The sequence below is a fragment of the Cimex lectularius genome, unplaced genomic scaffold, assembly GCF_000648675.2.
Source record: "Cimex lectularius strain Harlan isolate CLEC.00 unplaced genomic scaffold, Clec_2.1 scaffold16, whole genome shotgun sequence".
NCBI classification, from domain to species: domain Eukaryota; kingdom Metazoa; phylum Arthropoda; class Insecta; order Hemiptera; family Cimicidae; genus Cimex; species Cimex lectularius.
The window spans coordinates 2,898,291-3,015,765 of record NW_019392679.1 but is presented as its reverse complement, the minus strand read 5'-3'; the positions used below and the strand labels follow the sequence as shown (position 1 = coordinate 3,015,765).

Here is a 117,475-nt window from a genome sequence, read left to right as displayed (position 1 = left end):
AAAACTACCCTTGTCTAGGTGCCAGGGCACACAGGGAAGTGGGCAACGAAGAGGCCGATAAATTGGCTGAGGGGAGTTCAATGAGGATACCTATTGGCCCTGACCGTTTGTAGTTTACCAAACTGCCAAAAACGCGGATCTATTACACAATGGATTAATAATCGTCGTCCGCTCAATGGGAATGTAGCCCGGGACAGAGGCATACGAAAAAGCTTATAAACAGTAGAACTACTAGATCTAGGATGTGTTAGGACTAGAATAATAGTTCGACTGCTAACTGGACTCAGCAGACTCCGGAGGCATATATATAGACTTGGAGTGAGAGAAATAAGCTTGTGCAGATATTGCCAAGAAGAACACGTTCTCTATTGGTGCGAAAGCCTAGGTAAGCTGAGATTCCTAATTCTGGGAGAGTAAAAGCCAGGGCCTGAAGGATACACACGGGAGCCCTTGAAAAAGCTTTGGGAGCTCTAGATAAAAAATGGAGATGCACAATAGACCAATATAGGTCGCAGTGCGCAGGTCATAAGGAGGCCGGCTCCTATACAATCTAACTTAATCTAAACTAAATGATATATTTTTAGCCACTGATTGTCCTTGTTGCACTTACAATTTTGATGGCACCGATTTTCGTAAAATCACTAGTATACAGTAAGAAAAATATTGGACCCAATACTCTTCCTTGGGGCACACCCGCATTTATTTTTCAGTTCTGAATATTGTTCATCTTATTTGAATCTAAAATGAGTTGTGAAGGATGTAGTGTTTATTAATGTATTGGTACGTCCTATACTTAATGTTAGAATTCAATATGTAGAAATTAAAGAACAACGTACATATGTATATTATACTTGCTACCTGGATTCTCTTACTGTTGATACTCTCCAAACCGACCTCGACGCTATGGAATCCTATTTTCTCCTCCTCCTCAGTTAACCATATGGTAGATCTCCTCACCGAAAATCTTTTTTCCCTCCTTAACTCTCATGTTCCTCATCGAACCTGTATTTTTCACTGCCCTTCTCCCCCTTGGATGTCTGTTTAGATTCGCGACCTGAGGAGAAGCGGGAATATCTACAATTTTTCATTACAAAACATTTTTTTATTTACCCTTTCATTTTCTTTTTATCCTTCCTTATACCTTTAATAATCACCCTGACAAGAACTTTGGGATTGAACCAGACCTTATCTTAAAAACCCCAAAATATTTATTTCCCAAATCTCGCGCCGCTACTGTTCTACCCTCCATAAGGTCCGTCGTGTTAGTCATCTTTTCCCCATCAGTACCGTAAACTTCTGGTTTCCTCTCTTATTCCACTTAACACTTAAGCGCTTAATGATTTATTTTGTACACTGTGTTTTCGGCTCCACAACGAGGTCCACATAACTGATATCGCAGATCAAGAGTGTTTCCGGGCACTATCTAAGGAGTATGCACAGTTGGCTGATATAACTAAATGTTTTCAGTTATGGCATGCTGTTCAGCAAGATATTGAGACGGCTGAAATAGTGTTGCACTCTGGCTTGAAATGGTTATACCTTTCCTACCGCGCACTAGCCTTAAATTTTAATGTATTTAGGTTTATTCATATCGTGCATACCAAACTTAAAGTTAAACTTAAAACCAACTTAAAAGTTAAAAGTAGGTTTAATTGTAAAAATTAAACATTTAAAAAGAAAATGTTTATTACCTAAAAGTATTATTGAGTAATGAGCATAAAAACAGAACATTCAAAAACAAATAAATATGTTAAAAAAATTGTCCCCTTTAATGAGGTGAACTATCACCTCTCTGTATCTCTTACGTTGATCACCGCATGGCGCACGTGGCATCGATTTTATGAGGTTTTGAATGTAGTGCTATGGAATATTTTCTTACTCTTCCAACAGAACCATTCTTCATTCCTGCAAATTCTATACCATCACTGGTGGGCTTTTTACCCTCCTTGACAACTCGTCCCAAAGGTGTTCGATGGGGTTTAAGTCGGGACTACATGCTGGCCACTCCAAACATTGAATCAAGCCCGTTCCAAGTATTACCAGCGATCCTAGCTGTGTGGAGACTTGCGTTGTCATGCATAAAAATAAAACTGTCGCCAATTAGTGGCATATGAGGAACAACCCCTTCTCACAACATATCTTAGGGAACTCTTGAATGAAGATCAAGTTTGTGCGATCTTCCATAGAAATGCCTGCTCAAACCACCACCTCCGTAGCTTCTCCGGAGTAAAAGGTTGCGGGAAATGAGGATGTATCTCTCTCCTATTCTTCTCCAAATTCTCTCTAAGCAGTCAGAAGACTCCAAACAAAACCTTGACTCATCCGAAAACAAGATTTTAGTCTAATCTTGCTCAGACAAATTTATGTGATTGCTTGCGAACTTCGAGCTGTTCTATAATCTTGCCAGAAGTTCTGGACAGTGGTAGGCCTTCTCGTAATCCAGCTTCCGAAGAACATCTCCTTACAGTACGTAAACTGTCATTAACATTTCTAAATCTGTGTGATCTCAACAGCGGTGGAATGACGATACGGAGTACATACGAAACAATAAAATGTTCATCTCTCTGATAAGTGACACGATGGCGACCTGATCCATGCCTTCTTGAGTAACCTCCAGTATCTTGGAAGCGATGGAAAATTTTTCGGACATTTTTCCGGGGAATATTAAACACCCTGGCAATATACGTTTGACTTCATCTTCCAACAAGGCTATAATTCCAGGCGAATCTGTATCACTTAAAACCATCACTCAATCAAATTTGAAACTTAAAAATGGTACAACTTTAAAAAAAATCAAATCACCGGAACTTTAGAAAGAAGCTGCAGAAGGGGACTTCGGTTGCCGAATGGTCACCGTGATAGACCTCGGCTCTAGATCCCCCCGTCGTGGGTTCGATTCCCACTGTCGCCCTTGGCCGTTTTTTTTACACACCCCCCCCCCAAAAAAAAAACAGAGAGATTTATTATTTCAAAGATTTATTAACAAAATCCAATTGTAAAGACAAGTAAAAATTTTATCTCTGTTTTATTTACCTCTAATCATCTAAACGGAACATGTGGTAAGATAATCAATGGAGGTTTGTCTAAGAGATAATTAAAAATATTAAGGGTAGCCCCTTTTTTTTTTGTTTCTCAGTATATATTGTAACTTTGTAATTGTAATAGCTCTTTTGTATTTGTGTTGAGGATGAGTCTAGAACGGTTGTACTATATAGTTTTGTTACTCAAGGGGGCTTAAGTCCCAAATAAAGTTTATTTTTTCTTTCTTTTACATTCAAGCAATACCGTCTCTAAACACATTATTTTTCATATGTTTATTTACTTGTTCAAATTATATCTCAGTAATCTCTAGGCCCACCCCTACTTTTTATTACCGCTAATAAACGGTTTTTCATTAATAGAACTTCATTTCATGTCAGTTATCAGTAATACCAAATAATTTAGGTTTTTTCACCGAATGAACATCTTTGTTGTTAAGGCATAAGCGCAAACATGTTAAGACCCCGAGCAAAACAATAGTTTCATTGGTACCTCAAGGCAGTTTCTGGCATTCGTTTAACTTACGTGGCAGATGTTTAACATATCCAAATACAACCACGGCGTGGCAGAGTGCTGAGTCATGCTCATGAGTGTACAGTGCATACGTACGTCTCACACTTACTCGAAGCACAAACGAAAGGCAGGCGTCAAATTTCCAAGCAAACTTGGATGTCTCGAGACAACGAGGAGAGGGGCAACAAAAGAGAGTTAATAGAACTCTCAAAATCCATCATTGCCACTTATGTATGCCAATAGAGTAATTATCAGGTTTATTCCATATCTAAAAACAATGAGCTGATTCCGGAAGTTGTTAATTAGCCAGGTAACTAGGAATAATCTATATTGCACGGCGTTCAATGACCACATCAGTTGGCTGGCCAGGAGAATTCGTTAATGCTACATGTACTGAAACCATTTTAGGAAGAGCTTCCCCCCTCGATCCGGGTGCACATCTCTCACATATTTTGGTGATTAGTATGATTCGTCCATTTGCCAATATGGCTGATCACTTTGTGTGATAACTAGAAACACAAATAAACCGAATACGTACTTACTACAGCCTTCTCACATATGCCATGTATGTCAACTCTGCATTTTTTTTTTTTTAATTATTGGACGATAACAACCGAGTAAATATCCATCTAGTTACTTCACTAACCTCCACAGTCCAAGAGAAACAAATCTCACTGCACTTTTCCCATAATGGACACAAGTGATTAAAAAAAAACACTGAACTAGCGGAGCACCGAGTCTAAGGGCTTTGTCCTCTTCAGGCTTCTTACTTCTTCGCTGTTATCCATCAACTCGAGAGCTTGCTCATTTTGATGCTGGTGAAGCCTTTGCTCATGATTCGAAGTAAAGCGTTGAATATCAGCACCAACAGTTTCCACCCGGAGCTCTCGATGTCGATCGTCGTTGCGAATGTACCATCACAATGCTCCGTAACACTTTGTTTTGAAACGTCTGTATCATCTTCACATTAGTTTTCTTGGTACCATAAATCCATACAGGCTTTAAAGCTTGCTGATAAAGAAGCACCTTGCTGTGAGTATCCAATTCTGGACCAAGGCGCCAGTACATTTTCCGAAATTTGATTTTGAGTGTTTGACTTTTTTTTAACATGATCTTTCCACTTGAGTTTGCCATCTAAGGTCATACCCAAGTACTTCGTTGTATTTGCATATGGTACCCTAGTTGCAATCCGTTCTAATGGAATGGTATCAAACTTTCTATTGGTGAAGTTAACACAGATTTTGTCCCGTTTAATTGAATGTGCCTTCTTGCTGTCCACTTAGAGACTCAAAGAGAGCTGTTTGAAGCTTGGTCGTTGCTTCTACAACACTGTCTCCAGTAGCCAAGATGGCGGTATTACAAAACTGTGATTTTCACCTTTAAATTAAAATATGTCCTGTTTATAAGAAAGGTTTTATAAAATCACGGTCATTTACTGTTTAATATATTCAACAATCTAATTCGTCCCCTAATCGAAATTGGATTAAAACGTGACTCAGTCACTATGTCTAAACCGTGTTAGGTGAGGTAGTGGGTGATTCAATGTTGATTTAAAAAATATCGTTTTGTTGACTTTATACTTGACAGGGAAAGTCGTGGGTTCTAGAGAAAAAGGTTTAAGAGTTTCGATAAACAAATTGTCGGCTGTCGAAACAATTTGAGCTATATGAAAAGTGAGTCCCACGTGATTTTTAAAAAGTACACAACTTTACCATCATTCCTGAACGTGGACATGAATAGTGGATACCGAATCAACAGATTTTAATTATAATTAACGGGTTCTTTCAACAATGTTAAACTAATATCTGTCGTATGCAATGACAGTTAATTAATACCTCAAAAGAGTCACAAAATCGTTCAACCAGATATGCCAGTTTTGCAGGAAGCAGCCTTCAAAAATATATTATTTTTTATTTATCATTCATTTCATAGTTATAAAAATGTTTCGTGGCCGATTATTTCAGAAAATCGTTTGTGCGCGTACTTTTTTATGAATAGTGTAAAAATGTACTAATTGTTTTCAACCTACTGACATACTAAAAAACAAAGCATTTTGTTTGTTGTTGTTATTTAAATATTGCTATGACCTAGAACTGTGTTTACATCATGGAACAATTTTTTTTTTAATAATAATAATTCAACAAGGTACAGTATTGAAAAATTGTTATGTGACCTTTCACCAAGGTCTGAACTTCGTTGATGAAGAACAGGAAGAATTTTCCTGATTCAATCCATTTTTAAGAAATTAATATCCTGCCCAGCTCTCATTTTACAGAATCCCATTCAGTTTGATGAAGTAAAGACCACTATAATTCCCAAGCCCTGTGATCCGAACAGCATAATCGACGTAGCAACAATGCTCCAGTTGAATAAGAATTCCATCATGATGAACCAAACGATGTAACCAAAACAGAAAATGAAACTTGTTTTACAAGACTATAGAATTTTAGGACGTCGCCTTCGTAAACCGGAATGTCGGTAACTCAATGTTATATTTTTTTAAATATGTCATAGTCTGGATGCATCGTTCAACCTGTTCTTGTAATTATTCAGAAATCGTGAGATGCGGCCTGGTGTGATGTAGGTTTCAGTAAAACACTTTCTTTATCTTGCCAACGTTTCGATCTTTATCGAGATCATCTTCAGTGCCTGAGATTGACAAACATTGTTTACATTTAACAAATACATTTAGGATGTGGAAAAGGGAATTTATACAATGCAAAATATATTTTTTTATATTCAATCAAAGTATTTCTACTAACTCGAAGTGTTTGTCTTCTGAGTAATTGTGCCATTCTTGCGTGTCGTGTTGAGAGTGCCAGTGAGATATTGCTGTTTTATGTTTATACACGTTGGATTTTGAAGGGGTGGGGAAGGAAGTCGGTATAGAAAAGACATTGTTGTATAAGGCGTCGGCTTCTTTGAAGTGAAAAGAGCCGACGAAAGGAAAAAATGTGTTGGTAATGGTTCGGTCAGATTATTCTTTCGGGATTATATAGAAAGAGATAAATAGGAAAAGGAAAGCTAAATTGTTGGACAATTAGACTATGTGAAAAATATTTGATGTGTGGAATGTAATGTGATGATATATGTATGTTATCTATATTGAATTTGATTAATGATATTGGCGTAGCTGCAACTGTGTTTACATGTATCTGTTCTTTAATTGATGCTGTTTTTATCTCTGTTGATATAAACCATTTCTAAGAAATTTCGTTTATGTTTGTTTTGTTCTGTGTGTAATATTTTTGGATTTTTGAAGTCGAAATTGTGTTGGTGTTCAAAATGGTGGGTAGCGAGTGCTGTAGGATTTTGCTTGGGTTTTTTGCAATCGTAGATATGTTGCTTTACTCTCTTGTCCAGATATTGGGATGTAAGACCGATGTAAGTTGCCGGACAGTTTAAACAGTTGATTTTGTAGATTGCGTCAGATTTATTTGTTATTGGTGTGGGATCTTTAATTTTGGAAAAAAGTTTTTGAATTGTTTTATAATTTTTAGCTTTCAAATAGCGTTCAAAAATTTTTCAAAAATATTACAAACAGAACAAAACAAACATAAACGCAATTTCTTAGAAATGGTTTATATCAACAGAGATAAACACAGCTTCAATTACAGAACAGATACATGTAAACTCAGTCGCAGCTACGCCAATATCATTAATCAAATTCAATACAGATAACATACCTATATCATCACACTCATTCCAGACATCAAATATTTTTCACATAGTCTAATTGTCCAAAAATTTAGCTTTCCTTTTCCTATTTATACCTTTCTATATAATCCTGAAAGGATAATCTGGCCGAACCATTACCAATACATTTTTTCCCTTCGTCGGCTCTTTTCACCTCAAAGAAGCCGACGCCTTATACAAAAATGTCTTTTCTATACCGACATCCTTCCTCACCCCTTCAAAATCCAACATATATAAACATAAAACAGCAATATCTCACTGGCACTCTCAACACGACACGCAAGAATGGCACAATTACACAGAAGACAAACACTTTGAGTGAGTAGAAATACTTTGATTGAATATTTAAAAAAATATATTTTGCATTGTATAAATTCACTTTTCCACATCCTAAATGTATTTGTTAAATGTAAACAATGTTTGTAAATACCGACCCTGAAGATGATCTCAATAAAGATCGAAACGTTGGCACGATAAAGAAAATGTTTTTCTGAAACCTACATCACACCAGACCGCATCTCACGATTTCTGAATAATTATCGATTAACGGTCACTAATCACCACACACTCTTCTGTGTAATTTCTATGGGCTGTATGAACTATGTCCTGTAGAAAAGGATTACCCTAAGAATCTGGAAATGTGTTCGTATCTTGTGAACGTGACCACTAGGTGAAAATATCATAGAACATATGTGGTGTTATTCAGCACCCTTTGAAAATCCCTTAAGATTAATCTTAAATGACTTTATGCTTTAGCAACGAAACCACCAAACCCCGCCAAAACTGAATTATTACGTTTACCTTACTTGCCATATATTAGGGAACTATCAGAAAAAATAGGTAAACATTTTTACTTAAACGAGAAGGTTTTAGAGAAGCTTTTAGAGGTGCGTGTTCACTAGACAAATCCCCTTAAAACCTAAAGACAAGGTTGGCAGCTTGTCAAAAAGCTTGTTTACCAATTTTACTTGTAACGATTGCGATAGTAAATATATAGGACAAAGCTGCCGAGAATTTAAAACGAAAGTTAAAGAAGACTTGCCTAAATCGAACAAAGTTTCTGAATTTAAGGGCCACCTAAATGAAACAAAACACTATTTCAATTCAAAATACAACAGTGTTACTCCAGTTCAACAAAGGGAAGGAACTAGATTAATTGAGAAATTTGAAATTTAAAAAAATGTAAAGAGAAGCATAAATAATTTAATAGAAACTACAAAACACATAAAAAGTGCATAAATCCGGAAGTCGCGAACGCCAGCGAATCTGCGGACAGAGGTCATCCTCAGGCAACTGTTGTATCAGTGAAGCGAGTGACACTACCCAACGTACGAACACGATAAGTGCATACAGTGCACAACTGGACATATGAACGTCATAACGATAAAAAGAGGAATAGTTCAGCAAAATTGAGGGTAAATGAGACAAGCCAGAATGATAATCAGACAGAAAGAGAGAGAAACTTTCCAAAATTATGGATCGTTGAAAAAAAATGGAGATTTTAAGGCTGACTCCCCAATACAGTTATGCAAAATTATTAAAAGACAATTGGCTAGAGTAAAAATTGTGAAAAAGACAGCCGTGGAGGCGTTGTTATTAATAGATGTAGAAGAGAGGCTCCAAGCCACTATGCTAGCACAAACGGTGTGCATAGGCGAGGAGTTTAATGTCAAAATGAACCCATAGAAAACTAAATACTTCCCAAGGCGTGATATCATCTAGAGATCTACGCGTAGCCCTGAGGAGGAATTTAAAGAAGAACTCGGGAACCAACTGGTAGTGGGATATCAAAAGAATAAAAAGAAAAACAGAGCAACATATAATGTACACCAACTCTTTGATATTGACATTTGATACGCCAAAGGAAATAAAGGTGATCTTTCAGCGGTTTCCGGTACGTCCGTATGTCCCGGGAGCAATTCGGTGCTTTAAGTATCTTCGCTTCGGTCATACAGCAATACGGTGAAAATCCGATATGTCGATGTTCACGTGGTCTTCTGTGCATGAAGGGCAGCCGAGCTGAGAAAAGCAAGAATGTGTAAAGGTGATCACCACACGAGATCAAATGCCTGCCCAGTGCTCCAGGAGGAAAGAGAATTACAGAGGATCAAGGTTGAACTAGGCATGACCCTTGTAGAGGAGAAAAGCCTAGTTAAGAGCCCAGCATACGAAAAACAAGTCATAACGTACGCGAAAGCGATGACGAGGGAGACCTCTATTCTAGTACAAGGGTGCTCAAACCACTGCAGGCACCCAGCAGCTGCAAAAAATTTTGCGGGAAGTGACATTATCCCGGCCAAGCCCAAGGAGGCCCAAAACAAATAGGGGCAAGAAAGAGAAGGAAAAATCCGCCTCAAAAGGGGCCGTGGAAGCGCCCCGAATCGAGGGCCTTCACCCTCTTCCATAACATATCGCCCCCCCATACAACATCCAAATAAGTCACCAATCGGAAGGCCTCTGGGGATCAACTGGGAGATGGAAGAGTATAGACCGTCTAGTCCTGAGTCGGATAATTCAAGTCCCGCCGTCATCGGCGTATAAAGAAAGAAAATAAAGAAAGCAAACCAGACTGGCCGAAAAGTAAATTGAGAAAACCACCGATCCAGTAATTAACGAAATAATAACAGGGAGGTCACATAATATCGTATTATGGACGGAACTAATTCAATGGAACTTGATAGGCATAAAGCACCATATAGAAGGAAGAATAATAGTGAATAAAACGCCGATAGCCATCTCCCTTCAAGAAATACATCTTCAACCAGTGAGTCCAGTGCAAAACGTCCAGATCATTTCAACCTGGGGCTACCGCTCCTATACTCGGAGTGCGGAGGAGCTCCTGGGGGACGAGCTCATAGAGGTGTACCCGCTCCTTCCTATCGGTACTTCGATTGATATGAAAAGCACTGGCGGATAAAAGTAATGTTGATAATAGTCCAGTTCCTACTACACCTCATGCTCGCATTAGCCATTTGTATTCTATATAGTAGCAATAAAGGCGATTCGAATATAAGTGTGTTACAGAGGTGATCGTGAGAATCCCCGGACAAATGATAGATACAGCACCGAAAGTGGGAAAAACAGTGAGTACAACTTCATGTAAAGTTTAAAAAGAGCATTCAGGGAGTCTGAGACCAACACAAGTTTCAGAAACACAGAGTCACAACACACTCATACACGCGCAATTTCACATTTGTTCGCAACGGTATGATTTCTCCCTCATTCACCCCTCTTTACCGAGGACCCTTCCGAATATTAGAGAGAAATCGTAAGTTGTATACTCTGCTCATATCGGATCAACGAGAAAACATCTCGATTCAACGTCTTAAGCCAGCATTCATCCTGCAGGGAAACGAAGGTCATACGAACCAGCCCTCACCTGACACGTCGCCAGAAGAAAGGTCCAACCAAATTAAAACCAGAACGAGTTGTCTGAGTAACGTAAGTAATGGTGATAATAGTCTTGTTCCCCGCCTTAACCAATTGTGTTCTATTGTTGCAAATAGCAATAAAGGCGATACGAATATAGTGTGTTACTTATTCCCTAATGGCGGAAGAAATTATAATAAATGGAGATAATGTTCATATTATCGCTTTTAGAATAAAAACACCAAAAGAAATAACATCTTAACGGGCATAAAGGGGTCAGAAAATTGTAAATATATTAACACTTTGCCCCAACCAATCCTTCTGATGGGAGATTTTAACGGCCACCATACATGGTACACAAAACACAGATTCAATAGGATAGAAGAAGTCATTGACGAAATGAATATTATATTATTGAATAATGGATGCTCCATGCATATAAATATTGCCACAAGTAAATATAGTGCAATTGACCTGACATTTACCTCTCCAGTACTGATTTAAGTTATTCAGAAATCGTGAGATGCGGTCTGGTGTGAAAGGTTTCAGAAAAACATTTTCTTTATCGTGCCACGTTTCGATCTTTATTGAGATCATCTTCAGGGCCTGTGATTTATAAACATTGTTTACATTTAACAAATACATTTAGGATGTGGAAAAGTGATTTTAGATTTACAATAGAACACGTTAGGTGATTTCTATTTTAGCAACTGTCTCCCCATTGCAATAAAACCTCGTCTTTGTAGAGAAATATATGGCTTGTAGAAAATATAATGTTAAGAAAGGGCCCGGTTAGCTTTCTTTGCAGGACAAATGGAGGCCGATGTCGAGAATGTAACAGAAGCATTGAGAGCTGTCGCAGCAGAAACGATCCCGGTAACAGGGGCTCGACAAACCAACGTATGCTCCCCTGGTGGAACGGAGAGTGCCAGGTGGCCACCAAAGAAAAAGCGGATCTTTTAAAAAAAAATATTTAATAAGTGTCATACAGATAGTTATTTAGATACAGTTTAAGAAATTATGAACTCTAAAGAAATAAGGGTACTAATAGAGTCCAAAAGGAAATCACTACAAAAATTCATCTCTGATATGGACCACAAAATGATATAAAAAAACGCAAGCCAGTCTTTTCCAATCCTAAAGTTTAATGGTCAAATTATAACAAATCCTAAGGAAGTGGAAATTGTACAGTCCAAGCTGGATTCTGAAGGGCCACTTAGCCGTCAACCAGGGTTTTCGAGAGCCACATCCAGAATGCTTTCTTAAAAATAAAACAATATTTGGCAGTATTTTTCTGTTTTGAGAAGGCTTACGATACGACGTGGAGATATGTCATGAATGAGAGCTAAAGAGTAACCTGCTAAAATTTATTGTTAATTTTTGAAAGAACAAACCATTTAGCGTAAGAATAGGAAATGAACTAACGACAGAATGTGTGCAGGAAAATGGAATCCCCCAGGGATCGGTACTCTCTGTAACGGTGTTTGGGATAGCCATAATAACATTGCGGACAATCTGTAGCACCTATATGCAAATCATTATATGTAGATGATTTATGACAGTATTTATGACACATGAAGATATTGATGAAATAGAAATAAAAATGAAAAATGCAATAAACAAGCTGCCACAAAAACCGAGGAATATGGGTTCACATTTCAGTCCACGGCCAAAACCAAAGCAATACATTTTTACCAACTAAGGAGAGAGCATAACCAACCCCTCTCAAAATGAATGGAATGACCCTCGAGTGGGTGGACTTGCTAAAATACCTTGGCCTTATCTTCGATTCTAAGCTTAGATGGCAATTGCACATTGGCTGGAAGGAAACAAGGGTAATTTTCTTACCCAAACCAGGTAGGGTCTCTTATCAATTACCTAAGTCATACAGACCCATAAGTAAATCTTCTATTTTCATAAAAACTATAGAGAAAATTTTAGATAAGTATATTAGACATGACTGTGGTATCAATACCTTGATACATCCTAATCAGCATGCCTATTTACCAGGAAAATCAATAGAAACTGCATTGCATTCACTTGTAGGAAGGATAGAGAAATCATTATAGAATAATGATTATGCACTAGGATGCTTCTTTGATATCCAAGGAGCGTTTGTTAATGCAGATACCTCATGCATTATAGCAGCACTAAATAAATATAAGTAGACCCACACCTCATAGGATGGGTGAAAACCTCGGGTCGGATGGTAAATAAGTGCTTAGGTAGCAGTACTCTGAGAATCAGGGTCACAGGAGGCTGTCCACAGGGAGGTTGCTTATCCCCTCTACTGTGGTTAATCACTGTAAATGGCTTATTAGAGCTTCTGAATAACTCAGGCTTTTATAGCCAATTATTTTCAGACGATGGTACCATAATGATCACGGGTAAGGACACTCTGACTCTATCACTACTGATGAAGGAGGCGATGGGGTTGCTAACTGGATGGTGTGGTGACAAAGGTCTTTCGATAAATCCTGCAAAACTGGAACTGATAATGTTCAGCAGGAGAAGATCACTAGGCAATTTTAAAAACCCAAAATGCCAGGGTATTGAATTAAAATTAAAGGATTCAATCAAATTCCTTGGGATAACGCTAGATAGGAAACTTGATTGGAAAGGCCACATTAAAAACATACATAGGAAAGGCACTATATCCATGGTGCAGTGTAGGAGAATCGTTGGTAGAACATGGGGTATTAAACCATGGGTGGCCAAATGGATATACACCGCGATTATACTACCAAGATTTCTATTTGCAGCCCTAGTTTGGTGGAAAGGGCTAGAAAACAAAGGGGCTATTAACAAGCTAAGGTCATTCCAAAGACTAGGTTGTATGATGATGACGGGAGCATTTCCCACTACACCAACCCTAGCTTTGGAAGTGATAACTAACACTACACCTCTACACATTGAGGTCAAGGTTAAAGCACTAACCAGCTGCTATAGATTAGTCAGTGAAGGCAGCTGAAACCATAAGGGAAACAATACAGGACACTCGAAAATTCTACATTTATTGAGTAAGGTCAACAACCAACTACTGGGCGTAAGCGATAAAAAGGTGAAAACACCTTTAGGCAAAAAGTACTTTCAGGTAGTTACTCCCTGTGACTATAACTTTGGGTCTGATGATGACCATCGTGGCATAGACTGCTTCACCCATGGCTCACTCATCAAGGAAAAGGGAAGCGGTGCTGGAATACACATACCTAAATTAGGGATGCTGATCTCCTCCCCTCTTGGTAATAATACCTCGGTCTTTCAGGCAGAGGTCTGGGCCATCAATGTTTGCTGCAGAACACTTATGGATAGCAATATTAAGGGAAAAGATATTAAAATTTTTTCCGACAGTCAGGCCAGTCTGAAATCACTACAAAAAGAGTTATCAACATCTAGGCTGGTAGAGGAAACCGTTGAACTCATTAATAGGATTACTACCAGGTATGAGAATAAGGTAACCCTCATATGGATACCTGCTCATAAGGGGCACTATGGCAATGAAGAGGTGGACAGCCTGGCCAAGGAAGGATCAAATACTGAGTTCATCAGGCCACAACCAGTATTGCCCCACTCTTTAAGCACAGCGAAAGAGAGTATAAGTTGCTGGGGTATGAAACAATTCCTTAAAGAATGAAATATGTCCCCCGGATGCAGGCAATCGAAGGAGTTTCTGAAGGAAATCAAACCTAAAGAAACAAAATGGTTGTTCTCTCACTCTAGGAGGGGAATTAGGAGGCTGATAGGTATCCTAACGGGCCATTGCCCCTTGACTAGACATCTCTTTATAATGGGTACTCTACCAGACCTTTTTTGCCGCTTCTGCGAAACAAAGGAAGAAACGGCTCGACACTACCTTGCAGAATGCGATAGGTATGCTAGGGAAAGATTTGATACTTTCGAAGGAGAGGACATAACTAAAACACTCCCCAGGATAAAATGGTCTTGGGGTTTGTAAATAGGTCCAAAAGGTTTATGCAGATCTCGTGATCTTAGGGATGGGGTACGGACGGGCCTACCCAGGCTTTTAACCCCTCGGGTCCTGGTCGCCCGCGTAAATATATATATAATTGCACATTGACAATATGGTATCCCAAACCAAGCAGATACTTAATGAAATGAAGCTCTAAAATAACTTCAAATGATGAGCATCGAGAGAAGCACCATGTCAGGTAATTAAGTCACTGTTGTGCACTAAATTGTACTACAGATGTATAGTATATTCCTCAGCAAGAAAAACCAGACTAAGAAAACTGAATAATGTATATGTCGCAGAAATAAGATTGGCCACAGGAGCCTACCGGACTAGTCCAGTAAGGTAGTATAGGCGCACAAGCCGGGTTACTGTGTGCAGAACCTGGTGAAAAAGGGTACAACTGACATTAAACTACTGTGCTAATATCTAGGCTAGAAAAAAAAGCACTTTCTACATAGTGCTGTATGATCTGGCCTTCAATGAAAATACACCTTTCTAAGAACCTGTATGAGGCCATTAGGTATCAGAATGGATGAGATACTGGCCTCAAGGAGAGTGACAATTCCTAAAGTAAAATAAATTAAGGAATTAAAGAAGGAATCAAGGAACTGTGGATGCTCTCCTTGATCTCCAATGTGTCAATTTGGCAGACTTGAAGAAAGAAGAAACCCCCTCGTATGTATACAAGGCAAAATTCCAGACCCTCAAAGAAGGATACATGAAGAATGTAATATTTATACATTCAGATAGTGTGAGGAGGTCGGAAGCGGGGTTCTTTGGGAGGGTTGCACAATAGAAATTTCACTCCCAAGAGCTGTAATATATTTATGGTTGAGTTGACCACCATATCGTCTACACTGGGTGAGATTGAACAGATTGGGTGTAACCAATATGTGTACCAAACTCAGTGCGGTTTTAGCCATCTGTATTATCTTCCCCATGGATCCAGATCCACTAACCCAGGCAATACAAGACAAAATTAGTGAAATAAAAAAAATAATAAAATAAAACAATAAGTCGTTATTGCCTGGATTCTGAGACATGTAGGTGTATAAAGCAATGAAATGCTGACCGAGCAGCGCAATGCCACATGACCCCAGAGACTTTGTGAGCTCAGTGGACGCTAAAAATTTATGCTGGGAAGATTGGTAGAAATGCTGGGTTTCAATTACTTACAAATTAAAAGAAGTGAAACAGCCAGTCAAACTGTGGGCCAAAGAGAGGATGGATAAAAAACAGAAAATAGTCTTGACTCAACTACGAATAGACCAGACTTGGGCATCTCCTTATAAACAAAAGGCCAGAGATGTTCCCTGTGTGGAGCACAAATAACTATATATTGATATATTGAACATAAATTGATCAATTGCAAACAATTGGCACTGCACAGAACAATATGTGGCCTTTCTTTGAGTCTCTAAGAGGTATTAAAACACAGCAGTGGCAGCAACAAACAGTTATCGAATACCTAAAATGAATAAATCCATATGGCCACATTTGATGCTTTTCCACATGAAGTTCTCCTACCTGAAATGAATTTATTTATTAGCATGAGTGTTGAGTATGGATTTGTGGCAGAATATAGAGTACCCCACAGCCTCACCAAACTAGGTAAGGATTTTTCTGTGAGTTCTGTCTTGGATGAATGTATTTATTAGCGTTGTGTATGGGTGGGTCATGGTGGGATATTGAGTACCCCACAGACTCTAAGCTAGGTTAGCTTTAGGTTAGTGTTTTTAGAGTGAAAAGGGGAAGAATGTTAGTATATTAAAACCCCAGTGGCTCCCCAATTTTTTCCTGTACATATGGTATAAAAGGTTATAATCAGAACGACTGATTTATTAGCATGAATAAAGGGCCTTCAGCAGTCAGCAGAATATCAAGTACCCTGAAATCTGCCAAACTAAGGTTAGGCTAAGTTTGAATGCTTGGGTATGCATCAGATGTAGAAACTTTTCACCACGTCACCAAGTCCCAGAATTCCTTACACAGGAGGTCTCCTTCTGGGGGGGAAAAAGAGAGAGAGAGAGAAAAGTTGTGAAAACCTAACGGAGCTGGCAATAACATCGGTAACTAGCCGGCCGGCTGAGGGGAAATATTAGTTAGTATAATTTTAACATTTAAAAACCCAGAAGCACTCATTTTGCCACACAAGTATCACCAATCGCTATTCGCTTGCTCCCTCACCTAAGTGTGAGGATGGGGGAATCTAGCCAAAATAGAAACCAGAAACCCACCCAATTCACCCCTCAGTCGGGTTACTCGTTGACCAAGTTGGCTGAGCACTGTCTTTTCTGCATCTTGGCCAAGTCCTCATTAGGTGTAATCCGAGCTATAGCTTCGGGGAAGCTAAAAAACTCACCCACCATTGTTTTAACTATAGTCTGTACTTGTTGAGTTCTATTATAGTGTATACATCATATGCATAATTGGGCTACAGATTAATAATGAAAAAGCAAAGAAATAATCTTAATTTAATCATTCCAATATATTTTCATATATTATTTAAAGAATATTTTCATTTTTAATATTAAACTTCCATCTTTTAATGTTTTTTCTGAATTAAAAATACATGATCAATTTTTAAATTATTTACACCTCATGAAAAAATAGTCTTTTATATATTTAAAAAAATAATACATACAACAAATGGATTTATGTACATTTCATTACATACATATTTACAAAGTTCCACACTTATGTCAAGATGGTTGAAATTTTATCATTTCAATTGGTTATACCTCAATTACGATGCTCTACGCTTAATAATTATTTTTCCTCGGACTAGCTGATTCATATATATTTTAACTTTGGAAGAATCAATCGTTTTCTTCACAGATATCTAACAAAAAAAAAGTTATATTAAAATACAATATTTTTCCAGACACAAATACAACGTATAGAATAATGTGTTCATATAAATAGCATTTTTTTTTCTATTAAACGATAAATAAATAAAAATAAAAACTTTTCTTCTGTATAAATTCGCCACAATATATTGGGTTGTCCGGAAAATAATGCAGGATTTTGGTATTAAACAAAAAAAAAGAAACTAGTTACTTTAAAGCAATGTTCTTTAATCAAAATAATTTCCCNTGACATTCATACAAATGAGTAATCCTGTAAACGTAAACAGAATATTTTATATAGATTTTTTTTAATGAAAACTTAAAATCCTGCATTATTTTCCGGACAACCCAATACATTTAACTTCCCAAACAGAAATATTTTATCTTCCCATACATTCCATTTACTTTACTAAGAAAAGCACTTCTAATAATCCAACATTAAAATAAACAAATATAGACATAAACCGTTTCCAGATTTTTCAATGAAAAAAACTCTCATAAAGAGACGACAAAAATAAAACTCAGGATTCCACAATTGATAGATCTCACCCTGCACAACCCTCACGAGCACTTTTCACACTTCCAGCTTGTTAGTTCCGAGATTCCAAGATTTGATTTTAACAAACACATTTGTAGATGAGTGAGAAAAAAATTATTTCCGTAAGAGAAAGAGGGTCGACTTCATACAAGTTCGTGATAAAAGAAATTTATTGTCTGTGCATGGATCCATATGATCATTTACTACGATGGCAACCTCACTGGGTTGTTCTTCAGAAGCATTTAGGTATTTCCTCCTCTTCAGTGTATCTGTCCACATGAGGAAATCTCACGATCTGATTTGCTTACTAAATGTGGACCCTTCAAATAAGCTGACAAAATCCCATTCCCAAATGGTGTCCACTTATGGCAAGTTGACCGAAAACCTAACAGATGTAAATTATTTAGTGATTACGGTTTTGGTTTCACTATGGTTAGAAATCTTCAGAATCATTATTTCATTAATCCTGTTGATTTCTCGTATAAAAATAAATAATCAATATAAAATTGGGTCTTATCTAAAAAAATCCAAGAAACTGAAAATATTTTGATATAAATTCCTTCCTAAAACTTAAGTGGCATTGTTATTTAAACTTTCTTTTTGTACAGTCATTATTTAAATCTTACCGCCTCTGATCCGATGGCAGAAATAATGGCAGGGAATTTGGGCATATCCTTTCCTTCGACAAAAACAGTTTGACCGCGGTGGAACCTTAAACAAAGAAAAATTCTACAATTTTACCTCATTTGGTAAATTTCTAAAAATGTATACTTTATCGTTTGGTGCAGTAGTTTCAGAAATTTGATGCTGAGTGTTGACATTCAAGCCCACATCTTCATGCATTCTCTACAATCTAATGTTCCTACAGCTTTATTCCAATTAACTTCTTAACACTAACCATTTTTTTTCATACAGGAGCTTCCCATCTTCAATTCTTATTTCCGATGTCGGAGGATCTGGGATAATTGGCCCAAGAGCTTGCAAACCATTCGCTATGAACAGAATAAAAATGAATTTGTACATTGTGATTTGCAATGGAGATGGAATGTTCATGTATAAATACCTGGTTTTCTAACAGAAACTCCGCTCTTGATCCCTCTGCTAATTGCTTTCAAATCGCTCTCAATTTCTTTTTCGTCAAGCAAGTAACTGATCTGCGAAGGGAGAGATGTAAGTTTGCCGCGCCTTTTTTCAGGAATGGGAGCCGGGTCGTTCGGCCTCCTTCTCAATTTCCGTGTCATGGCTGGTTTAGCCTCAGTAGAATCGCCTAAAGTGTTAAAATTGTTAAATATAATTACATGAAGCAAAAACAATATTAACAAAATCATCAGTAATTCTTCACCTGATAATTCCATTGAGACCCTTTCCGATTCAACAATTTTCTTTTTTTCATCCATATCCTGAATGAGATTTTCCTTCAGTTCGATACTCCTTTCATCAAACTCTTTGGCCGCTGACCTTTTCTCAGAAATGTAGTCTTTTTCAGTTAGCTCTATCAGATGTTCCCTCCACGATTTGTTCAACTGAATTCTACACACAAAAAATAATAATTTTAAAAATTAATAAAACAAAATAGTTTATTTAACAATATATAAAACAAACCTCTCTTTAAATTGTTGTTCTAATCTTTTCAGCCGTCTCAAATATTCAGGATATGTGCCTTCATGGAGCTGCTGTAGCTGATACCTGAAAAGTCTGTGTTTCTCTTGATATATTCTAGAATATGCAACATTACAAAATGTGATAATCAAATAATTGATTCAGGTCTATAATTACAGTCCTTTCATACTTACTGGTCTTTCACATCAGGGACTTCACGATAAGAATCTGACTTCCTCAGCTCTGTCTCACTCGCTTCTTCAGTATCTAGAAAAATCAATATTAAAATTAATTGCACTGTTATGAATTTTGTTTCATTGTACAAGAGGGCTTTAGAGTAGCAAATGAGATATTCTCTGTTCTAAAAACCAAACATAATTGTTCAGCCATAATTCTAGACATCGAAGAACATTCAATCGAATTCAAGTTAAAAAGATCATCCCCAAATGTACTATCTCGTCCTGCAGTCATTTCTCATGGATCTCTGGTTTAAATTGAGAATAAGCTTTGATTTTTGGGATAACATGCCAATCAATATTGGTTGTTCTCCAAGGAAGTACCATAGGCCCAATACTCTGCACAGTTTACTGAAATATCCACACATCATAAAACCCTAAATCATAAACTACACTTGTCCCATCACAATCTTATCCACACACTCCGAGTATAAACTATCAACAGAAGGTATCCAAGACCTCATACTCACACACTTGATGACTCATCATCATCTTAATCGAGCAAAAGAGCCAATACACTCAGTGCACAGACCTGACCACCAATGCACATAAACAAGTTAGTTGTGGAATTTTTCAGTGGTCTGAGGGAATGAACTGATAATTTAGTTGTTACTGATCATTTTGGGCGGTAAAGGTGGTTGTATGTGCTTCTACTGAATGGCCACCAAGGTCTGCCATATTCAAAATTTATCCTGCGTTTTCATTATGCTAAAATAGATGTGAATCAAATTTGAACCATAGTACAGTAAAAAGCATTAGTTCCATTCAAAATTGAGTCTATTTGCGATTTATGGATACTGGAATTATAATTATGTCAATTTGATAAGCAAGATAAGTAAAATTTGTATGGAACTAATGTTTTTTGTTCCTTCCCCCCCCCCCAAAAGAGCTCCTGCTTAACAGGTTTTGATTTAGATTTCAAAAAACTTTCTGATGATGGAAAATTATAACCTTAATTGTTGTCAGTATGCAATCATTATCTCAAATCAAAGAAATTAAACACAATGTACACAAATGTAAAGGAGGCTCCAGACATGTGGATTGCTGACTGCCATTGAATATTTGTCGTCTTGAGATGCTAGTATTGGCATTTGCCAAATAATATGCCTACGGAGACACACATACGGAGGTTGTACAGCGAATACTTATTTGCTAAGTGCCATGCAAGTCCTCAATTTACTATAAATTGTGATGGATAGCAGGGAAACGGTCATTGTCCAGCTGCGGTTACTGTTTTGTGTAGTGTCTACAAATTCCTAACCGACAAAAACAACGATGTTCTTCCATTAAAGCATTACTAGTTAGGAATCGTTTATTATTGAAAAATAAATAGCAATAAATTTTTGTAATTCACAAGAGAAGCGTTTTCATCTCTTAAGAGTCCAATGTAAAACTGTCGAATATTTGCTATAAGAATTATCTTTTTGATACAGAAAACTCAATCCAATCTAATACTAAAAGGTTTTGGAATTGTGTGAATTCTGTCAACACTTCTAAGGCCATGCCCTCTTTCATGCGTTTAGGAAATGAATCTTCATCTAATGGCCATGACATTGCTAATCTCTTTGCTAAATATTTCTCCTAAGTCTATGACCACAATTCTGATCTTCCCACTTCCCTACCTGAAACAAGTTCTCTCCTTATGCCATCTTCTCACACAATGAAATACTAAATTCTATCTCATTACTCAACGTGAAAAAGTCTTCTGGTTCCAATTGCATACCCCCTATATTAGTTAAAAAGTGTTCTGTGGCTCTTATTGCTCCTTTACACTATATTCCGAACCAGTCGTTAAAAACAGGTATTTTCCCAATGCTTGGAAAAGCACTTTTGCCATTCCTCTATATAAAGCTGGTGATAGATCTAATGTTTTCAATTACAGACCAATATCTATTCAATCCAAGATATTTGATTCTATTATTTGTAATAAACTTAAAAACGACATTAAATCTTTTATTATACCTCAGCAACATGGTTTCTGCTCTAATAGATCAACTGTTACTAACCTGCTCACATTTCAAAATTACATCTTAGATGCAATAAACTCTGGACACCAAGTAGACTCAGTGCATACTGATTTTTCTAAAGCTTTCGATAAAGTAAATCACACAATACTGTTAAGGAAACTAATGGATTATGGTTTCACCGGAACTATTTTGAATTGGTTATCCAGCGCAAGGGTCTCATCTTGGACCAGTTTTGTTTCTCTTATTTATTAATGATATCCATCTTGCTCTTCCTTCTGCTCAATTTTTATTATTTGCTGATGATCTGAAAATCTATTCCATAATCACTTCTCCTTCCGATTGCTTACAATTACAAAATTCTATCAATAATGTGCTAACCTGGTGCTCTAATAACAAACTTGCTTTTAATGTTTCCAAATGCTACACAATTACATTCGCTCATAAGAAACAACCTTTTATTTATCTCTATACTCTCCATGATGCTCTCTTAACGCGAGTTGAGATCGTAAAGGATCTTGGTGTACTTTCTGATCAAAAGCTCAAGTTTAAAGAACATATTTCTTCAATAAAAAATAGATCTATGAAGATGCTAGGTTTCATCATCCGGAACACCTATGAATTTAAAAATCTGTTTTGTCCATCTTTATAAAGCTTTTGTGCAACCCATACTAGAATATGCTACACCTGTTTGGTACCTATTCTATCTAAATTATCAAAAAATTCTTCAATCTGTACAAAACAAATTTTTTTAAAAACTTTCCTACAAACTCAATCTTCCTCCGAATTCTGCCTACCCTGGAATCCGCTCTGAATTTAAACTTTTCAAACTGGCACTAAGAAGGGATTACTTTGATATTGTTTTTGTATTTAAATTATTAAACAATCTCATTGATAGTCCTTCTTTCCTCTCTCAACTACAGCTACATGTCCCTTCGTACTCTCTTAAAACCTATAAATTATTTTATATTGAATTCCAAAGCTCTAACTACATGCTCTCTTCTCTACACAGAATGATGATCAAGAGTAACAACATCTGCAATAGCATTGACTTCTTCAATAGTTCTGTGCAATCTGTGAAAAACCTTATCCTACATCCTTAATTGAATGCTTTTATATTTCATACTGTACAAAATTATTACAATTTATTTCATTTACGGTTCAACTAATTCTCGCACTCTAGTCTTATTATATATTTACAAATAGCATTATTTTCAATAAATATGTACCTAATTATTGTAGTTTCAATTGTCTTTCAGCTTTATTTTGTTTTCTCTGCCTTATTTTTAGTAATTATGTCTTTCATTTTTGTTGTTCAGTTTTTACTCTTTAATTGTATTTTTATAATTATCATTTATATTTACCACTTATATTATTACCATGTATATACGTCCTTATTCTTTTTATATATATTATTTATATTTTTTGTTATTGTAAAATGTCTTTTTTATAGTGGATTTCGATCCGTAAATAAATAAATAAAATAAATTAGTTCCAAATTTTTGGTTCAGATCGAGGAATTCCAAAACCGTTAAGTTGGGTCAAAAGAAATAATACTTTGTTATCCGACACATGGCTATTTTGTTGGTGTTATTGTTTTATTAGTTTTACTTTATATCAACTAGTTAATGGTATAAAAGGATTTTACCTTGTCTTGCATTGACCTGAAATAATATCAGCAAACAATCATTCTCTTAAAATAAGTATTTTTCATAGCTCATTTCAGGTGAAAGTAATAAATTAAAAACAATGTACAAGTTCAGACGAGTTTGATGGATCAAAACTGTCGAGTAAAAAGATTTAGAAACGTCCTCATGGAGGTTTTACCATTCCTGTCCTAGCTGCATTTAATTCAAAATTACTGAAATTTAAACTAAAAACTGGATAAGATGGGATTATAATTGTATTATTGAATTCAAAAAGATTAAAAGAACAGTGGGAAATTATTGTTTTTAGCTTAAATTCACTAGAATCGTTTGATAATTTTGTAAATGGTTATGGTATGAGATGAAATAGTAAAAATTGGGACGGACCTTCGTCGGATTCGTCCTGTTCCGCGTCGCCTTCTTCGTCCAGGTCGTCGTTCTCATCGTAAAACTCGTACTCATCGTTGGTGTGGTTGGAAGAGGCGTAGAAGTTGTTGTATGACATCTTCAATAACATCGGGTAGGCTGTCGGTCGTCGAGTGAGAGACGGAAGGAAAGCCCGTCGGATCCGCAGCAAAGACAGGAGAAAAAGTGACGGGCGATCGCTCGCGACTCGCTGACGGAGGCTGGGGATCGGGAATTCGGGATAAACTATAAACAAACTGCAGAGTGCAGAGCGCAGTCCGCGAAGCGAGCCGTGACGTAATCGATTTCTAAAAACGGAACGGCGACCGCCCCACCGCACACCGACCACCACTCCACAAAATTTCCTATACGCCAGATATTTATTATTGTTCACCTATATTTAATTTTTTTTAATTTAACCAAACACATTAGAACCCATTGTTTAAAAACTAAAAAAAAAAAGTTAGCTTTTTTATCACAATTTCTCAATACAATTATATTATATTATTACCGTGATGAAAGAACCCGTTTAGTCACACAATAATTCTGAGCATAATGAATTTAAAACATGTTTAATATCGCGATGGCTCGGACTATGGCGACATCGATATCATCAATTCAATTTGTAAATTAATTTTCTCTCGATGTGAGTTTATCAGGAGACGAGAGTAGTATAGGAGCTGTTTAATAAAGCTGCTTAAAAATCGTCCATCTGAAAATTTAAATAATTTCTAATTTCGTTGTATCAGGAGATAAGACTGTTATGAAATTTCGTACCTACCGACCCGACAAGAGGACGACCAGGTTGGTGGTTTTTTGACGATTCTACCATCCCTCCAAATTATCGGGTGAAAAAATTTGAAAGTTTAAATTTTTTGTATTTTAATATTTTTATTTCACCTTTCTACTTGCTCAAATTGACTATGTGAATATATCATTTTCCAGCATTTTCTGTCTAGATTGGAATAAAAATATAGCAAAAGCAATCAAAGTTTATCAATAACTAAATCCGTGACCCACCAACCTGGTCGTCCTCTTGGTAGTTTCAAAGGCAAGTTTAAAGGTCTTCCCATAAATTCTCTAGGTACATAATTTAAAAAACTATAAAAAAATTATTAATATTTGTTGTATCAGGAAATGATAACTTGAGAAGTGCTTGTTTTTACTGTTTTTACAAAAATCTGTACATTCCTTGTTGTTTTTTATATCTCGAATCGTGTCCCATTTCTCAAAAATCCTGTCAAAGGTCAGATTTTAAAAGATTAGTTATATAATTCAGTTTATCTTTGAGGCTAATTTCTTTAAATGATGTTTGTATACAACGCGAATTATTTTCAGATCGAATTGTTCGAAAAATGTTTTGATGGCGTTGTTTGTTTTGTTGTTTGTTTTCAAGGGCACAGGATTGATTGTTTATTAAATAATTCTTCGGAAAAGTGATGTTTTTTGTTGTTTTTTTGTGTGCGTGTTTGTTGCTTTAGAGAATAAATTTTACTTGAAAGATTGTAGGAATTTGTCAGTTTTATTTATCTAAATTAAGCCTTAATTAATAAACACAGCCTTGTGTTGTACCGTCCCTCCTAAAATCACTGTCAAGGTGTGAGTTAAAACACTAAAACACGTTTCGGTCTGTGGTCTGTGACTGTTTTTCGATTTATTTTCAATTCTGTATGTTTATGTTTTATAGAAAGTTAGAAACCGTTATCGGTTCGCAGAAATTATAGATATAACTTTTCCCGCGAGGCCGCTTATTGCGCAGCCTCCTTTTCCAAGGCTTTTCGAATTTCGACGGCACGTTCTCAGGACTCAGACGAGCGAGAGTCGAGACTGTCAACAGACGTTGCGAATGCGGTAACGGGTAAAGAACGAAAGTTTTCGTGAGGAGGTGGTGAAGCTGTGGCCTAGTCGCAGCCGCTAAGGATGAGCTCTCCTCAGAAGGTCGGCAGTCCGCACGGCCTTTCGTCCCCGGACGGCTTCCTCCACATCCCAAGCCCGATAATCACCAGGAGGACGAGGACCGATTCAACGTAAGTCTGCCCTATCGCGGCTGGAGTGGTGGCGGTTTCACGAGCTCCCCTTGTTCCAGGTCGTCGAGGGCGTTGCTCAACCCGATCGAGACCGGCGTCGTCAGCTCTTTCAGCAGGTCCAAGGGACACGGCTTCATCGAGAGGGACAGGACAGAAGACACTGAACCGATTTTCGTACACATATCCGAGTGAGTATGCCTGAATCGTGACTTCCACATCCACCATGTGGTCACATAATGTCATTATACAACTAATCCTTTTTAAAAAAAGATGGTTCCTACTCACATTAAGTTGTTTCACCACAATCCGGATTTTGAGCCCTTTAGCTCATCGTCAGGTTGAAGGGTTTCTACAAACACGTCTCTCGACATGAATTGCAGAAGTTTTCAACTTCTTTCATGTCGAGAGACGTGTTCGTAGAAACCCTTCAACCTGACAATGAGCTAAAGGGCTCGAAATCCGGATTGTAGCGAAACACTTAATGTGAATAGGAACCATCTTTTTTTAAAAAGGATTGAACTCCACACTCACCCCATCATTTATAATTTCTATTACACAACTAATCCGATTAAAGTTTCAATTATCTTATGTTGCTCTTGTACTCCAGTAATTAATCCTATTATTATGTCTTATGGACAAGGAAAGTTAGATGTGAACACCTATTGGCCCTGAACCATTTTGTGGCATACCAAACTGCCAAAAATGCAGGTTTATTAGACAATGTATTAAAAATAAGTCCTCCGTTCAATGGGAATGTAGCCCGGGGCAGAGGCATTCTAAAGACTAAAGGACCATCGAAGAAACTAACAACAAAACTAGGATGTCTAGGACTAGAATAATAGTTGGATTACTGACGGGTACTGTAGACCGCAGAGGCATATGTATAGATTCGTCGTGAAGCAAGCCTGTGCAGATATTGCCAAAAAGAAGAAACAGCAGAACATGTCCTGTGTTGGTGCGAACGGCTTTGTAGGCTGAGATTAATAATCCTGGGAGAGGAAAAGCCAGGGCATAAGGATACACACAGGAGCCATTGAAAAAGCTTTGAGGTTTGGTAAAAAGCCTTAAGCTTAACAGTGTATAAGAAAACGGAGATGCACAGTAGACCAATATTGGTCGTAGTACGCAGGTCATATAATGTAAATTAATCTAATGTCTTATGGTAATTGTCCTTTGACAGTTAACCAATTGCCTTCTCAGTGATTTCTTGCTATTGTCAGATTTGTATTCCTACAGGTATTGCTGTTATTGTCCCAGTGGCATTACTTTGCAACAGATTTTTAAAAACAGAACATTCACACATAGTTTATATGTGGGTCCTGATTTAAAAATTTTCCTACCTTTGTCTGCAGCCGTTTACCAAACCAGACATATTATGAATTGACCCTACTTGTATGTCCTTGAAATGTACTCTCATTTAGAAATATGACCTTTTCCTAGATATCCCTGTTACTTCTTTCAGGGCATTTGGGGCATAAGGCAGCAAAAAAGTTGACATGTTGGCCAAAGAGAGAGCTCATAGAAGGCTTGACCATGCTTCTTGGCAGTCAGCAGGTGTCTGTCTCAATATTTTTTGTATCCTACATTTCAGATGTTTTAGATGAAGAAAATTATAACTGAATTGAACCACAACTGATTGTAATTTTATAAGAGGCTGACAATATAATCCACTTGGTCACTGCAATCTTTTAATTATATTGATTTGCATGAAACTAATTTTTTAAATATGCGCAATAAAAATGTTTTTGATAGGTAGGTACAGTCAGAATTACTTCTTACTAAGTACTATTTAAATTAAACCATCCAACTAATGTTATTTTTTCATTTTGTGTACAATAGACTTGCCTATAAATTTGTCGACTCAATAGTCCATATTATCTTCCTGATAGACAACCTACAAACTTGATTATTCTTATTTTTCCATTGAATTGTATTACCTCTTTAGCCCTAACTGTGGGAGATTGTAGAATGAGGTCTTGTCTGAGGCTGAAATGATGGATAATTTGCAACATACTCTTAAGAATATTTTCATTCATTACGTGCATAAAACAGTAAAAGAGGTCAATGTGTTTTCCAGTTAATATCCTTCCTCGATGTTTTATTTTGAAAATATACATTTAAAAAACTTTATTTGTTGTAGTATCGAAGGAGAGTATGTTCCACTGCCTGGCGACCGTGTCAAGTATCGAGTCTGCCCTATACCGCCTAAATTTGAAAAATACCAGGCAGTCCATGTGGAGATTGTAAATTTTACACCAGATGTTCACCTACGGTGGGACAGCCCGATTGAGGAATAACTGTTTTGATCTTCATAAACAGTGGCAATGCTGCATTTATGTACATAAGTAGTCGACGAAAGCGTAGATGATTATCACAAATAATTTTACATAATAACAACAATGAAATATATTTTAAAAGGAGTTATATTTTTCTATATTTCTATTATATTTAATCTGGTATATTTTTAAAATACAACTTGTTTTAGCAGTCTGGCCATAAGTGATACGCTTAAAAACCATGAAAAACATTCCTCTAAGAGTTAGTACTACTTTTCTCACACTGCTATTGCTAGTTCCTCTTAGTCCTTAGTTGATCCATTTATAAAATAAACAAACTACACAAAATTCTCAAATGCTAACTTACGAATTGAGCAAATGTGTAAACTTGTTAAAAAAAAAAAAAAAAAAAATGTTATATTTGCTGTTTGATGAATTTTATTGATTTACATGTCAAATAGACAATTATTGATTGTGTTGACCTGTGTGTATTGTTACATTCCTTTGTATAAATTTGGTTTATATTATTGTAAAATTAAAATGATAATTAAAACTTGATATGGTGCATTATTTATAAATTTAACCAAATTTATCTGAAAAAACCTCGATTTTGAATAATATGAAAAGTAATAAACATATTTACATGCAATTCTGTTTTGAACATCAAGTTTTATACAAACCCATCTATTTTTTAATAACAAAAATATTTTATTAAATTATTGTAGTAATAGCAATTAACTACATGAAACCAAATATTGATATTTCGCCTCAGTTATTTATTTATATTGTATGTTACTAATTGAAACATACTCCATAATCTGTTTTGCTTAAGGGTAAAAAATTCAGTATATTTTCACCACATGTTTTTAATTGTTTAGGATTAAGGATGACAATTTGGGACTGAATTGTTGCCATAGCGTTTTCAAAACGACGAGTGCGGTCTTGTTAATTTTATAATAGCCAGTTGACGTTTTCCCTTTCTCCAGCATTCTTCAGCAGGGCAAGATGATGAACCTGGTGCAAGACGTCAAACCATTCCCAGAAAGATCATTTGTCATAAACCTAATCAAAGCCGCACACCAAGGACAAGGCGAACCGAACTACTTCTTAAAAAAGGAAACTGGGCATTGGAATGTCAAATTTACGACTCCATTTGTAAGACTGTTTATTTATTTTTTTAAAAGAAGAACAATTTGCATTAAGAAGTTAGACAATTGTGATTGTAAAGCAGCTGATAACTTTCCAACTGAGCAGGCATTCAAATTTATTATGCGCTAAATTAAAAATTAGTACCTCCTAATGGTGGTATTAACTTTTGCTAAAAATGGTTAATTATTGACTAATTTATTTTGTATAAGGCTTTTCTCAATAGATCTTAAGATTAAATATTAAAAACAATATAGATCTGAAAGCTCACAATATTTACAACAAAAATATCCGCACTTTCATTTCTATACCTAAGGATCTTATTCAAGATCACAACTGACAGTAACAGTATGCGAATTTTTTATGAACTGAAAATAAACTGTTTGAAATGAAACTAGATTGTTTATGGAAAATCATATTTAACTTTATAATATTACAAACCAGTTATTTCAATGCTTGCAATATTTACAAAATAATAATATCTATAATTTCAAGTTCTCTTCATAAAAAAATATTTCTAGTTGAACATACCGAAAACAAAAAACTATTTTATAAATTATGATTATGATTGAGAATGCTTAAATGATTTGTGCGTCAACATTAATCTTGTAAATGGTTATGAATGTAGACATTGTGGTCCCTCAATTAAACGAAAAAATGAAAGAGAGATATTGGGCCACATGCAGGAAAAAATGGAGATGTTCTAGAATCTTTCTAAGGTCCCAACAAGTTTTAGTCTCAATTGTAAATGATGATTTTATGCACAGATTTGTTGTTTACGATGATCTGGATTTCAAACACTAAACGCTCATCATCAGGTTGAAAACGTTTCAAACACGCCTAGTGAACCATGTGTGAGTGGGTTTACTCTTACTATTCATATCGAGAGACAAGTTTGTAACTTTCAACCTGACAATGAGCATTTAATTATTGAAATCCAGATCATTGTAAAACAACAAATCTATGAGTAGAACATCATTTACAAAAAGTGAATGTACGTACTCACATCCATTCTTCATCATTTCTAACAGTTTTAGTCTCTGTTATGTAAAACTAAGGATTTTTATTTTTTTATTTTTTTTATTAAAATGATACATGACAAAACTAAATAACATATCACAAATGTTGGTAAGCAGTTTTCAGTTTATCAATGAGCCTGAACAACTAATTAAATTTTCCAGTGTCATTATTGGACATTTGGCATGAACAAAAATGCACCTATTCAGAATCTGACAACACCCAACGAGCCATTATTATTATTTGCTTCAGGTCATTTTCCTATATTGTACAACTATGAATATGAAACGATGGTTTCACTTAAAGGCCATGTAAATATAGCAAATTTTATGTATATACTTGATGATATATTTATTAATTATTTTTTAGAGAAATAAAATACGAACGACAGCCTGTGATGGCACTGGCCAGTGGTTAGCAACTGCTGACAACGGGCCTGGAAACACAATCATTGTTTGGAATGTGGAGCAATGGTAAAATGAAAGTGGCTTTCTTGAAGCCTTGCAATAATGCAGATTGAATGTTTTAATAATTTAGCATTCCCGTTTACACTATCTTTGAGTTTGAACACAAAGCAGGTGCAAAAAATGTTTATTTGAGCGAATGTGGAAAATATTTGATTGTACATTTGATCGGGATTAAAAAACAAGAGATCTTATTATATGAATGGGCACTGCCAAATAACACATTAAAGGGTAAACGTTTGGATTTTTTAAATGTAAATTTTGAACTTGAGTTTAAGCTAGAAAATTAACATTCACCATTGTTTCAGCCACTCTAGTATTAGATCCAAACTTTGGGGAAGTTGTGGATGTTGCGTTTTGTAAAGAAGTTAGTGAATACCTTATGGTGACCTCAAAGACAAATGTTATTTTTGTCACCTACATTCCAGTAAATTACCAATTGTAAAGACTTTTAAATGCTGTCAATGAAAAGTAATTTTATGTTATAATAGGGGACAAAAACTCTCACTTACCACAACACAACATTTACAAGAGACGACAAGGTTGGTGGATTCACCTGTTCTACATACCATACGGGATCTCATCTTAGTCTCACAGCTACTGATACAGGTATATCTTTACAGTCCATATTCTGTATATGCGTTATAAAGAACTAATTTCAAACTTTTAAATTTATTTTTAAAGGGAATGTTATTGTATGGAGTGATTTGGATTATTTTGAGGGGTCAGACCCGATCGAAATGACAAATGAAAAAGATGTGATTACCTATGTCAATTTAGTAGATGATCGTATAAATGCCATTAATTCCATTGATGGGTAAGCAGGCTAAATCCTTTGCTATAAGTATGAAAATAAAACATTGATTCATGGCTTCATCTTCACACATTCTGGTGCTGGAATAAGTCTTACTGACAGACAAGAATTCACAGACACACTGGAACAAGGCGAATGATGGTTCAGGATATTTGAAGATGATCAAGTCATGGAAAAATACCACTTTATAGTTTCATTTTTTTTCACAAATCTGTTTTGCCAGTGACATCAATAAGAATTTTCATGTACAGTGCATTACAGTGCATGCAGGGTGTTGCTATTGAAATTTTGAATTTCTCTCATACACAATACATGATAGATATTTGAATATAATGTCCTTCTGATTATCAGATTCATTGGATTTTTCCTCCATCTACAATTCCTCCAAAGTAGACTTCTGGCGTAAATCCCCAAAGCCTACCGATTTCTCCTTCTTAGGTTATTTGCATCTGACTGGTAGAAACCCTCGCACTCCTTTTTCAATAATTAATTCTCATAGAAAATTCCTTAACAATTTCAAACTCAGGACATACAGCGTGCTATATGTACAAGAATCACCTGCCTTAACTGTCACTATGGTTCACCCAATTTATTTGGTTATAATGGTTATAATAATCTACTTATTAAAAGATATTTTGCTAATGATTGAGGTTTTTTTCAAATATATAGGCTTTTGCTTTTTTACGTAGGTATATTGCAGTTGGTACAAATAAAGGCCGGATTCTTTTTTACAACAGTGCTTTAAGGATTGTATACTGGTTCCAGCATAAAGAGCTGGACTCTATTTTGCAGGTATCGTTTCACCGGAGACCGAGGGAAAATAATGATGTTGATCCCGATTACCATAGAAGAATGGTGAACACAATGTTTATAATGGGTAACTTCTTAAAGTTGCTATTAACATTACGTATTTAAATATTAATTAATATTCTCTAGGAAAACTCTGTGTCAAAAAAAGGCGCGATATTTCAGACTGGGCAAAACTTGAAGAAGACTACAACAAAGAAAACAGCAAATTTACTGTCAGAGACTTTATAGTTAGTAAGTAATTAGTATGCTTACTTATCAAAACGTTTATGATATTTAAACATAAGTTTAAACATTAGGCAAATTTCAGTTAATAACTAATGGGTATGGCTTGTTAATATTTTCTTTTTTTGGTGGTGGAACACTCAGAATGAAATAATTTCTCTCCCTGTTCATTACATTTTGTTATTCTCTTACTAAAATTCTCTTACCAAAATTTTTGTAACTTTTGTTGAAGTCGTAAGGAGCAGTAAAGAATGAGGTAGTTTGGAAAAACACCTTTTTCATTTTTTGCTGATGTTTTGACCTTTATTCGAGTCATCTTCAGGGTACAAAGTGTGGAGCTATTCTTGTGATGTCATATTGGTTTTGGGTGAAAGTGTTCTTACAACACTCAATTCAATACTACTAGACAAAAAATATAAATTCTCCCTTGACCACAAATAGTCATACTCAAATCAACACTAAAACCAAAATGGACATACTGCTTAGAACTGTGGGGTTCAACTAAACCTTCCAATCTCCACAGAATTCAGACACTGCAAACATGAATTCTTAGATTCATTGTCAACTCCGATCTATATTTCCAATCGCATCATCCACAGTTACCTAAATGTCCGATACCTTTAAAAAAGTACTGACCACAAAACAATCTGCACCAACCTACAACCCTACTCATTGTCTAAAGAGACAGTAGCCCAGTTCTTAGAGAGTGAGAATGATTATAATTGATTGACTTATGAAAGCTCAATTCTGCACACATACATACATATACACACCTATGCATCAACCTTATGACATTTCACAGGTTCCAAGAACTGTTGGGTTTTGGTAGTAAGAGAGCAGACCTCGGTCTTAAATGCCTGCCACCAAGGCTTGTTCATTTAATTTAATACGTTATATGAATTTATTTTATGTGTTTTAGAGACTACATCGGGTCAAGTGGCATATATCAATTACTCTAAACAAACCATTGAATATTTGCTAGAATACTTTATCCATAACGCAACAGCCATGGATCCACATCCCGCTGGGTAAAACATCAAATTTATTCTAATTTCATTTCTTTCTAATTTTTATGACTACAAAGTAAGAAAATTGTTAGTGTATTTTAAATTTTTAATCCAAAATATTTAAATAATTTTCCAGCACTTACATTTGTATAGGAACGTCTAGTTTGACAGTTTGCCTGATCGATTATATGGAAAATCAAACAATGATTACAAAACAGCCTGTAATCCTGTATGCCAAACTGTCAAAAAAATCAGCCAAAGTGTATGTTTCTTCCCTCAAATACAGTGCAAATGGTAAGCAGTAGCTATGTTAAATTGCTTTATGTTATATTTAGTTTTTATGGACTTAATTAATCAGCCTTCAACATTATAATTTTATATGGCAATATTTTTATTGAAGGTGTTTATTTGGCCTGTGGTTTATCAAATGGCGAACTTCATATTCTCCATCCTTTATTGCTCACTTCGACCATAGGGACATCTTATCACTATGAGAATTTTCCTATTACTATGATTAAATTTTCGTTAGACTCTGTATTCGTCGGATATTGTGTATGCTTGACCTATACAAAACTTAGGAAAAGCAATTTTTTTATATTTTAAACCCTATTTTCAGGATATGAACTGTACTTTCTTCTTGCTCAAATTGGAAGCCAATGCACACCCAGCAATAATAGGAAATATAAAAAGTCATTCAAAGGAAATTACAGAAATCCTTTTTAAAACTACAGATTTTGAAAATATGTGCTATACGATAGCGAAGGATAAATACATAGTTGAATACAATTTGGAGGATTGGCAAGTGTCATCAATCTCTTTTATAAATGAAGACGTATTAAATGAAACTTATTTTGTCTAGTCTTGCAAAACGAAATCTCATCATACAAAGGAGAATTCGTGTAGAGCAAAGATGCCACCCTATGTGCATGGCAGTCAATCCTACAAACTCAAATCTAATTATAATGGGAAACTCCAATGTGCGTTTGTTACCTTATTAATCACTTTGCAAATGTGTTTACAAAACATTTTTTTACTAGTCTAAACTAAGGTTAATTGAAACAACAGAGATGACTTATGTCAGTACGAAACAAGGGCCACTTCTTGACCAACCACTTGATACCATAATGGTAATTCCTTTATATTATCCTTTATCCTATATTGTTATTATTACTATTAACATTGTACTGATTGATGAATTGTAATGATGAAAATTTTCTATTGTTATAACCACAACTGCTATTGGGGTTCTCAAATATTTGAGGACCTTATAAATTGGCTGAATAGGATCAGTAATAGATTAACTTTACTACTCTTTTAGTTGGCTAGAAGTACTAATAAATTATTACATCTATAAGTAATCAATATTTTAGGTCCTGAACAACACTACAGAAAGTGAATATCTTGTATTTTCTGCTGGTAATCAAATGGGTATTATTAAATTCCCATTGGATGGAAATCCTTTTAAATGGATAGCACTTCACATGGGCGAGGGACCGGTTTGTGCTAACCTTGTGTTAAAAATTAAAATAATACTTATCCATCATTACTTTTTCAGAAGATCGATTTTGCCATCGATAAAGATTCAACATTTGTTTTCTCGTTGTCAAGATCAGAAAAAAATGTACAGATGTGGAGAATAATGCCAGGGTATGAATGTAACTGTGTTACAATTGATAAACAAAAGCCAATGCTATATATGCTTTAGCATCTTGGACGTGCTCGAAATGCAGGGAGGTAGCGGAATCTCACCTTATCTAAAGCTCCTTGGGCCGAATCACACTACCATGTTGAATGAGTTGCGAGATTATTTCCATTATGCTCAGCTACTCCATGAAGGCGAGTACAACTTGCAGCCGAGGTCTTCATCCAACACAATCAGCCTCTGTGAAGTCCCTGATGTCTTAAGGGCAGTAGGTTGTTTTCCAACCATATTCGAGGTACATTTTACCTCGATATATATTCTATATAATTTATATTTATTATTTTTTTCCAATATACAATACATTTCTACTTGAAATTTATTATTATTCCTTAGCTTGACATGCTAATGCACGACAGTGAATTCGCCACAGAAATTAAAGATAAGAAGCCAGAATTGAAGGAACTGTCAATTGAAGATTTTATCAAAATATTAATCAATTATAGAGATTCGAGTGATGTTTCTGAAGAGGAATTAAAAGCAGCTTTTCAAACTGCTCTTGAGCTTCAAACAGACAAACATGGAGCAGCATCAGGAAGTCTAACAAGGGAGGATTTCGTCAACATGCTCGTAGAATGGGGTCAGCAAATACATAAAATGACCAAAATAATGCTAAATTAAATTACTCGTACTAATATTAGTATTGCATCACCTTAATAATCATAATTTAAAAAAAAATTTAATTGTTAAATATAGCCTCCAATGATAATGTTATTATAGGAGAACCCTTTACATTCTGTGAGGCTTACAACTACCTCAAAACACTTCTTAAACCTGCGACAATAACCAAAAAAGTATATGAAGAGAAAAAGAAACAAGAGGTACTAGAATGTGATTTCTTGCCAGAGGTGAATATGTGCTAATATAATTCTTTTAGTGATGTTGGTCAGTAAATGGATGAACATATGTTGAACTGATCTAACACTTTAGAGTCCATCCAGCAAGAATGTACACATCCAGTAAAATGATCAGTTCAAGATGTAATTTAATTCATCAATATCATGTTCAATAACTCCTCTCAATTAAACTTTATACATTTAATTTTTAATAATCCCATTTCTTTTTCTTTTTTTCAGTACATAACATATGAATATTTGACCAGGGAGATACTGGGAAGAAAAGACGCTGATGAGATTATGGCAGCGATAGACGAGGAGAACAAATTAGATGAAGAAATTATTAAAATCAAAGAGAAGGAATCTGATAAAGAAATGGAAGAGACCAAGCAGGATTACGACCTGCGCATGTCTATGAAAAAGATTAAGAAAGCTGCTGAAATGAGGAAAAATATGAATAAAAACTAATGAACACTATTCTGAGTCTTTCTTCATTGGTAGGCCAGTAATGCAAACTTTTAATTATTTAAAAAAGTGGTTCAATATTATATTTTTTGAAGAATTTGTCTAACAAAAAAATTTGAGGTTCTTTTAGGTGAATATAAACCAACTAGTACATGATTCAAGTTTTTTTTTTTTTTTTTTCAATAAAATATATTTGAATAAATATAATTTGATTTGTAATTTAAAAAGTATTCTTATTGTTCTAATGAGTTCTACAAATCGAAAGGAATAAAATAAATAAGCCCATATGAAAACTTTACAACTGAAAGAAAAATATAACAGTTAGGTTTATAATGCCATCTATTATTTGAAACAGTTTACATTTTTTTAATTTACTGTTCTGATTTTCTTTTTTTTTATATTAAAACAAACTTATAAAATATAACACGGGAAAGGTGTATTCGTTTCACAAATATTCATTCTCTGTCATCTTTTACCAAATGAATTAAAAATAAAACATTTTTCTTCAATTTCTACTTTCAAGTGATTACAAATCAGAATAACGATAACTAATCTGATTAAAAATCTAACTTAAACTAAAAAGTAAAAATTAAATCATATTTACACTGTAACATTTTATATATTTCAATTAAAACATATGTATGTACATGAATATTTACATATATGCAAATGTACAAAAGGTTTTTTTAAGGACATTAAGGAAGTCCCTTACTCGTTATATGAATTGTATTGTACAAAAAATAAACAGAACACAGTTAAAGTCATTATCTACTTTAACTACAAGCCCCCTTTACCTAAATTCAACACATCAACTTGTATTAAATAGAATAGAAATATGAGATTGCTCTCTATGATAGCATTATTAAAAATACATTCACAGTTTTGATTAGTGTAAATCACACAATTTTCACAGAATAATATTTTACACTTTAAACACTTTTATTTATAAAAACCAGTACTGTAAATTCTATAGCACAAGAAACTAATAAAATTGTATAAGACTAAGCGGGAGGCAGGCCTCGGGCTTTCCGACAGCCTGGACAGAACCACTCGCCTCTGGGGGGCACCATGATCCCAACACACTCAAAATGAAACCACTCGATTGTACAGTTTTCGTCATCACAAGCTATCATCTCAGACACTTCATCATAGGGACATCTGCAGTAGCAGTAGACATCCTTGTCGGGCTTCTGTGAACCATGGGAAGGCTGCGGCGCGGGCATAGGTGGAGGAGGAACCGGTATCGAACGCATGAACTGCGGTCTTTTCACTTCCTCGCTGCCGCTGTCCGACGAATCATTGCTACTTGTTTGTACTTTAATTTTGGCCGCTTTTGGAGTTTTTCTTATGACGTGCTTAGGTACAGTCAACTGTATCCTTGGGGTCGGTGTCGAAGGCTGAGGTGGTGGTGGAGGAGGTAATATGGGTTGGGAAGGAGGAGTCGTTTTGTGATGACTAGGTGTGTCTTGTTTTCTCCATTTGAATGTTGGCTTTTCGTCTTCTTCGCCACTTGAGTATCCATAAAACTTGTTTGGGATCCTCCTTCGTTTTGAAGACCTCGATTTATCATTCTCTGAACCTCCTGGCGTGTTTTCGGATGGCATGAAAGAGGAGATTGGCTTTTGAAGAGGTGTCAATGGTTTTGATTCTGGTAAAGTTACAGGTTGATGATAAGGTGAAAAGGATTTAGGGATGTCCATAAATTGTTGAGGGAATGGACTAGAATTTTGGATTGGCTTTTCTATCGGTACCTTAATTTTTGGCACTGCCTTTCTATTTCTTTTTGGTCGAACTCTTGATTTGGGTGTTAATGAAGTAGGTGTTTGTGTAACTGGAATTTCTGTAGGAGGTGTAAGGGGATAAGGTGTCATGGGCAAGGTTGTGTTAAGAAGAGGTTCAGCCATGTAAGTTGGCGATGAATTACCATTGTTGCTGGGTACACCAGCAGCAGTATTTTGCATGAGTTGATTCCTTTTTTCAGCCATCAACTGGCTGACTCTTCTTTGCGGTTGACTGTCATAAAACTCTTCATCAGACGAAGTCTCGTCAGTCTCCAATTCTGATTCTCTAATTGGTGGATCCTCTGGATCTATAAGGATATTTGGCTCTTCAGTTTCATCATGTTTCATTTTATGTTCAGCTTGAGGTTCTTGTTTTATTTCTTCTGATTTTATAGTTTGTGTCTCCGTAACAGTTTCCGGTTCTGGTGCAGCAGGAAGAATAGTATTTGACAGAGGTTCTTTGTCCCCTTCCGGATCAATTTCTGTCTTGGTTCTACTTCTGCGTTCTTTCCTCTTCTTGGGTCTCGGTTCCTTAGCTTTAGAGCTGTCCTCAGGTCCAGAACTCTCAGAATCACTACTGGATGATGAAGAACCACTTGACGAAGAGCTCGAACAACTGCAATTTGTACCACAACTGCAAGTGCTCGAATCCGTATCACTGCTGTCACTGCTGGAGGAAGAGCTATTGTCACCAGAGGGTTTTGAAATTCTTTTCTTTGGAGATTTTGGTTTCTTTCTTGGAGAATCCGTTAAACTGGGATTTTCGTCTTTGATTTCGTTTGTCTGTTTTGAATCAATGCCAGTAGTTTCTTCCAATTTATCATCACTCAAACCAGGACCTAAATTCGATGGCAATTCTTCTTTGATCAGTGGCTCTGATTTGGTGGATCTTTGGCAGTAATCATGGTCTCCCATAATTATACCATATGCCACTTCTGACTTCATGGCGCATAATGGATAAGGCAGACTCGAATTTTGAGGGTTTGTTTTATAAAAGTTTTCCCAGATTTCATCTGCCTGGCTATCCGGCACTTTTGTACTATCATGGGTGTTTAATAAATGTGAACTGTTATCTACTAGTTGAGCTGGGTCAACTAACAATTGTTCTCCAAAATTGTTTACGAATGGAAGGTTGGCTATATCCAATAATTTTTCATGTTGATCAATCGCATTACTCACTACAGGATCAATCAATCCCTCACTCGTGCTATTCTCTGTAGGCTGGGGAAGGTCTAAAACGCCCTTCAATTCAGGCATTACACTATCAACTTCTGGAAGATTATCTTGTACTTTTATTTCAGACTCTGGATTCGAACTCACTTTAGTATTGTCAAGCAATTCTTCACTTACAGGTGTTTTTTCATTGGACATTACATTGTCTTCTCCCTTGTCTTTTTCATTTTCAGTACTCTGTGGTTTAGGAGAATTGTCATCATCATCATCATCACCATCATCATCAGAGTCACTGTCTGAAGACAAATTTAAAGGAGGAATATCCAGTTCAGAATTGCTTTTCTTTTCTTTCCTTATAGTACCATCTGCTGGTTTGTTTTCTTTGTTTTCATCATCATCAGCACTATTATTTTTATTAATATTCAGAGGTTCTTGGTTTTCATTTGGAAGATCTGTTACATTTATTATTTCCTCTTTGCTGTCTTCTTCATTCATATCCGATTCAATTTTACTATCGATTTTACTGACCGGTTTGTTGTGTCTTTCTTCATGACGCTTTAAAAGTTTTTTCGAGACAAACTTCTTTTCACACTGGGAGCAAGCATAAGGTATATCATTGCCATGGATCCGCTTATGCACTTTCAGAGCAACAGCTTTACTAAAAGAAGTGTTACATTCTTCACAAATAAACGAAGTTGGAGGTATGCAAAAGTGATAAACATGAGGCCATTTCTTTTGAAGACACTTTTTACAAAGCACACTCTCTGTCCCATGCTTCCAAAATAGATGTTTTGTTATGTCTGGTTTGCTGGCATAAGCAATCCCGCATCTGTAGCACAAATGATTCAGTTTATGTTTCCACATGTGAGTTGACAATTTTTGCTGGTCCTGACAAATTTCCAAACAGATATCGCACATGTGATGAGATTTTCGAAGATGGACCATTAAACGGAATCCAGAGGGTATTGTGTCTAGAGGGCACAAACAACATCGGAATTTCATATCAATATTTAAAATCTCTGCACTGTACATGCCTGGACACAAATGGCAAATTAGTTCACTGTAACTGACAAAAGTGGATTTACACATAATGCATAAAAGTAATGATTTAGAATGGTACTTTTTCTTGTGGGCGTAAAGGTCTTTATGCGATGGGGAGTCATGGTTGCATTGAAAACAATTAAATCTCAATTCTTGATCATATGGCACATAGACTGAAGGGTCGGTGCTGTCGTATGTTTCAGAATTGAAAAACATTGTCGACAGTTTATCCAAAGACTGACGCAACTTGTTGATTACGTCTTCGGTCGTCTCATTTTTTGTTGGCATATATCTGTGTTCAGATAGCAAGTGCAAAGCAAGCTGTTTACCATTGACAGCAATTTTAGAAGCATGTCTACAATAATTACAAGTCAAACACGAAGTACGTACACACTCTTTGACTACAGTTTGTATTGAAATGTTATCAATTTTATCATCTAACGCCAATGCCATAACAGCAACCTCCTCACCCGCAAGGGCGATGTCATTTACATTTTCGGTAACGTTTTGACTGACTTTTGCAGGATCATCGTCAAAACTCGTCGATCCTTGAGAAGAGCTGTTTTCATTGATTTTTTCTTTAAACTGGGCAATTCTGTCATCTTTGCTGTTTTCATTGTCACTGTTAGTAGCACTGCTCGCGTGTTCGTCAACCACAAGAGAGAGCTTTTGACTATCATCACTTTCATTATCAGAATCTAAAGTGGATTGTAATTTCAACTTAAACAAGCTTTTAGGGATTGTAAGTTTGTTTGTAAATTCAAATTCTTGGTTAACTTTAGGGCTTTTGGGCGTGTTTTGGGGCTGTGGTTGAGGAACATCGACTTCCATTTTGTTATAATCTTTTTCTCTATCATCTACATCGTCCTTAACTTTTACTTGTTCATTATTATTGATGCACTCTTTCTCTAAAATTTCACCTTGGTCCATTGGTGCCGTCGGATCTGAATCAGTTGTTGAAATTATGGAAGGAAGGAGTGGTGATTCCTCTTGTACAGGAGGTAACACAACTGGTGGAGTGATGGGCAATTTTTTTTTCCTCACGAGTTTCTTGACGACTTTCTTTACCTTCCTCACTTTTTTCAATGACTTTACAGGCACTGAGTGACAGTTTAATGTTTCGCTGACTTCTTGGTTGGTTTGATTGCTGTCAAATTTAGTTTCATTAACATTCTTCATGTCTACATCAGAAACAGCTGATTTTGTATTTGGCTGTTCAGCTGTAGGTGGCATATTTTCTTCATTTTTTTCATTTAACTCATTTTCTGTTTTGGGCTGTGCCTCTGGAGGCATCAGGGAACTAACACTTGACATTTCACACGCTTCAGTGGTCTCAGCTTTGAGTGTATTACTGGCATTTATGTCCTTCTTTGAATGCAATGATTTCTGTTGGCTGAAACTCTTCTTGGCCGATTCCCTTGTCCTTTTCCCACCGGATTTCATCGATGGCTGGTGACTGTCTTGGGACGTTTTGGCCTGATTCTGATTGGCTGAATTTTCTTGTTTGGCAGTTATTGAAGAACCTTCCAATGACTCGATGTTCTTCTTTGGCTCACAGCTGTGATCAGAAAATGTGTCAGTTTCAGAAAATACTTTATCACATACCAAGCAAAGGAGGAAAAACGTTTGGTAGCACTTTGTAAAATCATCGACTGACTGAAAATCTTGCTTCGATACATTGTGTTTTTGTGTTAAATGTTCTGCAAGTTTGTCAGCGACAGAAAACATTCCTAAACAGAATAAACAGATGTATCGCCTGTGCACTTCTCTCATGTGTAAAAAGAGATTCCAATGTTCATAGTAAGTTCCACATGCAGAGCAGAGAAAAACTTTTCTAGTCAATTTGATATTAGCTGATTTTGGTTCGTTGATGGGATTTAGCTGCACAGGCATCTGCGGACCCAGCACTGGCTTATCCTGTTTTTTACAATCGACCTGGTGAGAATTGAGAGCACTCATAGACTGAAATGAAGACATCCCACAATTAGAACATTTGAATTTAAGAATCGGCTGGAGGCCAAGATACTGAGCATATTCTGATTGCAAACTAGACGAATCTATTTCATCACAAATATGTCGGGGTTTGGCAACTTTTGGATCCCTTTTACAAGCAGCTGCTGGATTAAACGGATTCCACTTCAAATTGACTTTTTTCTCTTGTTTATCAGGTAGTTCAGTTACACTTTTCTTTTTGAAACCTTTATATAAAATTGGAAATTTTTCATTAGATTCACTTTTGTCTTCTGTGTCAGCCTTACGCTTTTGACTTTTAGATTTAACCTCCAAATTTTTAACCTTATCCACTGATGTTGTGGAGTCCACAGACTGAGATCTTGTTTTAGGTTTTGAGAGGGTAATTTCAACTTTAGGAACTTTTTCATTGGTATTCATCTCATCAAATTTTACATTTTTTGCATCATTATTCTTATCAGTATCTTTACTTACCAGCTGAATTGTAAGCTCAGAGGATGATGTTAAAGATGCCAACATGGCCAACTTACTCCTTGTAGTCATTGGTTCATACATTGAGTCACCTTCTTTATCTTCATCATCCAAAGCTTTAGATTCCTCTTTTTCTTCACGTTCTTTACTAATTTTAGACTCGTCATATCCTGTAGTGACCAATTTTGGCTCTTGGTCCACATTGGGTAAAGTTTCATTCAAAACAGTAAAATCATTTTTATCAGTGGCTACAATATCTTCACGATCACCATTAAGCTTGGCACTCGAGATATCCAATTTGTTGTTTTCCTGGTTAGGGAGGCTGTCGGAATTGTCAAAGTTACCAGATTTTAGGGGGTTCTTTTCATCTTCCAAGTTCTCCTTTCCTGATCCATTTTCAACATCTCCAGAGAGTTCTACTCCGTCCTCCATGGTTTCTATTTATAAAAAGATGTAGATTAAAAAATCTTTTAAAACAAATCATGTGGCCAGACATTTCTAAAACAACAGGCTTAACAAGGATTGCATGCATGTAAAATTATGTTATTTAAAATATGGAAGGAAGGAGTCTGGTATCTTAAAGGATTTTCCAACAATCACTCTTTGTTTGAGTTTTCATTTATCTTTGTGTTCGGGCATCTTCTCTGTTTTATTTGCATCAAAATAAATTGTTGTAAGACAGTCACTGGAATGTACCTAACAAACGTGTCATGTGAAATAGGTTTGCCTACAATAAAACAGACATATTTATCTCTCCACTTTATAGTCACTTTACATCAAAAATAATGTTTGTCACATAAGAAATATTAAAAAAATAAAAATAAACTAACATTCTTGATTCTCTCAAGAGAATAAGAAATAAAAACAATGCATCTGTTTGTGAAACAGGTTTTCTTTCAGAATTCATAAACTTCTAGATTTGATATTAAAATAATTTATTCTTGATAAATATAACTGAAAATTTAAACATTAAAAATATATGGTTGCACCATTTTATCATGCTTATAATACATGTATTATTTGTTTGAAATAAATACGCATTTCTATACTTGTAATACAATTGGATCAATGGATACAAAGGAGTATAATACGCTAATTAGAATTAAACTTTATATCTAAAATTACATTACTAACTATAAGTAGAAATAAAATTCTTGGATAAAAAAAATATATTTATTTTCTATTACTGTTTCTTCTAGGGTATACAATTGCTGGCCAGTTTCAAATTAATCTAAACAAAGAATTCAAAGAGCAAATGAGTTCAAGTAATTTATTTTTTGATATCATCATCTACATTCATGTATATCTTCTACGGTCAATTAGCCTATAAACAAAGTGAAACATTGATTTTTTCAGCTATCCGACAACATTTAAAGAATTGTGGTTCATTCCAGCAGTAGAGTTCATCTTCCAAAAGTAAAAAATTAACAACGTAAAGAAGAAATGTGTGGTGTTTAGTGAACATTAGTTAATGATTATTTGAAGATCGTGAGATGCGGTCTGACTGCATTTTACCATCTCCAAATAACAGTAAAGAAGAAAAATAAGTATTAAAAAAAAAAAAAAAACTTGGGGAATCTGGCAATTCTAGGCATTTTCCATTACTGAAAAATAATTTTTTGTTATTTCAATTTTTGGTACATAAATATGAATTGAGAGATGTTGAAATCTTGAGAAAAGATGAGGACATTTGCTCATATAAGCTATACATCTAAATCTAAAATTAATGGTAAATATGATAGGGGTCCAGGGATAAAAAATGTCTCATTAATTTGGTCAAAGAATTTTTACAGTTAAAATTGTCAATTTCAAACAAACTTTTACTTAAATTAATAGATTTCAACCAAAATTTATACACTTGTACAAAACACAGTTGTTCTATTTGTATATTTTGGGTCACACTAAATACGGTTGATGCAAAAATAATGTAATCATTTTGTAAGCAAAAATAATTAATAATGCTAAGTGATGCATATCATTTTAAATCTTATTTATCATAGTATCTATCATAGAAATGCAATTAAGTTTTAATTATTCAATAAAGATTTATATTCTGATATCATTATAGCTATCATTTAAAAATTTAAATTGTGAGTTTTATCAGTACATCTGAGGGATGACGAACTTGTAATTTGGTCATTACCGATCATTTTGGTTCATCTATCCTCGAAGAGTTGGTCTCTCAGATGAGTTGTCAACATTTTAGACACAACATTGAAGATGGCGAAATGCCATCTATAAATACGACGGACAGACCAACCCAGGCAGTCTAAAGTATCAGTAATGGCCAAATTGGTAAATTAGTTAAAACTTGGCAATATAACTTCAATTCAACAGAACAAACACTTCAAAGAAATCTTTTATTTATTCCATTTAAATTGTGACATGCTGCACATTGTATCAAAACCTTTATTTTCTTACTATTGTATAAAACTTGTTTCAATGCATGATTTATGTTGTTTTTAACCATTTAAACTCTATAAGAAAATTGTAAAAAATTGATTGCTTGATTACAGAAGATGCATGATTGAAAATTATTTGGGTTTTTTAGGCAAATGAATTTAAAATGTATGAACAGGATTTAAGAGTAACATCAAACACAATTTGAAAATAATGATATACTCTGTTTAGTTTTTACAAATTATTTTTACAATTGCTCAGCGCGGTTATTTATCTGATGTAAAAACCATACCAACATACAAACGGCGTAGAATATGTATCGATACAGCTAGAATTGAGAAAAGTGGCAAACTTTTTCTGTACTGGTCAAAGAGCAATCGTTGGCAAGGTGACCAGAAGTCACCACAAAATCAATGGATTGTTTTGAAAGGGTTAGCGAATAAAGATCATACATGTAAAAATTAAACCAAGATCATCTGTCAGCATAGAAACAATTTCATTTTTTTGTAAATTAATCCATATTTGTTTCATAATCATAATTGACCATATCAATTATTCTTTTTTATCTAAGATTTTTGGTTGTGATGAAAAATTAGTGTCACAATCGGCATGAAAATATGACAAAAAGAGGGAAAATTGTAACGGTTGTAGGTTGAGATAGGGAGTAGGAGCCTGAGGGGATCGAAGTCACGTTAGCTCAAATGGCAGAGGAGTATTGAGCCAAAGGTCGTGGGTTCGAATCCATCTCTTGACACTAATTTTCAACCTAAACCAATAACCTTAGATAAAAAGAATATTTTTTTAAAATGTTTTAATACAACCTTTTGTCACTTATACTGCCTGTCAGACACATTTCACCACTCATACTGTTATCAGTTATTAGTCCATTAATCAGAACTACCACTGAAGGAATGTTGTATAAACACGCTTGACAAAATGAGTGACAATAGTCAGAACAGAATGATCCTGGTTCATCACAGGCTTTACCGATATGATAACAATTTACAATGAATAAACACTACATAGCATTTACATGTCAACACCGAACTTCAGAAACATCAAATTTTCATGTTTGCACAAATTGCATATCATTTCGCTTTACTTTTTAACAGGTTTAAGTTGCGGTTCCACAATTGAACTGTTATCTGCAAGTTATTCACCAAGTAAAAGAGCAAATAACCATCCAAAACTGCCAGAATTCTCAAGTTATTGCTGTTATCTGAATAAATGTTAAAATTGTTGGTGGTGAGGTCAATTTTGTGAGGATTATACGCTGTTTCTACGATTTGACTGATCATTTGGATTTTATCGCTACCAAACGATAAAGATCACAATAAAAAAAATATATATTAAAAAATACACATATATCAAATGTGATGAAGGAAACGCGTTGAAAAGAGTTTTTGATGAAAGAAAACGATAAATTCGTGTGAGATGGTAGAAAAAATCAAAAGTAAAAAATAAAAGTTTCAAGTTGGAAATCTGTTGTGAGCTAGAAGTGATAAAAATGGGGAAAAGGTAAATGGCGCAGCGAGTGCGGGCCGTCCACCTAGGCGAAAACGAAGCCGTTTCCATTGCTGGATGGAAGAAAGACAACTTCGCGGGATGGAGGGTGGTAGAAAAAATGGAAAACTGATACCAAGGAGGGTCTCGGATCTGGGGACAACGGGTTGGCTGGTGGCGGGTGGAGACGCAGGGAGAGAAAACAGTCCCAGGGACGGCTTACCTCAAGCATTTAACTGGGCGGCTTTCCTGGCGATGAATTGCAGACGGAAAAGACGTTTAAGTGAGACGCTTTTCTGGTTTGCGATGCTGGTCCGATGTCGAGGGGCGGCTCACATCCTAGAAACACGGAGAGGCTCGTCCCGGTCCACCGATTCGTTCTACCCTCCGAGTCCCAGCACAAAGGCACCGACTTGTCATCAGACGGCTTCCGACTCGGCTGGGCCAAACTCTTCGATAACTCGTCGTACGCTCGATGTAGGCCCTTTTCCGGGTAGAGACAGCCACGGCTCGTCCAAAATACGTAAATATCCGCTCCCTGAAATTGAGAGGAAAACACTCCGTTGATGAGCTTACGCGCCTTAAATCAGGTTAGTTTCGGGAAAATGGCGGCCCCACTCTCGAGTCTCGGCTCGGTCGGAGTTCGCCTCGGGACCAGAAATTATTTCCAGCCACCCAGGCTTCTCCGCCCGTTTCGATTGTTTTCACCATTTTTACGCCTTTTCTCGCCCCCTTTCTCATCAATTTTTCATTTCGGGCTCACTCTTGCCCGATTTATTAAATATACTCCCTTCCGCCCGATTACTATCTTTAATCTGCCAAATAAATTAACTCTCAATTTTAATAAACAATTTCCATTGATCACCTAAGAAACAGCGGAGAAACTCCGCATTTTCCCCAACTTAAAATCATTTAAAATCTCCTATTTTCCATAACAGACATTTATTTTCAACCAAGAAAAAATTTATTTTTTTAACATTTCCAATTTTTCTAAGATTTTTTTGTCTATTAGGAACAGAGTTTAAACCGGCGATGACACCGCTGCTAGCGATTCCCGCGGAGCTCTCCAGGACTCACCAAAATTGGAAAAATCATTTGTCTATAACTAATTACAATACATAAAATAGAAATAATATTCTGTAAAGAATAACATATACTTTATTGTAAAAAAAAAGTTATAAACATTTTATAACACAAAGTTTCAAGTAAATTTACGGCATAAGAGTCGAGTTACATTTGACTTAAATTTCATGTCGACAGAAAAAAAAAATCAATTAATCTTTAACTAAATGTTTTAATTTTTTATAATCACATTACTTACTAACAAATATTACAAACTATAATTTTTTCTTTGTTTAATTTACAATAAATATAGATTATAAATTATCTAGGCCAGCAATTTATAATATTTTTTTTTTAAATATTTGAAAATTAAATTCTGATATTAACTCTTGGCGATAGTGACGCGTATTGTTAATTAAATGTTTGAAATCATTAAACAAATCAATAATTTGTGTCTTATTTAATTTAACTAAATTTAGATGAAATCCGAATCTCAGATAATATCGTGCATTTTGCAGTAACATGCTATATATCGTCTTTAACTAGGTCATTTATAATGAACAAATTAAATTTTCTCTAGCCCGAAAAGGCGCACCATTGAGATAATTGTTAATATTATTAATTGTTTAATTATTTTCATTTCCTTTTTTTTCTCTATTTTTATTTTATTTCATTAATTTTATTATTTTTTTTATTTTATTTACATTATTTAGATTAGATTTCATTGTAAATTTTAAAATCTTTTAGAAAATAATTTAGTTTTCAGTAGCGTCAGGTATTTATAAATTCACCACGAATAGTCGATTTATGTTGGCACTGCGTCAATAAATTTCTACGGACCGTTTTCTTGTATGTATATATCGACATACATATTTAAAAATAAGTTAAATAAAACTATTTAAAATTATAATAAAACTCTGCGCTATTTATACATGTATTATATACGATTGACCCCAAAATGTATAAAACAAAATAATTCAATCATGGAGGTCGTGAAAGCTTCATTTTAGGAGAGTAGTCCTTACCTTCCGACTGTGGTTTTAGACGTTTCGTGGCCGTTTTGTTACTTTAATTTTACGTAAGTATTATATTGAAAATAGATATTTGATTGTTTATTCATTTTAGGCTGATTACGGTTTCGTATAACTCTTTAAAAAAAACAATTACAAATTTGTTCTGTTTTTTTTTCATCAGATTTCACTTTCCCCACGTGGACCTGTACCACCAAATTTTACCTTTTGGGTAATTTTTTTTCCATTTCTACGCCTTTTCTTGTTTAATTGTCAAGTGCAGTTCGACCGAATTGGGTTTCATTTTATTTTATTTTAATTTTCAAGTATAAGTGATGTGCCGTTAAGCGTGGTCTTATTATGCTTGAACTCCAACCTAAACTGTTAAATCGGTAGCAGATCTCTTAGGTTGTTAAACATTTTGTTTACACTAGTTCCGAAATTGTGTAAAACGGCAATTTCAAAATAATTTCCTTAATTTGTATTATGTGTAGCAAAATGCCCGACTAGTCTTTAATTTATTTCTTTAATGTAAGTTTTTGGTTTAATTGAGTAGAATATTTGTGAAATACGTATGTAAATGTCCACTTGGTTAAAATTAAGAAATCCACTATAGTGGTGCAAGCCACCAATTTCACCAACCTACCAAACTGATGTGAGGTAGTTGAGGTGGTGTTCAGACCTCTGTTGTTGGTAAGATATTCGAAGGATTACGCTGTCAGTGTAAATTTTGGTTATCTGGTGTAAATTGTAAGATTTTTCATGAAAACACTAAATATATGGTGTTTTAGCAGCGAATCCCAAATGAGTTTGGAACTGGATAGTTTTCTTGTCCAGGGTAGTACAGGTTCTGAAAAAGTGCCGCTAGAACGTTTACTTAACTGTGTCATAATTTTATAAATAATTTCTGTTATTTTAGTTTTTAGATTAGTATCTAAAGATATGGACATATTTTCCTGTCCTTTCATTGACCACAGAGCACACCATGAGAAGAAATATCCGCAGAAGGTGACCTGTAAATAAATGATTGAAATAAATAATTCGATTGAAATGTAACGGAATTTGACATGTTTTGAAATTTTTTATTGGCTTGCATTGTTTGTAGTTTTTTTTTTTTGTCATAAAATTTGCTTTTCTTGAGGAATGACCACTATTCTTTTTCCACTTCCACTGGAGATTTTAGTTGCAGTAGTTCATTGTTTGCCAAAGGCTGCATTTCAAATTTAAGTAAATCCAATGAAATTCCCGAATTGAACCCACCAATCTACCAGCTGCTAACCACTCGTCTACCATCCACAACCTGATATTTAAAGTTCTGCTATGAAAAAAAAAAAAAAAAAAAAAAACGGTTTGAAAGTTAGGTTGAAACAATTGAAAGGTAGCTGCTTAGGACTTAGTTGTACCAGGCCACTAGTAGAACTAAATTACCCCATGTATTCTGCAGGGGGTGATGATCTTGTATTTTTTTCTGATTCTTTTGATCTGCTTATTCTCCACAGGGTTGGTCTGTCAGATGTGTTTTGGTATTTCGCCATCTTTAGTGGGCCACATCTGCATAGGAAGGATAGCTAGATTAAAATTATCAGTAATAACTAAATTATGGTAGGACTTGGTCCAAACTTGAAATAGTGCTGCTTGAACACCAAACGGTTCTGGTTCTACAATTCTGGAACGCTGGCTTTATTCTTTGTCATTTACTGCACATATGGGCAATCAGTTCTGAGCAACTGCTGAACCCCACGAAGAAGAAACCTTTCGTCTGTACATTTAATCCAACACCTGTACTCGCTTCAGCTACTAAAATTAATGATAGAGATTAGCATAGTTCCTGCACGAGGATGACACACAAAATCGTGAAGCGTTCCAACATCAAGACTAGAATGCAATTAGCATAAATATAAATAATCCAGTAGCAATATTTAAAATGCGTTCACTGACATTAGAATATCAGTTTAATAAATTGTAAATTAAATGCAAAGTATCTTATTTATGGTTATTTTCAGATAATGGTTGAAACTGCAGCTAAGCCTGCTGCAGCAACCCCTGCTGCAGGTAAACCATCGGATGCAAAGAAAGACAAGAAGAAGAAGGGCCAGAAAAGGAACTACGACCTCGGTTGTGGTGTGTATAGGTTCAGCAGAGCCCGCATGTACCATAAGAAAGCTCTTTACAAGTTCATGGGGAAAACAACACCGAAGAGTGACAAACCGAAGGTGCCAGTCACTGTTCAAAAGGCAATTGGTGGCGAGAAGAATGAAGGCTTCCGTACCGTTTATCTAAAGAAGAGGACAAAGTCCTACCCGACAGCTAATAGGGTGAATCGACACCCTAGCAAAAAATGCTTCGCCCAGCACAAGAGGAAGTTCAGGGCTTCACTGACTCCTGGTGCAGTCGTCATCTTGCTGGCTGGACTCCATAAAGGCAAGAGGGCTGTTCTTTTAAGGAACCTTCCTAGCGGACTCCTCCTTGTTACTGGGCCATTCACCCTTAACGGTGTCCCCCTCAGAAGAATTCACCCAAATTATGTCATCGCAACATCTGCCCGAGTTGACGTCTCTGAGGTCAAACTCCCCAAACATATGAATGACAAATATTTCAAAAGGTTGAAAGCCAAAAGAACAAAGAAGGACGACGGTGAAATATTCGCTCCCAAGAAGGAACCTTACAAGCCAACTGACCAGCGTAAAACTGATCAGAAGGTAGTTGATAAGCAAGTCCTTAAAGCACTACAAAAGGGTAAGGATGTAGGTCTCATGAGACGATATCTCTGCACGATGTTTGGTCTTAAGAGCAGCCAATATCCTCATCGTATGAAGTTTTAGGTTTGTCTATCTTTAAATACCTTTGTAAATTTTTATTTTCCATTACTTTTTAAAAATTGAGGTTTTATAAGGTAATAAACATTGAAACTTCATATGAAAATACTTGTATTTATTTTATTTTAGTACCCAATTCCCTTTGTTCAATACATCAAATGTTAAAAGTAAAGTCTGAAAAAATTCCATACATGGTATTAGTAATAGTAATCCAACAATATTGCAGGATGTTATTAATAATTAATATTTATTCAGAAATCGTGAGATGCGGTCTGGTGTGATGTAGGTTTCAGAAAATTTTCTTTATCGTGCCAACGTTTCGATCTTTATTGAGATCATCTTCAGGGCTCAAAGTGTTTGTCTTCTGTGTAATTGTGCCATTCTTGCGTGTCGTGTTGTGAGTTTCTGAAACCTACATCACACCAGACTGCATCTCACGATTTCTGAATAATTATCAATGTGTGTGGTGGTCACGAATCACCACACAAATAATTAATATGTATTAGTAATTTAATTTTAAATAAAGACGTCTCTAGTGAGTTGACATGCAGTATTTTCCTTCATATAGGTCGATAGTATGCATTGAAAAAAGTTAAATTATAATTAATTGATTGTCTCTTCCACAAAAATAAATTAGACCACCAATTAAGGCAAATGTGACATGTCCGATGTTATTTTAAATTTTCGGGTTTGATGTTAGGATGTTAAAACTGTTCTCCTTCCTATGTACTTGGACATTGCATGACTCCCCAGTCTGATTTCTTTTGCATGCAATCACTCTTACTCCTTTTGAAATTCCATTCAAAATTTTATAGTACATCCTCAGTTACAGTTTTCAATGAAAGTATGTAAATGAACTAAGTTGCATTTAATTTAAAATTTGTTTTCACAAAAGGTATCCATAAACTAGAAAAAACTAAATACTGATATTAAGCTCAACTTTATATGTATGTACTTACAAACAAATAGAAGGTTAAAAAAATAAATAAGGACAACAAAAATAACTGAACGTAAACAAAATGAAACTAAAACTGAGGGCACCTGGCAGGCAATAAGGAAAAATCAGAAAAGACCAATAGGGTTGGGAAGGGCAGGGGCAAGAGGTAGGTAAAATATTGTGGATGAATAGTTTTCCAGAAAAACAATTGTCACAATTTTACAAAATTTGAGAAAAATCAGTGTGTGCTCAGGGACCAGAAAAGATTGGTTTGCTGATGAAGGGTGTGGGAGGTGGCGTTCATTTACTACACATTACATACAACCTCAGCCCAATAGATTGCTGTGTCAGCTAACTTAAAATGCAAAAAATACTGGCCTGGAGAGCATTCAAACCTACAGTAAAATACTTTACTTAGGGTTAAGGTTAAAGGTTAAGGGCCACCACACAATTCAGACTAACTGTTAGCCGATAGGTACCTACCAGTGGATATTTATTATAGTCAGCACCCTTTGTGCTAAAGAGGTCTCATATGTCGTAACAATCTTGTAATCTCTGGCAATTTAAAATGGAAAAGGGCTCAGTAAAATAATGCTATTACTAGAATTAAAATTAGTACACACAAAAAACTAACATAAATAAAGCATAAAAGTTTATTTTTGTAAAAATATTTACAATAGGAATTTATTTACATATCCAAAAATTCAAATATTTACAATTTTTAACAACCACTGACATCCTTGGTATTATTTTTTCTATGCCATCGTGTCTCCACGGGGTCAAAGCCTTGTTCCGCACAACCAAAAACTGCCCATGGAGGGGTCTTTTTTAAATAGTCCTAGCCATAGATAAACAACATTAAATTTTTGTTAATTATTAACATAGTAACATTAATTATATAGTTAATTTTCTCTAAGGTCTTGGTTAAGATGAAAAAGCCAGTGACTTGAGCAGGATCCGAATCTAGAACCTTCTGCTCTTACCACTTGAGTTATTGTGATTTAATCCAAACAAGACCTTAGATAAAATGTATATTAATTAAAATAAATAAATTAAAATAGTCGATAATGACAACTAAATATATGTGTGGGTTAATTGAATTTTTGTTTGCTATTTTAAAATAATTTTGTACTCTACCAGTGCTGTAAAAGTTTTACTGCCATCTGTCTCATAAAATTTCTGTATCAGCTCATGGAATTTGTCATAATCAATCCAAGTGTACCATTCCCCATTTAGTTTAAACTGAAACAGCAAATTAAGACATTAATATAAAACAGTACAAGGGAATCAACAAAAAAAAGTTTTACCTTCTTGTGGGCTATTAAAAGGCAGTTGGAGTGTTCATGTTCTGAAGCGATTTCATAATCAGGCAACAAAGAAACTAATTGTTTGACAAATGAAGTGACCTCTGAGTGCCAAGGGATGTTGGCCATTGTAAGCGTATTTGGCTTTCCAGCTTCACCACCTCCACAGTATGTAACACCCTTCAAAGGGAGGAAAATGATGAATATACATTTATATTTTACAAATAAAATGTTAACCAAAACTTACTTTTATTTCTATGAAGTCTGGATTACCAAGTGATACAAGAGAAGCATAATCTTTCATTTCATCAAAATTCCAAGCTTTCACTAATGTGAGTCGATAGACTGTGCGTTGACCCTGACATTTAAAAAAAAATTAATTGCTCTAATAAAGTATACATTAGTTACATACTTTGCTGGAGAGAGCCTTCAAGCTTTCTATAAATCTTTCCCAAAAATCTTTGAACAAAGGTCGATCAATTTTTTTCAGGCTTTCTTTTGTGCTTGCGTCGACACTGACGTAGAGTTGAGTGACAGGGTCTAAAGCTTTGATGGCATCTGGGAACTGTGCATTCGTTACAAGGAAAGTGGATATCTCTTTGCTGTGAAGGAGTTTGACAAATTTGCAGATTTCAGGGTACATAATAGGTTCCCCAACGAGAGAAAGAGCACAATGTTTGGCTTTCAGGCCTTCTTTGTACCTTTCGGGTATTACTCCTGGTACTCCTGCAACAATAGATTGAATCTCTAGTTTCAAGATGGCAATTTGTTGTTAAAAGAGTGGAGAGGGGAGTAAAATGTATCACAGAAAAGTGGCTCCTGGTTAGTCTTAATTTTGATACAAAATGGTGCAATGAAGTTTTTGTATTTCTGGCATGTCATTTCTGTTTAGAAGAGAGAGTTAAACCTCATACCAGTCTGATAACGTATCGACAACTGCTCCATTCCTGGTGGCAGGAGTCGACAATGTGTTGACTTGGCCATTGTAATTTTAAACCATTTAAATCAAGGAAAAATATAAAAAATCAACATGTCTGATTGTAGTGATAACGACATGTATTAACTTGGTTTTGGACGTGCCCTTGATGTGGTGCGGTTGATAATGCATCAGCAGTTCAAGTTACATTATTAGTTTTATTTACGTTGTACATAATAACAATTAAAAATGCAACAAATATTAAGATCATGCAATGATTTACAATAATGTAATTAAGTGAATGAACAATTGAGTGTTTTGAATAAGTCCTTTGTAAGAAATAAAGTTTTATAGGTTGTCAATACTTTCTCAAAATGGATGATTTTTTTATTAATTTTAGCGTGTAGGACACTAAAAATCCATCCTTCCACTAAACCAAAAAGGCTATTTATAGAGGCATTTTTCTGTATTTATAAATTCTGGTGGAATTCCGTTATATTCCCTTCCTCAGAGTATAAACTAATAACTATTGCTGGTGAAACAGAATCTATTGTAGAGCTATTGCAAAAGCTTAAGACTGTTGGCTAAAATTTGTGCCTTGTGGGTGGAGACGGGTAGAAATAGAACTATATGGGCAGAGTAAAATTAACTCCTTTATTATAAAGTTAACAAGTATAGGAGTGGAGAGGCTTATGGGAAAAATATTCATCGCTTTTTTTATATATACCATGGTGGGTGGTCTAGGTGTTTAGGAGGATTTAGCATGGTAGGAGTGAAGGGTGTCAGTAAAGTCCTTAAGGTGGGCATTCACGATCACTCTAAATGGAACCGCGCTAAGCCGTACAGCTCCATTTGGAGCGCCTGAAATTTTGGGGGATTCACGACAGCTCCACAGCCAGTCGCTCCGAACGTCAACCAGTGAATTACCTTCTCAAAATGGATGACTATCTCTTGTACTACTCTTCTGTTTATTTACATATTAAAAGCAGAATATCGAAGAGGAAATGGTGTAAGAAGTGGCTCCTGAACAGGAGCCGTAATACCCACATCAATTTGATGAAAGATCTTTCCCTTGAACCCGCTGATTGGAGGAACTATTTAAGGATGGATGAAACGTTTTAGTTATTCATTATATTTAGTGTTCTATTGACCAAATTACTTCTTTCAATTATAAGGTTTTGGTTGAAATGAAAAAGCTAGTGCCACGAGCGGGACCTGAATCCATGGCCTTCGCTAAATACGCCGCTGCTCTACCACTTGAGCTATCGGGACTTCGATCCTCTCCAACACCAAAAAATAGCAAAAAGAGAGAAAATTCGAAAGGTTGTAGGTTGAGATGGGGAGTTGGTGCCCGAGTGGATCGAACTATCGAAGTCAGGATAGCTCAAGTGGTTAGCTCAGCAGCGTATTTAGCCGAATGTCGTGGATTCGAATCCCCTCGTGGCACTAGCTTTTTTATTTCAACCAAAGCCTTACAAAAAAAGATTAATGTCTTATTTATATCTCCAGCTTGTTACCCCCTTGATTAGAAAACAAAAGACAGTCATGAGAGAAATCATCACTACATGAAAGGTTGGCACATTACTACTTCTCGCTTCAGGGATGAACTACAAAGAACTTAAGTTCTCTACTACGATTTCTGATCATTGTTAGGGGTTATCAATACTGCATATCTCGTTGTATTTGTATCCTTTTTTTGAAAACGACCAACTGGTTGAAGATCGAATTTCTTTTATTTCTATCGTGGTAATATAATCATTGTCCACCATTTTCATAAACATGGTAAACTTTCATACAATTCAATCACCTCAACAATAGAATCTCGATTGGATGTCATTACCAATAAAGAATAAACGTTTTTGACTTTTTGAGAATGCACGACAGAGATGTTTGCTCAGTGAAAGAAAGACGGAGACTGTGCCAAAAAACGAGGGTTTTCCCATTCACGAACGCACCATGCCGTCGTCATGCCGTAGATATTTGGAGTGGCGCAATGGAGTTTGGACTGGACGAATATTCGGCACAGCCGGGCACGCCAGTTCAGTTTTGCCATTGACGTGGTTTTTGGAACGGCGTCGCTCTGTTTGGACTGCTAGGAGCGATTGTGAATGGCCACCTTAAAGCCGGATTTTCACTGCACGACAAACACTTGCGCAACTGTTTCACAAAATTTGTCTTGCATTGAGGATACCTAGCTGGGATCTGTGAAACTTTTGGCGCGAGGAAGTTTTAGGGTGAGCCGGATGTCTTTTTTAAGCTGTTTTTTAGTGTGCATCAAAGTACATTAATACATTGTTTGTTTCTCCCCATGTAAACGCACGTCTCAAGTATGATAATGAACCAGGAGGACTGCATTTGACTTATCTGAATGTATTACGCTACCAATTTTTGTGGGATGCTACAAATAAAACTCATCGGAACAAGAGAGAGAATGGAAGGAAATAAGCATCGAAATGGGACAAAGACAAAAAGTACCGAATGATAACAAAATCTGATGCAACAGTTGCAGTTATGGATGGCGTGCTTGACTTGTACAAGTTGATGGTTCAGCTTCATGTTCAAATGTTTTGCTCTGTAGAAATGGTTAATCCAAGACAGCTTTTTGCGAGTAATTCTCATGTTTAGTTGCGCGAGTGATTTTTTTTGTGCAATGGAAACCCAGCAGGAAGGCAGAACATGAGGAAAGGTTTTTAACTCAAATATTATGAACAACATACTTACTACATGCTCAGCCAACATTTTTTAATTGGTTGGTCGCACTATGTTAATAATATTAATTGCGCAATATTAATCACCAATTTTTTAAGCCTCATTTATGTCAGAATTATTACTTTAAAACTAAAATCTCTCTTTCTTAAATGTGTAAAACACAAATTCGAAAAGAGTCAAAACCATACGTGTAATAAAAAGTTAATTAAATATTGGATTTTTTGTCATAGGAGAGTAAAATGTCTGCAACATATCCAGTACAGGGGTTACAAATATCAACACGCATCAAATTCTCAACAAAATATAGTGAATAAATGATAAAAATTAAGTAAACTACCTCTAAATTCTTTAATCATGTTATAATGGTTTTCAAGGGCTCCTTTCAAAATGTCTTCTGCATTGTCCATTTTCCATTTCCATTCTGTACCAACAGGGTTAGAGTGATGGCGCCAACAGAAGACACATTTGTTAGCGCATGCCAAACTGGGAGTTGCTTCCATGCATCTATGGCTTTCAATACCGTAAAAAGTATGCTTGTAACAACCACCCCTTCCACGGAGCATCGCCTATTTTAAATAAACATGAATCATATTTCTAGTAAAACCTGTATATCTAGTGTACCTTTGTCCATCTACACAATTTGACACCTGAGTGGGAGCCAATCAGCTTGTACCCTTGCTTTGTAAGCACTTGCCTCAAAGGTGCAGTTATCATCTCTTTTTGATCTGTAGTAATTTTTGATTTTGGCTTGACTAAATCTTCCACATCAACAACATTAGCTTCTTCTTCATCGCTGCTTTCAAAATTTATACCCTGTGTTACAAAAAATGTAAAGTTATATTATTTAAAACATTGATCAATCAAATCTTTTTGTATACATTCTCTACTGGGTGTTCTATTGAAATATTTGTGTGTTTTAAAGCATTATTAACACGTTTCAACCAATCATTAAAATCATTTTCAATGCCACCATATGAACTCTCCGAAGTGTCCTCGTCGCCTAATCTAACAGGCAAAACCCTGTTGGCACCAAGGTTCAATAAATCAGAATCTATATTTTTTGCTACCTAAAAAGTAGTGTACATTTAAATAAGAAAAAAGCACATTTAAAAATTGTGTTTAAAAACTCATACCAAGTTAAAGTCATTTTTATACTGAGAATTGCCCAATCCAAAAACAGCGTATTGCAAATGGCTGTAAGCCGCTTTCTCGACTCTGAAGTCGTTAGCAGCTTCATTTAACCATTTACAAAACCATATGCCTGACACTGGAGGCTTGCCATCGGCCACAGTCGGAAACAAGAAAAGCGTCATTGTGTTTGTTCCGTTTGAATCTCTGTTCAATGACTCCTCCGGTTCCACTGTTGAAATGTCCAAGACTGTCACATCTACCTTGTTGTCAAATTCATAACAAGTTATCTTCTCTGCTAGCGTCTGCAATTTAACAAAAAAACATGTAAAAAGTTTGTTACTAGGCACTAACTTTTGATAATATATGTACAGTTTGATGTATCTATAGATGATTTATTTACAGAGAGAAGAGAACTTCAACATGACAAGACAACACAGAAAACATTTTGAGCACTGAAGATGATCTCAATAAAGATCTAAACGTTGGCATGATAAAGAAAATGTTTTTCTAAACCTACATCTCACCAGACCGTATCTCATGACCTCTAAATAATAATTAACATAATGTGTGGAGATTAGTGACCGTTAATCGATAATTATTTAGAAATCGTGAGATGCAGTCTGGTGTGATGTAGGTTTCAGAAAAACATTTTCTTTATCGTGCCAAAGTTTCGATCTTTATTGAGATCATCTTCAGGGCCTGGGATTTACAAACATTGTTTACATTTAACAAATACATTTCGGACAATTACATTTTTTCCACATCCTAAATGTATTTGTTAAATGTAAACAATGTTTGTAAATCCCAGGCCCTGAAGATGATCTCAATAAAGATCGAAACGTTGGCATGATAAAGAAAATGTTTTTCTGAAACCTACATCACACCAGACCGCATCTCACGATTTCTGAATAATTAATTAAAATAATGTTAGATCGATCCGTGACAATCTCTATAATCACAAATGCTGCTATATAACAAATGCTCTATTATCACTTACTCCTGTAATGGCAAATGTTTGTTTTCAATATATGACTAGTAAAACTCAATAATTGTCCGGCATTAAAGATTTAGGAATCTGGCATGATACTAAATTAACATTCAACTTTCACATAGAAACCATGTGCAGACAAACTTATAAACTCCAAGGATTCTTTTATAGATCCTCTTATTACTTCACAGAAATCACTTCTCTAATCTGTCTTTACACTTCAATAGTCCGACCAGTTCTAGGGTATGCTAGTTCTGTTTGGTCTCCCCATATCAACATCCAAATGTTAGAAAAATTACAAGCAATATTCCTGAAATTAGTCTCCTTCCACAACAAATCAAGTTTTTCAATCACCCCAGACCCAGACCACATATTGATGAGTGTGATGAGTGCTGTGACGATTTTTTTTAAAAATTGCAGTCGTGGTTCTCTAGCGTCAGAAAAAAAATCTATTATCCAAGACTGACGCCTTAACCACTCGGTTACCGCAGTCCCCCCTTTCCCAATCTCATTTTTGTGTTCAAATTCTAAATTATATTGTATGTTATTATTTTATTATTGTCAATGCTTAATGTTTTTTATTTAATTATTGTAATGAAATGGGTAATTGCCCGCAAATAAATAAATAATTAATTACGTTAAGACGCTCATCTTCACATCGATCAATATTCGACTAATTTTTAAACTAGTTTCAAGGAAATTCGACAACAGTTGATATATGAGAAATTGTACCTTTGTTTTGCCATACTCCGTAGCGTAGTACACCATGATTTTTGATATCTCCAGCTCCCCGAAGCGGCCGGTTTCCCTTCGCTTGGGAGTTTTCAACTTTTTCGCTAGTGACCGGTCGCCGACGAACGTCTGCTTCCTGACGGAAACTTTCGCGTCTGGCTCATCTCGCTTCTGGTCTCGTTTAAAGCGGAACCTCAAAACGAGCACGGTCAAAAAAACAGCTGCCAACGAGCAGACGACCGTGCCTGAAAGAAAAAACAGCCCCACGGGAAGAATCATCAGTGAGGGAATGAAATAATATTTTATATTAATATAATTTGAGATATATATCAGGGTAACATAGCATGCGGCAAATGAAGGAGGTTACAACTTGCAGGCACATGATATACAAATAACAATGACGTCAGGTCAAATGTGGAATCATAGCTTACAGCAATCTGCATATAAACTAATTGAAGAACAATAATTATGAACTCTCAAAAATCTTACACAGTCACTTTAATTTTTTTTTAAAGAACTACCAAGTAAATCCCACCGTCAGAAATAATAACAAGGTACTTATTATTATTAATTTTAAAACTAAAAATAGGGCTCTTACATGTACTTTTAGATGCCATGGGCCTGAAAGAAGTCAGCGAGGAAGCAGAACGTGCTTCCAAGGAAGTCAATTCCACAGTCTCGATCTTGCAATTCTGAAGGATAAGGCTAAAAGTTTAGAGGAGTGTTGAAGGCTTTGGATATGATTGATGCGTTTGGAAAAGGAATGTGGGAAAATAGTTGATAGATATTGAGGACATTTGATTTAATTATAAATATACATATTAAAACTCTACGTTTATAGGTGTTTAGAATGTTAAGGTTGCTGAAGACTAATATAGGATGAAATATGATCCGTTGGTTTAAGATCATAACGGTATATAATGTAGAAATGATAAGCAATTTGAAAGCAATGAGCATATTGAGAGTCTATGGAAAGTGAAAAAAAAGAAAAAAAATAGCACTACAGTAAGAGAATAAAAAAATTATTATGGATTTAATAAGGAGAACTCTAGTTTTCAGTGGAGTGAAAATGCTAAGGTGTCGAAGAGAATTGAAGCTTGAGAACATCTTATTAATAATAGAGCTCACATGGTCATGCCATGTAAGCTTGGACTTAAAAATAACTCGATTTTTAATAAAAATAAACGATATTTTTAACTTTTAATAATAGAGGAGCCGTTGATATGAGGAGGTTGATAGGCAATCTGTACAAATGAGTTTATTTGGAATTTCTAAGGACTGGGATTTGTTAGTGTTTAAATGAATGCCGTTATTTCTTGGCCATTGATTGAGAGAATGAAGATCACGGTTGAGCAGAGAGATTATAGCTTGTAGGACAGTGAATGTAAAAACTAATGGAAGATCATTTAGATATATAGAAAATAGTACAGGTGCAAGAATAGACCCTTGGGGCTACACCAGCTGAAATTAAGATAGAAGCCTTAACACAAAAAAGTTAAAAAAAAAAAAACATGGACACTGCAATATTTAGACGTTTATCTCCAGACGAAGTGTACTTAAAAGACCTCATACCTGATCACCTTTTATTTGTATGTAAATTCATAGTGTGGAGGTTGATCATTAACTACGATTGGAGAACGTTAAATACAATTCACTAGTTTTCGTGGTCCGCTTGACCAATTAATATCTTTCAATCAATTAAGGTTTTTAATTGAGATAAAAAAAAGGCAGTGTCACGAGCGGAAAAAATAGCAAAAAGGAGGGAAAATTCAAGAGGTTGGGTTGAGATGGGAAGTTAGTGTCCGAGCGGATCGAAGACACGATAGCTCAAGTGGTAGAGCAGCGGCGTATCTAGCCGAAAGTCGTGGGTTCGAACCCCTCTCGTGACACTGACTTTTTTATCTTAACTAAAAACCTTAATTAGTTAAATACAATTTGACGTCATTCAACAGCTCAAATTTTAGGGGGAATTAAACTTTTCCATCAATCAAGTTTAAAATAAAATAATAAATGAATAATTTTTAAAATCGTTCTTGAATATAATGCCACGTTCTTTTCTGGAAAGATAAAGGGGGAAGAAGGGAAAAAAACGAACAGTTGGTACTGCCGCGGCCATATTGGTAATCTTGGTTTGGAATGTTTTACCCTAGTCGTTCCATTTTCTGAAAAAAAGCCAAGTTTGACCGTTGGGTGTTTTAAAGAAGGGAAATCGCTTTTCCACCCGTTTTTCTTCACATGTTGTCAGTCGAGCCGATCATCCCGGCAGGGTTTCCCTCCCCGATCCGTTTAAAGCCAGTGTCGTAGTGGAATATATTGTTTTAACGAGTTGTGCGTTCGGTAGCGAGGGTCTAATTTGAATTAGGTGCTGGAGTTGTCCTCCGAGGGACGGACGAGTGTCGCAGTCGGGAACGATATAATTATAAAAAAGGTAATTTGCCAGTCGGAAATAAAAATCGGCGTCTCCCGCCTCTCCCCGTAACATGCCCTTAAAGGTTATTCCGGGGGTGAAAGAAAGCTCATTGGTGTCTGGTGGAAGGATGCCGTCGAAAAGTGAGCATTAGACGGCCGTAAGGTCTCTTCCTCCACCCGACTGTTGCACGTTCACTCGCCTCCGAGCGGATCCGCGCTTTCCGAACTTCGCGTATTTTTATGTTTACAAACATTGTTGGGGTGGGTCATGGCCCGACCCCCTCAATCGACATCACAACCCCGCACTCTTTTACAGCTGCTACACTTAACACACAACCACCCTTTTGCTAACTCTACTCTATAAAAACGTTTTTTGACCTGAAAATATAAATTTAAATATAAAAATCTGTTTTTTGTCAAGTATTTATTTTTCGTTGACCAAAGAAATCTGTACACCTTAACAAAACTGTTTTTATTATTTCAACTAATTATTATTTTTTTGTAAGGCTTGGTTGAGATGAAAAAGTGTCATGTGTGGGATCGAACCCTCGACCTTCTGCTCAGTATGCTGCTGCTCTAACCACTTGAGCTATCAGGACTTGATCTACTCAGACGTTTTCATCTCAGTCAATACCTTACATAAAAAGATTAATTAATTGAAATAATTAATATGGTCAATTAGACTATTAACCATAAATGAATTAATATAATAAGTAAAGAAGTAATCACTTCACTAACAGCTCGCCATGGCCATTTTCATAAGTCGCTGAGAATTGAATCCTGATTATACGTTATTTGAAAAATGGCCAAAAGTGGTAAAATGGTTGTAAGTTGAGATGGGGAGATGGTGTTTGAGTAGATCGAAATCATGATAGCTCAAGTGGTTAGAGCAGCGGCGAAGGTCGTGGGTTTGAATCCCGCTCATGACACTAACTTTTTTATCTCATCCAAGACCTTACATAAAAAGAATACTTAATTGAAATAATCAATATGGTCAATTAGACCAATAAACATAAATGGATTAAGTTTTTATTATATTTTTTGTTTTATATGTTAGTACATAACACCATGTGATGGTTCATGGTTGTTTTTATGCAATACTCTGTTATTTTTCAAATATTTTTTGCCATAGTTATTATGTTAAAACTATTGTTACACTTCATTGTTGCTCACCTGATTATCTTTGTCAATATGCATTATTTCATTTAAACGACAGTATGTGTATTGAATGTTTATATTGAAGTGCCAGTCATTTTGTTTTGGATGAGGGCTCATGCTTGGACGTCAAAATTTTGGGCTAGAAGTGCTTAAGATAGAAAAAAAAAGTTGGCTATTTTTTCCCCAGAAATTAAATCCATTGTGTTAAAAGGCATAATTCACTATCATTCTCATCCACCAGTGTATTATCATAATGATATCCTATTCTATTTAACCCTTTTTATGAATTACCCATAAGATTCGTACACAGCTATTTGCTTAATATGCGTTTCTACATGTTTAGAAGTATAAACATGTTTAATGTTTAGTTTGTTGAAGTACCAACTATTTTCTTTTAATTGTGTGTTCTATAATTTTGGCTTCAATAGAACCACAAATGCAAAAATTTTGTTAAAATCAATCAGCTAATTGTTATTCAGAAATTCATAGACCCATTAAAGAAGATACGTACTATGATTTTTTATATCCACTTGTATATACTTTTAAATATATTTAACGTAGTCATTGAACATGATCAACCATTTTTTTTTTTTTTTAATTCTCCCTTTATGTATGTATTGAATAATATTTAAAGAAATTTATGGCCATTATTGCATCTGTAAAGGTAAATATATTCCATTTTTATTTTATTGAAGTGCTAAATTTGTGTAGGATCGTTGTTCATTTAAAAATTATTATAAATCATTAATAGTTTCAATTTCTTTATACTGGGATTAGTCCCATAAATAATAGTAATAAGAGTTATTTTCTTCTTTCTTATCCTGCTTGTGCATATACAAACCTACACCATAAATTATTATTGTCAGTTTTTATTTATTTAATAATAATTAATAAATTTTATTAAGCAAAAGGTTAGGTAATTTTTACAGTGTAGCCATCTTCTGGACAGTTTTTACTTATTCACTGGTTTTAAAGTTGTTTAAAAAATTGCGATTAACATAACGATAATGTCAAAAAACGCTTTTATAGACATAATACAGCCCACACTTTAAACCGAGTTCGCACCAGATTTGTTTTGAAATGGTTGCAACCACCAATTTAGTTGAATTACCAGGTGTAAATGCTATTTAGTTGACGAAGAATTATAAATCTCTTCATGTTATTTTGCCAATAATTTGCCTAATTGTTAATGCTAAAATGCAATTAATACATGTATTAAAATATTAATTAAAAAATAAAATTGAATATTTAATAATTGACTAGTTTTACTTTTTTAATAAATTGTGGAAAGGATGGCATAATAAACGTTTTATTGGCCAGCTTTCTGTGATGATCAGGACATTACAGATACCCTAGTAAAGCATACCCTTTACAGTCGTACCTAGTACTGTAGCTGGATCATTTCTAATTTTCCCGATCTTTTTATTCTGACTAATTTGACTGTGAAGAACGTTTTCACATTTTACAATTTTTAAAGGTTTATATCTGGTCAAAACCACCAAGACGATTAGAGACAATTGTGGTACATGTTCACTTGTAGACTTTCCCTCAATTCACAATATAAAACATAAATTACTAGATAAAATTTATTGTTTAGTCAAACCAGCAAGTGATCAACCACATTGTGTGCATTGCCATTTTTGTATTTTAGTTTTATATTAATTTCACTATTTATTATTATAAGTATAACTTGTTTTTATTATTTAATTTAAATATGTTAAATTAAAAAATAGTTAGAAAAAATGCATGATTATGGCACAAAAGATGCTGAAACGTTGCAAATAGGCAAAAAGAACACAATAAAAATGTATAATGTAAAATATTGCAATTTTCAGTACAGAAATGTTTAAATTTTCAATGTATATTATACACCTGTTGTGTTTGCTTATATATAAAAAATTACATGCCAGTTTTATTTATTCTATAAGGTGAAATGGACTGAATTATATTTACTTTCAGATTCTGGTATGGGTGGTAATAACACTTTCATCAAATTGGAAGATTGGACATCTGATTTGAGAAATTCAATGATGATAATTGTCTTTTGGTGAAAAAAAAGATGTGATAATTGCTGAATGAAAATTGAAAGTAGATAAAAGTGAAAACGGAAAGGCTGAATAGGTAAGTTACTTTCACATTTATCTTATTGAAAATTTATTATGTTTAAAGTTAGGTTTGGTTATAAACAAACAAGAATTTTTGTTTTTAACTAGATTCAAGGATGCTAAAACTACCTCATACTACTAAGCTATTTGGTGTACCCATTGGCTCACAATGTAAGCCTACAGCTCAATAAACTCGGCCAATACTGAATTATTTTTTACTGTTCCTCTGCACTCTACGGGTATATTTTAACTAATTTCGACAATGGCTGCTACTTTAACATTGCGTTGTACAGCTGCTATTGTACTTATGTTAAGTTACATGATATGTAAGTGTATTTTATTATTTTATTTTACTTTATCACTTTTCAAATGAATTAATGCATTGTAATCTATTTAAAAGGTTTAAGTTTGTGCCATACTATTACACACACCACACACTGTGAATTCCATAATGAAACTTTGTGCAATGAAACCGGTTCTGAAGGATGTAATGAAACAGTTAATTGTGAAGATTCGGAGACCGAAAAACGTGGAGGAGTTTATTGTTTTGTATTATGGCATAACAATACTGAAGGGAAACCTATGATAAAATTGAAAGTAAGATTATTTTACTTGCATCTTACATAGAAAAAAATTGAATTGTAAATTTTATATTCAATTTCTGTTAGGGTTGTTTTTTGAACAATAACGAATGTTCTGGACATTCTCGTTGTGTTGAATCTACTTGGAAAGAACTTATGTTCTGTTGTTGCGAGGGAAATATGTGTAATAGGGACTTCTATTGGGAGCCTACACCCCCTACTCCCACACAGAACAGTAAGTTTTTACTAGTGTACATCATGAAATGCAGTATATTTATTTATTTTTTTTTTTAAGCGATTCCCGGTGAAAGAATTGCACTGAACACTGTAAGTCCAGTGTTACTTACTCTGCTTCCAGTGGTCCTCCTTTCAATAGCATTTGTGATACTGTGCTGGGTATACAGGAATAAGAAAGGTTCTTATTTCAATGAGGTGAGTAGAAGTTAATTGAACCATTAGTGTTACGCAAGAGTGTTAACTAATTTAAAAATTACTTTCCTTTTGCCATTCATGGATTGTCTCAAAAGTGGGTAAGTTAGGGAAAGGAAAATACACCCCCTTGACATGTTCAATTGTACTGTGTCTCTGCAACAAATCCCTTCAAATATATCAACCAATTTTTTAAAAATTACTATTATTAATTTTTTTTTCAGGTTCCGACTATGGATCCACACCCAATGCCTCCATCCCCGACTACTGGATGCAGGCCAATTCAGCTGATAGAAGTCAAGGCAAAAGGGAGGTTTGGAGCTGTATGGAAAGCACAATATAAAGCAGATGTTGTTGCTGTAAAAGTCTTCCCTGTCCAGGTAAAATCAACACATCATCCTAGAAATACAAATAAAATATACACAATGTCTAATATATATAATTAATAATAATTTTTTTAAATAAATAAGCAAAGTTTTATAAATAAGATGCAAATAAACTATGATATTTGATGGATCAAAGGAATGAAATATTCATAAAGCACACAAAGTCAATAATTCTAAGCAAAAGCATTTTTGAATTGTTTACTATTTTATTTGAAATTAATGAGACACATTTGTTTGTACATTTATAAAGTTCCACGATATTTAAAGAATATTCATTAAAGGTCAGCAAAAAGAATGAAGAAGCCAATGATGACCTCAGATGTTTGTCAGCCCATAAACTTCCCACATTATATATACAGGTTTTTTTTACATAGTACACCATATTTGCAACAAGTTCCATATATAGTCCCTATCCCTACCTTTGGTCCTGATGAGTTATGATTTTTTCTTAGTTTTTCCATGGAAAGTTACCTTACTTGAGAAAACACAAATGTACCCTTCCTAATTGTGGTAAACCTGTTGTGTATATTTTGTTGAAAAACACATGAGATCAACTATCAACAGCTCAGGTGATGATAAATAGAACTCTTTGGTTTTAAAGTTTTATAATTTTATTCATAATAAATTAATGAAGGATTTACAAGCATTATTAGACATTTTGAACATTTTATAATGTTCTTAATTGAAAAGTATTTCAGAAGAATATAGTGTTTATGAAAATAGCGACTATATGTTAAAGTTGTTGCAAATAGGGTGTACTATCCCCCAACATTTTTTTTTTCTTCACATCCTGTTTACAACATGCAACTTTTGTGCTAGTTGTTAGTTGATTTTAAACAACAGCTTTACCACTTTTTATTAACACCAATTAACTTAAAATTAATTAATTGCTTGCTACCGAGATGCAACCCAGAATCATTCCAGTAATGAGTCGCTGTTTCAAACCTTAGCCGTTGCAGCCACCGGTATACACAGTTATAACACAGTATGTTTAAATTCTATAGTCCACAGGAGAAAATGTTTTAAATTTTATGACACAACAGTTGTGAAAAGAAAGAAAAACTTTTGTAATCGGAGCAAGTAATAAAATTAAAAACAAATTCAGACTAACTGGTAAGTTCACTACGGGAAGATACAATAATCTTGGCTTGTATTTAGGCCCTTGATTTTAAATTTACAAAACACCCTGAAAAAAACAACTCAGGATGTACACAGAAAAAAGTTCCAACTCATGCCAACAAAACATTCAACCTTAACAGTTTAACACACACACACCAATTTGAATTATGTAGAAGTACATTAACATTGATGTGATAATATATATTCATATTCTGTTATAATGTAATGCAAAGATGTTTACAGATTAAATATGGAAACAGATTTGTGATATTTATTTTATTTTATTTTTTTTGCTTATATTATTTCATTATAATGTTATTGTGGTGTTTTAATTAAATTACTCTCATGAAGGATGTTGTTTCCCATATGTGATGGTATTAAAAAAAGGCACGTTTTGGTTTTTAGGATAAACAGTCATGGCTAAGTGAACAACAGATCTATAAGCTTCCCCACATGAAACATGATTGCATTTTAAGGTATATTGATGTTGAACGACATGGAGATGGACTCCAGACAGAGTTTTGGTTGATAACTTCTTACCATGAAAATGGATCTCTTTGTGACTTTTTGAAAGCTAACACATTGACATGGCCTCAACTTTGCCGAATTGCAGAATCTATGGCAAGGTCAGTAGCTAATGCCAGTTTTTAGAATTAATTTTAAATGCATGACACTCTAGGAAAATACTTACCTTATCTTGTTTGATCGAAGAAAAAAAAATTTATATACGTTATAATTTAAATTTACAGAGATATCGGTGCTACTTTTTCATTGCTGTGGTATTTGTTCAAAATAGGCAATTTTTCAACCATTTTTCACATAAATGATTTAATAAACCTTAAAACAACAACTAATTATTTATAGATAACACATAGACATACATAAAAATGTAACACACATTATGTCAGAAAAAATAGGATGATCTGTTCTCAAGATTTATTTATCTTCAAGAAAACTTGTGTAATGTAGCTATATAATTATTTGGAGATAGTGAGGTGCGGTCTGGTGTGACATAGGTGTTAGAAAATTTCTTTATCATGCCATTGTTTCGATCTTTATTGAGATCATCTTTGGGGCCTGGGATTTATAAACATAGTTTAAATTTTACAAATACATGTAGGATGTGAAAAAAAATGAATTCATACAATGCTAGAAAATTTTACATTCAAAGTATGTATTTGTGTAGAGATTAGTGACCGTTAATCGATAGTTATTCAGATATCGTGAGATGCGGTCGGGTGTGATGTAGGTTTCAGAAAAACATTTTCTTTATCGNGCCCTGAAGATGATCTCAATAAAAGATCGAAACGTTGGCACGATAAAGAAAATGTTTTTCTGAAACCTACATCACACCCGACCGCATCTCACGATATCTGAATAAGTATGTATTTGTACTGACTTATGTGACTATGTGAAGTCAGTTTTCAATAAGTTTTCATAAGTTTCAATTCATAAGTTTTCAAATTTATGTGAAGTGTTTGTTTTCTGCGTAATTGTGTCATTCTTGTGTGTCGCGTTGAGAGTTTCAGTGAGATATTGCTGTTTTATGTTTATGTACATTGGATTTTGAAGGGGTGGGGATAGAAAGTCATTTTTATATGAGGTGTCGGCTTCTTTAAGGTGAAAGGAGCCAACAATGGGAAAAAACATTGGTAATGGTTCGGCTTGATTATCTTTTCAGGTTGATATAGACGGGAATAATTAGGGAAAGGAAAACCAAATTGTTGAAGAATTAGACTATGTAGAAATGTTTTATGTGTGAAATGTGATGATTGTTTTAAATGTTTCATGTGATGTGTTGATATATGTGTGTTATCGATATTGAATTTGATTAATGATATTGACGAAGTTGCAACTGATTTTACGTGTCTGTTCTGTAATTGATGCTGTGTTTATCTCTGTTGATGTAAACCATTTCTAAAAAGTTACATTTGTGTTAGTTTTGTTCTGTGTGTAATATTTGAAGTCAAATATTTGTTGAAGTCAAAATTGTGCTGGTGTTCAAAATGGTGGGTAGTCTAGTGCTGTAGGATTTTCCTTGGGTTTTTTGCAATCATAGATATGTTGCTTTACTCTCTTATCCAGATGATGTAATACCTAATACTTGTCCATGAAGAGCACCTTCTATATGTGTTTATATGTAATAACTTAAGTTAAATTATATAGCTATGTGTGGTGTTTAGTGACTGTTAGTTAACGATTATTTGGAGATCGCGTGATTTGGTCTGGTTTAGAAAAAACATTTTCTTTATCATGCCAACGTTTCGACCTTTATTGCGATCATCTTCTGGGCCTGGGATTTATAAACAATGTTTAAATTTTACAAATACATGTAGGATGAGAAAAAAATACTAGAATACTAGTACAATACTAGAAAACTTTAGACTCAATCAAAATATTCATACTCATTCAAAGTGTTTGTTTTCTGAATAGATGTATCATTATTGCCTGTCGTGTTGAGAGTGCCAGTGACTAGTGAGATATTGATGTTTTATGTTTATAAACGTTGCATTTTCAAGGGGTGGAAAAGGAAGTAGGGATAGAAAAACATTTTTATATGAAATATGTAGATGATATATTAACAGCAGTCCCCACAGATCAAATTCAAACTACATGAGATACATTTAACAGCTTTCATCCAAGTTGTAATTTAGATATGAATTTGAAAACAACAAAAAAAATTCCATTTTTAGATGCACTCATAATAAAACAACCAGATGGCACATTAATCACAAATTGGTATCAAAAACCAAGAAACACAGATCGCTACCTCAACTTTTCATCACACCATCATCCTCATATAATAATAAACAAGGCCAAAGGAATAGAATTACTACCCTACGCCATGAATCTTTCTATCACAAGTACATAAAGATGTACAAACCTAAACCACACAATCACTACCCTAAACGCATAATCCACAGAATAATCAACAACTACAACTCAACACTAACTCCATATACTATTACTAATAATACCACATCAAATCTATCAAATACAGACAAACCAATATACATGTCCATGCCATTCGTTCACGGCCTGTCACTAAGTTAAACACATTTCTCTCTTCTGATAACTTTAAAAATAGCTTTCAAAAATTATAAAACAATTTACCCACTTTTTCCAAAATTAAAGATGCCACACCAGTAACAAATAAGTCTGACGTAATTTACAAAATCAATTGTTTAAACTGTCTGGCAACTTAATCGGAATTACATCCCAATATCTAGATAAGAGAGTACAGCAACATATCTATGACTGCAAAAAACCCAAACAAAATCCTATATCACTGGTTACCAACCATTTTGAACATCAACACAATTTAGACTTTTTTTTTTCTTTTTTTTTATGGCCTCGCCTTTTTAGCATACAGCCAAAGTCCCGTGAGTAGTGTCCAAGATCCCGCCAGAATGGAACCAGACCAGGCCAGCCCAGGCCACCGCCGAGCGGTCGGTCGAAGTGCACCTATTAAGTATAGACTTTTGGGCAACACCACCCCGATCCTTATTTAAAAAGATGGTTCCTACTCACATTAAGAACCTTACCATTACTTAAGGAGTAGGAATCATCTTTAAAAAAAAAGATTGAACTCCACACTCATTCCATCATTCATAATTTCTACACACCACCCCGATTCGGATGCTTCAGAAATATGTGGATAAAAACCACTTACATCCCCTGGTGGGGCCGTGGAAAAGTCCGCATCGTCCCAGTCCGGAGCACAACTTGCCCTGTGGCAACCCCCCCGCCAGCAACCCGCCCATCCAGCAGAATCCCAGCCCACTCGGCTATCTGACTTAATTATATGTCCAACCCGGCGTTCCGTAGAAATTCATAAATTACTCTATAAACTTTTCCGTTACCTGATGCTAACAGGCTCTCAAAACAAAACGGCTTAATTACTTCTTTCAGCTGGAAGAGTCGGTCAAAAAGAGTTGCTCTAGTAGTAGGAGAACACTAAGTGTTTGAGGGTCTCTGGTTCGTCACAAGTTGGACAAATGGCGACTGTCTGAGTCTGATCCTATACAAATGAGATCCGCAGATTTAGACTTCAACAATCCAAAAATATTACACACAGAACAAAATAAACATAAACATTACTTCTTAGAAATGGTTTACATCAACAGAGATAAACACAGCATAACAGACATATGTAAACTCAGTCTCAGCTACGCTAATATCATTAATAAAATTCAATATAAATAACATACATATGTCATCAATACATCACACAAAACATATAAAACTATCATTACATTCCTCATATCAAACATTTCTACATAGTTTTATTCTTCAACAATTTGACTTTCCTTTCCCTAATTATCCCCGTCTATATAATCCTGAAAGGATAATCAGGCTGAACCATTACACGTTTTTTCCCACTGCCAGCTCCTTTCACCTCAAAGAAGCCGACTCCTCTTATAAAAATGTTTTTCTATCCCTACTTCCTTTTCCACCTCTTCAAAATGCAACATATATAAATATAAAACATCAATATCCCACTGGCACTCTCAACATGACACATATTTTAATTGAGTCTAAAATTTCTAGCATTGTACAAATTCATTTTTTCACATCCTATTTGTATCATTTAAACAGTGTTTATAAATCCCAGTCCCTGAAGATGATCTCAATAAAGATCAAAATGTTGGCATGATAAAGAAAATGTTTTTCTAAACCTACGTCACACCAGACCGCTCCAAGATCTCCAAATAATCATTAACTAATGATCACTAAATACTACACATTAATTAATAATGTAAACAAAATGTTGGTAAAAGTATGGTCGTGAAGACGACTTGGCTTACAGGGCAAAATCATCCAGGACGCGTACAATTAAATTTATTGTACTTTGTGAGCTAGATACTCATACCATTGTAATACAAGATGCCTATTCACAGAAGCAGGCAGAGTTGATTTTCCTTAAGAAAGGACCAGCTATGGATATAGAATATATTGTAAGGTGATTCTCTGCCACCAAATATATTTAGATGCAATTTTAAATGTTACATAAAATTATTCGGGCCACTGATTGGTTCAGTTTTCAAAAAGAAATTTTTTATCTGGTTGGATAAAGACATATGAAAAACACACTCATTTACTTGTCACAGCAATGCAAAAAAAGGATTAATACTGGATGTATACATACACCAACAGTGACGTATGGATGAACTTACACCAAAACAATATACCCCTCAAATGGCCACAATTAGATTAGCAAGCAAAGTCTACTGCTGAGGAATGTCTTTAAACTTTATCGGGTTGGTATTGAAACTGTGCTTATTTAACTGTACTATGCAAGATGGATAATGTGTGCTGTCAGACTGCCAATCTCATACAATTTACGTACCACTTATTCCTTCCTATCTACCTATCTTACCAAATCCCCCAAGCCGAGGGGAACAGTTTAGCTTAGGCTGTGTGGTTAGAAGGAAGTCTAGACTACTTGAGCAAATTCTGGTCTAAATTACAGTCTTTTCCACCATGTGGGCTCTGTGGGATTGATTATTTTGATCCCTAGCTATTCATCGGAATTCATATGGACCCAAATATTAAACAAAAAGAAATAGAGGCTGTAGAGCTTCAAAAATTAAGAAGCAAAGAAAAAGAAAGCAAAGCTCTCTTCCAGCTTTAATGATGGAGGTTTCAGAGAGGATAGAGTAGCAGATCCTGGAAGAGATTGGAATAGTCTTGCAGGATAAAGTAGCTCCTGGACCTGATGGTACCTAAACGGGCAAATTACAAGAGGTTAAAGGGGTTTTGACAGAAAATAGCAAAAAAAAAGGTTCCCGGAATTTAGAAGAAAACATTATGCAACGAACATGAAACGACAAGAGCGTAATAAACAGGAAGACAAGAAAAAAGAGAATACCAAGTTGGTGGAATCCTTTGACAAAGGACCCTAAGGTCTTTTCAGAAAACCTTCACCGAAGCATTCAACGAAGAATTCTGGCTTCATTCTGGCAATCATCCCTCTATCCCAGATTGCTCCTAATAGTTGTGCATTAAATACCATCCAGGAGAATCTAATAGATAGAGCCATAAAACTAGCCTTTACTGGGCTAATACAAACAAAAAGGTGTTTAGTCTTTTTGCATGCCAATGACAAGGCCTCATGAAAGAATTAACATCCAAGGAGGCAAGGGCAGAGCCAAGACAGTCTATGGTATAGGAATCAGGTATCCCAAGACTACAGATGCTGGTTGGATCCTTACCAAATTATGACATAAAAAGAACACAAACGGAAAGGCCTGTGAGTACTGAGAGTGAGACTGGAAAAATTTTCAAAGGAAAGAAGAGGGAACAATGGTTGATCTTTACTAAGCAAGCATTTTTTAGCAAGATACTAAGCCATTGACCGTCGGTTAGTATATGCCCTGAGGTAAATGGACAAATTTAACTTTCAATTTAGCACGGTGAATATGTATCAAAAGAGGACAATCCGAAGGACCAATAGAAACTTGGCTGCTCCTCTTGTGTTGAAAAGCTCTCAAAAGGAGAGAGCAATACACCAACCCAAGGAGTATTATGGGAGCAGAGAAAGGAGGTAGATGTTGGGGATAAAAAGAAGGGGGGAAAAAGGGCCAAGTTCCAGACCCCCTCAAAAAAATACATTGTGGCCAGATAACCAAGCAACCATCAAAGCATTAACTCCAAGTTCAAACATCATTAGGTCAAAAATGGTGCTGAATTGTAAAACTAAATTAAACAAATAAGGTGTGCAAAACAAAGTCAGCCTCCACTGGGTGCCAGGATATTTGGGAGTAGAAGGCAACAAGAAAGCAGAACTTGCAAGAAAAGGGGTTGTTATACCGTTAAGACCCGAGCCTTTCTGAAGCATAGGATTCAGCACTATCAATAAGCACCTCAGACAGAAGGGCAAAAAGAAAATGAGGAAAGAATGGAAGTCACTCATTGAACACAAACAATCCAAGAACCTCCTAACAAACTTTGGAAGGAAAGAAGAAAAAAACTTCAAATCCTAACAGGATTCTTAAAAGGACACTGAAAATTAAATAGACATCTGAAGAAGATTGGCATAACCTAACAGGAAAAGTGCAGATTCTGATTGTTAATCTTCTTTAGAAGATATATACCAAGGGTATCACAATAAATTATTTTGGATTTTTTTTTTTTTGTTGTTTAATAAGGTTTATAGTTAACTTTTTGACTCTGTGCTCATCACTTGGTGTAAAGGTAAAGGTCTGTTTTGTAAAGGTCCCGGGTTGGAATCTACTGGCCCTGGATTTGAACCTGACATTCATCTATTCGGTTGCCCCCCCCCCAAAAAAAAAAAAAAAAAAAAAAAAAAAAAAACAGCACCCTGAGGGTTTATATAACTTCATAGCTGAAATACCCTTGTAAAAGAAAAAATTATACTATATGCAAAAGAAAAGAAGAAAAAAATTGCTTCTGCAGTGGGAAAGCAAGCAAGTGTGCAGAAAACTGAGCAAATTGGTGGTTGTTTTATCACCATAGCAGGCTCACACTTCAAAAAATATTTAAAATTTTAATAATATCATTTGGGTATATCAAGGTACCACTGTAATTTACGGAGTGCACCCATCCTACATTACTTAAAAGATCTTTTTGTAGCCATAACAAAAATGAAAACTTTTGGCTGATTCCCCTTATGGTGACCACTGACCAGGATGAATTGTGCAATGATCACCAAACTTTTCTTTCAATGAGAATGAGGTAGTGGTGAGTTGTTGAACATTGGATGACAAGTCTGAGTGATTTTTGTACATTTTGGTGAAACTGGAGAGTCACAGATTTTGAAGGTACTTAATCATTCACATAAATGACAGAATAGTCAGGACCAAGGAAGTTCTTAGAAATAATAAAGGTGTGGTGAGTATTTACAAAAAGCAAAAAAAAAGGAAGTACTTCTGTACGCTGTGGTCCCATTGACTGCATTCATTGGGAACAACTTCGTGTTAATGCTTAATATTGCTTGACTTATTACTTGGAGGATGTAGGGATTGCCCAATAAATTGGCCAGCACGTTCTTCTGACATATTACACCCCGACTAATACATCTACATCTTCTGGCATGAATCTCATAGAACACTTATGGCACATGATAAAGGGTTAGACATCGTTCACCGTCTCCACCCAGTGTTGAACAGCCTCAAACTGCTCTTGTTGAAAAATGGGAATCTGTTTCATAAAAAAATTCCAGTCATTTATTTACTTGATGCCTAGGTTTTTAAGGTCCTCCGAAATGCCAGAGGAGGTAATACTTAAGAGCAAAACCATGTAATAAATTGTTAATGAACTTTTCATCTATCCTTAAACGATTTTCTGGTGTTTTAGTGAATTTTCTTTCAAACCATTATAATTAAATAATTTTTATTAAAACTGATGATCTTGTTTATTTTATTTATTTATTTTTTGAGTGTATATGTCCAGAAATAAAAGTACTTTAACCTGGCACAGTACAAAATAACAAAGTATGTGTGGTGTTTAGTGACCATTATTTAATGATTATTTGGACAACCGCGGGACAGAACGCATCTGCCGATCTCCAAATAATAATGAAGTATCATATTTCTACAATATTTTCCTGCCTACTAAAAAATGGTAAAAATAATTTAATTGAAACATATTTGACAGTTTGCCACCATGAAAAAATTCATTGTAAGCTGTGGCAAATTAAAAATACCATTCACATGTTCATCAAGGGAACGATGTTCATTCGTGTGCCATAGGATAATGTCATACACACATATATACTACACAATATTTGACACTATACTATATTAGTAATTCAATGTTGATTTGATTTGTAACACATTTTTTTTACTTATTTATTTAATTAATAATATACAAATTATATATGATTAGCATTAGGATTATTCCATTTTAACTTCAGTTTTGCTTTAAAAATTTTAAAATGCCACAATTAGGTTTAGGTTAACTATATATTATCATTAGAAGCAAGCACAATTAAAAAAGGTAAGTGTAATATTAAATAATTATACTAATTTTACAATAATGTTTAATGGTGAAAAAGCAGTACAGATTTGAAAAAAAGTTTAATGCTTTATTAAAATTTTATGTAAATAACAACAATATTTATGTAGAACTCAATAACAAGATCCTTCAAACAAGTTCCACTTTTAATGTAAATAAACAAACGTTTGATTCATATAAGAATCTTCTAAAAATGTGAATGTCCTTTTTCTGAAATTATGAATCATGAATAATAAACAAAATCTTCACAAGTTTTTTGAAAGATAAATAAATAACTTTGTACTGTTTTGATAAGCAATTGGTTTATGTGGCGACGGTAGTTGGTCTTAGTTCTACAATGAATATTTATAGTTCATACATTTTATTTACTATAAATTTTATATTTAAATTGGTATTTTTTTCTATTATTAGTTGTTAATAGTGACATTTAAGTGTTTTACAAGTATTTTCGTAAAGAAAGTGAAATTGATGGACACTTCAGATTAAATTTTTTTAATTTAGATTGGAAATTTTTAAATTAGATTGGATAGTATTTAGTGCTATTTACAATACATAATAGTATAAAATATACTCATTGCTATTTTTAAACAAATGTGATTTGCTTTAAATATTTAAAACTATGTCACAAAGAAAATAAGAGAGAAAATCTCTTTAAAAGTAGAAAATTGTTACGACATGACTGTTCTCCTACCCAGTTTTGGGACCTCCTGTCTGGAGAATCCTCCCTTCTCCACTGAGCGTCAGGCAAAAGTTAAGAACAAACCGTAACAAAATATTTTAATGTCCTTGATACAATCTATTTGCCACTAGCGTATCAGCATCCATGGTAAATTTAAGTTTGCTGTCCATCCATAAACATAAATATTTAACTATTGTAATATTAATTTGTAATCACTGTGTAATACAAGGGTGTCTCTCATGGAGAAAAGGATGTCTTCAGCCTTGCTTGGGTTTTGTGTAATACTTATCAAGTTTGGTTAAGGGAGCATCAATTTTTGTATAGATGTATTTGATGTTTAAGTTGTGAAATAGCCGGATCATCTGCGTACTAAAAGATTTATTGCTACCTGATATAAAGATTAATAGTATTTTATTTTACCATATGATTTTTTATTTAACAATGTTTTTATCATAATTTCATTTTACATAAACTTCTAAAATAGTCCACTATTTTCTTTAGAACAATGTCGAAATGTATGGAACTTGTAGCATATTCATTCATACTAAAATATTCTAAGTATATTTTTTAAAACATTTGTTTACATTCTATTTAATTTTTCCGGTTACAATTTGGTCTGAAAAATTAAACTGAAATACTTTGTTTGATAATTAATTTCAATGATAGCACCAATAATCAATAATTTATCACACAGAAGTAAATTATTTTTTGTTTAACTTTGTGTTGTGAAGCCTTGTACATTTTTCTACAATCCAACAGTCAATTAAAAGATACAGCCAGGAAAAAAATAGAATGAATAAAGCTCTCAAATGCACCTTTCATCAGTTTTATTTTGCAAATTTCTATGTAATGCAGATCTCGGAAGATTATTATATAAGGAAAGTAGTTTGCAGGCAAATTTGTAATTTATAACAATTTTTTAAGATTTAATTTAAAAAAATACTATTCATCAAAATATATACTCATGCAAAACAATATTCCAGAATTATTGAACAAATTTCATAGACAAAGTGTTATAGGTAAATAAACCACTTTTGGTTTTATTTTTTGATACGTTTATGCTAAAGTGGGACTTGCGTTTGAAGATTATCAGTATTAATAATATTATCAGAATATTATATCATTGTTGTCACGCTTCATGCTGTCTGATTATAATTGCAGAAAACAGGTGTCTGCTTTAAAGTTAGCTAATTCAGTGTATTGGCATATTCTTGCCTTTCAACATAGCAGTTGCTGGAAGCACTTTCTGCACTGGCTATTGATAGTCAATTTCAAAAATTTATGTGTAGAGATTAGTGACAGTTAATCGATAGTTATTCAGATATCGTGAGGTGCGGTCGGGTGTGATGTAGGTTTCAGAAAAACATTTTCTTTATCGTGCCAACGTTTCAATCTTTTATTGAGCCCTGAAGATGATCTCAATAAAAGATCGAAACGTTGGCACGATAAAGAAAATGTTTTTCTGAAACCTACATCACACCCGACCGCATTTCAAAAATTTACTTGTTAAGCTTCTAGAAATGTTCAATTGTTTTCGTGGGCGTTTATTAAATTTCGAAGGCAAATAAAAATAAACTTAGGACAAGTTTGTTTCGTTGCCAGACATTTTATCTACGAATTTAGTTATTCAAAGCAATTTTTTTCCATTGTGTATTGATCATCAAAACGTCTCAAAAGAATGATGGTTAATCAATTGCAAAATTTTGTCAATATAAATTGTGTTAATGAGTTGAATCACTGGTCCAAAGTAATGTTGCAGTTGGGTGATGTGAAAGTGTGTGCTGTATGTATTCTTTGGGGGGGGGGGGGTAAAAAAGTTTGTCATTTGTAATTTTAGTTGTGGGCCGGCGGTGGCGGTGGGTTTGAAGGGGTGGATGAAATGTCGTCGGTCGACGGTGCGCCGCGACGGGGCGAGGCGATGACGTCTGCAGGCCGGCGGCCGAGCCTGCGCCCATGTCTTGCCATCTTCTGTTTGCCCTGGGACGGTGACCGCGCCGCGAGTGGTACCTCGACCAACTACTCGCTTCTGATCGTTATTTTCCTCCAGAATTATTCTAAAAATAAATTTTGCAAATTTCTCGCCGTTCCCGCCGCGAGCGGTCGGGAATAAAAGATTGAATTTTTTTGAGTCATATGTGAATCGAAGATATTTTCCGGGTTAGCGATTCGAGAAATGAAGTTTTGTCGAGGGACCCGATTTTCGAAGATCCGTGGATTCTTTGGTTTTTGGGCGTCCAACCGAAGCTTATCGATTCGACGATAGTTTCGTTTCGACGTTTTCCTTTCTTTTTCAATTCCGTGGAAGCGTGAATAACGAGATAATAATTTAATAGTAAATCTAGGAACGAGGTTGTAGGGGGCGCAGGTCGGACAAAGTCGCCCGTCCGAAGCTCTCTATCATAACATAACCTGTGGTTCTCTTCTCCTCGTCTTGTTTGAAGGTTGGCCTCAGTTTTCCGTTTGTTGTGAGCCGTATAAGTAATTAAGTGTGTAAAAGCTAGTTTTCTCGTGTGGGCTGGCGTGGCGAAAGTGCGAACTCTGATCGACGTTTTCTCCCTGGTCCGAGTCGTAAGTTTTTTTGTGTCGGGACTTGTCAACCGAATGCTACGTTCTCCGTCGGTGTGAGGTGTTGCCGTGCCGTTGTCGCCCAAGACCGAAATAATCGGGGTGTGATCGCTGGACAATGGTGAAAGCCCGTTTTTCCGGGCCGGGTGGAGACGTTTCGCTTGTTCATCTCCGTTAATCGTGGATCATGGTGAATTGAAAGACACTCGCTTTGCAGTAAGTGAAAATGGTCATTTCCGCGATCGAGTCTTATTCGGATTGTGTTGTCGTTGTGTTGTTCGATTTGATGATGTAATATAATGTCGTCGGCATTGATACCCGCCGCGGATCCTGTCTCTCCGGTGGACAGGTTCAAAAAGAAGAAGATGTCCGTGGACGACTCTGACTTGCAGGCGCTCCCGCCGCTGTCCAGCGTCCCTCCGATCGAACAAGAGAAACTTTTCATACTTAAACTCCAACAGTGCAGCGTCATGTACGACTTCTCCGACCCGGCCTCCAATATTAAAGGGAAAGAATTGAAGAAGGCTTGCCTGAGCGAGCTGGCTCAGTACATCGCCAATGAGAGGGGTGTCCTCACCGAACCCGTCTACCCAGAGATAGTCAAGATGATATCCAACAACCTCTTCCGGACTCTGCCTCCAAGCGAAAACAAAGAATTCGACCCAGAAGAGGATGACCCGAACTTCGAAGCCTCCTGGCCGCACCTCCTTCTCGTGTACGAGATATTTCTCAGATTTGTTGAATCTCCCGACTTTCAGCCGTCGCTCGGCAAGAAAGTGATAGACAAGCGATTTGTATTTCAACTCTTGGAATTATTCGATTGTGAAGATCCGAGAGAAAGAGACTGTCTTAAGTCCGTACTGCACCGGATTTACGGCAAGTTCCTTGCCCTGAGAGCCTTCATTAGGCAGCAGATAAACTATATATTTTTGAAGTTCATTTTTGAAACTGAACGGTTCAACGGTATAGCAGAGCTTCTTGAGATACTGGGGAGCATCATCAATGGCTTTGCCCTCCCTTTGAAAGCAGAACACAATCAGTTCTTGATCAAAGTTCTGATTCCATTACACAAAGTCAAATGTCTGCTACTCTATCATGCCCAATTGGCATATTGCATTGTACAGTTTCTCGAGAAGGACCCAATGTTGACTGCCCCTGTAGTCAATGGCATTATGAAGTTCTGGCCTAAGACGTGCAGCCAAAAGGAAGTGATGTTCCTCGGCGAGATAGAAGAGATACTTGACATCATTGAACCGTCACAGTTTGAAGCAGTGCAAGAAGTAATATTCAAACAAGTATCGAAATGTGTGGCAAGTCCACACTTTCAGGTGGCTGAAAGGGCTCTCTACTTATGGCATAACGAATATATAATTTCGTTAGTAGAAGAACACCATCAAGTCATTATGCCCATAATGTTCACCCCGCTTTATCGCCTATGCAAAGAGCATTGGAACAAGACAATTGTCGCTCTCGGATACAACGTTTTAAAAACATTTATGGAAATGAACAATAAACTATTTGATGAGTTGACATCCACGTTCAAGGCCAACAGGCAGCGAGAAAAGCAGCGTGCCAAAGAAAGGGAAGAATTGTGGAAGAAATTAACAGAACTTGAAATAAACAGCAGACAGCAAACAGAAAATAATACCAATAATATGTAGTAATATTTATAAAGAATTCAATAAATAATATTAAAAAAAGAGGGAATTTTTTTTTAATTTTTTTTTTTTTTTTTAATTTCCAAGTGTTTAAAGATTAATTGTGCACCTGAATAAAAGTGTAAAACAAACTATAAAGATTCCCTCATTGATTTTTTATGTTTTTGTTTTTATTTATTTTTATTTATTTATTTATTGTTATTAACAATAACCTGCTGTAATTTTGAAGATGAAATTTAATTGGCTGTCACCTCTGTTTTTTTTCTTTGTAATTTTTGGCTTATTCAAAACGAATGTAACCCTTTGGTGTATAAATGTTTAAATAAGGGATAAATGGACATAGTTGATCCCCCTCAAGCCCCTCTCCATTAAAACAAATTTTATATATAATGTATATGTGTGTGTGTGTATATATATGTATGTCTATTATATATATACATGGACATATATTTCATTTCCATGTAGATTTCAAGTAATATGCTGAAAGTATTATAATACACTCATTTATTATTATTTGAACACAGTATTATTTGGACTGGATTATTTTTACATATTTTTTTCTCTCTTTGTAATTATATATAATAATAATTACACAATTGTTTCTTTTTGCATTGTTGTCTCTTTTGGATTGTAACCCCCTAATCAAAATGCCAAATAAAATTTACCTTTTGCCTTATGAATTGGTAGGTTTAATAATTTTAGTAAAATATTGCTATTAATGAAATAAGTTTTATAATAAATTTTTTAAAATATATTTTAGAGGCCTAATGCACCTTCATGAAGAAATGTCACCGACTAAAACAGAGGGGTATAAACCGGCTGTTGCACATCGTGACTTTAAATCGAGAAATGTTCTTCTTAAATCAGACTTAACAGCATGCATAGCAGATTTTGGATTGGCACTGATCTTCCAACCTGGAAAACCGTGTGGTGACACTCACGGCCAAGTGAGTAAACAGTTTATTGCAAAAACACATTTGAATAAATGTTTTTGAGGTGTGCATTTTTAAAAAATAGTATGAATCAGTTTTTAAATATTTGCATAACTATAAATGTCCTTGCTTGTATGCAAGGAATTTCTTCAAGGTTTTGCTGGTTTAGCCTACCCACGACGTTTTTATGAGCACTGCTTACATAAATATTGTTTTAGTAAAATTAAACAGACTTCCTGTAAACATTGATAATTAATGTTACAGGTAACAAATTTATCTTTATAATGATTACTTTTAGTTCCACACTGCACACACCCAACAAAATAAAATAAACCATCAACCAAAGAAAATTAATCTTCTCACCTATCAGCATTTAGCCTTTAGAAATTGCAATGTAGGAGGAAGTTGAATAATTTAGTGTGATTGTCTAAATTAAAATAGTTACCACACATTTATTAATTTATTATACAAATCACACCTTTTCTATCAAACAAGTCATTGCATATGGGTATAGTTGGTTCAGTTTTATTATTTTAAATGTTTTTTAATACAAATTTTAATGCCATTATCAAAAGATTTGTTTAGATCATGAGCATTCGTTTGTATAACATAGCTTTTACAATTAGGTCGGAACAAGAAGATACATGGCTCCAGAAGTGTTGGAAGGTGCCATTAATTTTTCAAGAGATGCTTTCCTCAGAATTGATATGTATGCTTGTGGTCTAGTTTTATGGGAATTGGCCACACGGTGTACAGCACAAGAAGTAAGATTAAAGTTATAATTTTTTTCAGTCAATATATGTATTTTATTTTATTTTTGTTAACCTACAGAGTGTAATTGGGGAGTATCAGTTGCCTTTTGAGGAAGAAGTGGGTCAGCACCCGACACTCGAAGACATGCAAGAATGTGTTGTTCACAAGAAACAAAGACCCATTTTGAAAAACACTTGGAGAGTACATCCAGTAAGTATTATACACCCTTATTAAAATTAGTAAATAAAAATTAAAAACGACAATATTTTAAGGGCCTGCAATCTTTATGTGACACTATGGAAGAGTGTTGGGACCATGATGCAGAAGCGAGGCTCTCCGCTTCATGTGTAATGGAAAGAATTGCTTTCCAAGCGAAAAGCAACCCAGCGCCACTTTTTATTAATGACCCTAACTTGTAAGTAGTATGTATGTAATATACAATTTTTAAATAATAATTCCTCCCTTCCAAATAAAAATCTTTATTAAGGATTCATGTGCAATAAATGTTTAATTAAACTTTTATGTTCAAAATTGGTTTGAAGAACAAGTTTTCTTGATTTATATATATAAACTTGAATATTTATATACACATGCGTAAAGATACTTCACTATATAGGCCACCATTTTAATTTCAATAAATAATTTGTCAATATTTTCTTTCAGGATGGATTTGGGGCATTAGGATAGATTTCAATTAAAAAAACAAAAGACAACCGTCTTTAAACAAATACTTAAATAATTTTTGTTATTAGATACACTATAGGCATCATATAAATGTGTCCATTTAATCAAAATTTTCTTAATATTAATGTAATTAACAATTAATATTGGTGTATGTGAAACTTGCAATTTTGAAAAGGAGTCATCCCAGTTGGTTACACACTCTGAAAAATTATAACAAATATAGATGTATTTTGTGTGCTGTGCTGTCTTAACCCATCGGAAGATAGATGATTGTTTAGATCTTCTTATTGTTTGAACGTTGTGTTTTTTCGGAGCTTCCCTTTTCAAAAAGGGATATAAGAAAATTGAAAGGTTTTCTGCTAAATAATATACATAGTACATATGTAAATATTTTTTATATGATTGTTGCCTACAGATAATAATAAGGATATTTTCAACATTTTAACCATGATTATAGTCAAGATGTTAGAAGCCTCTATTTTCCTATTAATTAAATTTGTCTGCCTTCACCATCTTGTTCCTCATTTTATTTACGACTATGATGATGTCATCATTTTTTTTTAAATTTTATTTTACTGTAACGACTATTGATTTTATAAATGAAAATTGTATATAAATATATATGATTTTATACATATATGTACACATTATTAATTATATGAATTTTATTTTTAAACTTCATTAAATAAATTTTAGGGAATTGTAGAATTTGAAATTCATATTCATTAAATTATGGTGAGCAGGTAATGTAAGTGTTGTGTTGTTAAAAGAATGTGTAAACAATATAAAATATATTGAAAAAAAAAAAATATATACGAGTATATATATAGTAATATCACTCATAACTCATTGATGTACAAAGTAGAGGTTTGATTTTAGAGTTAAAGTATTTTTGGTATCTTTGTAATCAAAGCATATATTCATAGTTAACAAAAAATCTCACAAAGATTAGTTTTATGGGATTTAAAATTTAGGACTTTGATAATAACATTCAACCTAAGCAGACTGTAATTAAAAAAATACCCCCAACAGATTTTGCTTAATAACAATGTAATTGTACAAAGGCTCTGGAACTAATTATTTGTTCTTTTATTTTGTATGCTGTTTATAGTTTGATTTTCATTTTTAAGAATATAATATATTTTATTACACAATGTTCCTTCATAACTTGTTAATCTAAATGTGCCAATGTTTGTGATTTTTTTTTTCCATTAAATGAAAACTACCACATTGAAAATATTTTAACAAAATAACTAAATTTTTTATTTACTGTTTGAATTTTCAAGGTGTTTAGAATTGAATTATTTAGGTAAAATTAAGTTTATCTTAGATTTAATGTGTGTTTCCTTGACACATGAAAAAAATTATAAAATAAAATTGTTTAAAAAATTTTTTTGTGTGTAATTTTATTTTTCCCACCAGGCACCAACTTGATCAGTGCTTATTCCAGAATGATGAACACAGTGTAATTTTAATTTTAGGTTAGGATGTTCTAATTAAATTGTGAATGACAGGAGTAATAGCAATCCATTCCTTGGTCCTACCCAAGCAATCTCACCTGCACAGGTAGAAGTTAAAAACTTCTTTCATAACAATAACTTGATACTCAACCACCTGAGCCACAATGACTTCGTTTGACGAGATGCTACTTTTCCATCGCAACACTAGTTTTTGTGCAATGCCCTTTTATTGTCCAAGTTCCACATCTGACCCGTAACATTGGCTTTTTTATCTCAAATTCGGAGTTTAATTATAATTTATAAATAATATAAAAAATTGAACCTAATAACTTGATAGTTAACATGCAACTTAATTCTAAAAATGGTAATATTTAAAATTAGATTTTTTATTTGGTTCTTTGTCGAAGTTTGTCTGTACTTCACAAAAGATACCTGCAGTCTACAACAAAATTACAGATATACCATAACTTTTAGTTCCCATTCTCCCTAAATTTTAAATTTTGTGACCAGTATATGGTATATTTTTTCAGAATCATTCTTGATATTAAACGTTGAAATTTAAAAACTACAGATGATACAAAACGAGAATGGCCACTTTTTTTGCCTCAGTGTATGTATTTACTGAATAAATCAGTAAGCAGTAAAACTTAACAGGTTTTATTCACATGGTACCATAACCTATAAAGTAGTTGGTTAATCAATTTTACAACACTGGAATGGATGATCCATGTAGAACACAGGCCAGGGCCAGAGACACGCTCAAATAAGATGAGAATTTATAAAACCTGCACCCAATCTCCTCTCACCTAGTGGTCTTAGCATTTATAATAGTGATTATGTATGGATTTATAATTTTTGTATAGGTATAGTTTGTTAGGTCTCTCAGTAATCCATACTGCCCGATTTTTTTTCCAGTACAGATTACTTTGAAGTACCAAGTTCGGATTACGGAGAGAGCACTACATTGTCAATCAACGGCTTTTCTGTGCAGTTCAGTATACCAGCTGTTACGAAGTGTTATTAGTAACATTCAGTCACTTTATCCTGCAGGCCTTACATTAAAAAAGGGAAAATAAAATGTCAACTTAAAATAGCTTTATTAGTAAAATAAAACATTTGTTTTACCATTTCAATAACTAATCAAAACTCTAATATACAAACAGCTTATTTTTTCTAAAATACTTAGTACCTTTATAATAATACACATGGGAATATATCAACACACATATACATACTAAAACCGAATTGGATCTCCAATCTAAAGACAGACTTAGAAAATAATGATTAAATAACATTTAATAATCATTAATTTAATATTTAAATTGTTAAATTAATGTTATCTATCATATAATTAATTTGTGTTTATTTTGTGAATACACACTCATTAATCTTATCAAAGAGCATTTTCATTTCAACTTTTGTCATTAAAAATAATTTTTTATAATATGTGTTATTAATATTGTGGGGACCACAGTGGCTGGGTGGTTAGGGTGTTTGATTTGCATATACCTTGCTAGCAGTTCTGGGTTTGAAACCCAGAATAACCCATGGAATTTTAATAATTTGAAAAAAATTGTAGTGTTTCTGCGTGATATGAGTGGTTGAACATTAACCGCTCCTGTACTTATGTATATTGTATAGTTAAAGTTATTTGAAATTATTCAAACTCAGTCTGTCTTCAAAAAGTGAATAAATAAACTTAAAAACATTGACTGAACAATCCTTTTTAAAAAGATAGTTCCTACTCACAGTAATTGAACAATATTTTAAAGGTTTTTTTTTAGATGTATATTTTGGATTAATATAATTAATAACATTTAACATTATCATAAAACGAATTTGTGGTTAGTTTATATAAAAAAAGTAAAACTTCCGTGTTCAAAATGAAAATACATGTAATTAAACTGAAAACAGGCGCATAATAATTATAACGGCTTTAAATTTTGAAAAGTGTTTTTTTGACTGTGTTGGTACCCACATTGCTGTGAAACATTACTTTTTATAAACCCATTTTTTTATTATAGCTCATTAATTAAGACAAATTGCCTCTATTGATATATGCATGTACAGGGTAGATAAATTTATAATTAATATATAATTACATAAATATAATATAATTATAATTAATTAAGTTAACAGTAACTATTAATATTGTTTTATCTGGTACATTGCTTCGATTGTAAATTCTTACTAAGATATAAAACATCAGTCTTTTAATAGCTGTAATAGGCCTCAAATGAGGAACTTAGCTTATCAATGGATTGGCCATTATTGATTTGTTTTCAAATGCCTTGCCGGCTTCTCTGCAGAGCTCAAAATTATATCAATCCATTGATTGCTTCCACTGTAAACATTCTAGTAGGATAAGCTTAAGACCTCGTCACTATTAAATGAAAATTTATCAGTCATGTTGGCTTTATTAATCAAAACCTTCCCAATTCCAAATTAATTTGCAATTTTCTTAAGGTTTGGACCCCTGAATAAGTCTATTGGCATTCTCTTTTTCCATTATTTATACACTAATTTTACCAGAGTACAAAATGTATTATGCCACCTTGGGTCCTAGCATTCTAAAAAGATATGTCACTAAGTTGTATTTACCTCCTTATTTTATATTTTAATAAACAAAAATACATTAAAAATTAGGATCGAATTGTTTTTTAAAATTTAGCAGACAAAATTTGCCCTGTTTCTTTTGAATTGGGACGGTAACTATTAAAATGCATATAATAAAGAAAATACTTAACGATATCGATTGGCTTGCCATCAGTCAAGTTTAGAAGTGACATACAAACAGAAAGAGAAACTATGTTTTTAAAAAAATAATACCTTTTAACACCTACTTTACATTTCCTAATATAACTTTATTTTATTTTGTACATCAGCCCCTTAATTAATCAATACAGTTTTAAAAAAATATAGTTATATGACTGTAGAACATTACACAAATAGATAGAACAAGTTCATATAAAGAAAACAATTATTATTACTATTTTCAACGTTAACATTAACTTTTTATCATTTACATTTAATTATTATATTGGTATGTTAATGGTATTTTTTTACTTTGCAATGCTAACCAAAACTCAGAAAAATGTAACTCGCAATGAGGAATTATATTCATGCATGTACAAGGATTTGCACTTGAATGAAATTCAAAGTTGTGAGTTTTAGTGCTTGTTTATAAAACTATTAAATTCAAAAATTTCTCAAATATATTTTTTTTAGATACTAATTTGTTATTTTTATTAGTCAATCCTTAAATGTATTTGATATAAAAATTGAATATTCATATGGTAGGTAATTATGACAAAATGTTTCTCCTGGTCAATCAATAGCAGTCATTTACGAATGGTTAAACATACAACAGTTAAAAAGTCAGAGACATAGTATAAACGATTGATTATTTTGTCTTTATCAAATTCACACATTGCACTTAGCAAAGGTAAGGATAAGGAGATATGTTTTTATATACTTAAAATTTAATATAACAATTACAACACATATGTGTACATATTGTCTTAAATAGGGAAAATTTAAGGACAATTACAGAGTATAAAATACAATTCTAAGAAAAAAACATTTAAAAGGCTACAGGAAAAACGCTTGCCTGCATGTTTTGGCTGACAGGTTCTGTCGGTGACTCTGAGTCAGTGGTAGGTGGTGTGTTGTTTCCATTCTGGGAAAAGTCATTGTCGTGCCGCTCCTGCAGGATCCTGGGTTGTGTAGCTGCAGCCGCTTCTTCGTCCTCTAGGCTAGAATAGCTTCCTGATGTGGCATCCGAATCTCTCGGTGGATTGCTGGATGCACCACCACTCGACTCGACTCCACTGCTGTACTCCTCGCTTGCCACTTCCTCTTCCTCTTCATCGTCATCATCTTCGTCGTCTGCCCTTTCTTCATCATCTTCGTCGCTGGGCGAAGCTGACCAGTCCTGGTCACTGCTGCTCGACATCTCCTGATTTCCTATTTGAGACAGAAGGAAAACAGCAATTTTTAAATATACTACTTTTATATACTTTCAGTGTTTTATGAAAAAATCATAGAAATGAATTGCCATATAATTAAAACGTACTTCAAAAATCGACGAGTTTTCTGATCAAACCAATATTTTTGTTGTAAGAATACACGAAAACACAAGAAAAAGAAACATCGATTTTTTAGTGTCGATTGCTGCTGTTATTTATTCTTTATTTATTATTTCAACACTTCGCAATGTTTTACAATATGTAGACTTTTATTAGCATGCTATAATGCTAATAAAATGACATGGAAAAACCACCTGCCGGAAGACCACCAAAAATTTGTTATATATAGAAAACAAAAACAACTAACGATTAAAAGGGGAAAAAAGCAGGGCGTGCTGATATAAAGAAAACAATGAAAATACCATATATACAATTATGAACAAGATATTTTCAACGTATATAACAAAAAACAAACAAAATATATAAAAATATAAAAAATTAATATCTCTTCTTTCTAAGCGAGAAACTCAATTTTTAAAGTTGAAATATTGTACTAGTTCGTATCTGTAAAACCATGCTTCACGTGCGTACTGAGCAAGAGCCTGACTTTGGTCATTAATCGCTGCCTCAGATTTTATTTTATTTATTTATTTTTATTATTATTTTTTTTAGTTGCATAACGAACATTGTTATCTTCCAACCTCCTCTCCATGGAACACAATTTAAATCCACTTGCTCGCACCTTAAGTTTAGCAACCATCAAAGGTCAGATAGTCAAAGGGAGTGGTTACTTCTTTGAGCAATAACTAACGGGTACAAATCTTTGTAAAGCAAAAAGCGGTCCGATGATCTTGTTTGACCTAAATAGGCTAACTCAGCTGTCAAAACTGCCTCGTGGCAAAGAAAAATCACAATTTAGCTCGCTCTTAAATTTATTCACTTGAGTTACCCAAAACAATTGCTTGTGAATAATCTTTAACGCGGTAATTTTTGACAGACGAGATGTGGAAGGCCAAGTTCTTAAGTATGAATTTAAAATGAAGGTTCAAAGTAGAAACAAATATTAGATCTGTTGATGTCTCAAGATGTAGCATGTAGTATGGGGTTAAGTCAGGAAGACCGAGCACTTTTTTCATGAAAAAACGGTTAACTTTTTCTATCCCTTCATACCGTTGAAATCCCCATACTTGGCATGAGTAGCGAAAAATTGATCGTCAACAACATTAAAGAGCGACAATTTAGCCGGGCAGGGTTGGAATTATTTCCGAAAAAATTCTTCCAGATTCGGTCGAGGCAAATTAAGTGTTATAATTAAAAATTACCTTGATTAATTTTTTCCTGGATAAGCGGATAGAATTCTTTGGCCGTAGAGTGATTCGGTTCGTATTCCAAAACTGAAAATTTTTAAAATGAGATTTCAATTTTTTTTAGAAAAGAGGGTAATACTCATTACAGATTAACTAAAACTCACTAATTTTGCAATATTTCAGTGCTTTTTCATAGTCTTTCAACATCACAGCAGATAAAAACTGGAACGAAATGCTAGTTGTAATTGTTTACTTTTGAATATAATTATATTGATATAATTGATAGCCTTTAATATTACAATTTTGTAATAAAAATAAAAAACAAGGCAAATTGAAAGAACAAACAGAAAAACACTCATTTCTTTCCTTAAATTTTCGAGGAAATATACTCTTCAGCCTTCGCCTTCTTCTGGAATTGCAATGGAAGGATATATCTCTGGATAGCTTGAAAAAGGAACTGAGTATTTTTCTTTTCTTTCAAATTGGCCTTATCTACGATTTTTATATAGATTTTTAAAAATTATAATTTAATTTTTTATGGCCTTACCTCAGCCAAAATTTCAATAGGTGCTGACAAACTCTCGTCAGCGTCTGTGTATTCGCTCAGATCTTCCGTGCTTTCATTTGTCCCCGGGCAGTTGCCATTCAACTCCAGTTCACCAACCCCAGTCACGAGTTTTTCTGCATTTTAAAAATATTAGATGAAAAAGTTTCTTCTGATAGGAAGCACGTAACGCTTACCCATTGTCGTCGTCCTTTTTATTATTAGTTTTCTTCGATTAAAAAAAAAAAAAAATATTACTCACATATAACCAAAATATATAGTTTTAAATATTAAGAAAAATTAGGTTTTATGGAGGGGTCACTACAAAGGTTTAAGTTTCTTCTTGGACTTGTGTGATTTCAGTCTCATTTGTGCTTACAATTTCATCTATTGATATTTTTTACCGAAAAGAAAGTTGACGTGAGTCACGTTAAGCGATCTGGCACACTTTTATGCAACCTTGACTTACTTCACCACTCCTTGTGTTATATAAACTGTCTGTTTCGGAGAAACGGTCTTGCAATTGGACAAAACAAAGTAGAACTAGAATCGTTACAGAATAATCATGAAGCCTAACGTTTTTAAGGGTCCTAAAGACTTAATGGGACTTAATATTACCACTTCATTTCAGTTTCTAATTCAATTCTGGTATGCCATCTTTGGAGAAGATCGACCCTGATGAGTCTTATTTGCTTCAAGTTTGGTCATATAACAAGGTACTTACTACATTAATGTCACACATATTGAACCTAGTCGTTTCCGTTTTAATGTTTCACCGTGTTTAACGTCTTTGTACAGTCATGTACATGTACGGGTTTTGTTTATACTTTAAACCTGTAGATTCTGCATCGAATGATTAAATTTTATGTTTAAAATCTGCAACGTTCAGAATTGCCGTTTTTTAAATACTCTGTATTTCACATTAGTTATATAATGATAGAGGAGACGTCCTTGGTTTCAACAAAAAAGTTGTTAAATGTACAATAATAATTGTAAACATGTTTTTGATTTACCTACATTCTAAAAAATCTAGAGAAACTACCTTAAGAAAAATAATACTATAAAAAATTTTCAATTAATTAATCTTTATTTAAGGTATTGGTTGAGATAAAAAGTCAGTGTCACGAGCGGGATTCGAACCCACGACCTTTGGCTAAATACGCCGCTGCTCTATCACTTGAGCTAACGTGACTGACTTTTTTATCTCAACCAATACCTTAAATAAAGATTAATTAATTGAACGTTGTTATTTGGTCAATCGGACCACGAAATCTAATGAGTTATAAAAAATCATTTTTTAAACATTATTTAACCATAATAAGAAGCACATTTAAGCGATGTTTCGGCAATGTTAGTGCCATATTCATGTATGCATTGTTTCTTCGTCTTTAAATATTTATCCATTTTAATCAGTACGTAGAACGGAAAACGTTATGATATACAACTATATAAGTTTAGCTTTGTTAATAGGTATTAGGTAGTAGAAGAAAGAAGAAAGTCGAAAGGCTCTACCCACCAATCCCACCAATAAGGAAGAAGACTCAACAGTCTGAGAATTACACGAGCCCGTTAAAAAGAATACAAGGACAAGGCCAATAACAGATAGAATGAATGGATACTGCAACCAATTCGGCCAAATGAAGGAAGGGCGTGGAGGTTTAAGGGCCCTTCAGGTCAACCTCCAGCATGCAAAGGCTGCGTCAGCCACACTACGCAGGAGGGCGTGGATGTCGTCCTGGTCCAAGAACACAAGGGACTGAAAGAGGAATAAAATCCCAACGGACCCAGGTAATATATCAAAGAGCATCATTATGACCCACGGCTTGTGTAGTATTTAATAAAAGAATTAGCTGCACACTATTACCGGAACTAAGTTCCGGTGACTTTGTTTCAGCAATTGTAATATCAAGAAAGGAGATGTTTAATCTGCTCAGCCTACTTCCCAAGAGAGGATCCATGCCCACCCAGGCTGTTGGATCACACAGTGAGGAACTCAAGGAGGCAAAATATAAAACTAGTCATGGGATGTGACGCAAATGCTCCCCACATTACAAAGGGAAGTACGAACATCTACAACGGAGGTGAGTCCTTATTAGATTACCTAACTGGCGAAGGGTTAAATATTGCTAATATAGGCACAGATCTGACCATTACTTCCCAAGGGTTAGCCTTCCTTTTACTCTTTTCTCGAAGACAGAGGGACCTCGACGGAGACCGATTATTTTATTTTGAATTTCACCTAATCAACTTTACTCGAAAAGAACTAGTCCATTAACATAAAAAACCACAACTACGACCGAAGGTAAAAGAAAAAACACCTTAAAACATGACCCTCACGGGATTTTTCTTTTGTTCGTCACAAAAGAGGTTAACTTACCTCATGTACTCTTTTTCTTTGGGTTTTGTAGAATCTAGTCAAAAAGCACACAATGGTACAAATGTCCTATGAAATGGATAAAAATACTCGTACTTCTCAAATATGTAACATATAATTCAGCAGCAGTGTAAGTAAACTTGAATATATAAATATAAAAAAGTTATGTATTTTTATACAAATAATTTAATATAGTTTAATTGGTTCATAAAAGATTTATAAATTTGTTAAAAAAAATGTAATTCCAAAGTTTCATGTATCGATGTTTTTGATCAATACAGGCCCTGATGATGCGACTATATGTTGGCATAAAGCTCGGTGATTGTTGGCATAAATTTTTAACTTCATTCAAGACCATAAACCTGATCCTTTTCAACATTGAAAAAAAAAACTGATCGTTCCTCAACGTAACATTCCATTATAGGATAATGTTGAAATGTTTGGGTTTAAATATAGTTGACATTACACAGATTAGCTAATGTTTGAAACACACTAAAATTACATGAAGCTTGACAGTTACACAGTGGTAAAATTTCAAAAATTATGAGTATTAATTTCAGTCGAGGTGAAGGGGATATAATATTATATTCCTTGAAAGCTCCGTGAAGCTGTTTTTCTTTCTAATTGGCTGTAACTTCGATTTTTAATATAAAATTATAATATTGAAGAATTATATTAAGTATGCCACAGAATAATAATTAATAATAAATAATTCTATTTTTATCAGACTTAAGTGCGATTTAATTTTTTTCAAATATTGTATTTAATTTTTAAATATAATTAATATAATTCTTAGAATATTCAAATATGCTACGATTTTATTTTTATAATATCTTGGCAGCATATTTGATTGTTAATTTTCATTTATTTCTGTAGGTGGAATTAAACTTTGACATATGTAAAAAGAAAAAATATAACTAAAAAATATATAAATATACAAAAATGCCTTAAAAGTAATTTATAAATCAACAAAAAATCTGAAAAAAACTCAAAATATCATAGAAAATAATAAAGTAAAAAAAAATTAAACAAAATTAACGCCTAACAACTAAACCGAACAATGAAGTAATACCAAAGCAATGCCACACCATTGTGAAAAAAATGAATTGGACCCTCTAAAAGTAAAATAAAATAGAAAAAGGCAATTAAACTAACGAATCCTCTCCAGAGAGAAATAAAAATGCAGGAACATTGTAGCGCAAAAATAACCGATGCCAGGGTAATAAAAAAATGGAAATATGGAAAAGCTACACACAAAATGTTGGAAAAAGGTTATAATGGTTAAGTTACAAGTCGATTCAGTGCCGAGCCATTAAAAGTAAATAACAACTATTCTATGACAGAAAGCGGCACCCCAGGCACTTTTAAAGTCTAGTTGCGCAAATCAAGCATAGTAAGTCATAATAGATAGGGCTAGACGACCGCCAGTGACAGAGTAATATAATATATTCAAGAAATACTCTAAATAAGAAGAAAACACCAGGGATACGACAAAATCGAGGCTGAAATATTAAAAGAAGTTGAAGGTGTCGGAACATCATTGAAAGCTCTTTTTATTTTAATGAATGCCTCGCTAAAGGGTACTCCCAAGAATGATGAAAAATTCCAAGGTTAGGGATGGTTAGGGTCAGGTAACCTTTTAGCCAAGCAAGTCTGTCGGCAAATGCAAGTTCGTCGTATCTTTTAAAATACAATACAGATATTAACCAATTATACATTTAATAAATAAAAGATTTGATGATGGGTGTAAATTCCCGAAACGTCATAATAAATATAAAGTAATGTATTTACTTTTTTTATTTTAAAAAACACATAGAAATGTTTTCTAATATTAACCAACAATTTTAATTATTAGTCTTAAAAATTTAAGATTAGTTTTAAAAAATACATGTTTTAAATAAAACAACTTTAAAAGAAAATATCAAGTGTAAAGATTCTATTAAAACAAGATTGTAGAAACAGCGTGAATGTAAAGCAGGCCGATTTGTAGTTAGTGTGTAGACAGAACAACAACAAACAATATTATAATATAAAATCGTGTTCCTCCCTTGACCAAATAGGGTGCGACAAGCTAAATTCATAAAGACAAAATTATACTAGCGCAGGTTCGAAGATTAGCTTTGTTAGGCAATCTGAAACGATCTTCTAAGTCATAGCCAAAGCTTCACCCATTGATTTGGACCTCACAATGGTAACAACCCTGAGAAAGAAACAATTGGAATAGCTATTGGGTACACCCAAAACGAGTCGTAGGAAGCAGACCAGTAAGCATCATGAAAAAATAGATTTTCTACAAGTGGTAGAATGGACATGCTAGTAGCACAAATGGCAAAACTTATTATTCTCCCTCACAATAAAATGCCAACCTTGCGGATTAAGCCCAACTTTCATATCTCCCAGTTTCTGAGTTGCAATGGTAACTTCGGCTCATATTTACACTTTTGGCTTTTCAACATCCGAACTATGAAGAGGATGTAATGAAAATCAGTGTATGTCCTATTTCACTATGCACATTACAGAAACCGTAGAGAGCCGCTAAAGCAAATTTTACCAAATTGCCACCAGAAAAACGAAATCTAGTGTTAGATAAGGGTTGTGATAGTGCTGGGGACTTCGGATTGTTTTCTCTTATTAGTCTTGCTATTATATATTAAATATTTGTCAGATATATGTCTTATTATTATGTAAGGGAGAAAACAAAAGGGGAATACCCATTAGGCTTTCAATTAAATTTTTCTTTTATTAAGTCCCTTCCCTCACCTACTCCTCAACAATCTACTAGGAAATAGAAGGGAAGTTTAATTATAAACCATAAATTATACTCCTTGAAATAAGTTAGGAGTGTGGTAGAAAGAAGGCAATAAAAATAATATAAAAAATATATAGAGAAAAACAACTATATATTTTTGTGTAGAGATTAGTGACCGTTAATCGATAGTTATTCAGATATCGTGAGATGCGGTCGGGTGTGATGGGGCACTCTCAACACGACACACAAGGATGGCACAATTACACAGAAGACAAACACTTTGAGCCCTGAAGATGATCTCAATAAAAGATCGAAACGTTGGCACGATAAAGAAAATGTTTTTCTGAAACCTACATCACACCCGACCGCATCTCACGATATCTGAATAACCAACTATATATTGTCTATCACAGAGTGAAATTAATTAGAATATATTTGTAGATGAAATAGAAATGATCTTTTACTGTAATTTGTACGTTTTTAACCTTCTGATATGTCGTTTGTAATTTGGTAAGGTAGAGTAATAAAAGTCAAGTAAAATGCATTAGTAAAATAGGAGAGGGCTATTGAATAGATAGTTTTGCTTGACTTAAGATATAAGGAAATGATCCTTATTGAAATATGCACATTGGAGTTAGTTTTTCCAAATAGAGAAGGCAAGTCAATATTATTATTTAGGAGTTGGGAAAGGAAAATAAGATCTAGCGTGTAACGTCGAGATGGTAAAGAAGGAAGGTTCAGTATGGCACATAAGTCGTCATAAGGTAGTTTAACACATGGAAGCCAATCCTCGACTCTATAATATTTATTTTTTTCCGTTGGAATTTTTCTGTTATTGGCTGTAGTAATTGTAACATAGCGACCAAACTAAAGAGCAATATTCCAATAAGGGCCCGATGGTTCTGACCATTGAACGATAAAATTGTTTCACTATGGAATGAGGGGAAAATCTCTGGCTGTCATTTTTACAATATCAATCGAATCAATGCATTACTGAAACTAATGCATTTGACAACCCAAATTGAAGTTAACAAGTATGAAAGAAAGAATATTAAGAGGATTTTTCAAGATCCGTTTCAACAAAGGGCTATGGATTTTAAATACAAAGAACATGCGATTTTTTATAGAAATGATGAATGGTGGAGTGAGTGCGGTGTTCAGTCCTTTTAAAAAGGTAGTTCCTACTCACAGTAAGTTGTTTTGCAACGATCCGGATTTCGAGCTTTTAGCTCATCCTCAGATTGAAGGAGTTCTACAACCTGATGATGAGCTAAAAGCTCGAAATCCGGATCATTGCAAAACAACTTACTGTGAGTAAAACAACTATCTTTTTAAAAGGATTGCGATCTTTGATGACCGAGAACCCGATCAAGGTCATGAACACGACGTGAGATATCCACGTAACTAACTGGTCGCCAATAATTTTCAATTGAAAAACCCACCATATATATTTTGTTTGACAAATGTTTTTTTCCCCCATTTTTGAAAGGTTCATTGTTCAGCGCAACAGGAAGACGCATTTGGTCTTTACCTCGGTTCAGGAGACAGGACGCTTAGGCTAAGAAGGATAGCTTAGGCATTATTTAACGCAACGATGTATAGGTTAGATTGAAAATACTAATTTTCGACAGTATTTTTTTGTGATTTACTTCTAAAATGAAAAGGGGGAATTTTTAATTTTAAAGCAATGTTTTATATACAACAAATTGACAATTACAATCGTAAATTGTGAATAAAACTCATAATAATGATCTCCTTTTCCTTTATTTCTTTTCTCTTTATTTTTCTTCGTATATTCCCATTAATTATTATTGTAATTCTGTAAAGTCTGTTTAGAAGATGTAAATAATATGTAGGCAAAAAAAAATTACAGATGCAAAAACCTACAATAAAATATATAGTTATTATTTATGGTAAAGAATGTAAAATAACCGATTTTTAAATTTTTTTTTCACAAAATGTAATCTCAAATGAAGCCAAATATGATATCGATCGTGAGTCAACGCTTATAAACTCTTCCTGTAAACAAGAGCCGATAACCTTCATTGCCCTCTTCAATTGAAATAACATTGACTCATTACTGATATTGTTAATTTCTTAATTGGAAAAAAATATTTGTGAGTTATAGCCTGAAAGTCAAAGACAATTTCCTTACGATATTTTAAAATTTCTGGCTGTTGAATACTGAGTTATGGAGGGAACGCAGAAAATACTTTTTTTGAAGTTTCCCATGATTGAACAAGACCTTACATAGAAGCCCTGGGCCTATTCTTGGGATAACAAAAATAAACATTCAACAAAGACAAAAGGAGATGTGGGCAAACTCTAGGCCCGCTAGACAAGTAAACTTAAGCTAAAACAATCCTCACCAAGACTTTCAAACTCACTGCTGCGTTTAGAGAGGGCTTAATTCTGAGGAGTGATTGGACTATCAACCGGTCACTGGCATCTGAGAAAGCATACACAACAAGGGAATATTCAATGATGATCCCATTTGAAGCTTATACAATTAGTAGGAAGAAACAGCCATTCATCTCATCTTCGAATGTGAAATAACTGCTTAATGAAGGCATAACCTGGGGTACAAAGAAAACCCAGGTAAAGGAATTGTAGTAACTGCAGTCAATGACCTAGTACTCCTTAAAAGATGGATCGAATCACGAAACTGAACTAACCAGAAAAGAACCAGGAAAGTACAATAAATAAGCTGAAGTGCTTGGTGACATAAACCCCACCTTCTAGTCTCCTTTCATCATTATCATTATCACCCTGATTGACAAATTCTCTTTGCACGTTTACAATTTGAAGATATGAAATAAATTACGGGTATGCTTTGTTTCCGCCCTGAAAGACCATATGTCCAAACTTATCGGGTACAAATATGTCACGTTCGTGTTTTTGATTCACAAAATGCAAAAAAAATAATGATGATGTGTTATATTGTAAATAAGATCCAAAATCTCGCCTGTTTTATATTTGAATTGGTCAATTTATGGCAATGTTTTGTTATCTATTTTTTTCGGGATTTCACATATTACATGGATATTGTTTATCATCGATTGTTAAAAATTTTAAACATATCTCTCATATAAATAAATCTGATTCTCTTCCTTTCACATAATTTTAAAAGTATGTATTGACAAGCTTGGATCATTCTATTGTTAGTAGTTTGTTTATTAAACAGCACGGTTGTCAGCAAATTCGTAACATTAATGGCCAAATTATTTTTCAAGCATGTTCATTAATTCAATACAACAATACATAAAGTATTATGCTTAAACCTCATTATGCTTCACATATAAATAGAAAATAAACATGTAGTTCCAAATATAAATTTACGTTCTTCCCATTTTGGTTAGAACTGTACAGCATGCGCCTTTGATTAATTTAAAATTTAGTACCTTTTTTTGGACTTGATAGTTCTTTGCATGAAAAATAGGCAATAAAAAAAAACGAAGTTTTAAGGTCGAAATTATCGTCCTCAGGCGATATGTTATGTACCCAACGACTGAAATCTTATTTATACAATAAAACAGTAAAATAAATAACAAGCGTTTTATTTTTTACGTATCATGAAGGTTCAAAAAACAAAAACTATAAATTCTACTGTGTATTTGTGATGTTTCTAGCTCGTCCCACCTGAACCTGAACTAACCTCGACCTTGTTTCGAGACGGGTTCTCACAGTTTGACAGAAATGCATTTTTCAGGGGTAGTCGAATGCGTCATCATGATGGGGTCATTAAGCCGTATCAGCCCTACGATATTTCCGATGGCACGACCGTTTTGTCTCCTCAGCCTCCGTGGCTGTAGTCCTGGACCCCGGGCAAAAACCCTCACAGAGATTTATTTTTGTCCTAAACCTACCTGTAAAAGTAAGTACGTGTGCCGAGTTCATGTTTCCGACGGACTGTCGGGACTCGGGATCGGGAATGAATCAATACACAAGACCTCACCCCTTCCACGCCCCCTCGGTGTTATTCCGAGTCCCATTCACCCTTGCCTTACTACAACTCCGTATGTCGGAAAATCCTCATTCGAGATTTAGTTACAGATTAATAACATTTTAAGGTTCATTTCTAAAAATTAATACGACAAAAGCTTATTTATAGTGCAATTAAGCCAGTTTTTATTTAAAAAAGATTATATATAAATAACAACAGTCTTGATTTGCAATTTTATTTAAAATTCTTATTTTTATGGAAAATACGAAGAAAACCGCAATAAAATAATACATCAAGTTCAAACTAAATCTTAAAATTGTTTTCATATTATTTTTCTTAAGTTTCACAATTATGCAATAATAACAAAAGATCCTTTAATTATGGTTTTTAATATTTTATTAACGATTTCCTTCTTTTGTACCGTTAAGTTTTTGAAAATTTAGCCAGTTCAGAAGTAAAAACCCAAATCAACTATTAAAAGATAACAACAACAAAACTTAATTGACAACCTACACCAAAAAACTGTTTACTCAAAAGAAACTCGGTATCTTTCAATTTCACTTACTTTTAACGAAGAGATTATCACACGTCTTTAATATTATAAAAGTATGTATGTAAACATTTGGGCTTGAGTCTCATTTATTATTTATTATGATGCTGGTAATGAAATGGGTTTTTTTCGAATTGGTCTTATCGTATCACTTACCATTGAGATCTTATCCGAAGAATATCTTCGATACGTGATATTTTTTAAAAGTAGCTGCGTTACCGTGCTAAAAGTGAAACTAGTTCATTTTGCCAGTCTGTGCCATTTTGGACTTTATTCGCGGGTCGAGACGTTCTGTTTTTATTAGGTTTTCCGTTTTATGACAGCGTCGAAGCTTAACTTTTCGCGGCAATCGTGTCGTAATAGTTTCTATTCTACGCAACAAACAAGTGCGGGTGTATGCGGATCTTTTTTCTTTTTTGCGCCTCACGCATGCGGATTGGGCGTTGAAAGTGCAGACTGCATGTTGGGTCGGATCTTCGATTTGAACTATTTGCCGTGGGATCTTTCGTAAAAGTTCGTAAGATTTAAAACAGTATTTAGTACGCTGTTTTTCTTTGCGTTTTGACAATGGGACGACCTGGGACGAGGCCATGGTTTATTAAAAATTCATCAAATTGAATTATCGATCTTAACCAATCGAGTGCGGACCAATTGAACGTTCGTTATTTATAGACATGAAATAAAACGTGAAAATTCGAGGGAAAATTTACTTTTCCCTTTGCAATTTTCTTAATTTTCGCATTAAAACAAATTTCTTCTTGGTAACATTTAGCAAACAGTTAAAAATGCACATCAATTAGGAGAAAGTTGCATGGGAAAGTTTATGATATTAGTGTATTATAGATAATAAATTAATATTTATTTTTATATTATATAAATAGAGAATAATTTTTATTCATTATTTTAATATTTTTCCATTGTGCAATTAACTTTTTTAGCAACTCAAGATATTGAGTTGACATTTTGATTTAACCGTATCAGTGTAAATTAGAAAATATGGAGAATTATTAGCAGAGCATTATAATATCAGTGCGTCTATCTGTTGTGAATTAAATGATCATGCGTGTAAAAATTCTTTACCGGATTTAATCGAAAACGGAAAAAAACTAACTTTAAGCACAGGTAATCTTTGTTTTACTCAACAACATTTCTGAAAAATAATTTCATTGTGTAAACGTTTATGTGCAAATACATAAACTAAATTTGTTAAAATAGTACCCTCTATGTGGTCTCACGACTTGCTGGAGAATATGGGGGTGCTTTTGCAAAATCTGCTAGATATGGATCCATTGTAACTGATATCGTTTTAGGAGCAATGCTAGGGTGAAAGTGAAGAATCAGTGAGATCAGTTACTGGAGGAAGCAAGAAGTGAATCCGAATCTTATCAGCTTTCTTGAAGGGGCACTGCAGATAAAATGGGCATCTGGGAAAATTTGGCAAAAACTAACACCATGTGCATAAATTCTTCAAAAAGGTAGAAAAAAAGCCAAAACATCTACTATCGAACTGTGGTGCTAAACTTCACTGCAAAAGAGAAGAGAAAGTGTTTATGGACTTACAACACACCCGTATAAGCAATATAGCAGTATTTGCAATCAATCAATGAGGGGGATGGATGTGAGTTAAAGAGAGAATCAGGGTGTGACAGATGAAGGGAGAAAGAATATAGGGTGGTGCAAGGGTTCTGGTGGAATTTTCTTAGTTTTCGCAAAACAAATTTCTTGGTAAAAACTAGCCAACAGTTAAAAATGTACAGCTATTAGGAGAAAGTTGCATGGGTAAAGTAATATTACTGTATAATTTGGTCGTTACCGATCATTTTGGTTTGTATATCCTCGCTGGGTTGTTCTGTCAGTCGCATTTCACCTATCTTAAATGTTTTATTTCTGTGGTGGGCAAAACAAAACGACTGGAAGCGACCAATTACAGGTCGACCACACGAAGAAATCTCACATGTATTTCGGTGGTGTAGGTTTTTGAGGGGTGTCAGAAAAATTTAAACCACCTGGGTGGACAGTACCTAACGCATATTCCATTATGCGCGTGATTAATAACTTCAAGTTTTTTTCGGAATGTGAAATTATTTTGAAAAGGAAGTTACTATCTGCGAGGAGTGGAATAAAAGCGTCTTTATTCTGTGGGGCCATATAAAGTCTAAAATCGAATGTAATACAAACATTTTATGATGATATATAGTATAACTGAGACACTTTATGGTCAATAAAGAAAAGTAAACTTACGTTCCATGGCATAAATATTTCTTTATTTCGTGCCTTTCAGGCTCATTGCCCCATCGTCAACAACCCCAATGGATCATTTCTCAATCTGGGGCAATTAGACATACACAACTATTGGCATGGCTTGATAGAAGAGACTTAATAGTCCAGTCAAGGGGACTTTTTTTTTAACGAGGGTATTTAGGGGGGGGGGTCGCATTTGTAAGGTTGTAGGTCTGCTGTTTCGAACTCGGGATCTTTACCTTACAGTGATGAGCGCCGTGTCAACGCCTAACCGTTGCAGCTACCAATGCCCACGTATGTGTACATTGAGATAATTAGCAGGTAAATAAGTAGGTAAATAGAAAGAGACATAGAATAAAGGAGAAAGCGATAAATGGAGATGAGGGAAAGAGAGTGACGGAGGTATATAAAATGAGAGAGTAAAAGAACAAATATACTTCAAGAACTAGAACAAAAATAATACGAGTTTTATTCTTTAATATGAATATGCTCAGTTTGATATCAGTAATTAATTTCTTTTAAAGTATGCTCTTCACAATTACACTTTTGTGTTGTGCATAATTATGTTGTACTTTCATTATTTTTATTGATTGTTTCATTTTGTAGGCTTGTATAATAAAACGTTAGTTGTTTGCCTGACAGACCAACATAGGATAGGCATACCAAAATGATCGGTAACGACCAAATTACAGGTTCACAAAACAGTAGTTTTTATACTCATGTATGATTGGCGTTGACATTTTCTTCGTAGGACATTCTCCTCTAATTTGATTTAATTTTACTAAATAATATTTTGGGTTATTTGGATTTGAATAGGCTCAAATCCGCACATGTACAAAACACATGCAAATATGTGCCGAGTTGAGCCTATTGGTTTCTCATAGACCACCGGCAATTTCAGCTTACTATTTACAGCTTTTACTATTTACAGTAAATTGCCGGCAGACTTGAGAATCACCCACCCCGGGTGTTGGCAGTCCGAGGGCAGACCTCAGTCTTATCCGTCCAGCGTCCGAGGTTGGGCTCCGGAGGATGGGCGCGGTCAACAGCCAGGTCAATTCAGTACCCAACGCATCGAGTTTCAAACCCATTTCACTCACGTTCATTCTTACATACATTCACTCCTATTTACATGCCATTCATTCAATTAGGGTGATGGAGTATTCGATATTCCGCTATTGATCCTCTCATATCGCACATTCACGCTAATAAATACATTGACTCTCAGCACGACCGCATTATACAACTAGCCTAATTGAGGGTCGATGAGGTACTCGATATACCGCCATCAACCCTCTCTCACATTATTATTACCGTACCCTGTTTCCTCCAAGAATCGGAACAGGGAACCCAAAACTCGCGGCCGTGCTCAAGCACAATTCTTAAATCGGCCTTCTTGCACGCTGGGAGCCAAGGAATTGCACCCTTCAATTAGGTGGAACGCATCGCGCAACCTTTCTCTGCATGCCGGACACATACGCCGGTTTTGGCCCAAAGGTAAGTGTCCGAGTACCTCGTTTGGCCTATTCTTAATCGGGACGACCCTTCTACGAGTCAAATCCTCCGAGGGCCACTCATCGACCGTGCTCTTGATACGCGAGAGCTCTCTGTGATCCGGCTCATTGACGCTGCCACCTTCTTTTAATCGTTTTTTTATTATGGGGTTATTGTTAGTATTTTAGTATTGGTTTTACAATAACATATAAATGTTTTATGCCGTTCACGAGAATTTTATAAGATTTACATTAAAACAACAATTAAACTGTGATTATAAAAACGACAGTTAAAAAAAAATATTTTCACATAAGATCCAATTAATTGACAATTAATCCATATTTGCTTACTGATCATAATTGAACATATTATTTAATTGGAATAACTGATAATACAAAATAGCCTTGTGGCTAAATTTTAATGCTATAAGTTTACAGTTTATGTTGATGAAGAAGAAATCGACTACGACGATTGATGTGTTTGGGATCTGGTTTCTGATCAAGTTATTCGCTTCGTGCTTTACTTTACTTTATAGTTTATAACATCATAGATTTAAAAATATTCTACTTCTTTATAAAAAATAACGAAAAGAAAAAAAAATATAATGGCTTAATTTCATGAACTCTGAGTCACATTATCATTTGGCGGCCGTGGGAAGTGAAACAATTACGGCTGTCACGCTCTAAAATAAAAAGGACGACACTAGTTATATTTTTTCCAAATCGTAGAACCCCTTGAGAAGGAATGAACTAATAGTGTCGTAACTTTTTTCCTAGTTATGAGGTTTCTATATTGAAGCACCCCCAACATTATATCTACATGCACTCGATACTTACTGAAAAAACTTTGCATTGCTCGGTTCTGGTTAATTTGTATGCCAAAGATGATAGTTTTTGTGAAGAGGGTTTCGCAATTCTCGTGAGTGGGGATTCTTTGTTCTTGTGGCAATGCCCCCTTCGTGCTGTTTGGTAGTCAGACAAACTTATCTCCCTTCTCAAACCACCCTCAGATACAAATTCAAAATAGTCCATATATTCGGAAAAAATATACTAATGGACTTATAATCCCTGCCAATATAAACAGTCATGATCCCCAAAGATTTTGAAAATATGATATTGATGATGATGATGGAAACTAGGGATGTTGCATTGCAGCCTTCTAGCTTACTGTACGTTCCTAGTTACTACCTTAATTCAGTGCAATCAACTCGATCCTTCTTAGAAGTACTAGGCCATTGACTGTCGTGATTGCTGTTATATTCCTAGGTTTTGTCATCATTAAGCGGTTGCTTCGAAGACGATATGGGTGGCAGTTTCTTACTCCTCATGGCATAATCTACGATCATCACTGAATTTGCCGATATTGTGCATGTTTTCTCAGATGCCAGTGACCGGCTAACAGTCCTATCATTCCTCTAGGTTTGGCCCTCTCTAACTGTAGCAATGAGTTTGCCAGTTTTGGTGAGGGTTGTTTTAGTTTACTGTATCTAGGGCCCCGAGAGTTTATCCACTTCTTCTTGTGTATTTTTTGGATCCATTCTGTTTCCATTTTGTCCTGGTACCCAAGATATCATCAGATTATTGTTTTCCCCCTGTTTTTGGAGATTTTGGATGTATTTACTGACTAGTTTTGACGTGATTTTTGACTACTTTTGATTAGCTTATACTTTAATAGTTGCATGGCTATCCGTTTTTATGAGAATTTTTTTTCCAGTGTAAACTTTTTTAAAATTTTCTAGGACACGAGCATTGATTGCATGTATCTCAGCTTGAAATACCGAGGTGTGCTTCCTCAATGAGTTTGATTGTTCATGTTTTGGGCAAAAAATAATGGATAACAATGTACTATGGATTAAATATGAGTTTAAAAAGCTATAATAAGAAGAATGATAAAATTGGATATGGAGCAATATATCTTAGTCTCCCAGAATGGCAAAAGAAGGATCTCATACCCACTAGGTGAAATAATGAATGAACTACACACTCACAAACAGTTACAGTACGTACAAAAATCTTTGTTACAAGTTTTATTTTAATTTTGTGTTTAATTTGTATCGCATATATTGCATCCTTGTCCTGTAATAATTAGAAACGGAAAAATATAACTATTGAAGGGCTGCAAATTGCAATTTGGATATCTCGGCAAAGCGAGAATCAGTGGAAAAAGGCAAATTGCCATGTGCATGGAACGAAATGAACCAAATGCGATCTCGTCATGCAAGTAAAATGTTCAGTTCAATTTTTGCGAAGTCGAGTTCATCTTCTAAATCAAAGGGTCAGTATATCGATCGCTGAGTCATTCTTTCGGGAAAAACCTAGTTCGCCTTAGATGTCGCCGCTGATTATAAAGATAGACATCGGTTATGCTACGATTCGATTTGTAAACTAAAAATTTTATTTCATTTCTTCTTAGGTTTCTGGACTACTCCGAATCCGGAACCAACCATTCCAGCATTCTTGAATTAGCAATTTATACAGTCAGATTTATTAACGTTTACAGCAAGTTTCGTTTTTGGAAAGCTGTTCATAGATATCTCCCAAATCCCCAATAAAATTCGAACATTAAAAAATAGTTTTATATCTATTTAAATCTATCTAGGTATCGGGCACAGGAACACAGTTTCGTAATAAATAACTCCATTCATTAGATTTCGTGGTCCAATTGACCAAATAACATCTTTCAATTAATTAATCTTTATGTAAGATATGGGTTGAGATAAAAAAGTCAGTGTCACGAGCGGGATTCGAACCCACGACCTTCAGCTAAATACGGACACCAACTTCCCACCTCAATTCGAAAGGTTGGGTTGAAGTAGGAAGTTGGTGTCCGAGTGGATCGAAGTCATTATAGCTCAAATGGTAGAGCAGCGGCGTATTTAGCCGAAGGTCGTTGGTTCGAATCCCGCTCGTGACACTGACTTTTTTAACTCAACTCATACCTTACGTAAAGATTAATTAATTGAATATTATATGACATGATTTCCGCCAATATCAGTACACAGAAACAACTCGTCAACCTCTAAAATGTAGTTTAATAGGTAACTATATGTTCATTACCACGCAGACCGCAAGAGGAAATTTCACAATCCTGAAATACTTTATTTATGTTTATTACGAACAAAGGTCTAAAAATGATCTTAACAAATGCTGATGAGGGTACAGTGTATGTCGATTTGGTGGGCGAGAAAGCACGACCTAAGTGCAACAAGTTTTTACCCCAACACCAGCCCAATATTAAATTAAATTGTCGTAGTAAAAATAATTCATTTTCGTTTTTTGCAGGCTTTACTTTCAGATTTCTTCAAGACTGGCTTAATACACATTTCCTTCCTAAGCAATATACACTGATGAACAAAATTAACGCACCACCTTAAATTTTAATGTATTTAGGTTTATTTATAGGTTTGGTGAAACTTTTTTTAATGTTTATTATCTAATTCTAAAAAAAATTATTGGGTAAATAACATATATNTTAAAAAAATAATAATAAAAATGTCAAAAACTTCTTACCCTTTAATACTGAGAATTTCCATCTCTGGCACGAATCACGCCCGTTAAACGCCTTTGTAACCTTAGAACAGATCTCTGGGTAATTCCTGAGAAATTATTTCCCATTCATCAAGAACAGTCTCCAACTCTTCTAAGGTGTGATGACCTGGGTTTCGCTTAAGTGGTCCCAAATATGTTCCTATCGACTTCGAGGTGGCTTCACCAAGCACTCACACTTCATTCAGGTGGTCATCCACAATACGCATTACCCTGCATTAGCAAGAATCTCTCCCGATGTGGGGCCAAATAGTACTACATTTTGTTTGATTATGTTTTGTAAGTACCAGGGTGAAGTTAGAAATCTTCCTCGCACAACAACCAATTGGCGGGATGGCGCCCAAGGAAATGCCATCCCAGAACATCAATGAATCACCATAGATTTCCACCTGAGGAACCATACATCATGGGACGAACCTTTCTCCTTAGCTTCTCCATATGAAATTACGCCCATCTGAATATTTGAGTCGTCCGTAGACCTAGGTCGACACTGTCCTGGCTTTCTAGTGTGAAGCCCTGTTTCTGAGAAGCGCCGAAGAAACATTTCTATGGAAGAGTGATTTACACTCAGTCTCCTGGCTGTTAACATTGTTATACTCAAATGTCTGACTGGATCCACAGAAAAAGATTTAAGAATAAGAATAATATAAAATGAAATCACTGAAGGAAAAATATTAACTTTAGGTGTAGCAGAATGGCATAATCCTACTTTTTGTGCAAGTGGTGTTAATTTGTACAAAAGTAAATGAAGCATTTTTTACTATGTAATTTGACAACAATAGCTCTTAATTACCTGTAACTAATGTGGAAAGATAATGAATTTAATTACCAACCATTCTTTAATTATTAATTTGTACCAGCAGATTTTTAATGTAAAAACCGAATTTTGTTAACTTTTCCCAACAAAGTCCGGGCTCATAAAAATATATCCATTTTATTCTTCAGTTTATAACGTATAACTGTATGTACTTACATTTTCGTCTAATTACAGATATCTACAGATGTTTGTTTTTTCATATACATAGTTAAATAAATATGTTGATCAGATGTGTTAATGGCGGCGAGGTTAGTCGGCATGAATCACTGATAAAATGGAGAGCGATAAAACTTAATTGTCGCAAACAAGTGTACTTTCGACCAAGGCCATGCTTCCGATTTACCGACTACATTCATGTGAATTTGGTCCCGTTTTTCCTCATGTGAGTTTTACAGCTCTAGGTTTTACATAAAGGTGGCTCCAGATATATGGTATTTGCCAAAAGCCGACTAGGGTTGGATGCTCGGTTATTCGCCGAGCAAAAATATTCAATACTCGCCGTGCTCAGCTTATTGTTGGTTTTCTTAGTTAAATAACCACACTCAAAGCATCCACATATTCGGGAATCAACTGTAACTGTACATACCTTTAACTAACTAACAACTGTTACCAATATCAACAGTATGTGCATACTTCTATTTAATACTATTTATTATTCATTAATAAACGATTCTAACTAGTATAGATGTATTAATTTACACAATAACATAGGAATGGATTGTCTCAACGCAACAGTTTTAGAGTTCTTCGATGTTTAAGAAACAGTACCAATAATTTGGAAAGCTTCACTTACGAATCATAAAAATCGGATGGGTTTTCCATATATGGAAACGTATCGAATGTAGGATGGGCATCAGTACTCTGTGGCTAATTAAAAAAAAAAAAAGGATTCACTAATGGGCAATGGCATCCTTTACAATCTGTCTTAAAAAAATCATGGAGAGTGTCAAAAGCAGGGCAGGTGTCGATGGTTTCGTGATACCATACACAATCTCCTTTTCCTACGCTTTTTCCTTCAATTAATTTGTAGCCACTGCACAAAACAGTAACCGCACCTGCAGCAGTGGTAATTTCACTGTTGTCCATCACGATTGGTATTAAGTTGAGGACTCGCTCGGCACTTGGCAAATGCGTATTCGCTGTTTCCGCAACAACTAGTATAACCTAACTCCGCATGAGTACATGCATAGGCACGCTATTTGGCGAATCGACGAGCATCTCTAGACTTGGCAAATATTCGGCGGCAATCGGCATTGGCTGTCTGGAGCAACCTTAAGACGAAACTTAATCGAACCGGTTCGATTGAGTTAAAGGGAAGCAAGGGCATATTTAACGTGCAGATGAATAGTCGCATTCCTCTTTATCGTGTTACTTCTACGAAACGTTCTACTTGTGAAAGTCGTCTCCTGGGAAACCCAGTTCTTGATTCCTTTCTTCCGCCATCTCACTCCGTTATAAATCAACCCGTCAAGATTTGGTACAGAATCTACAATCACATTAGAATTTAAAAAAATACAATAAAAATTACAACTTAATTTCAATATGGTAATGTTTATAATTTTTTGATGTAATATTTTGGTCCCCACATGATTTTCTCTCTCCAGGTAAAGAAGGTGAAGAAACAAGCGCATAAAAAATAGAAAAACCAGATAATGACAAATTTAGACATGCCATATCACTTGTAAATAAGAACAATAAAGGAAACTAATATATCTAGATAACATATATTTAACTAAGTTAAATATTTAATATAAGCTCTTAAATAATATTATATAATAATTAAATACGAAGAAAAACATCAGAAAGAGCAATAACAAAACAGGTTAGCTGCAAAAATGACAAGGATGGAACTGATATATTAAAATCGGTTCGGAAAAGAACGCGTAATGAACCAGAACTTTACCCAGAAAATTTGGACGCCGAGAGCAAATAATATGACCAAAACCTCCATTACATGCATATTTAATAATATTGGGTTGTCCGGAAAATAATGCAGGTTTTTCATATTTTCTTTCAATTACCCCTCTATATAATAAACTGTTTACATTTGATGGATTATTTTTTTGTACGAATTTCAACACTTTTTAATCCTCTTCCAAACAAACATATCTGTTTACCTCAGTTCAGCAATTTGTTATTTCGGAATAATTCCATCTTTCTAAAGATGTCAACGAGTGATTTCGCGTAATTTCGTTTTCCGAGTTTAAACTCAGTCGGAACGGTTCCCAAATGGCTAGAAACATTAATGAAGTCTGAAGCATGGCAGTGTGCGTGAGAGCACTGTTCAGAGATCGTGTAAAAACTTTCGAGAGGGAGAATTTAAGCCTTGAAGAAAGAAGGTCGTGGAAGGATTTCTTCCTTACATGATGATGTTGTGCGAACTTTGGTCGAAGAAAATCCAAGAACAACTGTGCACAACAGAGAATCTTTCAGTTAGCAAATCGACCATTGCTAACCACCTTAGGGCAATTAAAAAGGTGAGAAAGCTCGAAAGTTGGGTTCCTCACGCATTAAACGACCGCCAAAAAAATCACCGATATAAAATTTGGCTTCACAAAGGAGAAGTAGCACCACATTTTTCAAAGCCTCCCAATTCATAAAAAAATGTGATGGTGACCCTTAGGTGGGAATCATTTGGCCTGATTTACCACAGCTACGTGAAACCTAGGGAAACAATCATTGCCAAAATGTATTGCTCTGAAATTGAAGCAATGCACCAGAAATTGGCATTAATGAAGCTGTTGGATCTTGGTTATGAAGTTCACCTCACCCTCCCTATTCTCCACACCTCTCGCCTACAGACTACCATTTTTTCAGACGCCTGGACAAACATTTAATTTTTATTTTATTTTGTAAGCATAAACCTGCATTATTTTCCGGACAACCCAACAGAAAACAACTAACTATACAAGCGTATTCCTAATTAAATTTCATCATGAGATCAGCCCACATATTTTCATTTATAAGATAGAAAATATTCTTTTTTTACCCTTTCTTTAGGATAAAGTAACACCGCCGACAAGTCAATTTTATTTTACTGTAATTAAACAGACAATCATAAAATAAAACGTTGGTATTTATTCTCACATAAATGGCCTGAAAGATTATTCGTTTAAAACTAAGTTTTACTGTGGCAATTATAAGATACTTCACCCAAATTTATAAAATATTTTGTTTTATAAGGTCCAAATGGGCATTAAACATTGGTTTCCAGCTTTCTCATCTCACTCAAACTAAATTGAGAGATTAAAAAATAAATTTTTGAGATGCATTTTCATATAAATTAGTGATCGAAGCGTCGAATGTCACTGACGGACAATTTTGAAGCCGTGTCCGAGGCCACGTCTTATTCCGACAACTTTCGTAGAATAGAAAACGATAAGGAACGAATCAGGATTGGCTAATACCAGTTTCTTTGAGGGTGAGCCAGGTCTGATGGATAGGAATCTGCTTCCCGAACTTTGGAGAGAGTAGCTTATCCTAGGCTACGCGGCGGGGACCCCTCGTTCGGGGTCTTATCTCAGATGCCAGTACAGCACACGTACACAACCCCTGGAAATAGCTTCGGCGAAGCCTTAAGGATGGCCAGGATGACGCTGCGAATGATACTCGAGCTGGACAACCGGCTGACTCCTCCCCTGGATCCGTACTCGTCCGTGACGATCTCGCCGTTTTAGCTGTCTACCTCGCCATACCTTTACCGAATTCTTATTTCTTGGTAGACTTGGATTATGTACACCGGTTTTCACCTCTTCTTCATCGGGAGTCTTAACTCCGTTGCATTGTAGATTTGTCTCACACGACCGGGGAAATTCGAGACCATGGAGGTCGACTAAACTTGTAAGCACTGAAACCTCAGTTACCGCCGTCCATGAAAGATCGTATGCCGTTCCTATCGTCGTGTTCTTATTATGAGACTCTTAACTGGGGCGTCTGGGAAAAACAATGGTGGTTGTATGGGTTTCTGGACGGTTGACGGGGGAGCTTAGGCCGGGCCTCATCCAAATCTCCGGACTTAAAACATTTTGTTTTAGTTTGGTTGTTTCTGATGATCCTAGTATTCGTTGGTAGGTTTGACGTACCTACAAAATAGGAGGAACGTAAAAACGCACAGACCAACTACCCAAACCCATAAGAAGGCGAAATACCGAAACTCGTGACAGACAAAAACAGGTTCATCAACCTCAACAAATATATCACGGCTAAACAAGTATTAACATTTACTCCAATTCATATTGTACTAATATCGTCTCTATCGTCTGGAACTGAAAATCTGACCTTGGCTCCTTGAAAGATCAGACTCGACCAACTCGTGAATAACTAATAAAATCCCTGATATGGCAGCACATACTGAAGATGAATGGTTCAAGCCACTGATTAGCTCCAAATCGCTTTAATCACCATAGATCCGGAGGGAGGTATGGTAAAAAAAATACCTAACCACTTCTGAGTTATTGCAAATCAATTAACCAAGTCCATGTTTAGACCCGTAAAAAAATCAAATATAAAACAATAAAAAAGTAATATTCATAAATAATTAATTAATTTTCAACATTAGAATAACAAATGGAAACCTTTCTGTAATGCTGATATACATTTTTTCAGCTTTATCATCCTTGATATAAAAAAAGGAAAAAACAACTGAAAACTAAATATAAACAGACAATCATTAATATGTTATGTTACAATAATTAATGATTATTATTTAATCAGGTCGACAATTTAACGTTATATTTATCAATATTACAACCATTATTGAATATAAGTCGTGATATTATGTTATCATTTGATTTTTGTATATGCGTCTTAATCAGATAAACAATTAAATTTAAATATACACTTTTAATAAATTTGCCGAGTTAGCCGCAAAACAATTCGGTAAGACTATAGCAAACATTCTGTAAAACCAATTAGTGATTTTGTTTTATCGTTAAACATTTTTTAGAGTAGGCCAAGGGCCAGAATTAAACAAACCTATCTCTACGTGGTAAAAATAGTTCGTTAGTCGATAAGGAAAAGAGAAGCAGGGCCCTTTATCTTGTCAAAAGCCTACAATATTCTAAAATCTCTCGTTTTACAAATCAAAACGAAAAGGCAAAATAGATGACCATTTGCCAACAGGAGCAATCAACATTATTTTGCCGATTTGGCGAATTTAGCTAAAACGAAGACAGGCTCCACCACTGGCAATGCGCTGTCTCAGCATCCGATAAGGACAGACATTTTTGTCTTATTTGCTTATAAATCCGTGGTTTATCACCGCCCGTTCGAAATTAGAGGATAATCTTAACAATTTTTGATGGCCAAGAAAAGATTATTTTTTGAATATCACAGAAAAACATTAGAATTTACGTCGGTACTTCAAAGGTCGAGTATTCATTTTTTTATATTATTATCACCATAAAAATAATTAACAGATAAGCTTGGGATCCAACGCTAACTTTCATCAATCAAAAATAATACCAGTCGATTTGACTTTATAAAACAGTTGAAAAAGTAAGCCGAGGAAAATTCAAAATCAGTTAATTTATAATTATCGTCCTTTATTTCCAAGTTTGTATTTCCGAATTTAAACAAAACAAACGTAATTAGGTCAATGGAAAAACAAAACTAACAAAAACCAATAGTTATAAAGAATCCATTACAGTTCGTGGTCCAATTGACCAATTAACATTTTTAAATTAATTAATATTTATGAAAGGTGTAGGTTGAGATAAAAAAGTCAGTGCCACGAGCGGGATTCGAACCCACGACCTTTGGCTAAATACGCCGCACTTGAGTTCAAGTGATAGAGTAGCGGCGACTTTAGCCAAAGGTCGTGGGTTCGAATCCCGCTCGTGGCACTGACTTTTTTTATCTCAACCAACACCTTTCATAAATATTAATTAATTGAAAAATTATAAAGAATGTTCAGACTACAGGGAAAATTTGATATCATATCAATATCTGGTACAGTGGCTTCATTGGTGACAAGCCGACAACGGTTAGTATGTAGTATGATATACAAATATGAGAAATGTATCAATTGATATTGATAAATTTACATATTATTTCAAATAAGAGTTGAGGAATGAAGACAGCCAGTTTTTGCCGATTCCATACAAAATTGAATCAATTTCGTTAATTTTTTATGAATTTAATTTAATAATTTTATCAATTTAATCTGTCAATTTAATTATGTAATGATTCCTGATGGCTATGACCATGGAGACAAATGGCACGTATTGTATTTATTTCAAGAAATTATTAATTAATTATATAATGTAAATAAAACATTTTTGAATTGAATTCAATTAATTATGTAATCAGTTGAAAAAAAAATGAATGAAACATGAATACTGAATCGGATTTACAACTCTACAAGATTATGGCGACGTTGGCCTATGGCTTATAAGTTGTTTATTTATGTGAAAATCATGGCAACTTCGCGAAGCGTGGACAAATGCAGTAGATAACCGAGGCAGTGTATTGTCCTTTAAAGAGAAGTACAATTTTGCAACACAATCGTGACGAAAAAAAAATTAACACTTCATAATTAATTTATTGATTTTTACGTGTTGTGTATAGTAAGGTAATATCCCGAATTACACACTGAATCCTTTAAAAAAATTATAATTAATTTCTAAATTACATATATACGTTTTGTAAGTGTATAACTTTAGTTTAGATAATTCCGGACTGGTTATTTCTTTAAAATTAGATTAACATTGTTATTAATTACGGTAGTACCTAAGACTGTGATATTTTTAAATGCTTAAATTTTTATTATTTTACAAAAAGGAGTATCCAACAAGGGGGAGACCTATTAGATTAGGTCAGTTTAATTAATACAGATAGAGAAAAGAAAATATATATAAGTTACGCCTGCACAAAACCACTAACTCAGCAACAAATGATTCTACCCCTATACAAATTCAGAGAATGTATTGTAAGCATAAAATGTGGATTGCATTGACCTCTCTTCGTCAGATCCACTCGAGACTCCGAACAGTATAGACACTTTTAAAATAGAATCCTTGTGTAAAGTTATAGTTTATATTGAATAAACGTTATTTTAAAAAAAGTAGTTTCTTACATCGAAACCATAACTTTATATATATTATTACACACAACAAAGATTTATGAAAGATTTATTAATCATACCCTTGATTCTACCTAGTTTTTCTATTTTAGCATTGTTTTTATCAAATAGATTGAAAAACACGATTTAATAATTCATTTATTGATACCCAAGATACCACACAATTTTAATGTCTTAGCATTGTTTTTATAGAATATTTTAAAAGAACCATGATATATTTCATATTAATTTCTTAATTATTTACGTTTTGCTTCGATGTATGAATTGATTAATTTAATCGTTTCAAATTTACATAAAATTGAGCATGCTAATCGTCTGGACATTTTGTTTCATCTTTGTTAATTATGGCAGAACCATTTCTTATGCCGTGGAAGTAAATTTTATTTCCATTCATTAACTTCACCATTTTC

General features: G+C 34.6%; 8 protein-coding genes and 1 pseudogene across 15 annotated transcripts; 5 read left to right on the top strand and 4 right to left on the bottom strand.

Moving 5' to 3' along the window:
* Positions 1 to 17,192: 17,192 nt before the first annotated feature.
* LOC106661507 (sin3 histone deacetylase corepressor complex component SDS3) lies at positions 17,193 to 24,753 on the bottom strand. Of its 3 annotated transcripts, none has more exons than XM_014384962.1 (9): positions 24,605 to 24,753; positions 23,810 to 24,539; positions 19,771 to 19,843; positions 19,580 to 19,693; positions 19,320 to 19,507; positions 19,041 to 19,244; positions 18,876 to 18,969; positions 18,604 to 18,688; positions 17,193 to 17,432 (listed from the first exon to the last, which is right to left on the bottom strand). In XM_014384962.1, the coding sequence occupies exons 2-9, from the start codon at positions 23,937 to 23,939 to the stop codon at positions 17,337 to 17,339; spliced, it is 984 nt and encodes a 327-aa protein (XP_014240448.1). In that variant the 5' UTR covers positions 23,940 to 24,539; positions 24,605 to 24,753; the 3' UTR covers positions 17,193 to 17,336. The 3 variants fall into 3 exon arrangements, with proteins under 3 accessions (XP_014240448.1, XP_014240449.1, XP_014240451.1); XM_014384963.1 differs by having other exon boundaries at positions 19,580 to 19,672; XM_014384965.1 differs by having other exon boundaries at positions 19,580 to 19,663.
* Positions 24,754 to 24,805: 52 nt separating this feature from the next.
* LOC106661508 (cold shock domain-containing protein CG9705) lies at positions 24,806 to 28,543 on the top strand. 2 transcript variants are annotated; one of them, XM_014384966.2, is made up of 4 exons: positions 24,806 to 24,911; positions 25,515 to 25,854; positions 25,914 to 26,042; positions 27,995 to 28,543. In XM_014384966.2, exons 2-4 carry the CDS (start codon positions 25,748 to 25,750, stop codon positions 28,149 to 28,151), a joined length of 393 nt encoding a protein of 130 aa, XP_014240452.1. In that variant the 5' UTR covers positions 24,806 to 24,911; positions 25,515 to 25,747; the 3' UTR covers positions 28,152 to 28,543. The 2 variants fall into 2 exon arrangements, with proteins under 2 accessions (XP_014240452.1, XP_014240453.1); XM_014384967.2 differs by lacking the exon at positions 24,806 to 24,911 and adding an exon at positions 24,950 to 25,424.
* Positions 28,544 to 28,966: 423 nt separating this feature from the next.
* Positions 28,967 to 37,374, top strand: LOC106661402 (cilia- and flagella-associated protein 251-like). Its single transcript, XM_014384757.2, has 21 exons — positions 28,967 to 29,285; positions 30,458 to 30,604; positions 30,663 to 30,766; positions 30,831 to 30,988; positions 31,066 to 31,184; positions 31,249 to 31,366; positions 31,442 to 31,574; positions 32,261 to 32,448; positions 32,508 to 32,612; positions 33,523 to 33,631; positions 33,747 to 33,904; positions 34,011 to 34,162; positions 34,227 to 34,408; positions 34,470 to 34,587; positions 34,648 to 34,737; positions 34,981 to 35,106; positions 35,166 to 35,257; positions 35,316 to 35,547; positions 35,646 to 35,889; positions 36,030 to 36,157; positions 36,386 to 37,374. The coding sequence occupies exons 1-21, from the start codon at positions 29,136 to 29,138 to the stop codon at positions 36,611 to 36,613; spliced, it is 3,081 nt and encodes a 1,026-aa protein (XP_014240243.1). The 5' UTR covers positions 28,967 to 29,135; the 3' UTR covers positions 36,614 to 37,374.
* On the bottom strand, positions 37,248 to 47,894 carry LOC106661401. The gene is made up of 2 exons (XM_014384756.2): positions 47,174 to 47,894; positions 37,248 to 43,484 (listed from the first exon to the last, which is right to left on the bottom strand). The coding sequence occupies exon 2, from the start codon at positions 43,477 to 43,479 to the stop codon at positions 37,612 to 37,614; it is 5,868 nt and encodes a 1,955-aa protein (XP_014240242.1). The 5' UTR covers positions 43,480 to 43,484; positions 47,174 to 47,894; the 3' UTR covers positions 37,248 to 37,611.
* Positions 47,895 to 48,986: 1,092 nt separating this feature from the next.
* LOC106661586 (60S ribosomal protein L6) lies at positions 48,987 to 51,944 on the top strand. 2 transcript variants are annotated; one of them, XM_014385099.2, is made up of 2 exons: positions 48,987 to 49,090; positions 51,026 to 51,944. In XM_014385099.2, exon 2 carries the CDS (start codon positions 51,029 to 51,031, stop codon positions 51,842 to 51,844), a length of 816 nt encoding a protein of 271 aa, XP_014240585.1. In that variant the 5' UTR covers positions 48,987 to 49,090; positions 51,026 to 51,028; the 3' UTR covers positions 51,845 to 51,944. The 2 variants fall into 2 exon arrangements, with proteins under 2 accessions (XP_014240585.1, XP_014240586.1); XM_014385100.2 differs by lacking the exon at positions 48,987 to 49,090 and adding an exon at positions 49,159 to 49,254.
* A 1,517-nt stretch (positions 51,945 to 53,461) lies between these two features.
* LOC106661607 (S-adenosyl-L-methionine-dependent tRNA 4-demethylwyosine synthase-like) lies at positions 53,462 to 60,993 on the bottom strand. The gene is made up of 10 exons (XM_014385120.2): positions 60,556 to 60,993; positions 58,838 to 59,137; positions 58,583 to 58,771; positions 58,326 to 58,517; positions 58,042 to 58,270; positions 54,492 to 54,805; positions 54,327 to 54,437; positions 54,083 to 54,259; positions 53,913 to 54,017; positions 53,462 to 53,613 (listed from the first exon to the last, which is right to left on the bottom strand). The coding sequence occupies exons 1-10, from the start codon at positions 60,832 to 60,834 to the stop codon at positions 53,497 to 53,499; spliced, it is 2,013 nt and encodes a 670-aa protein (XP_014240606.1). The 5' UTR covers positions 60,835 to 60,993; the 3' UTR covers positions 53,462 to 53,496.
* A 1,676-nt stretch (positions 60,994 to 62,669) lies between these two features.
* On the top strand, positions 62,670 to 85,801 carry LOC106661426 (activin receptor type-2B). The gene is made up of 13 exons (XM_014384802.2): positions 62,670 to 62,983; positions 66,082 to 66,243; positions 66,336 to 66,553; positions 66,628 to 66,824; positions 66,896 to 67,043; positions 67,104 to 67,240; positions 67,462 to 67,617; positions 69,148 to 69,368; positions 83,384 to 83,570; positions 84,182 to 84,319; positions 84,387 to 84,518; positions 84,581 to 84,723; positions 84,972 to 85,801. The coding sequence occupies exons 3-13, from the start codon at positions 66,490 to 66,492 to the stop codon at positions 84,988 to 84,990; spliced, it is 1,542 nt and encodes a 513-aa protein (XP_014240288.1). The 5' UTR covers positions 62,670 to 62,983; positions 66,082 to 66,243; positions 66,336 to 66,489; the 3' UTR covers positions 84,991 to 85,801.
* LOC106661427 lies at positions 80,328 to 82,665 on the top strand (annotated as a pseudogene).
* A 1,731-nt stretch (positions 85,802 to 87,532) lies between the features above and the next one.
* Positions 87,533 to 109,169, bottom strand: LOC106661554 (glutamate-rich protein 2). Of its 4 annotated transcripts, none has more exons than XM_024225569.1 (6): positions 109,132 to 109,169; positions 92,469 to 92,500; positions 92,275 to 92,408; positions 91,892 to 91,949; positions 91,743 to 91,814; positions 87,533 to 90,418 (listed from the first exon to the last, which is right to left on the bottom strand). In XM_024225569.1, exons 1-6 carry the CDS (start codon positions 109,152 to 109,154, stop codon positions 90,036 to 90,038), a joined length of 702 nt encoding a protein of 233 aa, XP_024081337.1. In that variant the 5' UTR covers positions 109,155 to 109,169; the 3' UTR covers positions 87,533 to 90,035. The 4 variants fall into 4 exon arrangements, with proteins under 4 accessions (XP_024081337.1, XP_014240534.1, XP_024081338.1 ...); XM_014385048.2 differs by lacking the exon at positions 109,132 to 109,169 and adding an exon at positions 102,044 to 102,300; XM_024225570.1 differs by lacking the exon at positions 109,132 to 109,169 and adding an exon at positions 101,261 to 101,417.
* Between the last annotated feature and the right edge of the window lie 8,306 nt (positions 109,170 to 117,475).

Bases quoted from the DNA above. Each gene is read 5' to 3' on its own strand.
- LOC106661507 (XM_014384962.1), bottom strand. From the start codon at position 23,939: ATGTTATTGAAGATGTCATACAACAACTTCTACGCCTCTTCCAACCAC. The intron at 19,245-19,319 runs GTGAAGAATTAC...TTAACACTTTAG, and splicing joins GGTCTCAATGGAATTATCAG to GCGATTCTACTGAGGCTAAA. The intron at 17,433-18,603 runs GTAAGATTTAAA...TTTTTTTGTTAG, and splicing joins CTGCCATCGGATCAGAGGCG to ATATCTGTGAAGAAAACGAT.
- LOC106661508 (XM_014384966.2), top strand. From the start codon at position 25,748: ATGAGCTCTCCTCAGAAGGTCGGCAGTCCGCACGGCCTTTCGTCCCCG. The intron at 25,855-25,913 runs GTAAGTCTGCCC...CCCTTGTTCCAG, and splicing joins AGGACGAGGACCGATTCAAC to GTCGTCGAGGGCGTTGCTCA. The intron at 26,043-27,994 runs GTGAGTATGCCT...TATTTGTTGTAG, and splicing joins ATTTTCGTACACATATCCGA to TATCGAAGGAGAGTATGTTC.
- LOC106661402 (XM_014384757.2), top strand. From the start codon at position 29,136: ATGATGAACCTGGTGCAAGACGTCAAACCATTCCCAGAAAGATCATTT. The intron at 31,367-31,441 runs GTATATCTTTAC...TTATTTTTAAAG, and splicing joins TCTCACAGCTACTGATACAG to GGAATGTTATTGTATGGAGT. The intron at 34,409-34,469 runs GCAAGTGTCATC...TATTTTGTCTAG, and splicing joins GAATACAATTTGGAGGATTG to TCTTGCAAAACGAAATCTCA.
- LOC106661401 (XM_014384756.2), bottom strand. From the start codon at position 43,479: ATGGAGGACGGAGTAGAACTCTCTGGAGATGTTGAAAATGGATCAGGA.
- LOC106661586 (XM_014385099.2), top strand. From the start codon at position 51,029: ATGGTTGAAACTGCAGCTAAGCCTGCTGCAGCAACCCCTGCTGCAGGT.
- LOC106661607 (XM_014385120.2), bottom strand. From the start codon at position 60,834: ATGATTCTTCCCGTGGGGCTGTTTTTTCTTTCAGGCACGGTCGTCTGC. The intron at 54,806-58,041 runs GTAGTTTACTTA...CTATTGTTGCAG, and splicing joins CATGATTAAAGAATTTAGAG to GAGTACCAGGAGTAATACCC. The intron at 54,260-54,326 runs GTAAGTTTTGGT...CTCCCTTTGAAG, and splicing joins CAGACTTCATAGAAATAAAA to GGTGTTACATACTGTGGAGG.
- LOC106661426 (XM_014384802.2), top strand. From the start codon at position 66,490: ATGGCTGCTACTTTAACATTGCGTTGTACAGCTGCTATTGTACTTATG. The intron at 67,044-67,103 runs GTAAGTTTTTAC...TTTTTTTTTAAG, and splicing joins CCCTACTCCCACACAGAACA to CGATTCCCGGTGAAAGAATT. The intron at 84,519-84,580 runs GTAAGTATTATA...CAATATTTTAAG, and splicing joins ACACTTGGAGAGTACATCCA to GGCCTGCAATCTTTATGTGA.
- LOC106661554 (XM_014385047.2), bottom strand. From the start codon at position 101,096: ATGCATTTCTGTCAAACTGTGAGAACCCGTCTCGAAACAAGGTCGAG. The intron at 91,815-91,891 runs GTGAGTTTTAGT...AAAAATTTTCAG, and splicing joins ACTGAAATATTGCAAAATTA to TTTTGGAATACGAACCGAAT. The intron at 90,419-91,742 runs GTAATTTTTAAT...TGTCTCAAATAG, and splicing joins CCAGGAAAAAATTAATCAAG to GAAATCAGGAGATGTCGAGC.